The sequence below is a fragment of the Harmonia axyridis genome, chromosome X, assembly GCF_914767665.1.
Source record: "Harmonia axyridis chromosome X, icHarAxyr1.1, whole genome shotgun sequence".
NCBI lineage: Eukaryota > Metazoa > Arthropoda > Insecta > Coleoptera > Coccinellidae > Harmonia > Harmonia axyridis.
This window is the reverse complement of record NC_059508.1, coordinates 21,796,595-21,923,408: the sequence shown is the minus strand read 5'-3', so window position 1 is coordinate 21,923,408 and position 126,814 is coordinate 21,796,595. Positions and strand designations below refer to the sequence as shown.

At 26.0% G+C, this 126,814-nt stretch overlaps 2 protein-coding genes and 4 pseudogenes across 2 annotated transcripts; 2 read left to right on the top strand and 4 right to left on the bottom strand.

The window, feature by feature from the left end:
* Positions 1 to 20,430: 20,430 nt before the first annotated feature.
* Positions 20,431 to 21,123, bottom strand: LOC123685795 (NADH-ubiquinone oxidoreductase chain 5-like; the record flags this gene model as incomplete). The annotated part of the gene is given in 1 exon segment (XM_045625680.1): positions 20,431 to 21,123. A coding segment is annotated over 1 exon segment (693 nt), but the record flags the coding sequence as incomplete, so codon positions are not given.
* A 24,394-nt stretch (positions 21,124 to 45,517) lies between these two features.
* Positions 45,518 to 57,208, top strand: LOC123686622. The gene is given in 2 exon segments (XM_045626857.1): positions 45,518 to 50,335; positions 56,443 to 57,208. Coding segments are annotated over 2 exon segments (5,523 nt in total). The 3' UTR covers positions 57,148 to 57,208.
* A 6,845-nt stretch (positions 57,209 to 64,053) lies between these two features.
* Positions 64,054 to 72,810, bottom strand: LOC123686621 (annotated as a pseudogene).
* Positions 72,811 to 78,151: 5,341 nt separating this feature from the next.
* Positions 78,152 to 78,862, top strand: LOC123685650 (annotated as a pseudogene).
* Positions 78,863 to 86,887: 8,025 nt separating this feature from the next.
* Positions 86,888 to 88,088, bottom strand: LOC123685651 (annotated as a pseudogene).
* A 12,472-nt stretch (positions 88,089 to 100,560) lies between these two features.
* Positions 100,561 to 101,733, bottom strand: LOC123685790 (annotated as a pseudogene).
* Between the last annotated feature and the right edge of the window lie 25,081 nt (positions 101,734 to 126,814).

The window sequence follows — 126,814 nt, the reverse complement described above, 5'->3', positions numbered from 1 at the left end:
TTACTGATCGTGCATTAGCGGAGGTATCTACTTCTGATATACCTAACAATTGGGACGTTCTTAAACGATTCTTAAATACGAAATTCGGAGATCAAATAAATTTAGATGTATTAATTCATCAATTGCAATTTTTAGCAAAGAAGCCACATGAAGACATGTTAAATTTCATTGATAAAATAATATCGTTGAAAATTCGAATTAATTATAGAATAGATTCAGATCCTATGCCTGATCCAGAGAAATTAATTTATAAATCGAATATTTTAAAAATATGTAAAACAGTATTGATATCGAATTCCCCAATGGAATTACGAACTTATTTGATTACTAACAATGCATTTAACTTTGATAATACCGTAAACGCTGTAAAAGATTATTTATGTAATATGGCTCAGTATGAATTATTAGACAGAAGTCGAAATAAAAATCCTATACATAAAAATGTATCGAGAAATAATTATTCCGATCATCGCAATAATACAAACAAATACAATCATTTTTCAAATAATAATTACCGAACGCAGCATTATGAAACGCAGCATAGATTCCCTTCGAGACCGATACAATTTACGCAACGTCAAGTAAATACTCATTATCCTACGCAACGTGAAACGTTTGGTGTTCCAAGTACGTCGAGAAATCAAAACGTTTTTAAACCGAATCCAAATCAAAGAATAACTACCCCACCTGAAAGAATGTCAGTACAGACACGAGTTTATCCACAAAAAAGACCTAATTATTCAACCCAATATCAAAATAATCCCCAGAGAAAATTCTATAATAATAATGATCGAAGCCCTGATTTTCTCGTAGAAGAATTAACTCATATTGATATAAATCCTAATAAGAGAAATTCTTTCTCACAACCTTCTACATCGAAAAGTAATTTCTCAAATGAACGAAATTTTCAAGACCCTATTTTAGAAAACGAACTGACATAAATCATACGTTAGATGATACGAATCAAAATCCTATTGAAGTACCAGTAAACCCTAGTCATTTAGAAACTGAAAAAAGAGATTTATCACAAAAACAGAAACTGCGTATTGCAAGTAATTTTAAAAAATTAAATGAAAAAACTATTGACATTAATCATCCAAAACCAAAATTGTCGAAACCTATAGAAATAAATAATATTGAAAACGTAATTTTCAAATGCGATATAACTAATGATACGAATAATAATGAAACCAATGAAATTGAAAATAATGAAATCATGGAAGAAAAATTAGATAAACCCTCTGAATTATTAAATACTATTGAACAAAAAGATGATGATTTTTTGATTCATAAATTGATAAAAGATGTAAATGATCATAATTATACGGATATTTCCAGTGATCCAAAACGAAAATACTTTACAATGAAAATAGATAAAGAATTTTCGAATAATAGAAATTCCCATAAATTTCCCCATGATATTTATCGAAAAAGCAAATTTAAACGACCTCCCATACAATTTCAATCAAGTTACGTAGGTCACGAACCTTTCAATTACTCCTATTGTAATACAAACCCAACTGTTATCAAAGCACCGATTATTCGCAACCTTGATCCTATATTCAGAAGAAAGCAAGTATGCAATTCACAATTTTTCTCAACTAATAAAGAATGTGCTTACCCATTAAGTAGAATTATTATTGATCCAACTAGTGAATTAACATACCAAAACTTTTTAACTTTTAATAAAAATGATAATATCAAAAATTACGTGAATATTAGAGAAAAAGAAGGTAACTTATTTGAATCCCCTGAAAATTGCGCCCTAGCACATTGTGTATCACAAGATTTTAAAATGAATAAAGGAATAGCGTTAGAATTTAAAAATAAATATGGTGGAATAGGAAAACTGAAGAATCAAAATAAATTAGTTGGCGAAGTTGCCACAATCCGAGAAGATAATAGGAATATTTATTATTTAATTACTAAAAAATGTCATTATGAAAAACCTGAATATGAAACAGTTTTTCAGTCACTTTTAAATCTTAGAAAAATATGCGATGTTAATGACGATAGATTTTTAGCTTTACCACGAATTGCATGTGGATTAGATCGACTAGAATGGTCAATTATTTTAAAAATGTTAAAATATATCTTTGGTGAATCCAATATAAACGTGATTATTTACCATTTACCAACACATACAAATGAGAATTTAATTGAGTGTAATGGAATAGATGATGATCTTATTTCAATTGCAAATCAGATAACAGACGAAGAGTTAGATGAATGCTTAAATCTTTTAAACTCCGCAGACGAAAATAGTGAACAAGATGAAAATATAATTGACTTTGAAACTCAAAATGTTATTATTCATGACGATGTAACTATTCATAGCAATATTGAAAATCCAATTTTCGAAATACCTTATACAGAAAGAAGTATTAACTCATCTAATTTACAAATAATATTCAAAACTGCATCTAATTATAATGTTATAAAAATTAAATTATTCGGAGAAAAACTCAGATTTATTGTTTCCATAAATTCAATCGAAAGCGATTTATATAAATTTATTAAAGAATATATTAGACCAAAAAGTTCCTATACATTATTTTTTAAATCACCAGAATTAGAAAAACCGCTTATACGAATTTTGCAAGAGAAATTCGACTATAAGAGTTTTGATTTAAAAATTTCAAGAATTCTGTTAGAAGACGTTGAAGACATAGATGAAAGACAACTTAGAATCACTCAGTATCATGAAACTAAAACGATACATCGAGGATTAAGAGAAAATCTTATTAGTTTGAAACGGAAATTTTATTGGCCGAATATGAATAAAGATGTTCAAAATTATATAAATTCGTGTGAATATTGCCAGAAAAGCAAATATGAAAGAACTCCAATTCAATTACAATATAAACCTAATCCTGTTGGTTCTAAACCCTTTTCTCATCTTTATTGTGATACAATACGATTTGGTCAAACATACTGTTTAAGTATAATAGATTCATTTTCTAGATTTGGACAATGTTATCCATTACTTCAAAAGAACGGATTAGAAATTGTAGACAAATTAATAATTTATTTGAGCCATTATGGTATACCTAATAGAATAACATGTGACAACGGTATTGAATTTAAAAATAATGTTGTACAAGATCTTTGTAAAGTGCATAAAATCGAAATTCATTACATCACAAATTACAACCCAAATTCGAATGCTTTAGTGGAACGATTTCATTCAACACTTATAGAACAATTACGAACTATTGAAGGTAAAAACAGTACTTTTCAAAATAAATTAGCTCAAGCTTTATTAAGCTATAATAATTCAAATCACTCAAGTTTAGAAATGACCCCCATGCAAATTATTAAGGCAGACTTAAATTACTCATTACCTATTGAACGTACGCATAACGAACAAGTTCAAAATTATGTAGAAAATTATATTGAAAATTTGAATGACATCACGAAACAAATAGAAAAACAACGAGATAAACAATTAAATCGATTAGAAAAAACGAATTATAAGAGACGTGCGAAAGAAGATCACCCTCTTAATAAAAACCCGACTTATATCAAAGCCCCAATCACACGAAAACTTGATCCTGCATTCAAAAAGATAGATGCGAAAGAAATTGATTATCATCGTATTCAAGACGATAAAAATAAACATATTTATCATAAAAAAATATTGAAACAACGAAAAAAATAAGTTTTAACTTTTATTCGCAGATTCAAAAATGGACCAAACAAATGGTATACTACTTACTCTAATAATGATAATCCTATGGACAAAAATAAGTATCATAATAAACGCACTCGAAATCATTCCCTTAGAAAATAATATATTACCCGTTTTATTAGGAAAAGCCTATGTTACGAATAAGAATCTACAATTGATTTATCACATTGATTTAAATAGGATAGAGGAAATAATTTTCAAATATCAAAAGGAAATTGAAAATCTGAAAGACCAAAAATTAGGTTTTGCTCAGACAGCAAATTATAAATATTTACAACATTCAAATGATATAAACTTTAAAGCCCTTGAAGAGATTCTTAATAAGAGTATTAAAACTAAAAGAGGATTAGTTAATCTTGGTGGTAAAATTTCAAAAATATTATTCGGAACGTTAGATTCAGACGATGAAGAATTATATCGAAACTATTTTAATAGCATACAGAAAAATGAGAAAACGCTCATGAAAAATCAGAAGCAAATAGCTACTGTTGTAAACGATCTGAAAAATAAGTATATCACTAAATTCAAAAATATGAATGAAAATCTGAAACTATTACAAATTGTTCCAGAGTTACGTGAGGTAGAGCAAATGCATCTCATGACATTTGAAATTAAAGATATTAAAAATACCCTTGATGAAATTCAAACAGCAATAAGTTTTGCAAGATTACACCTTTTACACGAATCTATTTTACCTTATGCTAAATTTGTCGAATTAATCAAGAATGTCACAATAATACCTGTTCATCACCTTAAAGATTATTATCAATTATGTCATACTAAGATTATTTTTCAAAACAAAATATTACTCTTTTTGATTTCAATTCCCACTGTTTATCAGAAAGGCTATGATCTATACAAGTTTTACTTCCTACCTCAGAATAATTTAACCATTTCCCATACCAATCCCTATATGCTCTCTCAAGAAGAATTATTGGAATGGTCAACTTCAACAAATAATTGTCATCCCGTGGAAGAAGATTTCTTATGTGATCAAGAATCATTAAATAAACCCCCAGAATGTCTCAGGAACATATTGAAAAATCATACAGAAAATTGTCCTAGAATTAAAACTACTTCACATTCAGACATCAGATTGTTAGAAGATTCTATCGATAGACAACGTGAAAGTTCAAGAGAAATGCCCTCAACAAATTAAATATTATTTTACTCCTTCGATGGCACTCCTCCATTCAAAATGTGAAATAAGCAACCTACAGAAAGAGATTTTCCCTCTAACCACCATAAATGAAGAAAAATACATTATTCTACCCAAGCAGACCCATTTTATGAAGAATAATTCCAAAGAAGAAAATATCGAGAATGAAGATATTCCAGACATCGTCTTAGAAGACTTAGACCAGTGGAATCTTCAACCCATAGGAATAACTTTTACATTTATTTTAATAATATTTATAATAATAATTATTATTGCTTTTGCTTTTAGATATTTCAAAAGAAATGTATTTTTATCATCTTTATGAATAGCCCTTTGTTTCACTTGTTATTGAATTGTTATTCACCTAGGAATTTAGATAAGAAAATCTATAAAGGGGACTGAATCTGTGTACTCATTAAGAATTGATTGGTCATTCTTTAAGAATTGATTGTGTATCCATTAAGAAAAGATTGTCTCGCTTTGTATTCGAAATAAATCGTTTTGTTTTTAAAAACGAGGTTTTCCACCACAAAAACATAATTATATATTAACGATGCATTGATCCCATGTTTATATATATAGGAAAATACAATTATTTGTTCAAAGTGTTTTATCTTTTAATAAGTTACTCATGTTATTTCGATGAAATGTGTTACCTGATGAGCAAGTGGTGCACATCTTTCTTGAGATTTGATACCTACATTCTATTCTCTATATCGATGAAAGCAATATCACCTGCTTATATATATAAAACTTTGTAGTTAAATTTTTATAATCTCTAATCATCTATAGTATTTAGTCGAAGTATTAGGCAGAGATCAAAATATATGCAGAAACGAGTCATATTAAAATGATGTATTATATTATAGTATGATTCAAATGAATCGAAATATTTGCTCATATAACCTCCACTTTCAGGACATTAACACACAATATCAATATATATTATAGTTCGAAAACAATATTAATTTTAATATGAAGACAATAGGACATAAAACGTTCAACTTGGTGTTCATTGTCTTGGAACTTTATATTTTATAACAACAATGTCCTAGAAGTAGAGGTATATTTTGATTGGTTCTTCATGATACAGTTGGGGTAGAAAATATATCAAAACCAATTGAACCTGCTTTTGACAGCGAAACAATTTCCCTCGTCAATTTTTATACATGTTAAGAAAATAATACTGATAAATCCTTAATTTTATCAGAAAAAAGATTTACCTATATAATGTACGAGAATCAGACATAAAAAACATAAAGTGTTTCTCATTCTCGTTAATTTCTCTTGTATTTCATTTTTTCTTGGACTCTATATTCCATTTTTTTTTGTGCATTGCCTGAAATTTAGTCAATAGCATATAACACGTATTTCCACAAAACGTTTTCAATTATCACATAAATAAGAAAGCAATCAGAAATTATTGTTATTGTTTTACAGGATCAATAAAGTATGTTATGTTATGTTATTAAAATGAAATTTATCTTCTGAGGAATATTTCTGAATTATCGAAAAAATATGTTGATTAAAAACTCCTCTCTGAATATAATATTCTTGAGAGAATATGCATGAGTATTACTCAAGTAGAAATATAAGGACAATTTGAATTGTATCCTGGGTTGAGTGAATCCCATGCGGATAATTGGAATACTTGGTAACATCGACCAGCCGACCAAGATGCGAATCGCTAGTTAGAATAACGTGTTAAAATGAGAGAAAGTTTGGGATTCACCAATTTTTTTTTTCTTTGTTTCATTTCGTTAAATCTGAGTGAATTCTGAATTTCTTGATCGGTCAATTTGAGTAATCGAGTGATTTTTAACATAAGGGGGTTGTGTCAAGTAACCGTGCAAGTAACGGTGACTGTGTTAGCTTTTCATTAGAGAAACAATCTCATAATTTTCATACGACGACAAAAATTTTGTGAAAGAGTAACCAGTTCCTAGGCGAATCAGTTCAAAATCGAATCTGGTTCAGCGCTCGAGTCATTATTGTGCCCTTTCAAAAACCATTCACGAAAAACTCATTTGGTTAACCGGTAACGAAATTCAAAACAAACTTTTCTGTTGATACTGCCTGCTACATCTCAATCAAAAAGCCCTTTCGTTTCGACTGGATACGATAACTTGAAATTCCTTGTTTTACGAGTAAACATGAAATTTCCAAAAAACATATTCATCCGGCTATAAAATCTGAATTGTTCGTGAAACAAAATATTGTAAATACCTACTATGTACAGTGCTCAACGCAAATTCATAACAGTGTTAATAATGAGGTTAGGGAAAATCGTAAAATGATAAAGTATCTAGTGAACATGATCATTTTCCTATCGACACAAGAGCATTTAGGGGAATCAATGAAAGTGTTAATACTGGCATTCGAGGAAATTTGGAGGAGCTTGTTGAAGTCGCCATGACGTCAGACGAAGTTTTTAGAATATATTTCCGTTCCGTCTGTATTTTGCAAATTACATCGAAAACCTTTCAGAATGATTAAATTGATTCGGTGACCAAAATTTTGAGGCAAATAGCATTCATAACGAAATGGACAGGGTTTTTACTGGGAATTATGTATTCATTATTCATTAATAACTGATACTGTTGTAGATTATTATGTGTTTAATTTCCATAAAATGAATGTTTTGTTACTGAAATATATGTTTTTAGTTATGTTTAATATACGGCCTAATAAAAAGCGTCACTTCCACTTCTGATAATAACATTTTTAAATCTGATTGATAAGTGAGAGGAACTATTCGATCTATAATGTTCCTTAAAACTCAAAATAATGAATTTTCACCTTAATTCAATACTGAAATCCGATTCAAACCAAAATTATTGAATTAATCAAACTACAATTCAGTTATTGGCTAAACCCTACATATAAGTGTTGGCAAGAAATCGTGAAGGAAAAACTACTTTTAACAATTAATCTTCAAATTAATTTAAATGAGTATGACTACTTCAAACCTTATTCTAGCAAGGCACTCGAAATTTTGCAACAAGCTTGAAATGCTTATTTCTTATAATATATGCGTAAAAATGCAACCCGTTCGAAAGATCAATTACCGAAATTTTCATTATGGCATCTTCCATATTTTTCTTGAATTATCCTTGGTCTATATTTGATTATACTGATGATATGATCAGCTTTATATTTCGCACAGTTCCAGGTTGTGTTTTAGTTGAAGCCTCTGAAAACTCGATCCTATCGGTTCTGTGGTATCGGAGATATTTGATAGTCGCCTTTCGATATCCTTTTCAATTGCTCTATGGTTCTGGTTCACTGAGGACCATGAAATTTCACGGAAGGCTTCATTCAAATTGTCGTATTTCAAGGGAGTGCGTAATTTCATTCAAGTCAAACTCATAGTTTTGAAATAAATAGAAACTCAACATTTCTAAAAGACATATTCACTAAAATCTTGGTCAGATTTTACCAGTTAACGAACTTCGCGATACGAAACCACCCAAGAACACCGTCCTTCATCTCGAATGTTTCGTGTATACGAACACGCAAACAGATTTACATTTGAAGACGAATTCATCAACAGGGAGTCAAAACTTAAATTTCGACCACTCAAAAATCGGTGAGATTAGGACAGAGTTTAGCCCTAAAAATGATGAAATAGGAACACCTGCTACAATGATCGACTCTGGCGTTGGCATAAATACATATTCCAAGTACACGACATGTTCTGCATCTTGCGAGATCCGACGACTATGCGATTTCGACCCTTATTGATATACAAAGATTTTGATACTTATCTCGCATCTTACGAGATCCGTCTTAGTGGCAACGTTGAACGGATCTCATTGCCACGCGGTATACAATGTATATAGGGTATATAGGAAAGGATCTCGGATTGTTGGTTTATAAGACATGGACCTCGTAGCGTTGAAATTTTACAGGGATCTCGTAATCACATTTTCGAAGTATATATATATATATATATATATATATATATATATATATATATATATATATATATATATATATATATATATATTAATTAAATAAATTTTAAAATTCAATTTAAATTATTAATTATCTTCTTAATGTAAATAAGATGCTTATTCAAGCTCTAAACTGACATTCTAGAATCACTTTCCAGTAAATCTACTATGTTACGACTTATTCCATATTAGATGAAAGCGACGGGCAATATGTGCATATTATCGGATTTAAAAAATTCTTGATAAATACAATAATTTAAAAAAAATAAATTATAATTTTAAAAACTTTATGTTAACAAATCTTTGTAACTTCCTCCCGTCAAAAACGTCCCCTTAGATAATAACCAAACCTTAAACTTTTTAACTCTAAATTAAAAAATTTTCCCCCAAGGATTTACAAGTTATACCCTTAAATTTAGTGCTACCCTACTCACTAAATCCAATACTAAACAATTTAAATTGTAACAATTCTTATTGCTGACTGTTATAGCTTTATTCAAATTTAATTTTAATAAAATAAATTTTGAAATAAACTGAAACCTACCAAATATCAAAAATATTTTAAATTATCGGATTTAAAAAATTCTTGATAAATACAATAATTTTAAAAAAATAAATTATAATTTTAAAAACTTTATGTTAACAAATCTTTGTAACTTCCTCCCGTCAAAAACGTCCCCTTAGATAATAACCAAACCTTAAACTTTTTAACTCTAAATTAAAAAATTTTCCCCCAAGGATTTACAAGTTATACCCTTAAATTTAGTGCTACCCTACTCACTAAATCCAATACTAAACAATTTAAATTGTAACAATTCTTATTGCTGACTGTTATAGCTTTATTCAAATTCAATTTTAATAAAATAAATTTTGGAATAAACTGAAGCCTACCAAATATCAAAAATATTTCAAATTATCGGATTTAAAAAATTCTTGATAAATACAATAATTTTAAAAAAATAAATTATAATTTTATTATTAAATAAAATAATCAAAAATTAAATTTTTTAAAATTCGAAATAAATTTAATTTTAAATTTATTAATTTTGTTCCCCCCAAAACTAAACATTTACAATTTTTGAAAAATATTTAAATTAATCTATTCTAAAAATTTTCAAAATTATATAAAAATCAAATTTATGAAAAATGAAAAAAAAAATTCCTCCCCTAATCATCAAAATTTTCAAAAATCCATAAATTTTGAAAAATTTTTAACAATTTTTCACAAAATTTTCAAACGAAATAACTTTATTACACTAACAAATAATTTTTTCAAAAAAAATTGTTAGATAATTTCCATATCACAATTTTTTAAAATTATTTAAATTAAAATTCCTAACAAAAAAATATAGATTTTTTTTTTATGAGCGATTTCCTTTTGAGCATTTATATAAAATTTTCAAAAATTACTCGAATTTTATGAAAATCCTAAATTTTTATACATAATTTTTTTAACTATGTACTAATTAAACTTAAAATAATTATAATTTTAATCAAAATATTGACATAATAACTTTATTATACTAACAAATCATTTTTTTACCCTTTAAGATCACTTTTTATCCAATAAATTAAAAATTATTCGAGACAACTAAAAAATAGACAAATTCAACCAAATATTAAAAAATTACATTTTTTTGTTAGATATTTTAATTTAATTTTTTTATGAAATCTTTATTAATTTTATTTTTCTAAATCTATTTTTCACGTAATTTTTAATAGATTTAGTTAAAATAAGAATAACTTCATTTTCATGATAAATACCATAATACTTTAGAAATAATATTTCTTAATGATAATTTAATTCATTAATACTTAGGTTTTGTTTTTTTTTTTCATTAATTTTGAATTTTTCATTAAAAATTAACTTTATTAATAACTAATAATTTTTAATATATTATTAATAATTATAGATTGATTATAATTTAATTCTTATATAAATAAAATATTAATATTTTAATGTTAAATTAATCATTAATAATTTATACTCTTTATATATATATTATAAATATTATTAATATATAAAATATTTATTAATATAGAAATTCTCGAAATTCACCGTCGTTTTTATATACTGATTTACTTTATATATTCTTTCTCTTTTTTTCGGGAGTACTATTATATATCCCTTAAGATACCAATATTAAATCGGTTTTTATATATTTAAAGATGTTTATTTTAACTATTTAATTAAAATTAGCACCTAGAATATTACTAATGGTACTATCCAATGTAAGATATATTTCGCCCTTATATATAAATAATTATATATTAATAAGTAATTATTAATTATTAAATATTATAGATATATATATAAATAAATTCTTTAATTAAAAAAGCATAGGGTCCAAGAGAAAAACCCTATTAAAAGACAAAATTTAAATTAATACTGCTAATAAAGTATCGATTTTAGGCCATTTTTTTTTGCCCAAATTTTGACACAAAAAATGCAAAAAATTGCAAAATTTTGCATTTTTTTCGTTTTTTTTTGAAATTTTTCAAAAAATTTGATCTTTAAAATTGACATTATTGTCTAAGAAACAATTATAGCACTTGGATATAAAAACCAATTTATGAGGAAATTCCTATTAGGGCGCCTGAAGAAAGGATCATTTTGATGAGATGAAACATGTGCAACCCACCCCTAGTTCCATCCCCGAAATTTTTGAAAAAAATGCCAAATTTCACGAAATTTGATGAAATTTGGGAAAATCTTCGGATTTCAAAATTTTACAGGGATCGATTATTTTTTATGTGAAAAAAGGATTTATCATAAAATTTCTTTTTCCAAACTATTTTGTTAGAAAAATCAACTTTTAGAAAAAATTCTTCTTCTAGTCTAACAGAAAATTTATTTTATAGAAAATTTAAACCTTTTCTGTGAAAATAAAATTGAAAGAATAATTTTTAATTACAAAATTTTTTGATTTTAAATATAAATTCATTTATTCAAATTTTCGTAAATTGAATTCTATTGATCCCCCCCAATAGAATTCTGATACAAATTTATAAATAAGGTAATATTTGAAAATTTTTAAAATTTAAAAGTTAATTTCTTAGTTAATAAAAATCAAAAACTAATAATTTTAAAAACTTAAACGTTGATTGTTGGACTTAGCCTCAGGATTGGTTTAGAATGTTGAAATTGATCCTGAAGTAGGACGACCAAAATCAATTCAAATTTATCGGGTTTGGTGTTGATTGTTGGACTTAGCGTCAGGATTGGTTTAGAATGTTGGAATTGATCCTGAAGAAGGACACCAAAATCAATTCAAATTTATCGGGTTTGGTGTTGATTGTTGGACTTAGCCTCAGGATTGGTTTAGAATGTTGAAATTGATCCTGAAGTAGGACGACCAAAATCAATTCAAATTTATCGGATTTGGTATTGATTGTTGGACTTAGCCTCAGGATTGGTTTAGAATGTTGGAATTGATCCTGAAGTAGGACGACCAAAATCAATTCAAATTTATCGGGTTTGGTGTTGATTGTTGGACTTAGCCTCAGGATTGGTTTAGAATGTTGGAATTGATCCTGAAGTAGGACGACCAAAATCAATTCAAATTTATCGGGTTTGGTGTTGATTGTTGGACTTAGCCTCAGGATTGGTTTAGAATGTTGGAATTGATCCTGAAGTAGGACGACCAAAATCAATTCAAATTTATCGGATTTGGTGTTGATTGTTGGACTTAGCCTCAGGATTGGTTTAGAATGTTGGAATTGATCCTGAAGAAGGACACCAAAATCAATTCAAATTTATCGGGTTTGGTGTTGATTGTTGGACTTAGCCTCAGGATTGGTTTAGAATGTTGAAATTGATCCTGAAGTAGGACGACCAAAATCAATTCAAATTTATCGGATTTGGTATTGATTGTTGACTTAGCCTCAGGATTGGTTTAGAATGTTGGAATTGATCCTGAAGTAGGACGACCAAAATCAATTCAAATTTATCGGGTTTGGTGTTGATTGTTGGACTTAGCCTCAGGATTGGTTTAAAATATTGGAATTGATCCTGAAGTAGGACGACCAAAATCAATTCAAATTTATCGGGTTTGGTGTTGATTGTTGACTTAGCCTCAGGATTGGTTTAGAATGTTGGAATTGATCCTGAAGTAGGACGACCAAAATCAATTCAAATTTATCGGGTTTGGTGTTGATTGTTGGACTTAGCCTCAGGATTGGTTTAAAATATTGGAATTGATCCTGATGTAGGACGACCAAAATCAATTCAAATTTATCGGGTTTGGTGTTGATTGTTGGACTTAGCCTCAGGATTGGTTTAGAATGTTGGAATTGATCCTGAAGTAGGACGACCAAAATCAATTCAAATTTATCGGATTTGGTGTTGATTGTTGGACTTAGCCTCAGGATTGGTTTAGAATGTTGGAATTGATCCTGAAGTAGGACGACCAAAATCAATTCAAATTTATCGGGTTTGGTATTGATTGTTGGACTTAGCCTCAGGATTGGTTCAGAATGTTGAAATTGATCCTGAAGTAGGACGACCAAAATCAATTCAAATTTATCGGGTTTGGTATTGATTGTTGGACTTAGCCTCAGGATTGGTTTAGAATATTGGAATTGATCCTGAAGTAGGACGACCAAAATCAATTCAAATTTATCGGGTTTGGTGTTGATTGTTGGACTTAGCCTCAGGATTGGTTCAGAATGTTGGAATTGATCCTGAAGTAGGACACCAAAATCAATTCAAATTTATCGAATATATTTATATGAATAATCCTATTTTATAGGATTTTTTACTTTGTGAATTAATTTTTGTAGACTTAAATTAATGAAAATTTAATAGTTTTTATTAAAGTTTAAAATATTGAATTTAAAATTTAACTTAATAAGTTAAATTTTTAATTGTTAATTTTTTTTTGTAATTATATTCAATAAAATTAAATTATTTCTTAAAGTTTCAAAAACTCTTGTACATCTTATACTAGAATATAAAGATAAGCTAAAGAAGCTGATGGGTTCATACCCCATTTATAAAGGTATACCCCTTTTCTTTATAATTAAAACTATAAAATTAATATTTTTAATTTTAATAATAAGAGGAACTCTTATTTCTATTTCTGCTTATTCATGAATTAATATCTGGATTGGTTTAGAATTAAACCTCTTAGCTTTTATTCCTATTATAAACTCAGATAATTTTAAGTATTCTTCTGAATCCTCCTTGAAATATTTTTTAGTCCAAGTTTCTGCATCAATTCTAGTTTTATTTTCTTTTTTAAATTCATTTATTTTAATCAATTCTATCGAGCAATTAATACCTACTTCTATATTTTTGTTTAACAGAGCTATCCTTATAAAAATAGGAGCAGCCCCTTTCCACTTTTGATATCCAGAAGTCCTAGAAGGACTAAGATGAACTAATGCATTATTATTAATAACTTGACAAAAAATTGCTCCAATAATTTTAATTATATATAATTTTAAATTAAACCTATTCTTTATTTTGATTATTTTGATGTGTATAACCTTAGGGAGTGTAAAAACATGAAACCAAACCAGATTAACAAAAATTCTTGCCTTATCTTCCATCAACCATATTGGTTGAATATTAAGAATAATAATATTAAATCAATCCTTATGAATATTATACTTTTTAATTTATACTTTTATTTCTTTAAATTTAATCCTAATTTTTAATAAATATAAAATCTTCAACATTAAAGATCTTATAAATAATATGAATTACAATAAAACTTTAGAATTCTATTTTTTTTTAAATTTCTTTTCTCTAGGAGGAATCCCTCCTTTTTTAGGATTTTTTCCTAAGTGACTAATTCTAAAAAGTTTAATTGAAAATCACTTTTATTTTCTATCTTTTATGATAATTTTTATTACTTTAATTTGTATATATATTTATATACGCTTAATACTTCAATCTTTAATAATAAAATTAAATGAAAATAAAAAATTTAATTATACTAACTCTTACTATGTAATTTTTTTAAATTGAGTGAATATTTACGGATTAATCATTTTTACTGTAATTTTTAGAATTTATTAAGGATTTAAGTTAAATAAACTAGTAACCTTCAAAGTTAAAAATAGAATTATTCTAAGCCTTAGAATAATATGCACCTATAAATTTGCAATTTATAATCATAATTGAATATAAGGCTTAATAAAGGAGAAAACTCATAATTAAATTTACAATTTAACGCTTTAATTCAGCCACTTTATCGAATAAATGATTATTTTCTACTAATCATAAAGATATTGGAACATTATACTTTTTATTTGGAATATGAGCAGGAATAGTAGGAACATCGTTAAGTATTTTAATTCGGTTAGAATTAGCGACTAGAGGAAGATTAATTGGAAACGACCAAATTTATAATATAATTGTTACAGCTCATGCTTTCACTATAATTTTCTTTATAGTAATACCTATTATAATTGGAGGTTTTGGAAATTGATTAGTTCCTTTAATAATTGGAGCCCCTGATATAGCATTCCCACGATTAAATAATATAAGATTTTGACTTTTACCCCCTGCTTTAACTCTTTTAATTTTAAGAACAGTCGTAGAAATAGGAGCAGGAACAGGATGAACTGTTTACCCTCCTCTTTCTTCTAATTTAACAAATAATGGGCCTTCAGTAGATTTAGTGATTTTTAGTTTACATTTAGCAGGAATTTCCTCAATTTTAGGTGCAGTAAATTTCATTTCAACTATTATAAATATACGTCCATTTGGTATAATACTTGATAAAACTCCTTTATTTGTATGATCTGTTCTTATTACAGCAATTCTTTTATTATTATCACTTCCAGTTCTTGCAGGAGCAATTACTATACTTTTAACTGACCGAAACTTAAATTCTTCTTTTTTTGATCCAACCGGTGGGGGAGACCCAATTTTATACCAACATTTATTTTGATTTTTTGGTCATCCTGAAGTTTATATTTTAATTCTCCCAGGGTTTGGTAGAATTTCCCATATTATTACACAAGAAAGAGGAAAAAAATTGCCTTTGGTTCTTTAGGAATAATTTATGCTATATTAGCTATTGGACTTCTAGGATTTGTAGTATGAGCTCATCACATATTTATAGTGGGAATAGATGTTGATACTCGAGCTTATTTTACTTCAGCTACAATAATTATTGCAGTACCCACTGGAATTAAAATTTTTTCTTGATTAGCAACTTTACATGGAATACAATTTTACTATACACCTTCAATTTTATGAACCCTGGGATTTTTATTTTTATTTACAATTGGTGGATTAACAGGAGTAATTTTAGCTAACTCTTCCATAGATATTATTTTACATGACACCTATTATGTTGTAGCTCATTTTCATTACGTTTTATCTATAGGAGCTGTATTTGCCATTATAGCAGGATTTATCCATTGATTCCCTTTAATTACAGGATTCAATCTTAACAATAAATTATTACAAATCCAATTTTTAATTTTATTTATTGGGGTAAACTTAACATTTTTTCCTCAACACTTCTTAGGACTAAGAGGGATACCTCGACGATACTCTGATTATCCTGATGCTTATTACAAATGAAATAAAATTTCTTCTATTGGATCTATAATTTCCTCTATTAGAATATTCTTTATAATCTTAATTATTTGAGAAAGATTTTATTCAATACGTTTAAGAAAGTTTAATTCTAATGTACCCTCTTTAATTGAATGACTTCAACTTTCTCCTCCTAATGAACATTCTTATTCAGAAGTACCAATCTTAGCTCAAAAATTCTAATATGGCAGATTAGTGCATTGGATTTAAACCCCAATTATAAAGATTCACCTTTTTTTAGAAATAGCGACTTGAAAATCATATATATTTTTAGACAGAGCTTCGTATTTACTTGAACAATTAAGATTTTTTCATGATCACGCCCTTTTGATCTTAATAATAATCACTTGTATTGTAACATATACCATAATGAGACTAACATTAAATAATTATAACCATCGTTTTATATTAGAAGGACACAATATTGAAACAATTTGAACTATCATACCAGCATTAACTTTAATTTTTATTGCTTTTCCTTCTTTAAAATTAATTTACTTAATTGATGAAATCCGTAACCCTTTAGTTACTATTAAAACTATTGGTCATCAATGATATTGAACCTATGAATATACAGATTTTAAAAATCTTGAATTTGATTCATATTTAATTAATAATAATCAACTTTTTAATTTTCGATTACTAGAAGTTGATAATCGAACTATTTTACCATATCTTTCTCATATTCGAATTCTAACTTCATCTTCTGACGTAATTCATTCTTGAACAGTTCCTTCAACAGGAGTAAAAGTTGATGCCTCCCCAGGGCGATTAAATCAACTTAGATTTAATTTAAATCGAACTGGAATTTTTTTTGGCCAATGTTCAGAAATTTGTGGAGCAAACCATAGATTTATACCTATTTCTATTGAAAGAATTTCTCCCCAAAATTTCATTAAATGGGTAGAAAATTTTTCATTAGATGACTGAAAGATAAGTATTGGTCTCTTAAACCACTTTATAGTAATTAACGACTACTTCTAATGAAAAATTTAGTTAACCTATAACATTAGTTTGTCAAACTAAAATCATTCTTAGAATAATTTTCAATTCCTCAAACTATACCTATAGATTGGTTTTCCTTGTATATTTTTATAACACTTTTATTTATTATTTTAAACATTAAAATATTTTATTCTCATAAAAAATCTCCTTTAAAAAATTTTAAATTATCAAATAAAAAATTTTCTTGAAAATGATAATAAATCTTTTTTCTTCTTTTGATCCTTCATCTTATTTTATAATACCTTTAAATTGACTAAGAATAATTATTAGTTTTTTATTTATTCCTTCTATATTCTGACTAATTCCTAATCGATTTAACTTTTTAATTCAAAATATATTAATTACTCTACATAAAGAATTCAAAATCATTACAAAAAAAAATAACACTTTAATATTTATTGTATTGTTTTACTTCATTATAATTAATAACTTAATTGGGTTATTTCCTTACATTTTTACAGCCTCAAGTCATATAATTTTTACTCTATCCCTAGCTTTACCTTTATGGTTAAGATTTATATTAAATAGTTGAATTAGCCACACTTATCACTCATTTGCTCATCTAATGCCCCAAGGAACTCCTACTATTTTAATACCTTTTATAGTATGTATTGAAACAATTAGAAATATTATTCGTCCTGGAACTCTCGCTATTCGTTTATCAGCTAATATAATTGCAGGACACCTTTTATTAACTCTTTTAGGAAATACTGGTCCTATAGTAAATTTGCTTATTTTATTAATTATTATAATTCAATTTATACTAATTTTATTAGAATCAGCAGTAGCTTTAATTCAATCTTATGTTTTTGCTATCCTTAGAACTCTTTATTCTAGAGAAAATAATTATGATAAAAAATCACTCATTTCATTTAGTAGATTATAGTCCTTGACCAATTTTAGGCGCTTTTAGAGCTATAACTGCTATAATAGGAATAATTAAATGATTCCATCTTTTTAACTCAAATTTATTTATATTAAGAAATTTAATTCTTTTACTAATTATATTTCAATGATGACGAGATGTAATTCGAGAAAGAACCTTTCAAGGAAACCACACTCTTTTAGTATCTTTTGGTTTACGATGAGGAATAATTTTATTTATTACCTCAGAGATTTTTTTCTTTATTAGTTTTTTTTGAAGATTTTATCATATAAGATTATCTCCTTCTATCGAATTAGGAATAACTTGACCTCCAAAAGGAATTAATACCTTTAATCCTAATGAAATCCCATTATTAAACACTATTATTCTATTAAGATCAGGCCTAAGTGTAACTTGAGCCCACCATAGATTAATAGAAAATAATTTTAATCAAACATTTCAAAGATTAATTATTACTGTTTTACTAGGAATATATTTTTCTTTACTACAAGGAATTGAATATTTAGAAGCCCCATTTTCTATAGCCGATTCAGTTTATGGAAGAACATTCTTTATAGCTACAGGATTCCATGGTTTACATGTAATTATTGGTTCTATTTTTCTTTTAGTATGTTTAACTCGATTAAACTTTAATCATTTTAGAAACAATCACCATTTTGGATTCGAAGCAGCAGCATGATATTGACATTTTGTAGACGTAGTATGACTATTCCTATATATATCTATTTATTGATGAGGTAGATATCTATATAGTATAAATATTACATTTGATTTCCAATCAAAAAATCTTTTAAAAGTATAGTTAATATTCTTAATTTCATCTTTAATTTTGATAATTTTTAGAATTATAATAATTTTAATAATTATTGCAAATTATATTTCAATAAAAACATTTAAAGATCGAGAAAAAAGTTCTCCCTTTGAATGCGGATTTGACCCTAAAAATTCTGCACGCCTACCATTCTCAATTCACTTTTTTTTAATCGCTTTAATCTTTTTAATTCTTGATGTAGAAATTACCCTTATTATCCCTTTCATTTATAGAATAAAATATTCTAATATTATAATTATTAGCATTATATTTTTTATATTCATGGCAATCTTAATTTTAGGTTTATACCATGAATGAAAACAAGGAGCCTCAAACTGATCTTTATAGGATAATAGTTGAATTAACATTTAATTTGCATTTAAAAAATACTGTTTTTCAGTTTATCTTAAATAAGGAGCAAAATATTGCATTTAGTTTCGACCTAAAAATTTGAATTTAAATTCCTTATTTAATTGAAACCAAACTAGAGGTAAGTCACTGTTAATGATTCCAATGAGAAACTCTCCAATTAAAGAAATATAAAAATTTAAGCTTCTAACTTAATATATAGCAATTTGTTAATATTTCTATTTATATAGTTTATCTAAAACATTATATTTTCATTATAAAAAAAGATTAATTCTTATAAATACTTAAAAAATATTTTAATTTACCTCAATATCTTCAATATTGCGCTCTATTGAGCTATTTAAGTAGAATATATAAATCAATAACAAAATAATCCAAATTAAAAATATTATTATATAAATCTTTAAACTATTTTTAAAAATATACTGAAATAAAACAGAAATTTTTTTAAAAAATTTAAATAAACCCTGGCTTCCTAAGAACTCTGATCAACCTTGATCTAAAAATTTATAATTTAGTATTCCTAAATTAATAAAAAAATTATTTATTCCAAAAGTTGAAATATAAGGCAAATTCCATATTAATACTAAAAAAATTAAAATTTTTATTAAATTAGAAAAAATTAAATTATAATTTAATTTTAATAAAGAAATCTCAAAACCTATAATTACCCCAATTATTACTATAATTAAAATTAAAATTTTCATAAAAAAAGGTAATACAACTAAATTAATATCCTTAAATATAAATCATATAAGAACCGTTCCTGAAAATAATACAATAATAAATATAAATCCTATTCTATAAACTATTTCATCTCTTAATTCTTCAGTTCTATTTATTCTAAACCCACAATAATCTGTAAATATTAAATAATTTAATAAACGCACTGTATAAGAAACTGTTAATGTTAAAGAAATTAATATAATTAAATAAATTAAAATATTTAATCTTAACATAGAATAAACCTCTATAATTAAATCTTTTGAGTAAAATCAAGAAAAAAAAGGAATCCCACATAATGATAGATTTCTTACATAAAAATATATTACAGTTATAGGAGTTTTATAAACTAAACCCCCTATAAAACGAATATCTTGACATTCTCCTATTAAATGAATAAAATTACCTGCACATATAAATGATAAAGCTTTAAATAAAGCATGAATTAATAAATGAAAAAAAGCTAATTCATATAAACCTAATCTTAAAAGAGTAACTATTAAACCTAACTGACTTAAAGTTGATAAAGCAATAATTTTTTTTAAATCATATTCAAAATTAGCCGCTAAACCTGAAATTAATATTGTTATCAATCCAATGAATATTAACACAAAAGAATAATTTTCCAATAATAAATGAAATCGAATTAATAAATAAACCCCTGCTGTTACTAAAGTTGAAGAATGTACTAATGCTGAAACAGGAGTAGGAGCAGCTATAGCTGCTGGTAATCAAGCTGAAAAAGGAATTTGTGCACTTTTAGTTAAAGCAGCAATAATAATTAACAAACCTACAATTATTATTCTTTTATCTCTATAATAATAATCAATATATAATATAAAATTCCATCTTCCAAAATTTATTATCCAAGCAATAGAAATTATTAATATCGCGTCTCCTACTCGATTAGATAAAGCTGTTAATATACCAGCTGAATAAGATTTTACATTTTGATAATAAATCACTAAACAATAAGAAACTAATCCTAACCCATCTCAACCCAATAAAATTGAAATTAAATTTGGACTTAAAATTATTAATAATATAGAAAGAACAAATATAAAAACTAATATGATAAAACGATTAATAGATAAATCCTTAGATATATAAGATTTTCTATAAAAAATTACTATTGTAGAAATAAATAAAACAAAAGAAACAAATAATAAGGATATTCAATCTAAAAGAATTAATATTTCTACTTCTATTGAATTTAAACTAAAAATTCTTCACTCAATAAAATAAACCTTTCCTGTATTAAGTAAAAATAATCTAAAACTAAAAAAAAAAAAAAAAACCTAAGTATTAATCTAGAAAAAATTACACAAAAAGATATTACTTAAAGTTAAAGTAACTTCATTGACTCCACAAATCAATATTTTATATAAACTATTCAAATATAAGAAAAATAAATCTCTTTTTAATAAAATTAAATTTAAAGGAACCCAATGCATTAATAATAAAATTAATTCTCGATAAGAAATTAATTCAAAAAAATATAATCTTCTGTAAAATTTTCCATGTTGACTAAAAGAATATAAATACAAACTATATGAAGCTCTCAAAAAAGTTATAATTATTAATATAAATATACAAATATGAGAATGATTAATTAAACTATTAATTAACAAGATTTCTCTTAACAAATTTAAAGAAGGAGGTGCAGCTATATTTCTAATTACTAACAAAAATCACCATAAAGATAAAAAAGGTACAATATTAATTGAACCTTTATTAATAAAAATGCTTCGACTAACAATACGTTCATAATTTATATTTACTAAAACAAATAATCCTGAAGAGCAACAACCATGAGCTAATATTATTATTAAAGATCCAGTAATTCCTCAAGAATTAAATGTTAATAAACCTGACAATAAAAGTCCTATATGAACAACTGAAGAATAAGCAATTAAAGATTTTATATCTCTTTGACGTAAACAACTTAAAGAAACTAAAATCCCTCCTATTAAAGATAAATTAATTAAAAAAAATTAACCTTAATTCCTAAATATATAAATATAATTAAAAACCGAATAAGCCCGTATCTTCCTAACTTTAATATCACTCCTGCTAATATTATAGACCCAGCAACTGAAGCTTCTACATGTGCTTTAGGCAATCATAAATGAAATAAAAATATCGGTATTTTAACTAAAAATACTATTATTATTATAAAATATAAAATAAAACTAAATAAATTTACATTAATATAAGTCAAATCTAATGTTTTAAACTTTGAATAATAAATAAAAATAAATAATATTATTGGTAAAGAAGCTATAATTGTATAAAAAAATATATATATACCAGCTTGAATACGTTCAGGCTGATATCCTCAACCTAAAATTAAAATCAAAATTGGAATTAACCTAGCCTCAAAAAATATGTAAAATAAAAATATATTTATAGAAGTAAAAGTTAATAATAAAAAAAGCAATAATAATAATAATAAAATACTAAATAACTCACTAAAATCTTTTAAATTAAAAAGTTTTTCTCTAGCTATAAATATTAAAAAAGAAATTCAAAACCTTAATAATAACAAAAAATATGATAAAAAATCTATACCTATAAAAAAATTTAATGAACTAAAAAATAAAAAAGAAATTTCTGAAAAGAATCAAATTCTTATTAAAATTAAATAATTCTTAATTAATCAAAATTTATTTAAAAAACATAAAGGAATCATAAATACTAATATTATTACTATTATCATGAAATATTTAATGAATTAAAATAATCATTTCCATAAGAACGAATTATTGACACTAATAAAGATAATCCCAAAACTCTTTCACAAACACTTATAGTTAAAAAAACTACTACAAAATAAAATTCATAACTAAAATAAGATAAATAAAAATATATTATTATAAATAAAGTTAAAATTACTAATTCTTATCTGAGCAATGTTATTAATAAATGTTTTCGATTAATAAAAAAATTTAAAATTCTAAAAATAAACATACTTAAAAAAATTATTTCCATATTTTAATAATTTAATAAAAATACTGGTCTTGTAAACCAGCTTTAAGATTTAATCTTTTAAAATATCAGAGGAAAACAAATATATCTTTAATCTCCAAAATTAATATTTTTTATTAAACTACCCTCTGAAATCTTAATTTTGACATTTTCAACTTTTTTAGCAATTTTCCTTACCCACCCACTATCTTTAGGACTACTTATTTTAACTTATACTATTATAACTTGTATTATTATAGGATTAATAAGATCAAACTTTTGATTTTCATATATTTTAATATTAATTATAATTGGTGGTTTACTAATTTTATTTATTTATATAACAAGAACTGCCTCTAATGAAAAATTCAAATTTAATAAGTAAATTCTATTAATTATAATTAGTTTATTTATAATTAATATATTTATAAATAATATAAATCTATATTTAATAAATCAAAATATTAATAATGAAATTTTACATAAAATAGATTTAATTAGAAATTTTTATTTAAATTTAAATAAATTTTTAAATTACCCAAATTCTAACATATTTTTAATTTTGATTTTTTATTTATTAATTTCAATAATTGCAGTTGTAAAAATTACTAAAGTAAAATTTGGACCGTTACGTCAATTTAAATATGAAAATACCAATACGAAAAATTAATTCTTTAACGAAAATTATTAACAATTCTTTAATCGACCTACCTACACCAAGAAATATTTCATATTTATGAAATTTTGGATCTTTATTAGGCTTATGTTTAATAATACAAATTATTACAGGATTATTTTTATCTATACATTATTGTGCTAAAGTAGATTTAGCTTTTAATAGAGTAACTCATATTTGTCGAGACGTAAATATAGGATGATTAATACGAACTATTCATGCAAATGGGGCCTCTTTATTTTTTATATGTTTATACTTACATATTAGGCGAGGCTTATATTTTGGTTCTTACAAACTTACAGAAACTTGAATGACAGGAAATACTATTTTGTTTATATCTATAGCTACAGCCTTTTTAGGTTATGTTCTTCCCTGAGGGCAAATATCTTTTTGAGGAGCAACTGTAATTACTAATTTAGTTTCTGCAATCCCTTACCTAGGAAATTCTATCGTTATTTGACTATGAGGAGGTTTTGCTGTTGACAACGCTACACTAAACCGATTTTATTCATTTCATTTTATCTTACCTTTTATTATTTCAGCTTTAATTATAATTCATTTAATATTTTCACATAACTCTGGCTCTAGTAATCCTTTAGGATCTAATTCTAATTTAGATAAAATTAGTTTTCATCCATATTTCTCCTTTAAAGATATTTTAGGTTTTCTCATTATAATATTTTTTATTTTAAATATTATTATTCTATATCCTTATATATTAAGAGATCCTGATAATTTTATTCCAGCTAATCCTCTTTCCACCCCTCCTCATATTCAACCAGAATGATATTTTTTATTTGCTTATGCAATTCTTCGTTCTATTCCCAATAAACTTGGGGGTGTAGTTGCTTTAGTAATATCAATTGCAATTCTTTATTTTATACCTTTTATTAATTTCAAAATAATGAAAAGAAACAGCTTTTATTATATTAATAAAATTATATTTTGAAATTTTATCGTTACAGTTATAATTTTAACATGAATCGGAGCTAAACCAGTTGAAGATCCTTTTATTTTAATAGGACAAATTTTTACCTTAATCTATTTCGTATACTTTATATTAAACTCAATTATTTATAAAATTTGAGACTGATGAATATTTAATTAATCAATGAGCTTGAAAAGCATATATTTTGAAAATATAAGAAAGAATTTAAATTTCTATTGATTTATACAAAATTTAATTAACTATATAATTAATACCATAAATAATAATCTTAATCTAAAATTTAGTATAAGTATATTTAAAGAAACAGGCAAAAAAACCTTTCAAGATAAATATATTATTTTATCATATCGATAACGAGGTAAAGTCCCTCGAACCCAAATTCATATAAAAGAAAAAAATAATAATTTAAAAAAAAATATAATAGAATAAAAATCTCCTCCTATAAAAATCAACCTTCTTAATATTCTTATAAAAATAATATTGGAATATTCAGCCATAAAAATAAAAGCAAATCCAAAACTTCTATATTCAACATTAAACCCTGAAACTAACTCTGATTCACCCTCAGAAAAATCAAAAGGAGTTCGATTAGTTTCAGCTTATCTTGAGATAAATCATATTATTCTAAGAGGAAAATTAAATATCACAAATCAAACATATTTTTGATAGAAAATAAAATCTATTAAATTCAAAGATATAATTAACACTAAAAATGATAATAAAATTAAAAATATTCTTACTTCATAAGAAATTACTTGAGCAACTGAACGAAGCCTTCCTAATAAAGAATAAATCGAATTTGAACATCAACCCGATAATATAATTGTATACACACTAAAACTAGAAATTACAAAAAAAAACAATACAGAAAAATTAAACTTAAATAAATAACAATAAAAAGGTATTCTAATTCATAATATTAATGCTAAAATTAAATTAAAAACTGGTGATATAATATAAATTAAAATATTCGCCATATAAGGAAAAATTATTTCTTTTCTAAATAATTTAATTGCATCACTAAAAGGTTGTAAAATTCCTAAATAACCTACTTGATTAGGACCTTTTTGAATTTGAATATACCCTAGTAACTTCCGTTCTAATAAAGTTAAAAAAGCTACTCTAACTAAAATACAAATAATTATTAAAATAAAAATTATCAAAATTAAAATTATATCAATTATTATTTGTATAAAATACTTATAAAGATTCAAAATCTAATGCACTAATCTGCCAAAATAATAATTCTATTCATTTATAAAATTTTAAATCATAAACTTGGTCCTTTCGTACTAAAATTTATTAAATTATTAAAGATAAAAACCAACCTGGCTTACACCGGTTTGAACTCAGATCATGTAAAGTTTAAATGGTCGAACAGACCAAATATTTAAGCTTCTACACCTAAATTTAACTTTAATCCAACATCGAGGTCGCAATCTTTCCTTTCGATTTGAACTCTAAAAAAAAATAACGCTGTTATCCCTAAGGTAATTTATTCTTTTAATCATAAAAATGGATCAATTTTTCATAAATTAATGGTTAAAGTTAAAAAAGTTAATCTAATTTTTTTATTACCCCAATCAAATTTAATAAAAATTTTAAATTTTATAATTCTTTAAATCAAAAATCTTTTATAAATTAAACTCTATAGGGTCTTCTCGTCTTTTAAAAAAATTTAAGCTTTTTAACTTAAAAATAAAATTTTTGAATAATAAAATTTAGAAAGTTATCTTCTCATCAAACCATTCATACAAGATTTCAATTAAAAAACTAATGATTATGCTACCTTTGCACAGTCAAAATACTGCGGCCCTTCAAATTTTATTCAGTGGGCAGGTCCTACTTTAAATTATAATCAAAAAGAGATGTTTTTATTAAACAGGTGAAAGATATTTTTGCCTAATTACTTAATTATACCTTTCGTAATTACTTATATTTTTACAAAATAATTAATACTAATTTTATCATTATTTCAATATAATTTTTATTATTAAATTTACTTTAATCAAAAAATTAAATTAATATATAAATATTTATAATTAAATAACAAATTTTAACAGACTTCAAATAGTAAAAATTTCTAATTCTATAAATTATTAATTTATAATATTTAATTATAATAATTTAATTTCAAGCTTATCCCTAAAACTATTAAAATAAAAATTCAAAAAATTAAAAATTAAATTTTTATAATTTTTATAATGAATTAAATTCTTTTCTTAAAAAACTAGATATATTTAAAAACGAATAACGTTTCACTACTATATAATTATTATAAATATTTATCAAACAATAATATTTATAACTATATAGCTCTTTTAAATTCGAGATAAATATATAAATATTGAATTTTTAATAAACCCTGATACACAAGGTACACAATATTGTTTCTTTTATAAATTTATATAATTTTCCTTTTCAGTACTATTAATCTATCATAAAATAAAATTTTTCTTAATCTATTAAAAATACTAATTCTTTAATAAAATTATATATATATATATATATATATATATATATATATATATATATATATATATATATATATATATATATATATATATATATATATATATATATATATATATATATATATATATATATATATATATGTCTGGTGTAGGAATACGAGATCCGTATACAACCAAGTTATCAACGCTACGAGATCATGAGATCCGATGGCCGGATCTCGTAACGTATTTCGTTCATTTTCGGTATCCTAAGGTAGTATATATCATTCTGGCGAAGTTTGAGATGGAGCTCATAGCGGTCACTAATTACATGCAAATTGTATAAATGAAGTTCGAGAGAATTGGCGCTGTCATCGAAAATGTATATCGTGGTAGAGGTGTCATACGAACTTTGAGAGATCCGTAAAATGCAACACTGTGTGGATCTCGGAAAGTCGAAATTTTTTATCACTTTGAAGAATTAAATACATACCTATTATGCATGTCGGGTTGATTCACGTACGTGAATGTTTCCGAGAAGGGTTTGAAGAGACACAGGTATATTTCGCTCCTTGGGATTCGAATTCTCGACGACGCTTGATAGTCTTACTAGCGCAGTTTGAGCTGTTTTTCCGATAAGTGTATTCGAAATGAGTTTCTACCAGAAGGTTTTCATTGGGAATTTCTAACTTCTGAATGTACATGTTCACATACATCATAAAAGTGAAATTCACCGAAATTAATAAAGAGAAGTTCATATCTAGAAACCGAAAACTAACACTTTTTGAAAGATATGTATTGAAGTGCTTCATCTTTATAAGAAGAAATATCACTTTTTTTCAGAATTAATAATATAAATGAAATCCTTCAAGACGTACCATTCTTTTCCATAAAAAAGAAAAATATTGAGTGTTCATACATCTGCATAAAATTGTGGTAGACTTTGCGCAAAAAAAAAATTATTGGTAGAGCTCAAATTGAGGAGATTAAATGTTGAATTGATTTTATGAAATAAAACACACTCGATTCGCCGAAAGTTTACGACTCTTTGAAAACCTGTAGGTGTGAGTCAATAGATGTTTGTCTTGGATTTTGTTATTGTTAATTTATAATTGTAAGAATGGATATCATCATTACGGATGGCATGCCAATTTGTTTGAGACCAAAAATGAAATCGGTGATTTTTTTTTTAAGGAAAAGTTGTGTTACATTTTCTCAAGAAATATTTTCCATGAAAATTGAAATGTTACATTAGCCTACTGAAGCGGATTATGTTTTCAACAACGAACGGAAGTACCTACTGAAAATAAATGTAGGTAGAACGTAAAATATCATAACTTGGACAGGTACTAAACGATTTCGAATAACACAAGGCAGATTGTAGATATTGTTAAAAAGCTTCAATATAATTTCTCATATATAACCAATATTCGTGTATGTTTTTTTGGGAAAAATTTGGGATTGTTGAATTCAATTTCCATTGCTTTGTTGTAATTTTCAATAAGTAAATTGTAAGGGAAGAACATTCCTTCTCACTTGGTGTTCCCCAAGAACCTTCTCTTCTTTTTTGAAGAATTGATTTTTCTCTAGAAGACGAATGACAATTAAAATGAATTTAATGCAAATATAGGTGCTAAATCTTTTCACTTCCGATATACAGGGTGTTGAAGATGAAAATATTTCTAACAAGTTACTACAAATTTGAGCCCAATAATTGTATCGAAAACATTAGTTTTTATTAGAACATCTTCATCGAATTGCTTGAATTCCAATTTCAAAAGAATCAAATCTTAAAATTCTGTTATCCGATTATCACCAAGTTTATGTATCAAGATTATTTTTCAAAAACAATCAAATAATGTTGTGACCACATTTGTCTTTAACAATTTTTTAAACAACGAATAAAAAATTTGTACTAGGACTACTAATTCGTACTTATTGAACGCGGCGCTAAAATAGTTAGCGGCGGGCATGTTTAACTGAGTACCCACCTTATACAAAGGTATAGTTTTTCTATTATTTCGTTTTTTCCATCTCATATGTTATTTCTAGAATATTTCCTTTAAATCACGTAGTGGTTGGAGGACAAATAAAATTCATTCGTCATCAAGGAAATTTGATGGTGATAGATGAAAGTAGGCTTAATACATATATGACAAGAATGTCTTGGAACTCTGTGCTTTGTATCAAAATGTCTTGGAACTCTATACACTTCGGAAATTCTCGTTGTATGAAGAGAATGTCTTGTAATTATATCATTCGCAACGGGATTGTCCTTACCTATAAATATAGTTATATGAAAAAATTATTAAGGAACTAATAACTTTAAGTTCTATCATATATCTACGAGGTGTCCTAAATTTGATCCTCACTGAAAGCATCTCGAAAACTATAAGACAGAGAAAAATATTCAAGAATCATAGATATCTCGATTCTCGAGTTACAGGGCGTTTCTGAAAAATAATTGTTTTGAATATTTCGGTATATCTTGGTTTCTGTTCCAGATGTTCAAAAAATTCTGAAACGTATTTTTATTATTTATTATATGATACTCATAACAAATCATAGAAATTAATTATCGTTTTGTACATAGTAGAGTACATAGAAAAAGTTGGTGTTTCCTAAAAATTTCCATTCAAAAACGCAGTTCTTTAGCCCCAGATTTGTCGAAAATTATTCCGTTATCGTTTTTCCAAAAAAGTCAACTGTTTGGAAGAAATTGAAATTTTCGTCTGAATTTTTTCATGGGACACCCTATATATGTCATTCATTTGGAGATGTAATTCATTTCGTGTTCATCGTAAAATTGTAATCCAGTCATATAGGGTGTCCTATTTTAAAAATACCAACACTCCTTCATTTATTTAACAATATTTCATTTTAAATTAAATGGGAAAACCCTATATATTACATAATAACAATAACACGATGGGTAGAAAGTAAATTGAATCTCGAAATAAATGAAAAATATTTACAGGGTGAGTCAAAAATGCTCGATCGGTCGATAATTCCGGTAAATTTTGGAACAAATCAAAGAAATCATCGAAATATTTAAAACATATTCAGGCAAAATGAAATGGAGACCATGTGAACAAACAGAAATATAGTTCATGAAATTTTAGCCTTGTGAGTAGTATTCAAATTTTATCTGGAAAATTTGTGCCTAAAATGAAATAATTTCAAAATGCTTCGCATTTCATGTTTTGTACTGGGACTGGCAGTATGCTTTTTCCGCATACAATTTCAAGGTATAAGATTACTTAACTCTATATCACACCAAATAATAATATCAATTGAAGATAAGCCAAATCAAAGAAATCAGCAAAATAGACCACTTGAACTAACAGAAACAAACACAATTATCTTAGGGAGTTCGCAATGACTTCATATTTTCAGCTGAAAAAGTGTCATCGAAATTATTTATCGCTTATGTGAACTGCTCAGATGTCTTAAATCTTTTTTCAATTTGAACTGCAATTATTAAAAAAGTTTGCAGACATCTGAGCAGATCATATGAGCGATAAGTATTGATGACACTTTTTCAGCTGAAAATATGCAGTCATTCCAAACTCCCTAAGAGAATTCTGACTATATTTCTGTTTGTTGATGTGGTCTCCATTTCATTTTGTCCGAATATCAGTACAGAACACGAAATGCGAAGCATTTTGAAATTAATTCATTTTAGGCACAAATTGTCCAGATAAAATTCGAATACTACTCACTGGGCTATTCGACAGGCAAAAATTTCATAACCTATATTTCTGTTTGTTCACATAGTCTCCATTTCATTTTCTCTGAATGAATGTTTTAAATATTTTGATGATTTCTTCGATTTGAGTTGTCGACGGATCGAGCACTTTTGACTCACCCTGTAAAAATTTTTCATTTATTTCGAGTTTCAATTTATTTTGTATCCATCATATAATTGTTATTATGTAATATATAGGGTGTTCTCATTCAATTAGAAATGAAATATTGTTAAATAAATCAAGGTTTGTTGGTATTTTTAAAATTGGACACCCTATTGACTGGATTACAATTCTACGATGAACACGAAATGAATTAAATCTCCAAATGAATGACAAATGTATGGGGCGTCCATAAATTTGCAGAAGACTTAAATATTTTTTGGGAATTCAATAAAAAATAAATCCTTCAATTAAGTCGAACGCTTCCCAAGATGATATTCAATTGAAACCATCAAAACCATGAAATTTTTCGAAGAAAATGACCTTTGTCAAAAAGTACCATGGATGAATGATTGCAAATGGGGTATTATATAAAAATTGGCATTCCCATTTGAAAAATAAGGAAGTATCGCGTTTCACCACTTTCAGACCGGCCTAGAGAGTCAAAAATAATTTAAGCTTATGCGATGAGTGCTGTCGATTCCGTCAAAGTTTGAATAATTTTCCTAGCCCAAAATTAACAGGAGTTATCGACCGATCGAGCACTATGGACTCACCTTGAATAAGGTGTCCCATCAGAACGGAGTCCCATGTTTGAAATGGATAACTTAATTTTTTCGATTGAATATATTTCAATATGTTTAATTTATTTCGAGATCTAATTCATATTTTGTTCATTGTATGGTTTTAGTCAAGTCTTATGTAGGGTATTCATTTGAAAAAGACCTACTATCCTCTATATCTCTGAAACGGTTATTAATTTCTATGATGTTTCATGCATAAAAAACCATAATATCACTGAAATAACACAAAATGAATTAAATCTCGAAATAAGTGAAAGTTATTCATATGAAGGGTGTTCTATCAAAACAGTGAAAACAAAAAACTCAATATCTTTGAAACGGATGACATTTTTTGAAAAATAACTGGATTCTTCAAGACAAATCTGCGGACAAAAAACTGCGTTGAAAAATATAAGGTGTCCCATTGAGAAACATCAACTTTGCTCTGTGTCTCTAAAATTAATTATATATATAATGATATGTTATCAGCATCATATGATTTGTTACCAGTATCATATAAACCATAAAAATTACTGAAAAAAATATTTTAGAATGTTTTTAATATCTCCAACAGAAACCAAAATATTGCGAAATATTTGTAACATTAACTTCAGAACGAAGCAAGATATCTATGATCAGCTTTCTGATATCATCTGATTATTTCGAAAATAGAAATCAGGGACGGAGGTCCTTGAAGATTTTTTTAAGTCTTATGAGTCTCGAGATATTTTCAGTGAGCATCGAATTTAGGACACCCAGTACATACAGGGTGTCCGGAAACTATGGTGCCAAATTCAGAAAAAAAAAATTCCTTGAAATAAATGAGACTCCTAATTTTTTTTCCAGAAATCGATCATTGCAGAGAATATAAAAAATTGAAAGTAATTTTACACATTATTATTATTATTTGAACTGGGGTCGTTTTGCTTCGGTGAGCCTTCCGGGAACTGCGACCATGCAGATCTTTTGACCCTACTCATTCATAGAAACCCAGGGAGGTCGTCAACGACGTTAATTTTACACATTACTTTCACAATTCTCAAAATTTTTCAATTGAATTTGAAAGTACGTTTGTGTTCAAAAGGTGCTTCATTTTGAACAAATAATCACATTTTCAGATGCCACCAGTGGCTCACAAGAAGGACATCATGGTTCCTTTTCTTCTCTATTTTTCAATCCACTGGTAAAATCAGAACAATTTCGCTTTCTTTATTCAATTTTTGGTAAAATATATATATTTGTTCGGATCCGGAAAAACTAACCGTTCAGAAGATGATTGAAAAATTATGGAAATTTCACAATTAACCAAATGAAATTACTTATAATTTATTATATTCTCTGCAACGAATGGTTTTTGAGGAAAAAACATTAAAAAAGTCTTATTTATTTTTCAATGGGAATATTCTATTTCAATTTGGAACCATTGTTTAGGGACACCCTGTGTATTCAAACAATCCAAGTTTCATGTGAATTTGTTCTACTCGAAATGAAACATGTTCCTATTCTTCACGATTAATTGATAAAAACATTTTTTTATTATTATCTTAGAAATATGTTCCGTATATACCAAAAAGGTTTATTAACACTACGTTTGAATTATGTCATGGATATTTATTAGGACTTGAAGGTTACGTAACAGAATATCAAACCATAATAATTATTCTGTGGCTCGAAAGTTATGGCGCTTGAATATTTTCGTATTTTCCGGAAAATATCATGCAGAGAATTAACAAAACGTTTGACGGCCTATTCTGAAAAATTGATGGACACTCTGTATATGAACGTTTTAGGAAAAGAAGCAATAGTTAGAGTTATGAATAATATTGACGTGTCTCCATTCTAACACATCGGCCTCAAGTGGTGACGTAACATCTCGAAGAAAGGCCGATATGCAGGGGGACACTTCAAGCGTTGGCAGGTATAACCCAATTTGCCCAGACCAAGATAACTTTTAACGCATTCATATCGGTTTTTTAACTTAACACTATCAACACTTGGTCGGCCAGCCGATAGGAAACTTCAGTCATGATACTATACACGACCTACGGCTCACGGTGTTAGCGACTGTGTAGAAAGAAGGAATACCTGACATTCGTTCTTTTCTTGATACATACACAGTCAACCGAAGCAATTTGAGACCCCCTAAGCATTTTGTTTGCGCGGGAATGATTATGTTTTCACAGTTTTGTATTGTTGTGACATTATTTAATTATTGAATAATAGGAATAATATTATCGAATCTCTGATGTTTCAGTGAAATCTTCTGGGACCTATGTACAATAATGTATGAAATTAATGGTTAATTATAAAATATCAGGTTCACTGAATAATGCATTCGTACCGTTCAAAGATATTGGGTGATTATCGAACCATCATTTTTAATGGTAGGTAACACTTATTTTCATACAACATTTTCATTCATCACATGAATAAGAAAGCAATAAGAAATCACTGCCATGAAATCTATCTCATAAGAAATATTTCTGTGTTATCGAGAAAATATGTTAATATGAAAACTCAGCTCTGAAAATATCATTCTTGAGAGAATATGCAAAAATTGTACACTGGGTTGAGTGAAGTCGATGCGGGTTATTTGGAATTCTTGGATTCATCGGTCAGCCGATCAAGAGGGTGGGACAATCTAGAACCGAATCGCTCATTAGAATTAAGCGATAAAATGCGAGAAAGTCAGGGGTGCACATATTCTTTTATTTCTTTGCTTCATTTCGTTAATCTAAGTGAATTCTGAATTTCTTCGGTTATCGAATTATGAACATATGGTGGAAAGTGTCAAGTAACGGTGACTTTGTAAGGTTTTCATAATGGAGAATACAATTCCATAATTTTCATACGACGACAAAAATTTTGTGACAGAGTTACCATTTTCTAGGACCCTCAATGTCAAAACTGGTTCAGCGCATGAGTCAGAATCGTACTTTTTCAAAAACTATTCACGAAAAATTCAGTTGGTTAACCGGTAGCAAAATTCTAATCAAACTTTTCTGTTGATACTGCCTGCTACATTCCTATCAAAAAAGGCCTTTCGTTTCGACTGGATAAGATAACTTGTAGTTTCTCGCGCTACGGGTAAACCAGAAATTTCCAAAGAACATATTCATCCGGCTATGAAATCGAAATTGTTCAGAATAATGTAAATACATTGTACCGTGCTCAACTCGAATTCATCAACAGTGTTAATAATGGGTAAAGGGAAAAGCGTAAAATGATAAAGTATTTAATGAACATGTTCATTCTACTATCGACACAAGAACTTTTAGGGGAAACAATGAAAGTGTTAATTCGGAGAATTTTTAGGAGCTTGCTCAATTCGCCGTGACGTTATACGAAGATTTTGAGAAGTATATATTTTCGTTCCATCTGTTTGGTGTGAATTATAGAAAACCATTCAGAACGATTCAATAGATTCGGTGACTAAAATGTTGAGGAAAAAATTCATAACGAAGTTGACAGTATTTTTCTTTGGAATTTTGAATATATTCATTCAAGTACTAACTGATACTGTTTTAGGTTCTTATCTCTTTTATTACCATAAAATAAATGTTTTTGTTACTGAAAGATATGTTTTTGATTATGTTTCAAATATGGCCTAGTGAAGAGCCACTTCTACTTTTTGAAGACATTTTTAGTTCTAATTTATAAATAAATGAAACTATTCGATCTTTAATGACCTTTTGAAAACTTAAAATATTTTCACCTAAATTCAATTCTAAAATTAGATTCAAACCAAAATTATTAAAATAATCAAAACTACAATTCAGATAATAGCTCACCCGTTTATATAGGTGATACCTATTTCTAACGAGCCACTCACGTGCATTCAAATCATCTAAAGAGTGTCCATTATTTTTCACAATAAGGTTTGTAGTTGTAATAATAAACTGCGATAATGATTGATATTTGAGTTGAACATAATGAAAATTTGAAAATTCAGAAATGATAATTGACATCTGATGAAATCAAAACTATCTACTATCCACTCTCTTCCTTGTTTTTAGTCATTATTTGTACTGGAATATTGTGCACATGTCTGAGTCTCCGCAGATCATTTCTCGGAAAACGAAAGTTATTCAAATGAAATTTCTTCTCTATTATATTATCATTACAAAAAACGGGTTCACTAGGTTTTCATGCCTTTTTTACACCAACTGTATAATGAAGATTCAATCAAAATATTTTCTCATATAACCTCTGCTTCCAGGACATTGTTATAAAATATATAGTTCCAAAATAATCTGAATTGTGAACACCATTCGACATAAAACGTTCAAGTCAACTATGTTGCTGAGTCGAACTTTTTTTGAGAATTTGAAATTCTTGTAAAATTTTTTTCAATTCAAATTTTTTTCCTCCAATGTAATGGTTCTGTCATATGTTCGAAATCAAAAAATAATTAAAATTTCTCGAAAAATTCACATTATTATTTCGTTTACTTATACAGTTACAACTATTCGTTCATTAGTTCCTGTTGAATAATGGAGGCAAATGTTCACCATGAACTCTATTCCTTTTGACTGACCTAACATCATGTAGGATTTAGTCAATAAACATTGGTCGCTCGTATCTTAATAAAATAAGGAAAGTCTGTATTTGAAATCCTTAAAATAGAACTCAACGCGCGTACATATTGAAATAAAGGATACTCATCAAAATATCGTTGCAATAATTCTCCATTACATAATTTAATTATTTTTTTAAAATACGGCCTCTGGTTGTTTCTGCTTCATTAAGTAAAACAAACATAAGGAAGAAAACCAATTGTTCATAACGAATTATTTATTGAATGAACAATTCAAGTTTGAATGTAATCAATATTTTTCATATGAAAGAGCAGGATAAACTATGAAAGGGTTAGGTAGTTATTCGAAAATAAAAATAAGTCGAATAAAACTTTTGTTTATCAACAAATATGCTTCTTAATCTTAATATGTTTCAGAATCATTTTAATTAAGTTGCAAACAACGCATTTGTCTATAACAATCTTTTAAACAATTGACATAACAAACTTGTATTTGGACTATACGATACTTAATGCTCTCGGCGCCAAAAGAGTTAGCGGCAGGCCTGTTTTGAACCAATACAGAAAGCTGATTTTTTTTTCATAAACTACATTTCAATTCCGAACAATTTGATTTTTAACTGGCTTTTGAAGCTACCTTCAAATTGAATATGGAATTGAAGTTGACGTATGATGAAATCTACCTATGTCTCTGAAGAAAAGCCAAGCGAAGCGTTTTTCTGATTATTTCGCATCTAACTGCAGGTAGATTAAGTTAAATTTAAATTGTGGAATACTTTAATGAAATTGCATTTGCTTCTGCACGTCTGCTTCTTACAATATTCCACTTTAAATCACGAAGCGTTCGGATAAATTCAGATTTCACTCGTTTATATTCGATTTCAAAGGAGTACTCACCCTATATAAGTTAATGCTCCGTTTTATGATTCCGTTTATAATTATTTCCATCAAATTGCACTGCACAACTTGTTTCTAGAATATTTCTTTTGAAACACGTAGTGGTCGAGGGACATCAAAGATTTCATATGTGAAATTTACCGAAAATTGAAAAAAAGTCATTCGTTAATAGGGGAAATTTGATGGGGAATTTATTCTAAACGAAAAAGTATATTTTTATTCATGCACTTGTTACTGCACCTGTCGTTTCCAGAATATTCCCTTTATTTCAAATAGCGTTCAAAGGACATCAAAGATTTCATACGAGAATTGACCAAAAAAAAAAACAAAATCATTCGTTGTCCAAAAAATTTTATAGAAAACTTATTCTAGGTGGAAAACAAAATTTTTTTTCATTCCGTTTGATTCCATCGAATTGCACTTGTTGTTTCCAGAATATTTCCTCTATATCAAGTAGCATCAAAGATCTCATAATATGTTAAATCAACTGAAAATAACTGAAATGTCATTCGATATCAAGGAAATTTGATAGGGAACTCATTCTAGGTAAAAGACAAATTTTTTTTGTGATTCCGTTTGAAAAATTGCAATAGATTGACCTTATTGATTTAATGACCTCATTGATTTAATTTTAGAGGAAGAACGGCTACTAGACACGCAAAAGGTCAAGAGAAAAAGAGAGTCGAATAATTCAAGCGATTCTGAGGAGAAGGGTAATTAATCAACAAATAATTGTAGTTTTCATTCGTTTAATTGAAAGCCATTTTATAAATTGCATTTTATTGGGAAATGATATGGAAACTTCTTATTTTATCTCAGAAACACCAAAAGTGAAACATCCGAAAATAAGATGGACAAAACAACAAAAGAATGCAATAGAATGTTCTCAAATTAGATGGAGCAAAGTATAAAGTCTGCTAAACTGGGACCATCAGCTTGCATTGCTGCTGAAGAACGACAGTTTGAAAATCTATTGTAATACAAATAATAATCTACTCACTACTGTTGTACGCATGTTTAACTGTGAGATATTTTCAGAGAAATATCTAGAGGAAAAAAACGGCCACAGAAGGGAAAATCAAGGAGTTAAAATCTGTTCATCTATTCATGAACAATAAAACTTGGAAACAAATAAAAGCGTTTGTTTCTCGGTTTGTTTTCAACGCATATCGAAACAAATGATAAATGTTTGCTTGTATTTGTGTATGGTTATACCCTTTTTTTGAAAATCAAGTTCTTATTCCTTTTTTTTTTAATTTCTTTCAATCTAAAATGATTTGTAAATTATATTCTTCATACATTTTTTTTTGAGAATATTTCCCTCATTTATCTCCTGATCATTTCCTAAACTGAATTTGTAATGAAGAAACTAAGCAATATATTATTAAAACATGTTATAACTCAAATATGAAAAATCATAAAGAAGAGATTGTTTAGTTCAAGAAATCAATACGAAGAAGGTATCTGAATTTTTGAAAGTATAATTAAAGAAGGAATGACATTTCAAAGGAGGTTTAATTGAAATCCTGCATTTCAAATGAAAAAATGAAACCGAAATTGATGGAATTTAGAATAAGAATTGAGTTGAAATTACATAGCATGTGATGTCCATGAACCAATGTCGAGAAAAAATTGGGAAAAGCACTGACGGTCAGGAGCTTTTTTATTCTTTATCCATGAACCGATTGCATCTCTGGTTGTTGTCAGCTCAAAATTTTGGACGAAGCTTAGAATTGCTATTATTATGCACACGAAAAAACTTGGTCCGATCTTTCGTCACTAACATATCACGATTTTTTATATTTAACTTCATTTTTATTATTCTGATGGTGAAGCTATCCACACCAAACTGAAGCATCGAGATTTTGTTTTTCTATAGTTTCCTATTTTTTTCAAATTTTCTATGGTTCTGGATTTGATATCCATGGAAAATTCTGAAGGAAGCTTAAAATGGTGATTTTTTATCCTCGCGCAAGTTTTCTTCACGATTCACTCCTAATCAACGAAATATAAATCGTTTATTTTTCAATATTCTTAGGAATTTTATATTTCTGGTTATGTTATCAGATCTTAATTTTGCACGGGGTTTGGAACTGCTTTTTTTTTATACATACGTGCCAAAATCCACGAATAGCCAATAGCATCATCATACCTCATTGACATATATCAGGATTTTATTTCTCGATATTCCTTTCGCATTTTCTGTGGTTCTAGATGAGCAACCTGAACTAAACTTCGCGAGAAGATGGCTATTCACACGCATATTTTCAAGTCGATCGAATTTGTAATCATTGAAATTTTTTATAGTATGTTTTTGATGGTTGTGATGGTGTGATCAGCTTGAAATTTCGGGCAGAGCTTGAAATTATTTTTCTATTCAGGCACTCGCAATCTCAACGTTGTCGGTTTTTGATTGCGGTGATATTCAGTAATTCTTCTTGAATTTTCTATGGTTCCAGTTAAGCTATCCATACGAAATTGTGGATGGGGCTTGGCATGATCATTCCCCATATGTGTGTAAAATTCCATCCGGGTGGTATGTTCAATGATCGAATTATTGAGTATTTTCGATATTTTTCCATGGTCTGATTTAGATGTTTCTGATGATGTCATCCGTTCGAAATTTCGTGAAGTACTTCTTGATGCTGCGATTTCATATGAGCATTTGAAATCTTAATTCTGTCATTTTAGTGGTTTCCGAGATATTCGCCAATATTTTTTCGATATTCTCCATGATTTTTCTCTGGCTCTGGTTGAATGTTCATCTAAACTAAATGCAAAATTTCATCGAAATGAAAGCTGCTGTTTTGAATTATTGAGAACATAACATTTCGAAAGGAAATATTTCCGGAACCACTGATCAGATTTTGCGCGTTAACGAACTTGACTGAGATTATTGCCATCTGAATCTACCCTGAAAATTTCAAGTATCTGGTTCAAAAGATCGTAAACACGGCAGGAGGAACACCATTGAATTCAAATACGAATTCGTCATCAGGAAAAACTGAATTGAGAGATCACTTTTGAAAAAATTTGGAAGAAGAATAATTCTGAAAATACAGACATCAATACGAAATGATAGAGCGATCATTCGTAGGAACAACCACTCAAAACTAATCATTTCAGGAAAAAACATTATCGGAATTAATGACGTTGGCATAAATACATATTCCAAGTACACGACATGTTCTGCATCTTGCGAGATCCGACGAATATGCGATTTTGACCCTTATTGATATACAAAGATTTTGATACTCATCTCGCATCTCACGAGATCCGTCTGTGTGGCAACGTCGAACGGATCTCGTTGCCTCGCGGTATACCATGTATATAGGGTATATAGGAGGGGATCTCGGATTGTTGGTTTATAAGACATGGACCTCGTAGCGTTGAAATTTTACAGGGATCTCGTAATCACATTTTCGAAGTATATATATATATATATATATATATATATATATATATATATATATATATATATATATATATATATATATATATATATATATATATATATATATATATATATATATATATATATATATATATATATATATATATATATGTATTAATTAAATAAATTTTAAAATTCAATTTAAATTATTAATTATCTTCTTAATGTAAATAAGATGCTTATTCAAGCTCTAAACTGACATTCTAGAATCACTTTCCAGTAAATCTACTATGTTACGACTTATTCCATATTAGATGAAAGCGACGGGCAATATGTGCATATTTTAGTACTAAATCATTAAAAATAAAAATATTTAATTACAATCAAATCCAATTTCATAAAACTTTTGAAATATATAAATCCATAAATATAATTTAATGTAACCCATTTCTACTTTTATATAAACTTCATCTTGATCTGATTTAAATTTTTAAAAAATATCTGAATATTAATTTCTAAAAAAATATTTAACAACGACGATATAAAAGTTTCTAATTGAAGTTATTTCAATCGTGGATTATCGTTTATAGAACAGGTTCCTCTGAAAAGTAAAAATACCGCCAAATCATTTAGCTTTAAAGAACTTAACTATTAATCACTTAACTTTATAATTTACTTAATTAATAATAGGGTATCTAATCCTAGTTTATTATAATAATATCTTAACCTCATAAAAACATAATTAAAAATATTAATAAATTGAAATTTCACCTTAAAACTTAAAATTTCTTTTTTAATTTTTAATTCTATTAATTAAAGCTAATAAATATATATTATATTTTTTGTATAACCGCTGCTGCTGGCACAAAAATTGCAAATACTAAATCTTATCACTAATTCTAAATTTTTTTAATAATTAAAAATATACACTACTAATTTATTAAATTTAAAACAATATTCATATAAATCTTGAATGAATATATATATCTAATACCATAATCAAATATCTAATTAACTAAAACCCAAAAAAGACTACATTTAGTTTAAATTTATTTTAAACAAAAAAAAATTAACTTAATTTAGAAATAATAATAATTAAATTAAATTTAAAAAATTAAATTATTAAAACTATAATTTTAAAAACTTTATGTTAACAAATCTTTGTAACTGCCTCCCGTCAAAAACGTCCCCTTAGACAATAACCAAACCTTAAACTTTTTAACTCTAAATTAAAAAATTTTCCCCCAAGGATTTACAAGTTATACCCTTAAATTTAGTGCTACCCTACTCACTAAATCCAATACTAAACAATTTAAATTGTAACAATTCTTATTGCTGACTGTTATAGCTTTATTCGAATTTAATTTTAATAAAATAAATTTTGGAATAAACTGAAGCCTACCAAATATCAAAAATATTTTAAATTATCGGATTTAAAAAATTCTTGATAAATAAAATAATTTTAAAAGAATAAATTATAATTTTAAAAACTTTATGTTAACAAATCTTTGTAACTTCCTCCCGTCAAAAACGTCCTCTTAGATAATAACCAAACCTTAAACTTTTTAACTCTAAATTAAAAAATTTTCCCCCAAGGATTTACAAGTTATACCCTTAAATTTAGTGCTACCCTACTCACTAAATCCAATACTAAACAATTTAAATTGTAACAATTATTATTGCTGACTGTTATAGCTTTATTCAAATTTAATTTTAATAAAATAAATTTTGGAATAAACTGAAGCCTACCAAATATCAAAAATATTTTAAATTATCGGATTTAAAAAATTCTTGATAAATACAATAATTTCAAAAAAATTAATTATAATTTTAAAAACTTTATGTTAACAAATCTTTGTAACTTCCTCCCGTCAAAAACGTCCCCTTAGATAATAACCAAACCTTAAACTTTTTAACTCTAAATTAAAAAATTTTCCCCCAAGGATTTACAAGTTATACCCTTAAATTTAGTGCTACCCTACTCACCAAATCCAATACTAAACAATTTAAATTGTAACAATTCTTATTGCTGACTGTTATAGCTTTATTCAAATTTAATTTTAATAAAATGAATTTTGGAATAAACTGAAGCCTACCAAATATCAAAAATATTTTAAATTATCGGATTTGAAAAATTCTTGATAAATACAATAATTTTAAAAAAATAAATTATAATTTTATTATTAAATAAAATAATCAAAAATTAAATTTTTTAAAATTCGAAATAAATTTAATTTTAAATTTATTAATTTTGTTCCCCCCAAAACTGAACATTTACAATTTTTGAAAAATATTTAAATTAATCTATCCTAAAAATTTTCAAAATTATATAAAAATCAAATTTATGAAAAATGAAAAAAAAAATTCCTCCCCTAATCATCAAAATTTTCAAAAATCCATAAATTTTGAAAAATTTTTAACAATTTTTCACAAAATTTTTAAACGAAATAACTTTATTACACTAACAAATGATTTTTTCAAAAAAAATTGTTAGATAATTTCCATATCACAATTTTTTAAAATTATTTAAATTAAAATTTCTAACAAAAAAATATAGATTTTTTTTTTATGAGCGATTTCCTTTTAAGCATTTATATAAAATTTTCAAAAATTACTCGAATTTTATGAAAATCCTAAATTTTTATACATAATTTTTTTAAATATGTACTAATCAAACTTAAAATAATTATAATTTTAATCAAAATATTGACATAATAACTTTATTATACTAACAAATCATTTTTTTACCCTTTAAGATCACTTTTTATCCAATAAATTAAAAATTATTCGAGACAACTAAAAAATAGACAAATTTAACCAAATATTAAAAAATTACATTTTTTTGTTAGATATTTTAATTTAATTTTTTCATGAAATCTTTATTAATTTTATTTTTCTTAATCTATTTTTCACGTAATTTTTAATAGATTTAGTTAAAATAAGAATAACTTCATTTTCATGATAAATACCATAATACTTTAGAAATAATATTTCTTAATGATAATTTAATTCATTAATACTTGGGTTTTTTTTTTTTTTTCATTAATTTTGAATTTTTCATTGAAAATTAACTTTATTAATAACTAATAATTTTTAATATATTATTAATAATTATAGATTAATTATAATTTAATTCTTATATAAATAAAATATTAATATTTTAATGTTAAATTAATTATCAATAATTTATACTCTTTATATATATATTATAAATATTATTAATATATAAAATATTTATTGATATAGAAATTCTCGAAATTCACCGTCGTTTTTATATACTGATTTACTTTATTATTCTTTCTCTTTTTTTCGGGAGTACTATTATATATCCCTTAAGATACCAATATTAAATCGGTTTTTATATATTTAAAGATGTTTATTTTAACTATTTAATTAAAATTAGCACCTAGAATATTACTAATGGTACTATCCAATGTAAGATATATTTCGCCCTTATATATAAATAATTATATATTAATAAGTAATTATTAATTATTAAATATTATAGATATATATAAATAAATTCTTTAATTAAAAAAGCATAGGGTCCAAGAGAAAAACCCTATTGAAAGACAAAATTTAAATTAATACTGCTATTAAAGTATCGATTTTAGGCCATTTTTTTTTGCCAAATTTTGACCCAAAAAATGCAAAAAATTGCAAAATTTTGCATTTTTTCGTTTTTTTTTGAAATTTTTCAAAAAATTTGATCTTTAAAATTGACATTATTGTCTAAGAAACAATTATAACACTTGGATATAAAAACCAATTTTTGAAAAAAATGCCAAATTTCACGAAATTTGATGAAATTTGGGAAAAATCTTCGGATTTCAAAATTTTACAGGGATCGATTATTTTTTATGTGAAAAAAGGATTTATCATAAAATTTCTTTTTCCAAACTATTTTGTTAGAAAAATCAACTTTTAGAAAAAATTCTTCTTCTAGTCTAACAGAAAATTTATTTTATAGAAAATTTAAACCTTTTCTGTGAAAATAAAATTGAAAGAATAATTTTTAATTACAAAATTTTTTGATTTTTAAATATAAATTCATTTATTCAAATTTTCGTAAATTGAATTCTATTGATCCCCCCCAATAGAATTCTGTTACAAATTTATAAATAAGGTAATATTTAAAAATTTTTAAAATTTAAAAGTTAATTCCTTAGTTAATCAAAATCAAAAACTAATAATTTTGAAAACTTAAATGTTTAATGTGAATTAAACATTGGGGAATATTCAGAGGAAATCACATTTAAATTCAAATTCCATGGAAAATTATTAGGGAGCAGTTATCGACCTCATGAACTCAATACCATATCTAGGCCGAATATTGTGCGAAATTTGCAGATTCCAGCAACTCCGAAAGGCGGTCAGTGACGAAAATTGTGTGTCGTCACAACTTATATAAAAACCATACTCATTGTAATTATCATCAACATTCTTTTGTTCAAAGTTTCACGTTAATAAATCATTTTAACTCCACCGCGAGTTTTACTTGGTTTGTAGTGGATTTACAACCCTCTACTCACCACAACTACTCACTGCTACTTCAACGTAGTTACGAACCGTTGAAGAAAGTAGACACATATCTTTAGAGGATATACTCTAAAGATACATGGTCCTTCGAGCCGGATTCAACCCAACATTGGTCCTGCGAGCTGACACCAACTACCAGGGACTTTGGAACCACAACCACTGCACCCCAGAACAACAAGTCATTGGATTTACGACCCATTGGCACCAACTACCAGGGACTTTGGAACCACAACCACTGCACCCCATAACCAACAATCACCAGTAATTATCTTTCCTATCACATTTCATCATTTTTTCGAACCGATCCTGTAACCTTGTTGACAAGCTGTGGAATTAAGACTGCCCTTGAACTTCTGAGCCTGGTTGTTCAGTTTGTCGAACAAAATTCCTTCTCATTCGAACCGATCCTTCAACCTTATAAATCAATCCTCATATAACTAGACTTGACTAGACTTAGACTACTTACCTAATTCAAAATGGAAAACATCGTCGCAGATCAGATCAAAACGGCAGAAGCCATCAAAAGAATGCATACCAACATGAAGAAAGACTCCCCCTCAAGGAAAAATGCAGAATACTGCCAGAACAAAATGTGCCAACTGAAGGAAGAATGGAATGCATTCAATGAAGCGCACAAATATTTAATAGAACACATACCAGAAACTGATGAATATTTCACGAAAGACATATACGGGCAAGCAGAAAAGATATACAATCAAGCATTGTCCCACATTATAAAAATACAGGAAAAACTTCGAGACGACCAAGGAATTACAGAAGAAAAAGAAACGATGAACCAGCGACCTATGGATACGTTACGAAACAAACTGGAACTTCAAATTGCGGAATTTCATAAACAACTAGCCAAGATTTGGACCCAGTACGAAGCCAATCAAAAACCCTACCGCTTTCAGAGAGAAGCAGTCCAGGCTCAATGGAAAATCATCTCGGAGTCCTTTCAAGAAATCCAATTAAATAATATCGACATGAGCCAAGATCCTTTGTTTCAAGAAACTTATTCAACTGTACATGACGAATACGAAGAAATTATGAAGAAATTCGAAGACGATGAACAACCAGACAGAACTTCATTACAAGGACGTCCCAATTTTCCAACATTGCCTACAGTATCAATACCAATATTTTATGGGAACTACGAAGCATGGCCAGCATTCAGAGACATATTTCTGCAACTCATACACTACAATAAATCAATTGGGGATGCTGAGAAAATCCAACATCTAAAATCCAACGTTCAAGGTGAAGCCGGTAAATTAATTCAACATCTTTCGAACACTGCGGCGAACTATGCAGGAGCATGGTCAATAATTCAGGAGCGATATGAAAACGAAAGAATTCTATTCCGCAAATGCATGGATGCCATATTATCCCAACCCATCCTCCAGCAGGAATCAGTACAAGGACTAAAGTTACTTCACGACGTGACAAAGGAAAATCTGAACGCAATCGAAAACATGGGAATCAACATTCAAGAATGGGGTCCGATGATAACGCATCTCCTAGAATCCAAAATGGACCCTGAATCCCGCCGTGTGTATGAGACCACCTTAAAGGAACCAAAGAAAATACAGAAGCTAGAAAATGTACTGTCTTTCATAGAACGACGATTCCAAGCGTTAGAAGGAGGCAAAACACCAGCAAAAAAATGGGAACCGATTAGAAAGCACCATCCTTTCGAATCAAGAAAGTCATGGTCAGCTAACACAGCTCACCTACAAACAACCAAATGCCCATTATGCCAAGCAGGTCATGCACTGCGAGCCTGCCAGAACTACTTAGCAATGACCGTGAAGGAAAGACTAGACTACATAATTCAAAGCAAAAGATGTCACAATTGTCTAGGACCACACCGAACAAGTTCTTGTTTAAGCAAAGTAACGTGTTTCAAATGCAGGAAGTATCATCATACAACACTTCACATATCTACTACTGGCAGCCAAAGTCGTAAAACAAACAACAAGGGTGATCAATCAAACTGGAAAACTACAGCAGCCACTTTTCGCCCACAACAGAGTACCCAATCCGAATCGACACAATTTACAACACAGAGGAACATCAGCAACAATGGACAAAATAGTTCCAATATGCAAATGGTACGAAACGAAACCATAGGGACGATCAACGGAAATAATGCCTATATCACTACAGGAAATAGAGAATCTCCGAAAAGGCAATTGCATTCAGTTGCTCTGCTTGCTACAGCATACGTCAGAGTTAAATCAAGAAATGGGACACTACAAACAATACGATGTCTAATTGACCCAGGATCTGAAGCATCGTTCATATCAACAAACGCGGTGCAGATACTCAAGTTACAGAAACACAAGAACGAAGCACAAATCATTGGCATAGGTCAGTCTCAATCAGGGTCATCGCAACACATGGTATTCTGCGAGCTCAGACCAAGGTTCCAGAGTTCATTTATGATAAACGCAGCGTTGCATGTACTTCCACGAATTTCCAACTCAATTCCGAAAGAAAAAATTCACAACAGTCTCATTACGGAATGGAATGATATACAATTCGCCGATCCACATTTCTCAAATCCTGGACCAATCGACATGCTTTTAGGAGTTGATATATACAAAGATATCATTTTGGATGGAGTAAGAAGATCAAACAATGGGATAACAGCGCAAAATAGCGAAATTGGATGGTTACTATACGGAAATGTGAAGAATATAAGTCCATCACTTCAGATAACTAGTTTAACTATCACTATCAATGATGAGCAGTCACTATCAAGATTTTGGGAATTGGAAGAAGCTGCAGACGAACGACGCTGTTCACCTGAGCATGAGCTTTGTGAGAGACATTACCAAAGCACTCATACACGAAATCGAGATGGATCATACACAGTCAGACTTCCCTTCAAAAGTGATGCTGAAAATTTGGGATTGTCCAAAAAACAAGCGGTAGCGCGCCTGCTGCAAATCGAGAGGAAATTCGAAACCAATCCAAGCATGGAACAGAACTACAAGGAATTCATACGCGAATACATAAAATTAGGTCACATGAAAACAGCAGAAGCTCAACCCCTCAATGGCATTCAAGTTTTTTTACCACATCAGTGCGTCATAAAGGCAGACAGCACTACTACTTCCACAAGAGTTGTTTTCGATGGATCGGCAAAAACAAGCACAGGATATAGTCTAAACGATGTTTTACACTCAGGTCCTAAGATACAACAGGATCTCACTGACATTCTCATCAGATGGAGAAAACATCGAGTCGCCCTCACTGCCGATATCGAAAAGATGTACAGGCAAATCAAAATAGCCGAGGAAGATCAACCATACCACAAAATAGTCTGGAGATTCTCAAAGGATGAACCAATACAGGAATTTCAGTTAACCACTTTAACTTATGGCACGGCCCCAGCAGCATATCTGGCAATACGCACCCTACATCAATTAGCTGAAGACGAGGAGAAAAATTTTCCAAGAGTCGCTCAGATCGCTAAAAAGGATTTCTACGTAGACGATTTACTCACAGGGGCGGACAGCGTCGAGGTAGCTGAGCAATTGAAGAAAGAAATTACTGAACTAATGAAAAAGGGAAACTTCAATCTTCGAAAATGGAAAATGAGCAAATACCCACAAAATGGGACGGATGAATTTATTCTAGGTGACAAATATGAACAAAATACTACGAAAACACTAGGCATTGTATGGAATACAAATAGCGATAGTCTGCTCTATAACATCAAATCACCTGAAATTGAAGCGATCACCAAAAGACGCATGCTTTCCCAGATTGCTGCAATATTCGACCCACTTGGTATGATATCACCAATAATTATACGTGCCAAACTATTGATGCAAGAAATATGGAAATCTGGACAAGATTGGGATGTTACTCTTCCGGAAGAAATTCGCAAAGAATGGGCGAAACTGACTCAAGAACTTCCAACGCTTCGTGAAATATGCATACCAAGATGGATACAACACAAAAAGGGTTCAAAGATGGAAATTCACGCTTTTTGTGATGCTTCTGTGAAAGCATACGGTGCTGTGGTTTACTCCAAAACTATCGATGACAGCGGGCAGATCCACGTCAGTCTCTTAGTATCCAAATCCAAGGTGGCCCCCATAAAAAACAAGAAAACTCTTCCAAAGCTAGAATTATGTGGAGCCGTTCTATTAGCGAAGCTCGTACACAGAACGATCAAAGCCCTGGACATTCAAGAAATCCCTGTGCATGCATATTCCGATTCGACGATTACACTAGCTTGGATAAATGCTGATGCCGCAAGGTTACCTGCGTTTGTTGACAACAAAGTTCGAGAGATAAAACAATTAATTGGCAAGGTCAAATGGTATCACGTTCGGTCTGAAAACAATCCCGCTGATTTAATAACCCGAGGAATAACGGCATCAAAACTAATTAGTCACAAATTATGGTGGAATGGTCCAGATCAACTAAGTCAAAATCCCACAAATATTCAGGAAATGATACAAAGCTCAACATCCGCTAACGCACTAGACACCTCAAAAAGTATAAATAGTTTGTCTACAACCACCATTGAAGAAAATCCATGCATCCAAGATACTCTGGATATCTTATTACAGAAATTTGAATCATGGGAGAAAACCATAAGAGTAACAGCCTACTGCCTGAGGTTCAGCAACAAATGCCAGAAACAACACAACGCTACAGTATTTCTGTCAAGAGACGAACTACAAAAAGCAACACTAATACTTCTACGAAAAATCCAATACAACGAATATTCGTCTGAATTTAAGGATTTAAGCAACGATCGACCTCTGAGTAAAAAAAGTAGTATCTTGAGTCTAAACTCCTTCCTGTATAACCAACAATTGATGCGGGTAGGAGGACGTCTGCAAAATTCAGCGCTAAGATACGACGAGAAGCATCCTATCATTATACCCAGTAGTAGCCCAGCGACAGAGAAAATAATAAGAAATGCCCATCATACTACGCTTCATGGTGGAATTCAGCTAACCCTCGCATACATTAGACAGCAGTACTGGATTCCCCGAGGAAAAGATAAAATAAGGAAGATAATACGAGAGTGCAGCATCTGTTTGAGGCAGCAAGCACAAAGTCATATTCAATTAATGGGATCACTCCCAGAGCCAAGAGTCACACCAACTAGCCCCTTTACTCACACGGGGGTAGACTATGCTGGACCCATAGCAATTCGAATGTCTAAGGGAAGAGGAAATAAGTCTTACAAAGGGTACATCGCCATCTTCATCTGCTTGACCACTAAAGCCATTCATATTGAAGCAGTTAGAGACCTGCCGAAAGTGCATCACGTTTTGAACTTGAACCTATTTATTCCCGAGTTCAAACTCAAAACACAACATTAGTTTAGTATTACTTCAAGAAACCTGACACCTTACTATGCCCACAACAACTACCTGGAATCGGGTGTCATAGTAAACAGGACGACCACAATGCTGAAAGCTGCCTTCATCACTTCAAGGGCCCCCCGGAGTATGTTTAATGTGAATTAAACATTGGGGAATATTCAGAGGAAATCACATTTAAATTCAAATTCCATGGAAAATTATTAGGGAGCAGTTATCGACCTCATGAACTCAATACCATATCTAGGCCGAATATTGTGCGAAATTTGCAGATTCCAGCAACTCCGAAAGGCGGTCAGTGACGAAAATTGTGTGTCGTCACAACTTATATAAAAACCATACTCATTGTAATTATCATCAACATTCTTTTGTTCAAAGTTTCACGTTAATAAATCATTTTAACTCCACCGCGAGTTTTACTTGGTTTGTAGTGGATTTACAACCCTCTACTCACCACAACTACTCACTGCTACTTCAACGTAGTTACGAACCGTTGAAGAAAGTAGACACATATCTTTAGAGGATATACTCTAAAGATACATTAAACGTTGATTGTTGGACTTAGCCTCAGGATTGGTTTAGAATATTGGAATTGATCCTGAAGTAGGACGACCAAAATCAATTCAAATTTATCGGGTTTGGTATTGATTGTTGGACTTAGCCTCAGGATTGGTTTAGAATGTTGAAATTGATCCTGAAGTAGGACGACCAAAATCAATTCAAATTTATCGGGTTTTGTGTTGATTGTTGGACTTAGCCTCAGGATTGGTTTAGAATGTTGGAATTGATCCTGAAGAAGGACACCAAAATCAATTCAAATTTATCGGATTTGGTATTGATTGTTGGACTTAGCCTCAGGATTGGTTTAGAATGTTGGAATTGATCCTGAAGTAGGACGACCAAAATCAATTCAAATTTATCGGGTTTGGTGTTGATTGTTGGACTTAGCCTCAGGATTGGTTTAGAATGTTGGAATTGATCCTGAAGTAGGACGACCAAAATCAATTCAAATTTATCGGGTTTGGTGTTGATTGTTGGACTTAGCCTCAGGATTGGTTTAGAATGTTGGAATTGATCCTGAAGTAGGACGACCAAAATCAATTCAAATTTATAGGATTTGGTGTTGATTGTTGGACTTAGCCTCAGGATTGGTTTAGAATGTTGGAATTGATCCTGAAGAAGGACACCAAAATCAATTCAAATTTATCGGGTTTGGTGTTGATTGTTGGACTTAGCCTCAGGATTGGTTTAGAATGTTGAAATTGATCCTGAAGTAGGACGACCAAAATCAATTCAAATTTATCGGATTTGGTATTGATTGTTGGACTTAGCCTCAGGATTGGTTTAGAATATTGGAATTGATCCTGAAGTAGGACGACCAAAATCAATTCAAATTTATCGGGTTTGGTGTTGATTGTTGGACTTAGCCTCAGGATTGGTTTAGAATGTTGGAATTGATCCTGAAGTAGGACGACCAAAATCAATTCAAATTTATCGGGTTTGGTGTTGATTGTTGGACTTAGCCTCAGGATTGGTTTAGAATGTTGGAATTGATCCTGAAGTAGGACGACCAAAATCAATTCAAATTTATCGGGTTTGGTGTTGATTGTTGGACTTAGCCTCAGGATTGGTTTAGAATGTTGGAATTGATCCTGAAGTAGGACGACCAAAATCAATTCAAATTTATAGGATTTGGTGTTGATTGTTGGACTTAGCCTCAGGATTGGTTTAGAATGTTGGAATTGATCCTGAAGAAGGACACCAAAATCAATTCAAATTTATCGGGTTTGGTGTTGATTGTTGGACTTAGCCTCAGGATTGGTTTAGAATGTTGAAATTGATCCTGAAGTAGGACGACCAAAATCAATTCAAATTTATCGGATTTGGTATTGATTGTTGGACTTAGCCTCAGGATTGGTTTAGAATATTGGAATTGATCCTGAAGTAGGACGACCAAAATCAATTCAAATTTATCGGGTTTGGTGTTGATTGTTGGACTTAGCCTCAGGATTGGTTTAGAATGTTGGAATTGATCCTGAAGTAGGACGACCAAAATCAATTCAAATTTATCGGATTTGGTGTTGATTGTTGGACTTAGCCTCAGGATTGGTTTAGAATATTGGAATTGATCCTGAAGTAGGACGACCAAAATCAATTCATATTTATCGGGTTTGGTATTGATTGTTGGACTTAGCCTCAGGATTGGTTTAGAATGTTGGAATTGATCCTGAAGTAGGACGACCAAAATCAATTCAAATTTATCGGGTTTGGTATTGGTTGTTGGACTTAGCCTCAGGATTGGTTTAGAATGTTGGAATTGATCCTGAAGTAGGACGACCAAAATCAATTCAAATTTATCGGATTTGGTATTGATTGTTGGACTTAGCCTCAGGATTGGTTTAGAATATTGGAATTGATCCTGAAGTAGGACGACCAAAATCAATTCAAATTTATCGGGTTTGGTGTTGATTGTTGGACTTAGCCTCAGGATTGGTTTAGAATGTTGGAATTGATCCTGAAGTAGGACGACCAAAATCAATTCAAATTTATCGGATTTGGTATTGATTGTTGGACTTAGCCTCAGGATTGGTTTAGAATGTTGAAATTGATCCTGAAGTAGGACGACCAAAATCAATTCAAATTTATCAGGTTTGGTATTGATTGTTGGACTTAGCCTCAGGATTGGTTTAGAATGTTGGAATTGATCCTGAAGTAGGACACCAAAATCAATTCAAATTTATCGAATATATTTATATAAATAATCCTATTTTATAGGATTTTTTACTTTGTGAAATAATTTTTGTACACTTAAATTAATGAAAATTTAATAGTTTTTATTAAAGTTTAAAATATTAAATTTAAAATTTAACTTAATAAGTTAAATTTTTAATTGTTAATTTTTTTTTGTAATTATATTCAATAAAATTAAATTATTTCTTAAAGTTTCAAAAACTCTTGTACATCTTATACTAGAATATAAAGATAAGGATAAAATAGGAAATGAGTTCGGATAGAAATGAAATTTATCCCAAGATTTCTTGACTGCAACCTGTCTACGAATATGAGGTGGAACTATATGTGATAGCACCGGTAACCAAACTAAAGGAGTAGATCTAATAGTCCCACTAATAATTCTCATAGAAACATTAAGCTGTGCATCAATTTTATGAACATGAGCACTATTAAACCAAACAGAACAACAGTATTCAGCAGCAGAAAAAACCAAGGCCAAAGCTAGAATATAAAGATAAGCTAAAGAAGCTGATGGGTTCATACCCCATTTATAAAGGTATACCCCTTTTCTTTATAATTAAAACTATAAAATTAATATTTTTAATTTTAATAATAAGAGGAACTCTTATTTCTATTTCTGCTTATTCATGAATTAATATCTGGATTGGTTTAGAATTAAACCTCTTAGCTTTTATTCCTATTATAAACTTAGATAATTTTAAGTATTCTTCTGAATCCTCCTTGAAATATTTTTTAGTCCAAGTTTCTGCATCAATTTTTGTTTTATTTTCTTTTTTAAATTCATTAATTTTAATCAATTCTATCGAGCAATTAATACCTACTTCTATATTTTTGTTTAACAGAGCTATCCTTATAAAAATAGGAGCAGCCCCTTTCCACTTTTGATATCCAGAAGTCCTAGAAGGACTAAGATGAACTAATGCATTATTATTAATAACTTGACAAAAAATTGCTCCAATAATTTTAATTATATATAATTTTAAATTAAACCTATTCTTTATTTTGATTATTTTGATGTGTATAACCTTAGGGAGTGTAAAAACATGAAACCAAACCAGATTAAAAAAAATTCTTGCCTTATCTTCCATCAACCATATTAGTTGAATATTACGAATAATAATATTAAATCAATCCTTATGAATATACTTTTTAATTTATACTTTTATTTCTTTAAATTTAATCCTAATTTTTAATAAATATAAAATCTTTAACATAAAAGATCTTATAAATAATATGAATTACAATAAAACTTTAAAATTCTATTTTTTTTTTAATTTCTTTTCTCTAGGAGGAATCCCCCCTTTTTTAGGATTTTTTCCTAAGTGACTAATTCTAAAAACTTTAATTGAAAATCACTTTTATTTTCTATCTTTTATGATAATTTTTATTACTTTAATTTGTATATATATTTATATACGCTTAATACTTCAATAAAATATTTAATTATATTAACTCTTACTATGTAATTTTTTTAAATTGAGTGAATATTTACGGATTAATCATTTTTACTGTAATTTTTAGAATTTATTAAGGATTTAAGTTAAATAAACTAGTAACCTTCAAAGTTAAAAATAGAATTATTCTAAGCCTTAGAATAATATTCACCTATAAATTTGCAATTTATAATCATAATTGAATATAAGGCTTAATAAAGGAGAAAACTCATAATTAAATTTACAATTTAACGCTTTAATTCAGCCACTTTATCGAATAAATGATTATTTTCTACTAATCATAAAGATATTGGAACATTATACTTTTTATTTGGAATATGAGCAGGAATAGTAGGAACATCGTTAAGTATTTTAATTCGGTTAGAATTAGGGACTAGAGGAAGATTAATTGGAAACGACCAAATTTATAATATAATTGTTACAGCACATGCTTTCATTATAATTTTCTTTATAGTAATACCTATTATAATTGGAGGTTTTGGAAATTGATTAGTTCCTTTAATAATTGGAGCCCCTGATATAGCATTCCCACGATTAAATAATATAAGATTTTGACTTTTACCCCCTGCTTTAACTCTTTTAATTTTAAGAACAGTCGTAGAAATAGGAGCAGGAACAGGATGAACTGTTTACCCTCCTCTTTCTTCTAATTTAACACATTATGGGCCTTCAGTAGATTTAGTGATTTTTAGTTTACATTTAGCAGGAATTTCCTCAATTTTAGGTGCAGTAAATTTCATTTCAACTATTATAAATATACGTCCATTTGGTATAATACTTGATAAAACTTCTTTATTTGTATGATCTGTTCTTATTACAGCAATTCTTTTATTATTATCACTTCCAGTTCTTGCAGGAGCAATTACTATACTATTAACTGACCGAAACTTAAATTCTTCTTTTTTTGATCCAACCGGTGGGGGAGACCCAATTTTATACCAACATTTATTTTGATTTTTTGGTCATCCTGAAGTTTATATTTTAATTCTCCCAGGGTTTGGTATAATTTCCCATATTATTACACAAGAAAGAGGAAAAAAAATTGCCTTCGGTTCTTTAGGAATAATTTATGCTATATTAGCTATTGGACTTCTAGGATTTGTAGTATGAGCTCATCACATATTTACAGTTGGAATAGATGTTGATACTCGAGCTTATTTTACTTCAGCTACAATAATTATTGCAGTACCCACTGGAATTAAAATTTTTTCTTGATTAGCAACTTTACATGGAATACAATTTTACTATACACCTTCAATTTTATGAACCCTGGGATTTTTATTTTTATTTACAATTGGTGGATTAACAGGAGTAATTTTAGCTAACTCTTCCATAGATATTATTTTACATGACACCTATTATGTTGTAGCTCATTTTCATTACGTTTTATCTATAGGAGCTGTATTTGCCATTATAGCAGGATTTATCCATTGATTCCCTTTAATTACAGGATTCAATCTTAACAATAAATTATTACAAATCCAATTTTTAATTATATTTATTGGGGTAAACTTAACATTTTTTCCTCAACACTTCTTAGGACTAAGAGGGATACCTCGACGATACTCTGATTATCCTGATGCTTATTACAAATGAAATAAAATTTCTTTTATTGGATCTATAATTTCCTCTATTAGAATAATCTTTATAATCTTAATTATTTGAGAAAGATTTTATTCAATACGTTTAAGAAAGTTTAATTCTAATGTACCCTCTTTAATTGAATGACTTCAACTTTCTCCTCCTAATGAACATTCTTATTCAGAAGTACCAATCTTAGCTCAAAAATTCTAATATGGCAGATTAGTGCATTGGATTTAAACCCCAATTATAAAGATTTACCTTTTTTTAGAAATAGCAACTTGAAAATCATATATATTTTTAGACAGAGCTTCGTATTTACTTGAACAATTAAGATTTTTTCATGATCACGCCCTTTTGATCTTAATAATAATCACTTGTATTGTAACATATACCATAATGAGACTAACATTAAATAATTATAACCATCGTTTTATATTAGAAGGACACAATATTGAAACAATTTGAACTATCATACCAGCATTAACTTTAATTTTTATTGCTTTTCCTTCTTTAAAATTAATTAACTTAATTGATGAAATCCGTAACCCTTTAGTTACTATTAAAACTATTGGTCATCAATGATATTGAACCTATGAATATACAGATTTTAAAAATCTTGAATTTGATTCATATTTAATTAATAATAATCAACTTTTTAATTTTCGATTACTAGAATTTGATAATCGAACTATTTTACCATATCTTTTTCATATTCGAATTCTAACTTCATCTTCTGACGTAATTCATTCTTGAACAGTTCCTTCAACAGGAGTAAAAGTTGATGCCTCCCCAGGGCGATTAAATCAACTTAGATTTAATTTAAATCGAACTGGAATTTTTTTTGGCCAATGTTCAGAAATTTGTGGAGCAAACCATAGATTTATACCTATTTCTATTGAAAGAATTTCTCCCCAAAATTTCATTAAATGGGTAGAAAATTTTTCATTAGATGACTGAAAGATAAGTATTGGTCTCTTAAACCACTTTATAGTAATTAACGACTACTTCTAATGAAAAATTTAGTTAACCTATAACATTAGTTTGTCAAACTAAAATCATTCTTAGAATAATTTTTAATTCCTCAAACTATACCTATAGATTGGTTTTCCTTGTATATTTTTATAACACTTTTATTTATTATTTTAAACATTAAAATATTTTATTCTCATAAAAAATCTCCTTTAAAAAATTTTAAATTATTAAATAAAAAATTTTCTTGAAAATGATAATAAATCTTTTTTCTTCTTTTGATCCTTCATCTTATTTTATATTACCTTTAAATTGACTAAGAATAATTATTAGTTTTTTATTTATTCCTTCTATATTCTGACTAATTCCTAATCGATTTAACTTTTTAATTCAAAATATATTAATTACTCTACATAAAGAATTCAAAATCATTACAAAAAAAAATAACACTTTAATATTTATTGTATTGTTTTACTTCATTATAATTAATAACTTAATAGGGTTATTTCCTTACATTTTTACAGCCTCAAGTCATATAATTTTTACTCTATCCCTAGCTTTACCTTTATGGTTAAGATTTATATTAAATAGTTGAATTAGCCACACTTATCACTCATTTGCTCATCTAATGCCCCAAGGAACTCCTACTATTTTAATACCTTTTATAGTATGTATTGAAACAATTAGAAATATTATTCGTCCTGGAACTCTCGCTATTCGTTTATCAGCTAATATAATTGCAGGACACCTTTTATTAACTCTTTTAGGAAATACTGGTCCTATAGTAAATTTGCTTATTTTATTAATTATTATAATTCAATTTATACTAATTTTATTAGAATCAGCAGTAGCTTTAATTCAATCTTATGTTTTTGCTATCCTTAGAACTCTTTATTCTAGAGAAAATAATTATGATAAAAAATCACTCATTTCATTTAGTAGATTATAGTCCTTGACCAATTTTAGGCGCTTTTAGAGCTATAACTGCTATAATAGGAATAATTAAATGATTCCATCTTTTTAACTCAAATTTATTTATATTAAGAAATTTAATTCTTTTACTAATTATATTTCAATGATGACGAGATGTAATTCGAGAAAGAACCTTTCAAGGAAACCACACTCTTTTAGTATCTTTTGGTTTACGATGAGGAATAATTTTATTTATTACCTCAGAGATTTTTTTCTTTATTAGTTTTTTTTGAAGATTTTATCATATAAGATTATCTCCTTCTATCGAATTAGGAATAACTTGACCTCCAAAAGGAATTAATACCTTTAATCCTAATGAAATCCCATTATTAAACACTATTATTCTATTAAGATCAGGCCTAAGTGTAACTTGAGCCCACCATAGATTAATAGAAAATAATTTTAATCAAACATTTCAAAGATTAATTATTACTGTTTTACTAGGAATATATTTTTCTTTACTACAAGGAATTGAATATTTAGAAGCCCCATTTTCTATAGCCGATTCAGTTTATGGAAGAACATTCTTTATAGCTACAGGATTCCATGGTTTACATGTAATTATTGGTTCTATTTTTCTTTTAGTATGTTTAACTCGATTGAACTTTAATCATTTTAGAAACAATCACCATTTTGGATTCGAAGCAGCAGCATGATATTGACATTTTGTAGACGTAGTATGACTATTCCTATACAGGGTGAGTCTTTGACTTGTACATATATTTTAACCGTAGATTCTTGAGGTCAAAAGAAACACTTTTTTCATTTACCTTTTTTTCCGATTCGGCTCGGTTGAAAAGATATGGCCATTTTAAGTTTTCATAATGAGCTATGCCGATCCTGGAAATCAGCCCACTGAAGTTTTCCCAAGCATAAATTTATACCATTTGAACTTTGGAAATGGGTTACTATATTAGCAAAACAAGCATAAACTCACTTTTTCCATTCCCTTTGGTGACCGAAGTATTATTTTCAATATAATAAATGAGTTATAGCAATTTCGTGGGAGATAAATACGTTGATTATTTTTCTCTTGATATCTATTTTATATTCGATAATAATAAAAAATTCAGCTTGCAACCACCCATATTAAATCTGATATTTATATCCAATCATTTATTTTCGCTTTTTCACTTCGTTTCATACGTACAAGAGTTACCTATTCATATAACCTTTCATTTTCATATAGGTAAATAAACATATATGATAATTATCTGTGGGCTTCCCACGTTGCCGAGTTTACAATCACAAAACACTATAATGACAAAAAACCTACAGAATAATAAGCTAAATCTATGTACCTATGAACACTAATCATCTCGCATCTGTAATGTTATGTTTAAAGGTTATGTTATGTTTTGTCAATAAAATTCAAGAAACCCAACAAACGGTTGAAGTTTTGTACATTACTAGAAATTTGGGTTAATTGAGTATATTTTGTTACCTAGAGGTCAGCAAAAAAGTTGTATTCAAACCAGTGTTCAATTTGAATTCTTATTATCATGGAATCAGTGAGAAAAGTTTCAAATTTTTAAGGTAGTAAGAAGTGTAAGAACGCTTGCATTTTGGATTGAATGAACCCAGATTACTTTATCTAAGTACCTACACAATAACCTAGCTCGAAAATGAAAAGGCAGTTTCATGAATGGATTTATGTGGAAGATGGAATCACCTCTGTATCACACAGAGGTAATTTTGTGATGGAAAAATTCCGATTTTATCTTGTTAAAAATAACAGTAGTATGAGGAGGAATAAGTAATTTCCAGAAGGAATTGAATTTTTTTTTCAATTTTCATCCTAGAAGCTTATAAGTTCCATGAATCTTCAATATTCCATTATTGATCTTGATTTTTGTATTAAAAATGAAATGGTGGTATTCAATATGAATATCCACTATTGAATATTCTGCTTCTTTCAACTCACTGAAGTTTTTTATTTATTTTCACGTTAAAACAATTTTGGTCCTCTTAAAAGTATGTCAATCAAATGTTCAAGGATGAAATTATCGAATAGCAAATGGATAGAAGTATTCAATCACGTAAAAATGAAATTTTAGGATGTATTGTTATGTATCGATGAAAGCTCAGAAGACTGGAAGAAGATTATAGTAATGTTTGGTAGCAGCAGTTTTTAATGGGATTTCAGATCTTGATTGGTGTTATTATATAAGGAGCCTAGTTTGTGAAAATTCATTTGAAAATGAGTTTCCATCAGAATAATTCAAAATAGAATATTAACTTTAATGAAATATCTTCATATTATAGGGCTGTGCCAAAGCTCAGTAATTTGTTATCATGAAAATATTTGAAATCCTTCTCTTCTTAGTGTTCACTAATGCCAATATTCTGTCTGAAAATTTGATACCCAATAGGTAACTCCAAAAAATGCTCTCGAGTACTTTCGATGATAAAGAAGCAATTAGTCTTTCCTTAATATTATCAATGTTATAATCAACATCTTCGAAAATTTTATTTTCCTGAAGATGGCAAAATAGTATTCGGCTAGAAAAAAAGAAGTACAACGTACAAGTAAATTTACTTGTTTGTTATCGAACAGATGAACTGAAAATATTATGAAACTTCCCAACAATTATGTAATCTTTTTTTTTTGTTTTCACATATCAACTACATGTAAAATAAATTTTGAATTCTTGTAAGGTATACCTTTTTTTCAAAAGTACTCAATGAACTGAAGCTTTTGATAAACTTATCGAAAGATTAACAGTTACTTGAAATCATGTATTATTGCCAAATCCACTTTTTTACTATAAATCCAGTATTCAAATCAAAATAGAAAAATATTTATCTTGTGCCCCAAAGTAGGTATACAACATTCAAAGCAATTTGAAATAAAGATTTTTCATTACTGAAACAAAAAAATGCATATCAAAAAACAGGATTGAAGTACAAACTACCATAATAATAAATTGTCTTTATTTTCATTTAATTTATAAATAACCAGGTTTAACATATTTTACTCTTATACTTCTTACGTAGGTTCATTTAGCCTCAGATGGATTGTGCGAAATAAAAAACATTCAATATTTAGCCAATAATTATTAAATTAGGCCTGCCATTATTCGAATTAATTCTCAATGATTCCTGATCTCAGATGTATTCATTATATTATTATAATATCTATAAACCAAGGACAGTAACTACAAACTATGTATATGCCTTAAAATATCAATAGCTATTGATTCTGAAACATATGGATTGGATCAGTACATGTACTAGATAATAGGATAGGATCTGCGTTAATGGTGAAATCAGTGACTTTGAAATTATTTTTCAGTACATCGATGAGTATGAAGTTTGAATAAATATTCATTACAGAACTAGTGCTTCACTTATTCAAGTAGTTGAATTTATCGACAGAATCATTGTATTGTAGATTTTTGGTTATTTCAATTAATCAATTTACTTTTCCATTCATTAAATGGAAATCATGAACACCTCACAGCAAACTGTTTTCGGTTGGATTTAATTTGAAGGGGTTCAAGATTCTCTTTAAATACAGGTCATCTGAAACTTCTCTGTATCTAGTGGGCAATCATCTTCACGAAATAAATCACGAAGGAAAATCGTCGTCCAATTAAATTCATTATGGTGTTTTTCTGAATGATTCGATGAATTATTAGGAGATCTGAAAAAATACAATAATTATTCAATATATTATTTATATTATATAACTTAGTAACTTACTTACGCCGAACTATGTTGTTTCTTATTGAAACATAAAATATTTTCGAATCAAATATCGAATTATTCCATTTGTTTGCCCAAACATAACCACAATTCTTGGAGATTTCTCAAATTTTCAGTTTGGCCATGCGCATAGAGTAATAATCTCTGAGGCCATGCGCAATAGTTCAAATCGTTCATAACATACGGTAATCTAGCATATTATGACTTATTTTATTATACAAAATTCGATTTAACATTTCGGATGATACTAATTATTACATTTAATGAAATTCATAATAAAATAAATTTATTAATTCATAAATTTGATGGTTTGTTTAAAAAATTATTAGAGATTCTTCTATGTTGATCGGTCATGCGCATAGAATGATCCGAAAACAATTGAAATTCGAATTTATGGTATCATGATTTCTGTTGCTTTGTTTAATGTAAATGATAAGTATTAAGTGTATTTAGTTTGTTAAGTGTTACCTAAGTGCGTACAACTTGTTAAGTGTTAAGTGTGTTTAGTGTAAGGTGTTTGTTTAGTGTAAAGTGTTTGTTTGTGAAGTGTGTTAAGTGGAAATTAGCAGAATGTATTCTAACCAGGAGATGGTAGATATGTTGGAATGCTATTTCACAAATGGAAAAATAGCGAGAAGAGCTAAAGAAGCTTATGGAAGGCTGTTTCCAAATAGGAGACAGCCAAATGAGAGAACTTTCGTAAGGATTGTTCAAAGATTGCGTGATCATGGAATTGAATTTTCTCAATGGGTGAGCTTATTCAAATCACTTTATTTTCAAACTAAGTCGGCTGGTTCCCTCACTTGTCAATGCAAATTCAGTGTTTCAATCCATGATTTTTGACCTGACAACGTAGCAAATATTCATTTCTGTGAGTTTTTTCTATCAGAGTTGCAATTAGCCAAAGTACCCAATTTTTTGAATTTCACAGATTTTTTTTTTTTTTTAAACACATATTACTCGAAAACGGCTCAATATACGAGAAAATATGAAGAATACTTTTATTTTTCAAATTAGCTAAATATCCTTCAATGAACGTCCTAGTTACTTTTAAGAGTTCGGTTCTTTGAATTTCTGGTATTTTTATAGGATGAAGTGTTCATAATGAAGAAACGGGGAGATGTGGATAAAATTTTGTGTACGGAGAAGATTCATCACATACATGAAAAACTATATCCCGAAATTCATTTTTTTCTATACAACCATTTCCGAGATATAACGGAAAATGACATTTTTTTATCGATTTTCAACAGCCTGTATCTTTTTAACCGGGCCGAATCGGAAAAAATGGTAAATGAAAAAAGGGTTTCTATTGACCTCAGGAATCTTCGGTTGAAATATATGTACAAGTCAAAGACTCACCCTGTATATATCTCTTTATTGATGAGGTAGATATCTATATAGTATAAATATTACATTTGATTTCCAATCAAAAAATCTTTCAAAAGTATAGTTAATATTCTTAATTTCATCTTTAATTTTGATAATTTTTAGAATTATAATAATTTTAATAATTATTGCAAATTATATTTCAATAAAAACATTTAAAGATCGAGAAAAAAGTTCTCCCTTTGAATGCGGATTTGACCCTAAAAATTCTGCACGCCTACCATTCTCAATTCACTTTTTTTTAATCGCTTTAATCTTTTTAATTTTTGATGTAAAAATTACCCTTATTATCCCTTTCATTTATAGAATAAAATATTCTAATATTATAATTATTAGCATTATATTTTTTATATTCATGGCAATCTTAATTTTAGGTTTATACCATGAATGAAAACAAGGAGCCTTAAACTGATCTTTATAGGATAATAGTTAAATTAACATTTAATTTGCATTTAAAAAATACTGTTTTTCAGTTTATCTTAAATAAGAAGCAAAATATTGCATTTAGTTTCGACCTAAAAATTTGAATTTAAATTCCTTATTTAATTGAAACCAAACTAGAGGTAAGTCACTGTTAATGATTCCAATGAGAAACTCTCCAATTGAAGAAATATAAAAATTTAAGCTTCTAACTTAATATATAGCAATTTGTTAATATTTCTATTTATATAGTTTATCTAAAACATTATATTTTCATTATAAAAAAAGATTAATTCTTATAAATACTTAAAAAATATTTTAATTTACCTCAATATCTTCAATATTGCGCTCTATTAAGCTATTTAAGTAGAATATATAAATCAATAACAAAATAATCCAAATTGAAAATATTATTATATAAATCTTCAAACTATTTTTAAAAATATACTGAAATAAAACAGAAATTTTTTTTAAAAAATTCAAATAAACCCTGGCTTCCTAAGAACTCTGATCAACCTTGATCTAAAAATTTATAATTTAGTATTCCTAAATTAATAAAAAAATAATTTATTCCAAAAGTTGAAATATAAGGCAAATTCCATATTAATACTAAAAAAATTAAAATTTTTATTAAATTAGAAAAAATTAAATTATGATTTAATTTTAATAAAGAAATCTCAAAACCTATAATTACCCCAATTATTACTATAATTAAAATTAAAATTTTCATAAAAAAAGGTAATACAACTAAATTAATATCCTTAAATATAAATCATATAAGAACCGTTCCTGAAAATAATACAATAATAAATATAAATCCTATTCTATAAACTATTTCATCTCTTAATTCTTCAGTTCTATTTATTCTAAACCCACAATAATCTGTAAATATTAAATAATTTAATAAACGCACTGTATAAGAAACTGTTAATGTTAAAGAAATTAATATAATTAAATGAATTAAAATATTTAATCTTAACATAGAATAAACCTCTATAATTAAATCTTTTGAGTAAAATCCAGAAAAAAAAGGAATCCCACATAATGATAGATTTCTTACATTAAAATATATTACAGTTATAGGAGTTTTATAAACTAAACCCCCTATAAAACGAATATCTTGACATTCTCCTATTAAATGAATAAAATTACCTGCACATATAAATAATAAAGCTTTAAATAAAGCATGAATTAATAAATGAAAAGAAGCTAATTCATATAAACCTAATCTTAAAATAGTAACTATTAAACCTAACTGACTTAAAGTTGATAAAGCAATAATTTTTTTTTAATCATATTCAAAATTAGCCGCTAAACCTGAAATTAATATTGTTATCAATCCAATGAATATTAACACAAAAGAATAATTTTCCAATAATAAATGAAATCGAATTAATAAATAAACCCCTGCTGTTACTAAAGTTGAAGAATGTACTAATGCTGAAACAGGAGTAGGAGCTGCTGGTAATCAAGCTGAAAAAGGAATTTGTGCACTTTTAGTTAAAGCAGCAATAATAATTAACAAACCTACAATTATTATTCTTTTATCTCTATAATAATAATCAATATATAATATAAAATTCCATCTTCCAAAATTTATTATCCAAGCAATAGAAATTATTAATATCGCGTCTCCTACTCGATTAGATAAAGCTGTTAATATACCAGCTGAATAAGATTTTACATTTTGATAATAAATCACTAAACAATAAGAAACTAATCCTAACCCATCTCAACCCAATAAAATTGAAATTAAATTTGGACTTAAAATTATTAATAATATAGAAAGAACGAATATAAAAACTAATATGATAAAACGATTAATAGATAAATCCTTAGATATATAAGATTTTCTATAAAAAATTACTATTGTAGAAATAAATAAAACAAAAGAAACAAATAATAAGGATATTCAATCTAAAAGAATTAATATTTCTACTTCTATTGAATTTAAACTAAAAATTCTTCACTCAATAAAATAAACCTTTCCTGTATTAAGTAAAAATAATCTAAAACTAAAAAAAAAAAAAAAACCTAAGTATTAATCTAGAAAAAATTACACAAAAAGATATTACTTAAAGTTAAAGTAACTTCATTGACTCCACAAATCAATATTTTATATAAACTATTTAAGTATAAGAAAAATAAATCTCTTTTTAATAAAATTAAATTTAAAGGAACCCAATGCATTAATAATAAAATTAATTCTCGATAAGAAATTAATTCAAAAAAATATAATCTTCTGTAAAATTTTCCATGTTGACTAAAAGAATATAAATACAAACTATATGAAGCTCTCAAAAAAGTTATAATTATTAATATAAATATACAAATATGAGAATAATTAATTAAACTATTAATTAACAAGATTTCTCTTAACAAATTTAAAGAAGGAGGTGCAGCTATATTTCTAATTACTAACAAAAATCACCATAAAGATAAAAAAGGTACAATATTAATTAAACCTTCATTAATAAAAATGCTTCGACTAACAATACGTTCATAATTTATATTTACTAAAACAAATAATCCTGAAGAGCAACAACCATGAGCTAATATTATTATTAAAGATCCAGTAATTCCTCAAGAATTAAATGTTAATAAACCTGACAATAAAAGTCCTATATGCAATATATATAATATAACTTGTATTATTATAGGATTAATAAGATCAAACTTTTGATTTTCATATATTTTAATATTAATTATAATTGGTGGTTTACTAATTTTATTTATTTATATAACAAGAACTGCCTCTAATGAAAAATTTAAATTTAATAAATATATTCTATTTATTATAATTAGTTTATTTATAATTACTATATTTATAAATAATATGAATCTATATTTAATAAATTAAAATATCAATAATGAAATTTTACATAAAATAGATTTAATCAGAAATTTTTATTTAAATTTAAATAAATTTTTAAATCACCCAAATTCTAACATATTTTCAATTTTGATTTTTTATTTATTAATTTCAATAATTGCAGTTGTAAAAATTACTAAAGTAAAATTTGGACCGTTACGTCAATTTAAATATGAAAATACCAATACGAAAAATTAATTCTTTAACGAAAATTATTAACAATTCTTTAATCGACCTACCTACACCAAGAAATATTTCATATTTATGAAATTTTGGATCTTTATTAGGCTTATGTTTAATAATACAAATTATTACAGGATTATTTTTATCTATACATTATTGTGCTAACGTAGATTTAGCTTTTAATAGAGTAACTCATATTTGTCGAGACGTAAATATAGGATGATTAATACGAACTATTCATGCAAATGGGGCCTCTTTATTTTTTATATGTTTATACTTACATATTAGGCGAGGCTTATATTTTGGTTCTTACAAACTTACAGAAACTTGAATGACAGGAACTACTATTTTGTTTATATCTATAGCTACAGCCTTTTTAGGTTATGTTCTTCCCTGAGGGCAAATATCTTTTTGAGGAGCAACTGTAATTACTAATTTAGTTTCTGCAATCCCTTACCTAGGAAATTCTATCGTTATTTGACTATGAGGAGGTTTTGCTGTTGACAATGCTACACTAAACCGATTTTATTCATTTCATTTTATCTTACCTTTTATTATTTCAGCTTTAATTATAATTCATTTACTATTTTTACATAACTCTGGCTCTAGTAATCCTTTAGGATCTAATTCTAATTTAGATAAAATTAGTTTTCATCCATATTTCTCCTTTAAAGATATTTTAGGTTTTCTCATTATAATATTTTTTATTTTAAATATCAATATTCTATATCTTTATATATTAAGAGATCCTGATAATTTTATTCCAGCTAATCCTTTTTCCACCCCTCCTCATATTCAACCAGAATGATATTTTTTATTTGCTTATGCAATTCTTCGTTCTATTCCCATTAAACTTGGGGGTGTAATTGCTTTAGTAATATCAATTGCAATTCTTTATTTTATACCCTTTATTAATTTCAAAATAATGAAAAGAAACAGCTTTTATTATATTAATAAAATTATATTTTGAAATTTTATCGTTACAGTTATAATTTTAACATGAATCGGAGCTAAACCAGTTGAAGATCCTTTTATTTTCATAGGACAAATTTTTACCTTAATCTATTTCGTATACTTTATATTAAACTCAATTATTTATAAAATTTGAGACTGATGAATATTTAATTAATCAATGAGCTTGAAAAGCATATATTTTGAAAATATAAGAAAGAATTTAAATTTCTATTGATTTATACAAAATTTAATTAACTATATAATTAATACCATAAATAATAATCTTAATCTAAAATTTAATATAAGTATATTTAAAGAAACAGGCAAAAAAACCTTTCAAGATAAATATATTAATTTATCATATCGATAACGAGGTTAAGTCCCTCGAACCCAAATTCATATAAAAGAAAAAAATTATAATTTAAAAAAAAATATAATAGAATAAAAATCTCCTTCTATAAAAATCAACCTTCTTATTATTCTTATAAAAATAATATTAGAATATTCAGCCATAAAAATAAAAGCAAATCCAAAACTTCTATATTCAACATTAAACCCTGAAACTAACTCTGATTCACCCTCAGAAAAATCAAAAGGAGTTCGATTAGTTTCAGCTAATCTTGAGATAAATCATATTATTCTAAGAGGAAAATTAAATATAAAAAATCAAACATATTTTTGATAAAAAATAAAATCTATTAAATTCAAAGATATAATTAACACTAAAAATGATAATAAAATTAAAAATATTCTTACTTCATAAGAAATTACTTGAGCAACTGAACGAAGCCTTCCTAATAAAGAATAAATCGAATTTGAAGATCAACCCGATAATATAATTGTATACACACTAAAACTAGAAATTACAAAAAAAAACAATACAGAAAAATTAAACTTAAATAAATAACAATAAAAAGGTATTCTTATTCATAATATTAATGCTAAAATTAAATTAAAAACTGGTGATATAATATAAATTAAAATATTCGCCATATAAGGAAAAATTATTTCTTTTCTAAATAATTTAATTGCATCACTAAAAGGCTGTAAAATTCCTAAATAACCTACTTTATTAGGACCTTTTCGAATTTGAATATACCCTAATAACTTCCGTTCTAATAAAGTTAAAAAAGCTACTCTAACTAAAATACAAATAATTATTAAAATAAAAATTATCAAAATTAAAATTATATCAATTATTATTTGTATAAAATACTTATAAAGATTCTAAATCTAACGCACTAATCTGCCAAAATAATAATTTTATTCATTTATAAAATTTTAAATCATAAACTTGGTCCTTTCGTACTAAAATTTATTAAATTATTGAAGATAGAAACCAACCTGGCTTACACCGGTTTAAACTCAGATCATGTAAAGTTTAAATGGTCGAACAGACCAAATATTTAAGCTTCTACACCTAAATTTAACTTTAATCCAACATCGAGGTCGCAATCTTTTCTTTCGATTTGAACTCTAAAAAAAAATAACGCTGTTATCCCTAAGGTAATTTATTCTTTTAATCATAAAAATGGATCAATTTTTCATAAATTAATGGTTAAAGTTAAAAAAGTTAATCTAATTTTTTTATCACCCCAATCAAATTTAATAAAAATTTTAAATTTTATAATTCTTCAAATAAAAAATCTTTTATAAATTAAACTCTATAGGGTCTTCTCGTCTTTTAAAAAAATTTAAGCTTTTTAACTTAAAAATAAAATTTTTAAATAATAAAATTTAGAAAGTTATCTTCTCATCAAACCATTCATACAAGCTTTCAATTAAAAAACTAATGATTATGCTACCTTTGCACAGTCAAAATACTGCGGCCCTTCAAATTATATTCAGTGGGCAGGTCCTACTTCAAATTATAATCAAAAAGAGATGTTTTTATTAAACAGGTGAAAGATATTTTTGCCTAATAACTTAATTATACCTTTCGTAATTACTTATATTTTTACAAAATAATTAATACTAATTTTATCATTATTTCAATATAATTTTTATTATTAAATTTACTTTGATAAAAAATTTAATTAATATATAAATATTTTTAATTAAATAACAAATTTTAACAAACTTCAAATAGTGAAAATTTCTAATTCTATAAATTATTAATTTATAATATTTAATTATAATAATTTAATTTTAAGCTTATCCCTAAAACTATTAAAATGAAAATTCAAAAAATTAAAAATTAAATTTTTAGAATTTTTATAATGAATTAAATTCTTTTCTTGGAAAACTAGATATATTTAAAAACGAATAACGTTTCACTACTATATAATTATTATAAATATTTATTAAACAATAATATTTATAACTATATAGCTCTTTTAAATTCGAGATAAATATATAAATATTAAATTTTTAATAAACCCTGATACACAAGGTACACAATATTGTTTCTTTTATAAATTTATATAATTTTCCTTTTCAGTACTATTAATCTTTCATAAAATAAAATTTTTCTTAATCTAATAAAAATACTAATTCTTTAATAAAATTATATATATATATATATATATATATATATATATATATATATATATATATATATATATATATATATATATGTATATATATTAATTAAATAAATTTTAAAATTCAATTTAAATTATTAATTATCTTCTCAATGTAAATAAGATGCTTATTCAAGCTCTAAACTGACATTCTAGAATCACTTTCCAGTAAATCTACTATGTTACGACTCATTCCATATTAGATGAAAGCGACGGGCAATATGTGCATATTTTAGTACTAAATCATTAAAAATGAAAATATTTAATTACAATCAAATCCAATTTCATAAAACTTTTAAAATATATAAATCCATAAATATAATTTAATGTAACCCATTTCTACTTTAATATAAACTTCACCTTGATCTGATTTAAATTTATAAAAAATATCTAAATATTAATTTCTACAAAAATATTTAACAACGACGATATAAAAGTTTCTAATTAAAGTTATTTTAATCGTGGATTTTCGTTTATAGAACAGGTTCCTCTGAAAAGTGAAAATACCGCCAAATCATTTAGCTTCAAAGAACTTAACTATTAATCACTTAACTTTATAATTTACTTAATTAATAATAGGGTATCTAATCCTAGTTTATTATAATAATTTCTTAACCTCATAAAAACATAATTAAAAATATAAATAAATTAAAATTTCACCTTAAAACTTAAAATTTCTTTTTTAATTTTTAATTCTATTAATTGAAGCTAATAAATATATATTATATTTTTTGTATAACCGCTGCTGCTGGCACAAAAATTGCAAATACTAAATCTTATCACTAATTCTAAATTTTTTTAATAATTAAAAATATACACTACTAATTTATTAAATTTGAAACAATATTCATATAAATCTTGAATGAATATATATATCTAATACCATAATCAAATATCTAATTAACTAAAACCCAAAAAAGACTACATTTAGTTAAAATTTATTTTAAACAAAAAAAAATTAACTTAATTTAGAAATGATAATAATTAAATTAAATTTAAAAAATTAAATTATTAAAACTATAATTTTAAAATCTTTATGTTAACAAATCTTTGTAACTTCCTCCCGTCAAAAACGTCCCCTTAGATAATAACCAAACCTTAAACTTTTTAACTCTAAATTAAAAAATTTTCCCCCAAGGATTTACAAGTTATACCCTTAAATTTAGTGCTACCCTACTCACTAAATCCAATACTAAACAATTTAAATTGAAACAATTCTTATTGCTGACTGTTATAGCTTTATTCAAATTTAATTTTAATAAAATAAATTTTATAATAAACTGAAGCCTACCAAATATCAAAAATATTTTAAATTATCGGATTTAAAAAATTCTTGATAAATACAATAATTTGAAAAAAATAAATTATAATTTTAAAAACTTTATGTTAACAAATCTTTGTAATCTCCTCCCGTCAAAAACGTCCCCTTAGATAATAACCAAACCTTAAACTTTTTAACTCTAAATTAAAAAATTTTCCCCTAAGGATTTACAAGTTATACCCTTAAATTTAGTGCTACCCTACTCACTGAATCCAATACTAAACAATTTAAATTGTAACAATTCTTATTGCTGACTGTTATAGCTTTATCCAAATTCAATTTTAATAAAATTAATTTTGTAATAAACTGAAGCCTACCAAATATCAAAAATATTTTAAATTATCGGATTTAAAAAATTCTTGATAAATACAATAATTTAAAAAAAATAAATTATAATTTTAAAAACTTTATGTTAACAAATCTTTGTAACTTCCTCCCGTCAAAAACGTCCCCTTAGATAATAACCAAACCTTAAACTTTTAAACTCTAAATTAAAAAATTTTCCCCCAAGGATTTACAAGTTATACCCTTAAATTTAGTGCTACCCTACTGACTAAATCCAATACTAAACAATTTGAATTGTAACAATTCTTATTGCTGACTGTTATAGCTTTATTCAAATTTAATTTTAATAAAATTAATTTTGTAATAAACTAAAGCCTACCAAATATCAAAAATATTTTAAATTATCGGATTTAAAAAATTCTTGATAAATACAATAATTTTAAAAATAATAAATTATAATTTTATTATTAAATAAAATAATCAAAAATTAAATTTTTTAAAATTCGAAATAAATTTAATTTTAAATTTATTAATTTTGTTCCCCCCAAAACTAAACATTTACAATTTTTATTAAAATATTTAAATTAATCTATTCTAAAAATTTTCAAAATTATATAAAAATCGAATTTATGAAAAATGAAAAAAAAAATTCCTTCCCTAATCATCAAAATTTTCAAAAATCCATAAATTTTGAAAAATTTTTAACAATTTTTCACAAAATTTTTAAACGAAATAACTTTATTACACTAACAAATAATTTTTTCAAGAAAAATTGTTAGATAATTTCCATATCACAATTTTTTAAAATTATTTAAATTAAAATTTCTAACAAAAAAATATAGATTTTTTTTTTATGAGCGATTTCCTCTCAAGCATTTATATAAAATTTTCAAAAATTACTCGAATTTTATGAAAATCCTAAATTTTTATACATAATTTTTTTAACTATGTACTAATTAAACTTAAAATAATTATAATTTTAATCAAAATATTGACATAATAACTTTATTATACTAACAAATCATTTTTTTACCCTTCAAGATCACTTTTTATCCAATAAATTAAAAATTATTCGAGACAACTAAAAAATAAATAAATTTAACCAAATATTAAAAAATTACATTTTTTTGTTAGATATTTTAATTTAATTTTTTTATGAAATCTTTATTAATTTTATTTTTCTAAATCTATTTTTCACGTAATTTTTAATAGATTTAGTTAAAATAAGAATAACTTCATTTTCATGATAAATACCATAATACTTTAGAAATAATATTTCTTAATGATAATTTAATTCATTAATACTTAGGTTTTTTTTTTTTTTTTTCATTAATTTTGAATTTTTCATTAAAAATTAACTTTATTAATAACTAATAATTTTTAATATATTATTAATAATTATAGATTGATTATAATTTAATTCTTATATAAATAAAATATTAATATTTTAATGTTAAATTAATTATTAATAATTTATACTCTTTATATATATATTATAAATATTATTAATATATAAAATATTTATTAATATAGAAATTCTCGGAATTCACCGTCGTTTTTATATACTGATTCACTTCATATTCTTTCTCTTTTTTTCGGGAGTACTATTATATATCCCTCAAGATACCAATATTAAATCGGTTTTTATATATTTAAAGATGTTTATTTTAACTATTTAATTAAAATTAGCACCTAGAATATTACTAATGGTACTATCCAATGTAAGATATATTTCGCCCTTATATATAAATAATTATATATTAATAAGTAATTATTAATTATTAAATATTATAGATATATATAAATAAATTCTTTAATTAAAAAGGCATAGGGTCCAAGAGAAAGACCCTATTAAAAGACAAAATTTAAATTAATACTGCTAATAAAGTATCGATTTTAGGCCATTTTTTTGGCCCAAATTTTGACCCAAAAAATGCAAAGAATTGCAAAATTTTGCATTTTTTTCGTTTTTTTTTGAAATTTTTCAAAAAATTTGATCTTTAAAATTGACATTATTGTCTAAAAAACAATTATAACACTTGGAAATAAAAACCAATGTATGAGGAAATTCCTATTAGGGCGCCTGAAGAAAGGATCATTTTGATGAGATGAAACATGTGCAACCCACCCCTAGTTCCATCCCCGAAATTTTTGAAAAAAATGCCAAATTTCGTGAAATTTGATGAAATTTGGAAAAAATCTTCGGATTTCAAAATTTTACAGGGATCGATTATTTTTTATGTGAAAAAAGGATTTATCATAAAATTTCTTTTTTCAAACTATTTTGTTAGAAAAATCAACTTTTAGAAAAAATTCTTCTTCTAGTCTAACAGAAAATTTATTTTATAGAAAATTTAAACCTTTTCTGTGAAAATGAAATTGAAAGAATAATTTTTAATTACAAAATTTTTTGATTTTTAAATATAAATCCATTTATTCAAATTTTCGTAAATTGAATTCTATTGATCCCCCCCAATAGAGTTCTAATACAAATTTATAAATAAGGTAATATTTAAAAATTTTTAAAATTTAAAAGTCAATTTCTTAGTTAATCAAAATCAAAAACAAATAATTTTTAAAATTTAAACGTTGATTGTTGGACTTAGACTCAGGATTGGTTTAGAATGTTGAAATTGATCCTGAAGTAGGACGACCAAAATCAATTCAAATTTATCGGGTTTGGTATTGATTGTTGGACTTAGCCTCAGGATTGGTTTAGAATGTTGGAATTGATCCTGAAGAAGGACACCAAAATCAATTCAAATTTATCGGGTTTGGTGTTGATTGTTGGACTTAGCCTCAGGATTGGTTTAGAATGTTGGAATTGATCCTGAAGAAGGACACCAAAATCAATTCAAATTTATCGGATTAGGAATTGATTGTTGGACTTAGCCTCAAGATTGGTTTAGAATGTTGAAATTGATCCTGAAGTAGGACGACCAAAATCAATTCAAATTTATCGGGTTTGGTGTTGATTGTTGGACTTAGCCTCAGGATTGGTTTAGAATGTTGGAATTGATCCTGAAGAAGGACGACCAAAATCAATTCAAATTTATCGGGTTTGGTGTTGATTGTTGGACTAAGCCTCAGGATTGGTTTAGAATGTTGGAATTGATCCTGAAGAAGGACACCAAAATCAATCCAAATTTATCGGGTTTGGTGTTGATTGTTGGACTTAGCCTCAGGATTGGTTTAGAATGTTGGAATTGATCCTGTAGAAGAACACCAAAATCAATTCAAATTTATTGAATATATTTATATAAATAATCCTATTTTATAGGATTTTTTACTTTGTGAATTAATTTTTGTACACTTAAATTAATAAAAATTTAATAGTTTTTATTAAAGTTTAGAATATCAAATTTAAAATTTAACTTAATAAGTTAAATTTTTAATTGTTAATTTTTTTTTGTAATTATATTCAATAAAATTAAATTATTTCTTAAAGTTTCAAAAACTCTTGTACATCTTATACTAGAATATAAAGATAAGCTAAAGAAGCTGATGGGTTCATACCCCATTTATAAAGGTATACCCCTTTTCTTCATAATTAAAACTATAAAATTAATATTTTTAATTTTAATAATAAAAGGAACTCTTATTTCTATTTCTGCTTATTCATGAATTAATATCTGGATTGGTTTAGAATTAAACCTCTTAGCTTTTATTCCTATTATAAATTTAGATAATTTTAAGTATTCTTCTGAATCCTCCTTGAAATATTTTTTAGTCCAAGTTTCTGCATCAATTCTAGTTTTATTTTCTTTTTTAAATTCATCTATTTCAATCAATTCTATCGAGCAATTAATACCTACTTCTATATTTTTGTTTAACAGAGCTATCCTTATAAAAATAGGAGCAGCCCCTTTCCACTTTTGATATCCAGAAGTCCTAGAAGGACTAAGATGAACTAATGCATTATTATTAATAACTTGACAAAAAATTGCTCCAATAATTTTAATTATATATAATTTCAAATTAAACCTATTCTTTATTTTGATTATTTTGATGTGTATAACCTTAGGGAGTGTAAGAACATGAAACCAAACCAGATTAAAAAAAATTCTTGCCTTATCTTCCATCAACCATATTGGTTGAATATTAAGAATAATAATATTAAATCAATCCTTATGAATATTATACTTTTTAATTTATACTTTTATTTCTTTAAATATAATCCTAATTTTTAATAAATATAAAATCTTTAACATTAAAGATCTTATAAATATTATGAATTACAATAAAACTTTAAAATTCAATTTTTTTTAAATTTCTTTTCTCTAGGAGGAATCCCCCCCTTTTTAGGATTTTTTCCTAAGTGACTAATTCTAAAAACTTTAATTGGAAATCACTTTTATTTTCTATCTTTTATGATAGTTTTTATTACTTTAATTTGTATATATATTTATATACGCTTAATACTTTAATCTTTAATAATAAAATTAAATGAAAATAAAAAATTTAATTATATTAACTCTTACTATGTAATTTTTTTAAATTGAGTGAATATTTACGGATTAATCATTTTTACTGTAATTTTTAGAATTTATTAAGGATTTAAGTTAAATAAACTAGTAACCTTCAAAGTTAAAAATAGAATTATTCTAAGCCTTAGAATAATATTCACCTATAAATTTGCAATTTATAATCATAATTGAATATAAGGCTTAATAAAGGAGAAAACTCATAATTAAATTTACAATTTAACGCTTTAATTCAGCCACTTTATCGAATAAATGATTATATTCTACTAATCATAAAGATATTGGAAAATTATACTTTTTATTTGGAATATGGGCAGGAATAGTAGGAACATCGTTAAGTATTTTAATTCGGTTAGAATTAGGGACTAGACGAAGGTTAATTGGAAACGACCAAATTTATAACATAATTGTTACAGCTCATGCTTTCATTATAATTTTCTTTATAGTAATACCTATTATAATTGGAGGTTTTGGAAATTGATTAGTTCCTTTAATAATTGGAGCCCCTGATATAGCATTTCCACGATTAAATATTATAAGATTTTGACTTTTACCCCCTGCTTTAACTCTTTTAATTTTAAGAACAGTCGTAGAAATAGGAGCAGGAACAGGATGAACTGTTTACCCTCCTTCTTCTTCTAATTTAACACATAATGGGCCTTCAGTAGATTCAGTGATTTTAGTTTACATTTAGCAGGAATTTCCTCAATTTTAGGTGCAGTAAATTTCATTTCAACTATTATAAATATACGTCCATTTGGTATAATACTTGATAAAACTCCTTTATTTGTATGATCTGTTCTTATTACAGCAATTCTTTTATTATTATCACTTCCAGTTCTTGCAGGAGCAATTACTATACTATTAACTGACCGAAACTTAAATTCTTTTTTTTTTGATCCAACCGGTGGGGGAGACCCAATTTTATACCAACATTTATTTTGATTTTTTGGTCATCCTGAAGTTTATATTTTAATTCTCCCAGGGTTTGGTATAATTTCCCATATTATTACACAAGAAAGAGGAAAAAAAATTGCCTTTGGTTCTTTAGGAATAATTTATGCTATATTAGCTATTGGACTTCTAGGATTTGTAGTATGAGCTCATCACATATTTACAGTGGGAATAGATGTTGATACTCGAGCTTATTTTACTTCAGCTACAATAATTATTGCAGTACCCACTGGAATTAAAATTTTTTCTTGATTAGCAACTTTACATGGAATACAATTTTACTATACACCTTCAATTTTATGAACCCTGGGATTTTTATTTTTATTTACAATTGGTGGATTAACAGGAGTAATTTTAGCTAACTCTTCCATAGATATTATTTTACATGACACCTATTATGTTGTAGCTCATTTTCATTACGTTTTATCTATAGGAGCTGTATTTGCCATTATACCAGGATTTATCCATTGATTCCCTTTAATTACAGGATTCAATCTTAACAATAAATAATTACAAATCCAATTTTTAATTATATTTATTGGGGTAAACTTAACATTTTTTCCTCAACACTTCTTAGGACTAAGAGGGATACCTCGACGATACTCTGATTATCCTGATGCTTATTACAAATGAAATAAAATTTCTTCTATTGGATCTATAATTTCCTCTATTAGAATAATCTTTATAATCTTAATTATTTGAGAAAGATTTTATTCAATACGTTTAAGAAAGTTTAATTCTAATGTACCCTCTTTAATTGAATGACTTCAACTTTCTCCTCCTAATGAACATTCTTATTCAGAAGTACCAATCTTAGCTCAAAAATTCTAATATGGCAGATTAGTGCATTGGATTTAAACCCCAATTATAAAGATTTACCTTTTTTTAGAAATAGCAACTTGAAAATCATATATATTTTCAGATAGAGCTTCGTATTTACTTGAACAATTAAGATTTTTTCATGATCACGCCCTTTTGATCTTAATAATAATCACTTGTATTGTAACATATACCATAATGAGACTAACATTAAATAATTATAACCATCGTTTTATATTAGAAGGACACAATATTGAAACAATTTGAACTATCATACCAGCATTAACTTTAATTTTTATTGCTTTTCCTTCTTTAAAATTAATTTACTTAATTGATGAAATCCGTAACCCTTTAGTTACTATTAAAACTATTGGTCATCAATGATATTGAACCTATGAATATACAGATTTTAAAAATCTTGAATTTGATTCATATTTAATTAATAATAATCAACTTTTTAATTTTCGATTACTAGAAGTTGATAATCGAACTATTTTACCATATCTTTCTCATATTCGAATTCTAACTTCATCTTCTGACGTAATTCATTCTTGAACAGTTCCTTCAACAGGAGTAAAAGTTGATGCCTCCCCAGGGCGATTAAATCAACTTAGATTTAATTTAAATCGAACTGGAATTTTTTTTGGCCAATGTTCAGAAATTTGTGGAGCAAACCATAGATTTATACCTATTTCTATTGAAAGAATTTCTCCCCAAAATTTCATTAAATGGGTAGAAAATTTTTCATTAGATGACTGAAAGATAAGTATTGGTCTCTTAAACCACTTTATAGTAATTAACGACTACTTCTAATGAAAAATTTAGTTAACCTATAACATTAGTTTGTCAAACTAAAATCATTCTTAGAATAATTTTTAATTCCTCAAACTATACCTATAGATTGGTTTTCCTTGTATATTTTTATAACACTTTTATTTATTATTTTAAACATTAAAATATTTTATTCTCATAAAAAATCTCCTTTAAAAAATTTTAAATTATTAAATAAAAAATTTTCTTGAAAATGATAATAAATCTTTTTTCTTCTTTTGATCCTTCATCTTATTTTATATTACCTTTAAATTGACTCAGAATAATTATTAGTTTTTTATTTATTCCTTCTATATTCTGACTAATTCCTAATCGATTCAACTTTTTAATTCAAAATATATTAATTACTCTACATAAAGAATTCAAAATCATTACAAAAAAAAATAACACTTTAATATTTATTGTATTGTTTTACTTCATTATAATTAATTATTTAATAGGGTTATTTCCTTACATTTTTACAGCCTCAAGTCATATAATTTTTACTCTATCCCTAGCTTTACCTTTATGGTTAAGATTTATATTAAATAGTTGAATTAGCCACACTTATCACTCATTTGCTCATCTAATGCCCCAAGGAACTCCTACTATTTTAATACCTTTTATAGTATGTATTGAAACAATTAGAAATATTATTCGTCCTGGAACTCTCGCTATTCGTTTATCAGCTAATATAATTGCAGGACACCTTTTATTAATTCTTTTAGCAAATACCGGTCCTATAGTAAATTTGCTTATTTTATTAATTATTATAATTCAATTTATACTAATTTTATTAGAATCAGCAGTAGCTTTAATTCAATCTTATGTTTTTGCTATCCTTAGAACTCTTTATTCTAGAGAAAATAATTATGATAAAAAATCACTCATTTCATTTAGTAGATTATAGTCCTTGACCAATTTTAGGCGCTTTTAGAGCTATAACTGCTATAATAGGAATAATTAAATGATTCCATCTTTTTAACTCAAATTTATTTATATTAAGAAATTTAATTCTTTTACTAATTATATTTCAATGATGACGAGATGTAATTCGAGAAAGAACCTTTCAAGGAAACCATACTCTTTTAGTATCTTTTGGTTTACGATGAGGAATAATTTTATTTATTACCTCAGAGATTTTTTTCTTTATTAGTTTTTTTTGAAGATTTTATCATATAAGATTATCTCCTTCTATCGAATTAGGAATAACTTGACCTCCAAAAGGAATTAATACCTTCAATCCTAATGAAATCCCATTATTAAACACTATTATTCTATTAAGATCAGGCCTAAGTGTAACTTGAGCCCACCATAGATTAATAGAAAATAATTTTAATCAAACATTTCAAAGATTAATTATTACTGTTTTACTAGGAATATATTTTTCTTTACTACAAGGAATTGAATATTTAGAAGCCCCATTTTCTATAGCCGATTCAGTTTATGGAAGATCATTCTTTATAGCTACAGGATTCCATGGTTTACATGTAATTATTGGTTCTATTTTTCTTTTAGTATGTTTAACTCGATTAAACTTTAATCATTTTAGAAAAAATCACCATTTTGGATTCGAAGCAGCAGCATGATATTGACATTTTGTAGACGTAGTATGACTATTCCTATATATATCTATTTATTGATGAGGTAGATATCTATATAGTATAAATATTACATTTGATTTCCAATCAAAAAATCTTTTAAAAGTATAGTTAATATTCTTAATTTCATCTTTAATTTTGATAATTTTTAGAATTATAATAATTTTAATAATTATTGCAAATTATATTTCAATAAAAACATTTAAAGATCGAGAAAAAAGTTCTCCCTTTGAATGCGGATTTGACCCTAAAAATTCTGCACGCCTACCATTCTCAATTCACTTTTTTTTAATCGCTTTAATCTTTTTAATTTTTGATGTAGAAATTACCCTTATTATCCCTTTTATTTATAGAATAAAATATTCTAATATTATAATTATTAGCATTATATTTTTTATATTCATGGCAATCTTAATTTTAGGTTTATACCATGAATGAAAACAAGGAGCCTTAAACTGATCTTTATAGGATAATTGTTAAATTAACATTTAATTTGCATTTAAAAAATACTGTTTTTCAGTTTATCTTAAATAAGAAGCAAAATATTGCATTAAGTTTCGACCTAAAAATTTGAATTTAAATTCCTTATTTAATTGAAACCAAACTAGAGGTAAGTCACTGTTAATGATTCCAATGAGAAACTCTCCAATTAAAGAAATATAAAAATTTAAGCTTCTAACTTAATATATAGCAATTTGTTAATATTTCTATTTATATAGTTTATCTAAAACATTATATTTTCAAATTATAAAAGTTTAATGAGTCTACTTGATGAAGGATATTTAATATAAATCAAATAATTTGACAACTGTTGTGTCTAATCCTTCACAATAATATATCTATATGATATATTTAGTTTATTTTTGTCTTGGAATGATATTCCAATTTTAAATGACAAATTTAATAATCAACCAAAAGAAAATTCAAAATTACTAAAAATGTATCAATTAAGTAAACGGTTAACTAATTAAACAACTACATCAACATAAAGACAGACGTACGTTTCGGAATTTTTGTATTTAATAATACAATTTTTCCTCATCAGTGCCTTATAGTTCAACGAAAATTATTAAATTTGCAAACTCACCACGTGTACAATACTCAATCAAACTGCAAGCTAGAAACTACAGACTAACTAAACGTACTATTTACTCTATTGAGGATTCATAGATAAACATTACTGAAGGTAGTCATAGATTTCTCTCTTGTTATTTTTTGAAATATATATACAAATCGACATTTAACATTGAATAAACACTTTCAGGAATTTTAAATTTATCAATTGGTTGGTAATGACTCTCTAATCAATAAATGATTACATCAAATTATAAAAGTTTAATGAGTCTACTTGATGAAGGATATTTAATATAAATCAAATAATTTGACAACTGTTGTGTCTAATCCTTCACAATAATATATCTATATGATATATTTAGTTTATTTTTGTCTTGGAATGATATTCCAATTTTAAATGACAAATTTAATAATCAACCAAAAGAAAATTCAAAATTACTAAAAATGTATCAATTAAGTAAACGGTTAACTAATTAAACAACTACATCAACATAAAGACAGACGTACGTTTCGGAATTTTTGTATTTAATAATACAATTTTTCCTCATCAGTGCCTTATAGTTCAACGAAAATTATTAAATTTGCAAACTCACCACGTGTACAATACTCAATCAAACTGCAAGCTAGAAACTACAGACTAACTAAACGTACTATTTACTCTATTGAGGATTCATAGATAAACATTACTGAAGGTAGTCATAGATTTCTCTCTTGTTATTTTTTGAAATATATATAGAAATCGACATTTAACATTGAATAAACACTTTCAGGAATTTTAAATTTATCAATTGGTTGGTAATGACTCTCTAATCAATAAATGATTACATCAAATTATAAAAGTTTAATGAGTCTACTTGATGAAGGATATTTAATATAAATCAAATAATTTGACAACTGTTGTGTCTAATCCTTCACAATAATATATCTATATGATATATTTAGTTTATTTTTGTCTTGGAATGATATTCCAATTTTAAATGACAAATTTAATAATCAACCAAAAGAAAATTCAAAATTACTAAAAATGTATCAATTAAGTAAACGGTTAACTAATTAAACAACTACATCAACATAAAGACAGACGTACGTTTCGGAATTTTTGTATTTAATAATACAATTTTTCCTTATCAGTGCCTTATAGTTCAACGAAAATTATTAAATTTGCAAACTCACCACGTGTACAATACTCAATCAAACTGCAAGCTAGAAACTACAGACTAACTAAACGTACTATTTACTCTATTGAGGATTCATAGATAAACATTACTGAAGGTAGTCATAGATTTCTCTCTTGTTATTTTTTGAAATATATATACAAATCGACATTTAACATTGAATAAACACTTTCAGGAATTTTAAATTTATCAATTGGTTGGTAATGACTCTCTAATCAATAAATGATTACATCAAATTATAAAAGTTTAATGAGTCTACTTGATGAAGGATATTTAATATAAATCAAATAATTTGACAACTGTTGTGTCTAATCCTTCACAATAATATATCTATATGATATATTTAATTTATTTTTGTCTTGGAATGATATTCCAATTTTAAATGACAAATTTAATAATCAACCAAAAGAAAATTCAAAATTACTAAAAATGTATCAATTAAGTAAACGGTTAACTAATTAAACAACTACATCAACATAAAGACAGACGTACGTTTCGGAATTTTTGTATTTAATAATACAATTTTTCCTCATCAGTGCCTTATAGTTCAACGAAAATTATTAAATTTGCAAACTCACCACGTGTACAATACTCAATCAAACTGCAAGCTAGAAACTACAGACTAACTAAACGTACTATTTACTCTATTGAGGATTCATAGATAAACATTACTGAAGGTAGTCATAGATTTCTCTCTTGTTATTTTTTGAAATATATATACAAATCGACATTTAACATTGAATAAACACTTTCAGGAATTTTAAATTTATCAATTGGTTGGTAATGACTCTCTAATCAATAAATGATTACATCAAATTATAAAAGTTTAATGAGTCTACTTGATGAAGGATATTTAATATAAATCAAATAATTTGACAACCGTTGTGTCTAATCCTTCACAATAATATATCTATATGATATATTTAGTTTATTTTTGTCTTGGAATGATATTCCAATTTTAAATGACAAATTTAATAATCAACCAAAAGAAAATTCAAAATTACTAAAAATGTATCAATTAAGTGAACGGTTAACTAATTAAATAACTACATCAACATAAAGACAGACGTACGTTTCGGAATTTTTGTATTTAATAATACAATTTTTCCTCATCAGTGCCTTATAGTTCAACGAAAATTATTAAATTTGCAAACTCACCACGTGTACAATACTCAATCAAACTGCAAGCTAGAAACTACAGACTAACTAAACGTACTATTTACTCTATTGAGGATTCATAGATAAACATTACTGAAGGTAGTCATAGATTTCTCTCTTGTTATTTTTTGAAATATATATACAAATCGACATTTAACATTGAATAAACACTTTCAGGAATTTTAAATTTATCAATTGGTTGGTAATGACTCTCTAATCAATAAATGATTACATCAAATTATAAAAGTTTAATGAGTCTACTTGATGAAGGATATTTAATATAAATCAAATAATTTGACAACTGTTGTGTCTAATCCTTCACAATAATATATCTATATGATATATTTAGTTTATTTTTGTCTTGGAATGATATTCCAATTTTAAATGACAAATTTAATAATCAACCAAAAGAAAATTCAAAATAACTAAAAATGTATCAATTAAGTAAACCGTTAACTAATCAAACAACTACATCAACATAAAGACAGACGTACGTTTCGGAATTTTTGTATTTAATAATACAATTTTTCCTCATCAGTGCCTTATAGTTCAACGAAAATTATTAAATTTGCAAACTCACCACGTGTAAAGGAAAAATTGTATTATTAAATACAAAAATTCCGAAACGTACGTCTGTCTTTATGTTGATGTAGTTGTTTAATTAGTTAACCGTTTACTTAATTGATACATTTTTAGTAATTTTGAATTTTCTTTTGGTTGATTATTAAATTTGTCATTTAAAATTGGAATATCATTCCAAGACAAAAATAAACTAAATATATCATATAGATATATTATTGTGAAGGATTAGACACAACAGTTGTCAAATTATTTGATTTATATTAAATATCCTTCATCAAGTAGACTCATTAAACTTTTATAATTTGATGTAATCATTTATTGATTAGAGAGTCATTACCAACCAATTGATAAATTTAAAATTCCTGAAAGTGTTTATTCAATGTTAAATGTCGATTTGTATATATATTTCAAAAAATAACAAGAGAGAAATCTATGACTACCTTCAGTAATGTTTATCTATGAATCCCCAATAGAGTAAATAGTACGTTTAGTTAGTCTGTAGTTTCTAGCTTGCAGTTTGATTGAGTATTGTACACGTGGTGAGTTTGCAAATTTAATAATTTTCGTTGAACTATAAGGCACTGATGAGGAAAAATTGTATTATTAAATACAAGAATTCCGAAACGTACGTCTGTCTTTATGTTGATGTAGTTGTTTAATTAGTTAACCGTTTACTTAATTGATACATTTTTAGTAATTTTGAATTTTCTTTTGGTTGATTATTAAATTTGTCATTTAAAATTGGAATATCATTCCAAGACAAAAATAAACTAAATATATCATATAGATATATTATTGTGAAGGATTAGACACAACAGTTGTCAAATTATTTGATTTATATTAAATATCCCTCATCAAGTAGACTCATTAAACTTTTATAATTTGATGTAATCATTTATTGATTAGAGAGTCATTACCAACCAATTGATAAATTTAAAATTCCTGAAAGTGTTTATTCAATGTTAAATGTCGATTTCTATATATATTTCAAAAAATAACAAGAGAGAAATCTATGACTACCTTCAGTAATGTTTATCTATGAATCCTCAATAGAGTAAATAGTACGTTTAGTTAGTCTGTAGTTTCTAGCTTGCAGTTTGATTGAGTATTGTACACGTGGTGAGTTTGCAAATTTAATAATTTTCTTTGAACTATAAGGCACTGATGAGGAAAAATTGTATTATTAAATACAAAAATTCCGAAACGTACGTCTGTCTTTATGTTGATGTAGTTGTTTAATTAGTTAACCGTTTACTTAATTGATACATTTTTAGTAATTTTGAATTTTCTTTTGGTTGATTATTAAATTTGTCATTTAAAATTGGAATATCATTCCAAGACAAAAATAAACTAAATATATCATATAGATATATTATTGTGAAGGATTAGACACAACAGTTGTCAAATTATTTGATTTATATTAAATATCCTTCATCAAGTAGACTCATTAAACTTTTATAATTTGATGTAATCATTTATTGATTAGAGAGTCATTACCAACCAATTGATAAATTTAAAATTCCTGAAAGTGTTTATTCAATGTTAAATGTCGATTTGTATATATATTTCAAAAAATAACAAGAGAGAAATCTATGACTACCTTCAGTAATGTTTATCTATGAATCCTCAATAGAGTAAATAGTACGTTTAGTTAGTCTGTAGTTTCTAGCTTGCAGTTTGATTGAGTATTGTACACGTGGTGAGTTTGCAAATTTAATAATTTTCGTTGAACTATAAGGCACTGATGAGGAAAAATTGTATTATTAAATACAAAAATTCCGAAAGGTACGTCTGTCTTTATGTTGATGTAGTTGTTTAATTAGTTAACCGTTTACTTAATTGATACATTTTTAGTAATTTTGAATTTTCTTTTGGTTGATTATTAAATTTGTCATTTAAAATTGGAATATCATTCCAAGACAAAAATAAACTAAATATATCATATAGATATATTATTGTGAAGGATTAGACACAACAGTTGTCAAATTATTTGATTTATATTATATTTTCATTATAAAAAAAGATTAATTCTTATAAATACTTAAAAAATATTTTAATTTACCTCAATATCTTCAATATTGCGCTCTATTAAGCTATTTGAGTAAAATATATAAATCAATAACAAAATAATCCGAATTAAAAATATTATTATATAAATCTTTAAACTATTTTCAAAAATATACTGAAATAAAACAGAAATTTTTTTAAAAAATTTAAATAAACCCTGGCTTCCTAAGAACTCTGATCAACCTTAATCTAAAAATTTATAATTTAGTATTCCTAAATTAATAAAAAAATAATTTATTCCAAAAGTTGAAATATAAGGCAAATTCCATATAAATACTAAAAAAATTAAAATTTTTATTAAATTAGAAAAAATTAAATTATAATTTGATTTTAATAAAGATATCTCAAAACCTATAATTACCCCAATTATTACTATAATTAAAATTAAAATTTTCATAAAAAAAGGTAATACAACTAAATTAATATCCTTAAATATAAATCATATAAGAACCGTTCCTGAAAATAATACAATAATAAATATAAATCCTATTCTATAAACTATTTCATCTCTTAATTCTTCAGTTCTATTTATTCTAAACCCACAATAATCTGTTAATATTGAATAATTTAATAAACGCACTGTATAAGAAACTGTTAATGTTAAAGAAATTAATATAATTAAATAAATTAAAATATTTAATCTTAACATAGAATAAACCTCTATAATTAAATCTTTTGAGTAAAATCCAGAAAAAAAAGGAATCCCACATAATGATAGATTTCTTACATTAAAATATATTACAGTTATAGGAGTTTTATAAACTAAACCCCCTATAAAACGAATATCTTGACATTCTCCTATTAAATGAATAAAATTACCTGCACATATAAATAATAAAGCTTTAAATAAAGCATGAATTAATAAATGAAAAAAAGCTAATTCATATAAACCTAATCTTAAAATAGTAACTATTAAACCTAACTGACTTAAAGTTGATAAAGCAATAATTTTTTTTAAATCATATTCAAAATTAGCCGCTGAACCTGAAATTAATATTGTTATCAATCCAATGAATATTAACACAAAAGAATAATTTTCCAATAATAAATGAAATCGAATTAATAAATAAACCCCTGCTGTTACTAAAGTTGAAGAATGTACTAATGCTGAAACAGGAGTAGGAGCAGCTATAGCTGCTGGTAATCAAGCTGAAAAAGGAATTTGTGCACTTTGAGTTAAAGCAGCAATAATAATTAACAAACCTACAATTATTATTCTTTTATCTCTATAATAATAATCAATATATAATATAAAATTCCATCTTCCAAAATTTATTATCCAAGCAATAGAAATTATTGATATCGCGTCTCCTACTCGATTAGATAAAGCTGTTAATATACCAGCTGAATAAGATTTTACATTTTGATAATAAATCACTAAACAATAAGAAACTAATCCTAACCCATCTCAACCCAATAAAATTGAAATTAAATTTGGACTTAAAATTATTAATAATATAGAAAGAACAAATATAAAAACTAATATGATAAAACGATTAATAAATAAATCCTTAGATATATAAGATTTTCTATAAAAAATTACTATTGTAGAAATAAATAAAACAAAAGAAACAAATAATAAGGATATTCAATCTAAAAGAATTAATATTTCTACTTCTATTGAATTTAAACTAAAAATTCTTCACTCAATAAAATAAACCTTTCCTGTATTAAGTAAAAATAATCAAAAATAAAAAAAAAAAAAAAAAACCTAAGTATTAATCTAGAAAAAATTACACAAAAAGATATTACTTAAAGTTAAAGTAACTTCATTGACTCCACAAATCAATATTTTATATAAACTATTTAAGTATAAGAAAAATAAATCTCTTTTTAATAAAATTAAATTTAAAGGAACCCAATGCATTAATAATAAAATTAATTCTCGATAAGAAATTAATTCAAAAAAATATAATCTTCTGTAAAATTTTCCATGTTGACTAAAAGAATATAAATACAAACTATATGAAGCTCTCAAAAAAGTTATAATTATTAATATAAATATACAAATATGAGAATAATTAATTAAACTATTAATTAACAAGATTTCTCTCAACAAATTTAAAGAAGGAGGTGCAGCTATATTTCTAATTACTAACAAAAATCACCATAAAGATAAAAAAGGTACAATATTAATTAAACCTTTATTAATAAAAATGCTTCGACTAACAATACGTTCATAATTTATATTTACTAAAACAAATAATCCTGAAGAGCAACAACCATGAGCTAATATTATTATTAAAGATCCAGTAATTCCTCAAGAATTAAATGTTAATAAACCTGACAATAAAAGTCCTATATGAACAACTGAAGAATAAGCAATTAAAGATTTTATATCTCTTTGACGTAAACAACTTAAAGAAACTAAAATCCCTCCTATTAAAGATAAATTAATTGAAAAAAAATTAACCTTAACTCCTAAATATATAAATATAATTAAAAACCGAATAAGTCCGTATCTTCCTAACTTTAATATCACTCCTGCTAATATTATAGACCCAGCAACTGAAGCTTCTACATGTGCTTTAGGCAATCATAAATGAAATAAAAATATCGGTATTTCAACTAAAAATACTATTATTATTATAAAATATAAAATAAAACTAAATAAATTTACATTAATATAAGTCAAATCTAATGTTTTAAACTTTGAATAATAAATAAGAATAAATAATATTATTGGTAAAGAAGCTATAATTGTATAAAAAAATATATATATATCAGCTTGAATACGTTCAGGCTGATATCCTCAACCTAAAATTAAAATCAAAATTGGAATCAACCTAGCCTCAAAAAATATGTAAAATAAAAATATATTTATAGAAGTAAAAGTTAATAATAAAAAAAGCAATAATAATAATAATAAAATACTAAATAACTCACTAAAATCTTTTAAATTGAAAAGTTTTTCTCTAGCTATAAATATTAAAAAAGAAATTCAAAACCTTAATAATAACAAAAAATATGATAAAAAATCTATACCTATAAAAAAATTTAATGAACTAAAAAATAAAAAAGAAATTTTTGAAAAGAATCAAATTCTTATTAAAATTAAATAATTCTTAATTAATCAAAATTTATTTAAAAAACATAAATGAATCATAAATACTAATATTATTACTATTATCATAAAATATTTAATGAATTAAAATAATCATTTCCATAAGAACGAATTATTGACACTAATAAAGATAATCCCAAAACTCTTTCACAAACACTTATAGTTAAAAAAACTACTACAAAATAAAATTCATAACTAAAATAAAATAAATAAAAATATATTATTATAAATAAAGTTAAAATTACTAATTCTAATCTAAGGTATGTTATTAATAAATGTTTTCGATTAATAAAAAAATTTAAAATTCTAAAAATAAACATACTTAAAAAAATTATTTCCATATTTTAATAATTTAATAAAAATACTGGTCTTGTAAACCAGCTTTAAGATTTAATCTTTTAAAATATCAGAGGAAAACAAATATATCTTTAATCTCCAAAATTAATATTTTTTATTAAACTACCCTCTGAAATCTTAATTTTAACATTTTTAACTTTTTTAGCAATTTTCCTTACCCACCCACTATCTTTAGGACTACTTATTTTAACTTATACTATTATAACTTGTATTATTATAGGATTAATAAGATCAAACTTTTGATTTTCATATATTTTAATATTAATTATAATTGGTGGTTTACTAATTTTATTTATTTATATAACAAGAACTGCCTCTAATGAAAAATTTAAATTTAATAAATATATTCTATTAATTATAATTAGATTATTTATAATTACTATATTTATAAATAATATAAATCTATATTTAATAAATCAAAATATTAATAATGAAATTTTACATAAAATAGATTTAATTAGAAATTTTTATTTGAATTTAAATAAATTTTCAAATTACCCAAATTCTAACATATTTTTAATTTTGATTTTTCATTTATTAATTTCAATAATTGCAGTTGTAAAAATTACTAAAGTAAAATTTGGACCGTTACGTCAATTTAAATATGAAAATACCAATACGAAAAATTAATTCTTTAACGAAAATTATTAACAATTCTTTAATCGACCTACCTACACCAAGAAATATTTCATATTTATGAAATTTTGGATCTTTATTAGGCTTATGTTTAATAATACAAATTATTACAGGATTATTTTTATCTATACATTATTGTGCTAACGTAGATTTAGCTTTTAATAGAGTAACTCATATTTGTCGAGACGTAAATATAGGATGATTAATACGAACAATTCATGCAAATGGGGCCTCTTTATTTTTTATATGTTTATACTTACATATTAGGCGAGGCTTATATTTTGGTTCTTACAAACTTACAGAAACTTGAATGACAGGAACTACTATTTTGTTTATATCTATAGCTACAGCCTTTTTAGGTTATGTTCTTTCCTGAGGGCAAATATCTTTTTGAGGAGCAACTGTAATTACTAATTTAGTTTCTGCAATCCCTTACCTAGGAAATTCTATCGTTATTTGACTATGAGGAGCTTTTGCTGTTGACAATGCTACACTAAACCGATTTTATTCATTTCATTTTATCTTACCTTTTATTATTTCAGCTTTAATTATAATTCATTTACTATTTTTACATAACTCTGGCTCTAGTAATCCTTTAGGATCTAATTCTAATTTAGATAAAATTAGTTTTCATCCATATTTCTCCTTTGAAGATATTTTAGGTTTTCTCATTATAATATTTTTTATTTTAAATATTATTATTCTATATCCTTATATATTAAGAGATCCTGATAATTTTATTCCAGCTAATCCTCTTTCCACCCCTCCTCATATTCAACCAGAATGATATTTTTTATTTGCTTATGCAATTCTTCGTTCTATTCCCAATAAACTTGGGGGTGTAATTGCTTTAGTAATATCAATTGCAATTCTTTATTTTATACCCTTTATTAATTTCAAAATAATGAAAAGAAACAGCTTTTATTATATTAATAAAATTATATTTTGAAATTTTATCGTTACAGTTATAATTTTAACATGAATCGGAGCTAAACCAGTTGAAGATCCTTTTATTTTCATAGGACAAATTTTTACCTTAATCTATTTCGTATACTTTATATTAAACTCAATTATTTATAAAATTTGAGACTGATGAATATTTAATTAATCAATGAGCTTGAAAAGCATATATTTTGAAAATATAAGAAAGAATTTAAATTTCTATTGATTTATACAAAATTTAATTAACTATATAATTAATACCATAAATAATAATCTTAATCTAAAATTTAATATAAGTATATTTAAAGAAACAGGCAAAAAAACCTTTCAAGATAAATATATTAATTTATCATATCGATAACGAGGTAAAGTCCCTCGAACCCAAATTCATATAAAAGAAAAAAATAATAATTTTAAAAAAAATATAATAGAATAAAAATCTCCTCCTATAAAAATCAACCTTCTTATTATTCTTATAAAAATAATATTAGAATATTCATCCATAAAAATAAAAGCAAATCCAAAACTTCTATATTCAACATTAAACCCTGAAACTAACTCTGATTCACCCTCAGAAAAATCAAAAGGAGTTCGATTAGTTTCAGCTAATCTTGAGATAAATCATATTATTCTAAGAGGAAAATCAAATATAACAAATCAAACATATTTTTGATAAAAAATAAAATCTATTAAATTTAAAGATATAATTAACACTAAAAATGATAATAAAATTAAAAATATTCTTACTTCATAAGAAATTACTTGAGCAACTGAACGAAGCCTTCCTAATAAAGAATAAATCGAATTTGAAGATCAACCCGATAATATAATTGTATACACATTAAAACGAGAAATTACAGAAAAAAACAATACAGAAAAATTAAACTTAAATAAATAACAATAAAAAGGTATTATAATTCATAATATTAATGCTAAAATTAAATTAAAAACTGGTGATATAATATAAATTAAAATATTCGCCATATAAGGAAAAATTATTTCTTTTCTAAATAATTTAATTGCATCACTAAAAGGCTGTAAAATTCCTAAATAACCTACTTTATTAGGACCTTTTCGAATTTGAATATACCCTAATAACTTCCGTTCTAATAAAGTTAAAAAAGCTACTCTAACTAAAATACAAATAATTATTAAAATAAAAATTATCAAAATTAAAATTATATCAATTATTATTTGTATAAAATACTTATAAAGATTCTAAATCTAACGCACTAATCTGCCAAAATAATAATTTTATTCATTTATAAAATTTTAAATCATAAACTTGGTCCTTTCGTACTAAAATTTATTAAATTATTGAAGATAGAAACCAACCTGGCTTACACCGGTTTAAACTCAGATCATGTAAAGTTTAAATGGTCGAACAGACCAAATATTTAAGCTTCTACACCTAAATTTAACTTTAATCCAACATCGAGGTCGCAATCTTTTCTTTCGATTTGAACTCTAAAAAAAAATAACGCTGTTATCCCTAAGGTCATTTATTCTTTTAATCATAAAAATGGATCAATTTTTCATAAATTAATGGTTAAAGTTAAAAAAGTTAATCTAATTTTTTTATCACCCCAATCAAATTTAATAAAAATTTTAAGTTTTATAATTCTTTAAATTAAAAATCTTTTATAAATTAAACTCTATAGGGTCTTCTCGTCTTTAAAAAAAATTTAAGCTTTTTAACTTAAAAATAAAATTTTTAAATAATAAAATTCAGAAAGTTATCTTCTCATCAAACCATTCATACAAGCTTTCAATTAAAAAACTAATGATTATGCTACCTTTGCACAGTCAAAATACTGCGGCCCTTCAAATTTTATTCAGTGGGCAGGTCCTACTTTAAATTATAATCAAAAAGAGATGTTTTTATTAAACAGGTGAAAGATATTTTTGCCTAATTACTTAATTATACCTTTCGTAATTACTTATATTGTTACAAAATAATTAATACTAATTTTATCATTATTTCAATATAATTTTTATTATTAAATTTACTTTGATAAAAAAATTAAATTAATATATAAATATTTTCAATTAAATAACAAATTTTAACAAACTTCAAATAGTAAAAATTTCTAATTCTATAAATTATTAATTTATAATATTTGATTATAATAATTTAATTTTAAGCTCATCCCTAAAACTATTAAAATAAAAATTCAAAAAATTAAAAATTAAATTTTTATAATTTTTATAATGAATTAAATTCTTTTCTTAAAAAACTAGATATATTTAAAAACGAATAACGTTTTACTACTATATAATTATTATAAATATTTATTAAACAATAATATTTATAACTATATAGCTCTTTTAAATTCGAGATAAATATATAAATATTAAATTTTTAATAAACCCTGATACACAAGGTACACAATATTGTTTCTTTTATAAATTTATATAATTTTCCTTTTCAGTACTATTAATTTATCATAAAATAAAATTTTTCTTAATCTAATAAAAATACTAATTCTTTAATAAAATTATATATATCTATATATATATATATATATATATATATGTATTAATTGAATAAATTTTAAAATTCAATTTAAATTATTAATTATCTTCTTAATGTAAATAAGATGCTTATTCAAGCTCTAAACTGACATTCTAGAATCACTTTCCAGTAGATCTACTGTTACGACTTATTCCATATTAGATGAAAGCGACGGGCAATATGTGCATATTTTAGTACTAAATCATTAAAAATAAGAATATTTGATTACAATCAAATCCAATTTCATAAAACTTTTAAAATATATAAATCCATAAATATAATTTAATGTAACCCATTTCTACTTTAATATAAACTTCACCTTGATCTGATTTAAATTTTTAAAAAATCTCTAAATATTAATTTCTAAAAAAATATTTAACAACGACGATATAAAAGTTTCTAATTAAAGTTATTTTAATCGTGGATTATCGTTTATAGAACAGGTTCCTCTGAAAAGTAAAAATACCGCCAAATCATTTAGCTTTAAAGAACTTAACTATTAATCACTTAACTTTATAATTTACTTAATTAATAATAGGGTATCTAATCCTAGTTTATTATAATAATTTCTTAACCTCATAAAAACACAATTAAAAATATTAATAAATTAAAATTTCACCTTAAAACTTAAAATTTCTTTTTTAATTTTTAATTCTATTAATTAAAGCTAATAAATATATATTACATTTTTTGTATAACCGCTGCTGCTGGCACAAAAATTGCAAATACTAAATCTTATCACTAATTCTAAATTTTTTTAATAATTAAAAATATACACTACTAATTTATTAAATTTAAAACAATATTCATATAAATCTTGAATGAATATATATATCTAATACCATAATCAAATATCTAATTAACTTAAACTCAAAAAAGACTACATTTAGTTAAAATTTATTTTAAACAAAAAAAAATTAACTTAATTTAGAAATGATTATAATTAAATTAAATTTAAAAAATTAAATTATTAAAACTATAATTTTAAAAACTTTATGTTAACAAATCTTTGTAACTTCCTCCCGTCAAAAACGTCCCCTTAGATAATAACCAAACCTTAAACTTTTTAACTCTAAATTAAAAAATTTTCCCCCAAGGATTTACAAGTTATACCCTTAAATTTAGTGCTACCCTACTCACTAAATCCAATACTAAACAATTTAAATTGTAACAATTCTTATTGCTGACTGTTATAGCTTTATTCAAATTTAATTTTAATGAAATAAATTTTATAATAAGCTGAAGCCTACCAAATATCAGAAATATTTTAAATTATCAGATTTAAAAAATTCTTGATAAATACAATAATTTTAAAAAAATAAATTATAATTTTAAAAACTTTATGTTAACAAATCTTTGTAACTTCCTTTCGTCAAAAACGTCCCCTTAGATAATAACCAAACCTTAAACTTTTTAACTCTAAATTAAAAAATTTTCCCCCAAGGATTTACAAGTTATACCCTCAAATTTAGTGCTACCCTACTCACTAAATCCAATTAAAACAATTTAAATTGTAACAATTCTTATTGCTGACTGTTATAGCTTTATTCAAATTTAATTTTAATGAAATAAATTTTATAATAAACTGAAGCCTACCAAATATCAAAAATATTTTAAATTATCAGATTTAAAAAATTCTTGATAAATACAATAATTTTAAAAAAATAAATTATAATTTTGAAAACTTTATGTTAACAAATCTTTGTAACTTCCTCTCGTCAAAAACGTCCCCTTAGATAATAACCAAACCTTAAACTTTTTAACTCTAAATTAAAAAATTTTCCCCCAAGGATTTACAAGTTATACCCTTAAATTTAGTGCTACCCTACTCACTAAATCCAATTAAAACAATTTAAATTGTAACAATTCTTATTGCTGACTGTTATAGCTTTATTCAAATTTAATTTTTATGAAATAAATTTTATAATAAACTGAAGCCTACCAAATATCAAAAATATTTTAAATTATCAGATTTAAAAAATTCTTGATAAATACAATAATTTTAAAAAAATAAATTATAATTTTAAAAACTTTATGTTAACAAATCTTTGTAACTTCCTTTCGTCAAAAACGTCCCCTTAGATAATAACCAAACCTTAAACTTTTTAACTCTAAATCAAAAAATTTTCCCCCAAGGATTTACAAGTTATACCCTTAAATTTAGTGCTACCCTACTCACTAAATCCAATACTAAACAATTTAAATTGTAACAATTCTTATTGCCGACTGTTATAGCTTTATTCAAATTTAATTTCAATAAAATAAATTTTGTAATAAACTGAAGCCTACCAAATATCAAAAATTTTTTAAATTATCGGATTTAAAAAATTCGTGATAAATACAATAATTTTAAAAAAATAAATTATAATTTTAAAAACTTTATGTTAACAAATCTTTGTAACTTCCTCCCGTCAAAAACGTCCCCTTAGATAATAACCAAACCTTAAACTTTTTAACTCTAAATTAAAAAATTTTCCCCCAAGGATTTACAAGTTATACCCTTAAATTTAGTGCTACCCTACTCACTAAATCCAATACTAAACAATTTAAATTGTAACAATTCTTATTGCCGACTGTTATAGCTTTATTCAAATTTAATTTTAATAAAATAAATTTTGTAATAAGCTGAAGCCTACCAAATATCAAAAATATTTTGAATTATCGGATTTAAAAAATTCTTGATAAATACAATAATTTTAAAAATAATAAATTATAATTTTATTATTAAATAAAATAATCAAAAATTAAATTTTTTAAAATTCGAAATAAATTTAATTTTAAATTTATTAATTTTGTTCCCCCCGAAACTAAACATTTACAATTTTTATTAAAATATTTAAATTAATCTATTCTAAAAATTTTCAAAATTATATAAAAATCAAATTTATGAAAAATGAAAAAAAAAATTCCTTCCCTAATCATCAAAATTTTCAAAAATCCATAAATTTTGCAAATTTTTAACAATTTTTCACAAAATTTTCAAACGAAATAACTTTATTACACTAACAAATAATTTTTTCAAAAAAAATTGTTAGATAATTTCCATATCACAATTTTTTAAAATTATTTAAATTAAAATTTCTAACAAAAAAATATAGATTTTTTTTTTATGAGCGATTTCCTTTTAAGCATTTATATAAAATTTTCAAAAATTACTCGAATTTTATGAAAATCCTAAATTTTTATACATAATTTTTTTAACTATGTACTAATTAAACTTAAAATAATTATAATTTTAATCAAAATATTGACATAATAACTTTATTATACTAACAAATCATTTTTTACCCTTTAAGATCACTTTTTATCCAATAAATTAAAAATTATTCGAGACAACTAAAAAATAGACAAATTTAACCAAATATTAAAAAATTACATTTTTTTGTTAGATATTTTAATTTAATTTTTTTATGAAATCTTCATTAATTTTATTTTTCTAAATCTATTTTTCACGTAATTTTTAATAGATTTAGTTAAAATAAGAATAACTTCATTTTCATGATAAATACCATAATACTTTAGAAATGATATTTCTTAATGATAATTTAATTCATTAATACTTAGGTTTTTTTTTTTTTTTCATTAATTTCGAATTTTTCATAAAAAATTAACTTTATTAATAACTAATAATTTTTAATATATTATTAATAATTATAGATTAATTATAATTTAATTCTTATATAAATAAAATATTAATATTTTAATGTTAAATTAATTATTAATAATTTATAATCTTTATATATATATATTATAAATATTATTCATATATAAAATATTTATTAATATAGAAATTCTCGAAATTCACCGTCGTTTTTATATACTGATTTACTTTATATATTCTTTCTCTTTTTTTCGGGAGTACTATTATATATCCCTTAAGATACCAATATTAAATCGGTTTTTATATATTTAAAAATGTTCATTTTAACTATTTAATTAAAATTAGCACCTAGAATATTACTAATGGTACTATCCAATGTAAGATATATTTCGCCCTTATATATAAATAATTATATATCAATAAGTAATTATTAATTATTAAATATTATAGATATATATAAATAAATTCTTTAATTAAAAAGGCATAGGGTCCAAGAGAAAAACCCTATTAAAAGACAAAATTTAAATTAATACTGCTAATAAAGTATCGATTTTAGGCCATTTTTTTTTGCCCAAATTTTGACCTGAAAAATGCAAAAAATTGCAAAATTTTGCATTTTTTTCGTTTTTTTTTGAAATTTTTCAAAAAATTTGATCTTTAAAATTGACATTATTGTCTAAAAAACAATTATAACACTTGGATATAAAAACCAATGTATGAGGAAATTCCTATTAGGGCGCCTGAAGAAAGGATCATTTTGATGAGATGAAACATGTGCAACCCACCCCTAGTTCCATCCCCGAAATTTTTGAAAAAAATGCCAAATTTCGTGAAATTTGATGAAATTTGTAAAAATCTTCGGATTTCAAAATTTTACAGGGATCGATTATTTTTTATGTGAAAAAAGGATTTATCATAAAATTTCTTTTTCCAAACTATTTTGTTAGAAAAATCAACTTTTAGAAAAAATTCTTCTTCTAGTCTAACAGAAAATTTATTTTATAGAAAATTTAAACCTTTTCTGTGAAAATAAAATTGAAAGAATAATTTTTAATTACAAAATTTTTTGATTTTTAAATATAAATCCATTTATTCAAATTTTCGTAAATTGAATTCTATTGATCCCCTCCCAATAGAATTCTAATACAAATTTATAAATGAGGTAATATTTAAAAATTTTTAAAATTTAAAAGTCAATTTCTTAGTTAATCAAAATCAAAAACTAATAATTTTAAAAACTTAAACGTTGATTGTTGGACTTAGCCTCAGGATTGGTTTAGAATGTTGAAATTGATCCTGAAGTAGGACGACCAAAATCAATTCAAATTTATCGGATTAGGAATTGATTGTTGGACTTAGCCTCAGGATTGGTTTAGAATGTTGAAATTGATCCTGAAGTAGGACGACCAAAATCAATTCAAATTTATCGGATTAGGAATTGATTGTTGGACTTAGCCTCAGGATTGGTTTAGAATGTTGAAATTGATCCTGAAGTAGGACGACCAAAATCAATTCAAATTTATCGGGTTTGGTATTGATTGTTGGACTTAGCCTCAGGATTGGTTTAGAATGTTGAAATTGATCCTGAAGTAGGACGACCAAAATCAATTCAAATTTATCGGGTTTGGTGTTGATTGTTGGACTTAGCCTCAGGATTGGTTTAGAATGTTGAAATTGATCCTGAAGAAGGACACCAAAATCAATTCAAATTTATCGGGTTTGGTGTTGATTGTTGGACTTAGCCTCAGGATTGGTTTAGAATGTTGATATTGATCCTGAAGAAGGACGACCAAAATCAATTCAAATTTATCGGGTTTGGTATTGATTGTTGGACTTAGCCTCAGGATTGGTTTAGAATGTTGAAATTGATCCTGAAGAAGGACACCAAAATCAATTCAAATTTATCGGGTTTGGTGTTGATTGTTGGACTTAGCCTCAGGATTGGTTTAGAATGTTGGAATTGATCCTGAAGAAGGACACCAAAATCAATTCAAATTTATTGGATTTGGTATTGATTGTTGGACTTAGCCTCAGGATTGGTTTAGAATGTTGAAATTGATCCTGAAGTAGGACGACCAAAATCAATTCAAATTTATCGGGTTTGGTGTTGATTGTTGGACTTAGCCTCAGGATTGGTTTAGAATGTTGAAATTGATCCTGAAGTAGGACGACCAAAATCAATTCAAATTTATCGGGTTTGGTATTGATTGTTGGACTTAGCCTCAGGATTGGTTTAGAATGTTGAAATTGATCCTGAAGAAGGACGACCAAAATCAATTCAAATTTATCGGGTTTGGTATTGATTGTTGGACTTAGCCTCAGGATTGGTTTAGAATGTTGAAAATGATCCTTCTTTTGGTTGATTATTAAATTTGTCATTTAAAATTGGAATATCATTCCAAGACAAAAATAAACTAAATATATCATATAGATATATTATTGTGAAGGATTAGACACAACAGTTGTCAAATTATTTGATTTATATTATATTTTCATTATAAAAAAAGATTAATTCTTATAAATACTTAAAAAATATTTTAATTTACCTCAATATCTTCAATATTGCGCTCTATTAAGCTATTTGAGTAAAATATATAAATCAATAACAAAATAATCCGAATTAAAAATATTATTATATAAATCTTTAAACTATTTTCAAAAATATACTGAAATAAAACAGAAATTTTTTTAAAAAATTTAAATAAACCCTGGCTTCCTAAGAACTCTGATCAACCTTAATCTAAAAATTTATAATTTAGTATTCCTAAATTAATAAAAAAATAATTTATTCCAAAAGTTGAAATATAAGGCAAATTCCATATAAATACTAAAAAAATTAAAATTTTTATTAAATTAGAAAAAATTAAATTATAATTTGATTTTAATAAAGATATCTCAAAACCTATAATTACCCCAATTATTACTATAATTAAAATTAAAATTTTCATAAAAAAAGGTAATACAACTAAATTAATATCCTTAAATATAAATCATATAAGAACCGTTCCTGAAAATAATACAATAATAAATATAAATCCTATTCTATAAACTATTTCATCTCTTAATTCTTCAGTTCTATTTATTCTAAACCCACAATAATCTGTTAATATTGAATAATTTAATAAACGCACTGTATAAGAAACTGTTAATGTTAAAGAAATTAATATAATTAAATAAATTAAAATATTTAATCTTAACATAGAATAAACCTCTATAATTAAATCTTTTGAGTAAAATCCAGAAAAAAAAGGAATCCCACATAATGATAGATTTCTTACATTAAAATATATTACAGTTATAGGAGTTTTATAAACTAAACCCCCTATAAAACGAATATCTTGACATTCTCCTATTAAATGAATAAAATTACCTGCACATATAAATAATAAAGCTTTAAATAAAGCATGAATTAATAAATGAAAAAAAGCTAATTCATATAAACCTAATCTTAAAATAGTAACTATTAAACCTAACTGACTTAAAGTTGATAAAGCAATAATTTTTTTTAAATCATATTCAAAATTAGCCGCTGAACCTGAAATTAATATTGTTATCAATCCAATGAATATTAACACAAAAGAATAATTTTCCAATAATAAATGAAATCGAATTAATAAATAAACCCCTGCTGTTACTAAAGTTGAAGAATGTACTAATGCTGAAACAGGAGTAGGAGCAGCTATAGCTGCTGGTAATCAAGCTGAAAAAGGAATTTGTGCACTTTTAGTTAAAGCAGCAATAATAATTAACAAACCTACAATTATTATTCTTTTATCTCTATAATAATAATCAATATATAATATAAAATTCCATCTTCCAAAATTTATTATCCAAGCAATAGAAATTATTGATATCGCGTCTCCTACTCGATTAGATAAAGCTGTTAATATACCAGCTGAATAAGATTTTACATTTTGATAATAAATCACTAAACAATAAGAAACTAATCCTAACCCATCTCAACCCAATAAAATTGAAATTAAATTTGGACTTAAAATTATTAATAATATAGAAAGAACAAATATAAAAACTAATATGATAAAACGATTAATAGATAAATCCTTAGATATATAAGATTTTCTATAAAAAATTACTATTGTAGAAATAAATAAAACAAAAGAAACAAATAATAAGGATATTCAATCTAAAAGAATTAATATTTCTACTTCTATTGAATTTAAACTAAAAATTCTTCACTCAATAAAATAAACCTTTCCTGTATTAAGTAAAAATAATCAAAAATAAAAAAAAAAAAAAAAAACCTAAGTATTAATCTAGAAAAAATTACACAAAAAGATATTACTTAAAGTTAAAGTAACTTCATTGACTCCACAAATCAATATTTTATATAAACTATTTAAGTATAAGAAAAATAAATCTCTTTTTAATAAAATTAAATTTAAAGGAACCCAATGCATTAATAATAAAATTAATTCTCGATAAGAAATTAATTCAAAAAAATATAATCTTCTGTAAAATTTTCCATGTTGACTAAAAGAATATAAATACAAACTATATGAAGCTCTCAAAAAAGTTATAATTATTAATATAAATATACAAATATGAGAATAATTAATTAAACTATTAATTAACAAGATTTCTCTTAACAAATTTAAAGAAGGAGGTGCAGCTATATTTCTAATTACTAACAAAAATCACCATAAAGATAAAAAAGGTACAATATTAATTAAACCTTTATTAATAAAAATGCTTCGACTAACAATACGTTCATAATTTATATTTACTAAAACAAATAATCCTGAAGAGCAACAACCATGAGCTAATATTATTATTACAGATCCAGTAATTCCTCAAGAATTAAATGTTAATAAACCTGACAATAAAAGTCCTATATGAACAACTGAAGAATAAGCAATTAAAGATTTTATATCTCTTTGACGTAAACAACTTAAAGAAACTAAAATCCCTCCTATTAAAGATAAATTAATTGAAAAAAAATTAACCTTAACTCCTAAATATATAAATATAATTAAAAACCGAATAAGTCCGTATCTTCCTAACTTTAATATCACTCCTGCTAATATTATAGACCCAGCAACTGAAGCTTCTACATGTGCTTTAGGCAATCATAAATGAAATAAAAATATCGGTATTTCAACTAAAAATACTATTATTATTATAAAATATAAAATAAAACTAAATAAATTTACATTAATATAAGTCAAATCTAATGTTTTAAACTTTGAATAATAAATAAGAATAAATAATATTATTGGTAAAGAAGCTATAATTGTATAAAAAAATATATATATATCAGCTTGAATACGTTCAGGCTGATATCCTCAACCTAAAATTAAAATCAAAATTGGAATCAACCTAGCCTCAAAAAATATGTAAAATAAAAATATATTTATAGAAGTAAAAGTTAATAATAAAAAAAGCAATAATAATAATAATAAAATACTAAATAACTCACTAAAATCTTTTAAATTGAAAAGTTTTTCTCTAGCTATAAATATTAAAAAAGAAATTCAAAACCTTAATAATAACAAAAAATATGATAAAAAATCTATACCTATAAAAAAATTTAATGAACTAAAAAATAAAAAAGAAATTTTTGAAAAGAATCAAATTCTTATTAAAATTAAATAATTCTTAATTAATCAAAATTTATTTAAAAAACATAAATGAATCATAAATACTAATATTATTACTATTATCATAAAATATTTAATGAATTAAAATAATCATTTCCATAAGAACGAATTATTGACACTAATAAAGATAATCCCAAAACTCTTTCACAAACACTTATAGTTAAAAAAACTACTACAAAATAAAATTCATAACTAAAATAAAATAAATAAAAATATATTATTATAAATAAAGTTAAAATTACTAATTCTAATCTAAGCAATGTTATTAATAAATGTTTTCGATTAATAAAAAAATTTAAAATTCTAAAAATAAACATACTTAAAAAAATTATTTCCATATTTTAATAATTTAATAAAAATACTGGTCTTGTAAACCAGCTTTAAGATTTAATCTTTTAAAATATCAGAGGAAAACAAATATATCTTTAATCTCCAAAATTAATATTTTTTATTAAACTACCCTCTGAAATCTTAATTTTAACATTTTTAACTTTTTTAGCAATTTTCCTTACCCACCCACTATCTTTAGGACTACTTATTTTAACTTATACTATTATAACTTGTATTATTATAGGATTAATAAGATCAAACTTTTGATTTTCATATATTTTAATATTAATTATAATTGGTGGTTTACTAATTTTATTTATTTATATAACAAGAACTGCCTCTAATGAAAAATTTAAATTTAATAAATATATTCTATTAATTATAATTAGATTATTTATAATTACTATATTTATAAATAATATAAATCTATATTTAATAAATCAAAATATTAATAATGAAATTTTACATAAAATAGATTTAATTAGAAATTTTTATTTGAATTTAAATAAATTTTCAAATTACCCAAATTCTAACATATTTTTAATTTTGATTTTTCATTTATTAATTTCAATAATTGCAGTTGTAAAAATTACTAAAGTAAAATTTGGACCGTTACGTCAATTTAAATATGAAAATACCAATACGAAAAATTAATTCTTTAACGAAAATTATTAACAATTCTTTAATCGACCTACCTACACCAAGAAATATTTCATATTTATGAAATTTTGGATCTTTATTAGGCTTATGTTTAATAATACAAATTATTACAGGATTATTTTTATCTATACATTATTGTGCTAACGTAGATTTAGCTTTTAATAGAGTAACTCATATTTGTCGAGACGTAAATATAGGATGATTAATACGAACAATTCATGCAAATGGGGCCTCTTTATTTTTTATATGTTTATACTTACATATTAGGCGAGGCTTATATTTTGGTTCTTACAAACTTACAGAAACTTGAATGACAGGAACTACTATTTTGTTTATATCTATAGCTACAGCCTTTTTAGGTTATGTTCTTTCCTGAGGGCAAATATCTTTTTGAGGAGCAACTGTAATTACTAATTTAGTTTCTGCAATCCCTTACCTAGGAAATTCTATCGTTATTTGACTATGAGGAGCTTTTGCTGTTGACAATGCTACACTAAACCGATTTTATTCATTTCATTTTATCTTACCTTTTATTATTTCAGCTTTAATTATAATTCATTTACTATTTTTACATAACTCTGGCTCTAGTAATCCTTTAGGATCTAATTCTAATTTAGATAAAATTAGTTTTCATCCATATTTCTCCTTTGAAGATATTTTAGGTTTTCTCATTATAATATTTTTTATTTTAAATATTATTATTCTATATCCTTATATATTAAGAGATCCTGATAATTTTATTCCAGCTAATCCTCTTTCCACCCCTCCTCATATTCAACCAGAATGATATTTTTTATTTGCTTATGCAATTCTTCGTTCTATTCCCAATAAACTTGGGGGTGTAATTGCTTTAGTAATATCAATTGCAATTCTTTATTTTATACCCTTTATTAATTTCAAAATAATGAAAAGAAACAGCTTTTATTATATTAATAAAATTATATTTTGAAATTTTATCGTTACAGTTATAATTTTAACATGAATCGGAGCTAAACCAGTTGAAGATCCTTTTATTTTCATAGGACAAATTTTTACCTTAATCTATTTCGTATACTTTATATTAAACTCAATTATTTATAAAATTTGAGACTGATGAATATTTAATTAATCAATGAGCTTGAAAAGCATATATTTTGAAAATATAAGAAAGAATTTAAATTTCTATTGATTTATACAAAATTTAATTAACTATATAATTAATACCATAAATAATAATCTTAATCTAAAATTTAATATAAGTATATTTAAAGAAACAGGCAAAAAAACCTTTCAAGATAAATATATTAATTTATCATATCGATAACGAGGTAAAGTCCCTCGAACCCAAATTCATATAAAAGAAAAAAATAATAATTTTAAAAAAAATATAATAGAATAAAAATCTCCTCCTATAAAAATCAACCTTCTTATTATTCTTATAAAAATAATATTAGAATATTCATCCATAAAAATAAAAGCAAATCCAAAACTTCTATATTCAACATTAAACCCTGAAACTAACTCTGATTCACCCTCAGAAAAATCAAAAGGAGTTCGATTAGTTTCAGCTAATCTTGAGATAAATCATATTATTCTAAGAGGAAAATCAAATATAACAAATCAAACATATTTTTGATAAAAAATAAAATCTATTAAATTTAAAGATATAATTAACACTAAAAATGATAATAAAATTAAAAATATTCTTACTTCATAAGAAATTACTTGAGCAACTGAACGAAGCCTTCCTAATAAAGAATAAATCGAATTTGAAGATCAACCCGATAATATAATTGTATACACATTAAAACGAGAAATTACAGAAAAAAACAATACAGAAAAATTAAACTTAAATAAATAACAATAAAAAGGTATTATAATTCATAATATTAATGCTAAAATTAAATTAAAAACTGGTGATATAATATAAATTAAAATATTCGCCATATAAGGAAAAATTATTTCTTTTCTAAATAATTTAATTGCATCACTAAAAGGCTGTAAAATTCCTAAATAACCTACTTTATTAGGACCTTTTCGAATTTGAATATACCCTAATAACTTCCGTTCTAATAAAGTTAAAAAAGCTACTCTAACTAAAATACAAATAATTATTAAAATAAAAATTATCAAAATTAAAATTATATCAATTATTATTTGTATAAAATACTTATAAAGATTCTAAATCTAACGCACTAATCTGCCAAAATAATAATTTTATTCATTTATAAAATTTTAAATCATAAACTTGGTCCTTTCGTACTAAAATTTATTAAATTATTGAAGATAGAAACCAACCTGGCTTACACCGGTTTAAACTCAGATCATGTAAAGTTTAAATGGTCGAACAGACCAAATATTTAAGCTTCTACACCTAAATTTAACTTTAATCCAACATCGAGGTCGCAATCTTTTCTTTCGATTTGAACTCTAAAAAAAAATAACGCTGTTATCCCTAAGGTCATTTATTCTTTTAATCATAAAAATGGATCAATTTTTCATAAATTAATGGTTAAAGTTAAAAAAGTTAATCTAATTTTTTTATCACCCCAATCAAATTTAATAAAAATTTTAAGTTTTATAATTCTTTAAATTAAAAATCTTTTATAAATTAAACTCTATAGGGTCTTCTCGTCTTTAAAAAAAATTTAAGCTTTTTAACTTAAAAATAAAATTTTTAAATAATAAAATTCAGAAAGTTATCTTCTCATCAAACCATTCATACAAGCTTTCAATTAAAAAACTAATGATTATGCTACCTTTGCACAGTCAAAATACTGCGGCCCTTCAAATTTTATTCAGTGGGCAGGTCCTACTTTAAATTATAATCAAAAAGAGATGTTTTTATTAAACAGGTGAAAGATATTTTTGCCTAATTACTTAATTATACCTTTCGTAATTACTTATATTGTTACAAAATAATTAATACTAATTTTATCATTATTTCAATATAATTTTTATTATTAAATTTACTTTGATAAAAAAATTAAATTAATATATAAATATTTTCAATTAAATAACAAATTTTAACAAACTTCAAATAGTAAAAATTTCTAATTCTATAAATTATTAATTTATAATATTTGATTATAATAATTTAATTTTAAGCTCATCCCTAAAACTATTAAAATAAAAATTCAAAAAATTAAAAATTAAATTTTTATAATTTTTATAATGAATTAAATTCTTTTCTTAAAAAACTAGATATATTTAAAAACGAATAACGTTTTACTACTATATAATTATTATAAATATTTATTAAACAATAATATTTATAACTATATAGCTCTTTTAAATTCGAGATAAATATATAAATATTAAATTTTTAATAAACCCTGATACACAAGGTACACAATATTGTTTCTTTTATAAATTTATATAATTTTCCTTTTCAGTACTATTAATTTATCATAAAATAAAATTTTTCTTAATCTAATAAAAATACTAATTCTTTAATAAAATTATATATATCTATATATATATATATATATATATATATGTATTAATTGAATAAATTTTAAAATTCAATTTAAATTATTAATTATCTTCTTAATGTAAATAAGATGCTTATTCAAGCTCTAAACTGACATTCTAGAATCACTTTCCAGTAGATCTACTGTTACGACTTATTCCATATTAGATGAAAGCGACGGGCAATATGTGCATATTTTAGTACTAAATCATTAAAAATAAGAATATTTGATTACAATCAAATCCAATTTCATAAAACTTTTAAAATATATAAATCCATAAATATAATTTAATGTAACCCATTTCTACTTTAATATAAACTTCACCTTGATCTGATTTAAATTTTTAAAAAATCTCTAAATATTAATTTCTAAAAAAATATTTAACAACGACGATATAAAAGTTTCTAATTAAAGTTATTTTAATCGTGGATTATCGTTTATAGAACAGGTTCCTCTGAAAAGTAAAAATACCGCCAAATCATTTAGCTTTAAAGAACTTAACTATTAATCACTTAACTTTATAATTTACTTAATTAATAATAGGGTATCTAATCCTAGTTTATTATAATAATTTCTTAACCTCATAAAAACACAATTAAAAATATTAATAAATTAAAATTTCACCTTAAAACTTAAAATTTCTTTTTTAATTTTTAATTCTATTAATTAAAGCTAATAAATATATATTACATTTTTTGTATAACCGCTGCTGCTGGCACAAAAATTGCAAATACTAAATCTTATCACTAATTCTAAATTTTTTTAATAATTAAAAATATACACTACTAATTTATTAAATTTAAAACAATATTCATATAAATCTTGAATGAATATATATATCTAATACCATAATCAAATATCTAATTAACTTAAACTCAAAAAAGACTACATTTAGTTAAAATTTATTTTAAACAAAAAAAAATTAACTTAATTTAGAAATGATTATAATTAAATTAAATTTAAAAAATTAAATTATTAAAACTATAATTTTAAAAACTTTATGTTAACAAATCTTTGTAACTTCCTCCCGTCAAAAACGTCCCCTTAGATAATAACCAAACCTTAAACTTTTTAACTCTAAATTAAAAAATTTTCCCCCAAGGATTTACAAGTTATACCCTTAAATTTAGTGCTACCCTACTCACTAAATCCAATACTAAACAATTTAAATTGTAACAATTCTTATTGCTGACTGTTATAGCTTTATTCAAATTTAATTTTAATGAAATAAATTTTATAATAAGCTGAAGCCTACCAAATATCAGAAATATTTTAAATTATCAGATTTAAAAAATTCTTGATAAATACAATAATTTTAAAAAAATAAATTATAATTTTAAAAACTTTATGTTAACAAATCTTTGTAACTTCCTTTCGTCAAAAACGTCCCCTTAGATAATAACCAAACCTTAAACTTTTTAACTCTAAATTAAAAAATTTTCCCCCAAGGATTTACAAGTTATACCCTCAAATTTAGTGCTACCCTACTCACTAAATCCAATTAAAACAATTTAAATTGTAACAATTCTTATTGCTGACTGTTATAGCTTTATTCAAATTTAATTTTAATGAAATAAATTTTATAATAAACTGAAGCCTACCAAATATCAAAAATATTTTAAATTATCAGATTTAAAAAATTCTTGATAAATACAATAATTTTAAAAAAATAAATTATAATTTTGAAAACTTTATGTTAACAAATCTTTGTAACTTCCTCTCGTCAAAAACGTCCCCTTAGATAATAACCAAACCTTAAACTTTTTAACTCTAAATTAAAAAATTTTCCCCCAAGGATTTACAAGTTATACCCTTAAATTTAGTGCTACCCTACTCACTAAATCCAATTAAAACAATTTAAATTGTAACAATTCTTATTGCTGACTGTTATAGCTTTATTCAAATTTAATTTTTATGAAATAAATTTTATAATAAACTGAAGCCTACCAAATATCAAAAATATTTTAAATTATCAGATTTAAAAAATTCTTGATAAATACAATAATTTTAAAAAAATAAATTATAATTTTAAAAACTTTATGTTAACAAATCTTTGTAACTTCCTTTCGTCAAAAACGTCCCCTTAGATAATAACCAAACCTTAAACTTTTTAACTCTAAATCAAAAAATTTTCCCCCAAGGATTTACAAGTTATACCCTTAAATTTAGTGCTACCCTACTCACTAAATCCAATACTAAACAATTTAAATTGTAACAATTCTTATTGCCGACTGTTATAGCTTTATTCAAATTTAATTTCAATAAAATAAATTTTGTAATAAACTGAAGCCTACCAAATATCAAAAATTTTTTAAATTATCGGATTTAAAAAATTCGTGATAAATACAATAATTTTAAAAAAATAAATTATAATTTTAAAAACTTTATGTTAACAAATCTTTGTAACTTCCTCCCGTCAAAAACGTCCCCTTAGATAATAACCAAACCTTAAACTTTTTAACTCTAAATTAAAAAATTTTCCCCCAAGGATTTACAAGTTATACCCTTAAATTTAGTGCTACCCTACTCACTAAATCCAATACTAAACAATTTAAATTGTAACAATTCTTATTGCCGACTGTTATAGCTTTATTCAAATTTAATTTTAATAAAATAAATTTTGTAATAAGCTGAAGCCTACCAAATATCAAAAATATTTTGAATTATCGGATTTAAAAAATTCTTGATAAATACAATAATTTTAAAAATAATAAATTATAATTTTATTATTAAATAAAATAATCAAAAATTAAATTTTTTAAAATTCGAAATAAATTTAATTTTAAATTTATTAATTTTGTTCCCCCCGAAACTAAACATTTACAATTTTTATTAAAATATTTAAATTAATCTATTCTAAAAATTTTCAAAATTATATAAAAATCAAATTTATGAAAAATGAAAAAAAAAATTCCTTCCCTAATCATCAAAATTTTCAAAAATCCATAAATTTTGCAAATTTTTAACAATTTTTCACAAAATTTTCAAACGAAATAACTTTATTACACTAACAAATAATTTTTTCAAAAAAAATTGTTAGATAATTTCCATATCACAATTTTTTAAAATTATTTAAATTAAAATTTCTAACAAAAAAAAATAGATTTTTTTTTTATGAGCGATTTCCTTTTAAGCATTTATATAAAATTTTCAAAAATTACTCGAATTTTATGAAAATCCTAAATTTTATACATAATTTTTTTAACTATGTACTAATTAAACTTAAAATAATTATAATTTTAATCAAAATATTGACATAATAACTTTATTATACTAACAAATCATTTTTTACCCTTTAAGATCACTTTTTATCCAATAAATTAAAAATTATTCGAGACAACTAAAAAATAGACAAATTTAACCAAATATTAAAAAATTACATTTTTTTGTTAGATATTTTAATTTAATTTTTTTATGAAATCTTCATTAATTTTATTTTTCTAAATCTATTTTTCACGTAATTTTTAATAGATTTAGTTAAAATAAGAATAACTTCATTTTCATGATAAATACCATAATACTTTAGAAATGATATTTCTTAATGATAATTTAATTCATTAATACTTAGGTTTTTTTTTTTTTTTCATTAATTTCGAATTTTTCATAAAAAATTAACTTTATTAATAACTAATAATTTTTAATATATTATTAATAATTATAGATTAATTATAATTTAATTCTTATATAAATAAAATATTAATATTTTAATGTTAAATTAATTATTAATAATTTATAATCTTTATATATATATATTATAAATATTATTTATATATAAAATATTTATTAATATAGAAATTCTCGAAATTCACCGTCGTTTTTATATACTGATTTACTTTATATATTCTTTCTCTTTTTTTCGGGAGTACTATTATATATCCCTTAAGATACCAATATTAAATCGGTTTTTATATATTTAAAAATGTTCATTTTAACTATTTAATTAAAATTAGCACCTAGAATATTACTAATGGTACTATCCAATGTAAGATATATTTCGCCCTTATATATAAATAATTATATATCAATAAGTAATTATTAATTATTAAATATTATAGATATATATAAATAAATTCTTTAATTAAAAAGGCATAGGGTCCAAGAGAAAAACCCTATTAAAAGACAAAATTTAAATTAATACTGCTAATAAAGTATCGATTTTAGGCCATTTTTTTTTGCCCAAATTTTGACCTGAAAAATGCAAAAAATTGCAAAATTTTGCATTTTTTTCGTTTTTTTTTGAAATTTTTCAAAAAATTTGATCTTTAAAATTGACATTATTGTCTAAAAAACAATTATAACACTTGGATATAAAAACCAATGTATGAGGAAATTCCTATTAGGGCGCCTGAAGAAAGGATCATTTTGATGAGATGAAACATGTGCAACCCACCCCTAGTTCCATCCCCGAAATTTTTGAAAAAAATGCCAAATTTCGTGAAATTTGATGAAATTTGTAAAAATCTTCGGATTTCAAAATTTTACAGGGATCGATTATTTTTTATGTGAAAAAAGGATTTATCATAAAATTTCTTTTTCCAAACTATTTTGTTAGAAAAATCAACTTTTAGAAAAAATTCTTCTTCTAGTCTAACAGAAAATTTATTTTATAGAAAATTTAAACCTTTTCTGTGAAAATAAAATTGAAAGAATAATTTTTAATTACAAAATTTTTTGATTTTTAAATATAAATCCATTTATTCAAATTTTCGTAAATTGAATTCTATTGATCCCCTCCCAATAGAATTCTAATACAAATTTATAAATGAGGTAATATTTAAAAATTTTTAAAATTTAAAAGTCAATTTCTTAGTTAATCAAAATCAAAAACTAATAATTTTAAAAACTTAAACGTTGATTGTTGGACTTAGCCTCAGGATTGGTTTAGAATGTTGAAATTGATCCTGAAGTAGGACGACCAAAATCAATTCAAATTTATCGGATTAGGAATTGATTGTTGGACTTAGCCTCAGGATTGGTTTAGAATGTTGAAATTGATCCTGAAGTAGGACGACCAAAATCAATTCAAATTTATCGGATTAGGAATTGATTGTTGGACTTAGCCTCAGGATTGGTTTAGAATGTTGAAATTGATCCTGAAGTAGGACGACCAAAATCAATTCAAATTTATCGGGTTTGGTATTGATTGTTGGACTTAGCCTCAGGATTGGTTTAGAATGTTGAAATTGATCCTGAAGTAGGACGACCAAAATCAATTCAAATTTATCGGGTTTGGTGTTGATTGTTGGACTTAGCCTCAGGATTGGTTTAGAATGTTGAAATTGATCCTGAAGAAGGACACCAAAATCAATTCAAATTTATCGGGTTTGGTGTTGATTGTTGGACTTAGCCTCAGGATTGGTTTAGAATGTTGAAATTGATCCTGAAGAAGGACGACCAAAATCAATTCAAATTTATCGGGTTTGGTATTGATTGTTGGACTTAGCCTCAGGATTGGTTTAGAATGTTGAAATTGATCCTGAAGAAGGACACCAAAATCAATTCAAATTTATCGGGTTTGGTGTTGATTGTTGGACTTAGCCTCAGGATTGGTTTAGAATGTTGGAATTGATCCTGAAGAAGGACACCAAAATCAATTCAAATTTATTGGATTTGGTATTGATTGTTGGACTTAGCCTCAGGATTGGTTTAGAATGTTGAAATTGATCCTGAAGTAGGACGACCAAAATCAATTCAAATTTATCGGGTTTGGTGTTGATTGTTGGACTTAGCCTCAGGATTGGTTTAGAATGTTGAAATTGATCCTGAAGTAGGACGACCAAAATCAATTCAAATTTATCGGGTTTGGTATTGATTGTTGGACTTAGCCTCAGGATTGGTTTAGAATGTTGAAATTGATCCTGAAGAAGGACGACCAAAATCAATTCAAATTTATCGGGTTTGGTATTGATTGTTGGACTTAGCCTCAGGATTGGTTTAGAATGTTGAAAATGATCCTGAAGAAGGACACCAAAATCAATTCAAATTTATCGGGTTTGGTGTTGATTGTTGGACTTAGCCTCAGGATTGGTTTAGAATGTTGGAATTGATCCTGAAGAAGGACACCAAAATCAATTCAAATTTATTGGATTTGGTATTGATTGTTGGACTTAGCCTCAGGATTGGTTTAGAATGTTGAAATTGATCCTGAAGACGGACACCAAAATCAATTCCAATTTATTGGATTTGGTATTGATTGTTGGACTTAGCCTCAGGATTGGTTTAGAATGTTGAAATTGATCCTGAAGTAGGACGACCAAAATCAATTCAAATTTATCGGGTTTGGTATTGATTGTTGGACTTAGCCTCAGGATTGGTTTAGAATGTTGGAATTGATCCTGAAGAAGGACACCAAAATCAATTCAAATTTATCGGGTTTGGTGTTGATTGTTGGACTTAGCCTCAGGATTGGTTTAGAATGTTGGAATTGATCCTGAAGAAGGACACCAAAATCAATTCAAATTTATTGGATTTGGTATTGATTGTTGGACTTAGCCTCAGGATTGGTTTAGAATGTTGAAATTGATCCTGAAGTAGGACGACCAAAATCAATTCAAATTTATCGGGTTTGGTATTGATTGTTGGACTTAGCCTCAGGATTGGTTTAGAATGTTGAAATTGATCCTGAAGAAGGACACCAAAATCAATTCAAATTTATCGAATATATTTATATGAATAATCCTATTTTATAGGATTTTTTACTTTGTGAATTAATTTTTGTAAATGTTAATAAACCTGACAATAAAAGTCCTATTTGAACAACTGAAGAATAAGCAATTAAAGATTTTATATCTCTTTGACGTAAACAACTTAAAGAAACTAAAATCCCTCCTATTAAAGATAAATTAATTGAAAAAAAATTTACCTTAACTCCTAGATATATAAATATAATTAAAAACCGAATAAGTCCGTATCTTCCTAACTTTAATATCACTCCTGCTAATATTATAGACCCAGCAACTGAAGCTTCTACATGTGCTTTAGGCAATCATAAATGAAATAAAAATATCGGTATTTTAACTAAAAATACTATTATTATTATAAAATAAAACTAAATAAATTTACATAAATATAAGTCAAATCTAATGTTTTAAACTTTGAATAATAAATAAAAATAAATAATATTATTGGTAAAGAAGCTATAATTGTATAAAAAAATATATATATACCAGCTTGAATACGTTCAGGCTGATATCCTCAACCTAAAATTAAAATCAAAATTGGAATTAACCTAGCCTCAAAAAATATGTAAAATAAAAATATATTTATAGAAGTAAAAGTTAATAATAAAAAAACCAATAATAATAATAATAAAATACTAAATAACTCACTAAAATCTTTTAAATTAAAAAGTTTTTCTCTAGCTATAAATATTAAAAAAGAAATTCAAAACCTTAATAATAACAAAAAATATGATAAAAAATTTATACCTATAAAAAAATTTAATGAACTAAAAAATAAAAAAGAAATTTTTGAAAAGAAACAAATTCTTATTAAAATTAAATAATTCTTAATTAATCAAAATTTATTTAAAAAACATAAAGGAATCATAAATACTAATATTATTACTATTATCATAAAATATTTAATGAATTAAAATAATCATTTCCATAAGAACGAATTATTGACACTAATAAAGATAATCCCAAAACTCTTTCACAAACACTTATAGTTAAAAAAACTACTACAAAATAAAATTCATAACTAAAATAAGATAAATAAAAATATATTATTATAAATAAAGTTAAAATTACTAATTCTAATCTAAGCAATGTTATTAACAAATGTTTTCGATTAATAAAAAAATTTAAAATTCTAAAAATAAACATACTTAAAAAAAATATTTCCATATTTTAATAATTTAATAAAAATACTGATCTTGTAAACCAGCTTTAAGGTTCAATCTTTTAAAATATCAGAGGAAAACAAATATATCTTTAATCTCCAAAATTAATATTTTTTATTAAACTACCCTCTGAAATCTTAATTTTAATATTTTCAACTTTTTTAGCAATTTTTCTTACCCACCCACTATCCTTAGGACTACTTATTTTAACTTATACTATTATAACTTGTATTATTATAGTATTAATAAGATCAAACTTTTGATTTTCATATATTTCAATATTAATTATAATTGGTGGTTTACTAATTTTATTTATTTATATAACAAGAACTGCCTCTAATGAAAAATTTAAATTTAATAAATATATTCTATTTATTATAATTAGTTTATTTATAATTACTATATTTATAAATAATATAAATCTATATTTAATAAATCAAAATATTAATAATGAAATTTTACATAAAATAGATTTAATTAGAAATTTTTATTTAAATTTAAATAAATTTTTAAATCACCCAAATTCTAACATATTTTTAATTTTGATTTTTTATTTATTAATTTCAAAAATTACTAAAGTAAAATTTGGACCGTTACGTCAATTTAAATATGAAAATACCAATACGAAAAATTAATTCTTTAACGAAAATTATTAACAATTCTTTAATCGACCTACCTACACCAAGAAATATTTCATATTTATGAAATTTTGGATCTTTTTTAGGCTTATGTTTAATAATACAAATTATTACAGGATTATTTTTATCTATACATTATTATGCTAACGTAGATTTAGCTTTTAATAGAGTAACTCATATTTGTCGAGACGTAAATATAGGATGATTAATACGAACTATTCATGCAAATGGGGCCTCTTTATTTTTTATATGTTTATACTTACATATTAGGCGAGGCTTATATTTTGGTTCTTACAAACTTACAGAAACTTGAATGACAGGAACTACTATTTTGTTTATATCTATAGCTACAGCCTTTTTAGGTTATGTTCCTCCCTGAGGGCAAATATCTTTTTGAGGAGCAACTGTAATTACTAATTTAGTTTCTGCAATCCCTCACCTAGGAAATTCTATCGTTATTTGACTATGAGGAGGTTTTGCTGTTGACAATGCTACACTAAACCGATTTTATTCATTTCATTTTATCTTACTGTTAAGTTTTGATCAAGGTTCGTAGAACTCAGCGCCGCCATTGTCTAAAGATTCACCCCTGAAGTTAGTTATAGATAATTCCGCGCACTTTATTTGTGTGCTACGCGCAGTCGTCCTTATAATGACGGCTGGCTATAATGATAATTTAACTAGGTCCGTTTTATCTGTAGCACTTCTATGTTCTTAACCCTTTTCGATGGTTCGACAAAAGGGTCGTGGTGGGGCAAGAGATCGAACCGTCACTTCAATTTGATTCGAGTTCAAGTCAGTTCAGTAATATCCTACACACAGTCTAGTAAGTACAAGTCAAGTACAGTATAATATAGTTCGTCGTTGCTCTCGTCCCCTGAGACACAGTGTTCAGCTTGCACATTTCAAGTTAGTCAAATATTGGCCTAGTCGCCACGTGGTTAAAAAAGATCCTTCAGTCGGTCAACTTAGTTAATACCCTAGTCGGTAAATTGTTATTGGATAAGTGCGTGGAACTGATTCATAGTTTTCGATAACTAGTTAAGCGAATCTTGTAAAGTGTACATTGTGTAATTGTATATATAAACCTACTTCAATAAATAGTGTGGAAAATTTCATGGTCCTTCGAACTTCAACAACCCAGCACCTAACAGTCCAATTTATGTATGGATGTTCTCATTTATTAGCTACATAATTTGGTCCTTCGAGCCGGATATAAATTTGATCCTTGGAGCCGTATATAAATTGGAGATATCCCTGAAGAAATTATCAACTTCCACAATTGAAGTATCACCCACGTGCCTGAAGCAGACATAGAGGTTAACTTAATCAACGCATGCGCAAAGTGTGGTGAATTCTTTCGCAACAAGAGGTCGCTGTCTACGACGTATCGTTCCTGTCCAAAATCCATTTTGGTTCCAGTGCAAGCAGTTTTGGAGAGTGATAAGTTAATTTTAGAATTTTTATTCATTTTATATATAATTCTTATTTATTTTATATATTTCCTTAATTATTTCTTTTGTTCAAAATGTCTAATATCGATAATCTGATTAAACAAAGAACCATACTTAAGAGTAAACTAACTAGAATGGCCAATTGGTTCGGCCAAGATAATAATAAAGATAGAGAAGAATGTAGTGCTCGTAAATGTCAGTTAGAGCAAATCTTCAAAGACTATGAACATGTTCAAACTCAGTTGGAGTTAATTGACTCTGCCTCATATGAAGAGGACAGAGATATTGTAGAAACTAAGTATTTTAAAGTTATATCTATGGCAACGAGAACTATGAATCAGTTCAAAAACTCGCCAAGTGAAAAACATAATAAGCCCACTACTCATTCTAGCATAAAGTTACCGGAAATTTCGATTCCTAACTTCTCGGGTGATATTAAACAATGGCCGAGTTTCTTCGAACTATTCAACGCCCTCATTACAGACAACGAAAATTTGTCTGACATCCAACGGTTGATGTACTTAAAATCAGCATTATCAAAAGAACCGTTACAACTTATTGAAAACTTGGAAGTTGTAGGTTTGAATTTCAACATAGCCATTAACACTTTGAAAGACAGATATGATAATCCATATCTTATTGTCAACTCTTATATTCGTAAACTATTGAATGTTCCCTCCTTGACGAAAAGTAATGAACACGCGTTAAGAGATTTTATTACGCAAATCAAGACAAATATCGCTGCCTTGAAAACTTATAATTTATCGGAGAAATTAACGGATTTGATTCTCATACAAATTTTCACCCAGAAATTGGATTTCACTCTGAAAAAAGAATTCGAAGAACAAAAGAATACTTCAGAATTTCCAACGCTCCCAGAATTTATTGGTTTCTTAGAAAAGAAATATAAGGTACTCGAAAATTTAGGTTCAACCGAACAAACAGGTCATTCGAAATTCAAAACTTCCCTTAAATATGCCCATACTAATTCTCATCATGCTAACACGTCGAACAGAACGAACAAAAATAATTTTTTCAAATGTCTTATGTGTAATACGGATGAACATAAGATATATTCGTGTAGGAAATTCATGAATTTGTCTCCTAACGATCGTCACAGTCTAGTGAAAGAAAAGAATGCTTGTCTGAATTGTCTTATGTTGGGTCATAGTGTACAATCGTGTTCTAGTCAACACACATGTTTCAATTGCCATAAAAGGCATCATAGTTTGCTGCATTTCAATAGTACTTCAACTCGCCATTATTCTAATGAAGTTCCTAGTCAAAGATCCAACAAAGAAGTATCCAGATCAATTAATCTGTCACAAATTCAGAATGAATCTCAAGCAGTTTCTCATTTGTCCACTTGTGCTCAACCAACCATTACAACTCGTAATGAAAATATTAGTCCAGGTAGAAACGTGTCTAGTCTTTCATCTCTATCTTCTAACAATCAAGTCCTTTTAGCTACTGCCTGTGTCAAATTATATGATTCACACAACAAGCAAGTTATTGCTCGTTGTTTGACTGACTCTGCAAGTCAAACATCTTTCATAACTGAAGATCTGGTCAACAGACTTCATCTCCAACCTTACAATCAAACTATTCAAATTTCTGGCATCTCACAAAGTTGTTCTATGTCAAATAGAATGATTGATCTAACAATTCATTCGTTAGTATACCCTCATCGAAAGTTTAAGGTTTCCTGTGCTATTCTTAAAAATATAACGTGCCAACAACCACAGTCATATATCAACTCGTGTTCTATCCCCATTCCTTATGGCATTAAATTAGCGGATATCAGATTCAATATTCCTTCCAATATTGATATTCTCTTAGGTGCAGATATCTATTTTGAAATTATTATGAATGGCATTATCAAATTAGGTCCTGGTCGACCTGTTCTTCAAAATTCTCACTTAGGATATCTAATTGCAGGAAAAGTCCCACAGTCAGCTCACATGTCTCGCGCTACTCACTTAGCATTGGCACAATTTTCCCAAAATTCAATTGAATCTTCAAAGTCGATTGTTAATCAAGAAGATTCACTAAATAATATTCTGACTGAGTTCTGTGAAATTGAGGAGATATCTAATCAATCTGAACACATTTTATCTTCAGCAGAAGAGAATGCTGAACGGATAGTAAAAAACAAAACCATTCGGTTTCCATCGGGTAGGTTTCAAGTTGACCTACCATTCAAAACTCCAAACGAAACATTCAAATTAGGTGATTCGTATTCGCAAGCGAAGAAAAGATTCTTGAATCTCGCAAGAAGACTACAAAATAATCAGGAACTGAAACATCAGTATTCGGGATTTATAAAAAATTATATATCCCTAGGGCATGCAAAATATTTCTTCCCTCATCATTGTATAAAGCGTGAGCAAAGCCTCACAACTCAACTTCGAGTAGTTTTCGACGGTTCAATGAAATCTTCATCTGTCCTTTCTATCAAAGGTTATACAGTACGACCCGACTTGTTCGATTTATTTCGGTTTCGTACGTTACCTTTGAAAATTCTTACTATACCCAAGCACGAACTAATAAGTGCACTACTTCTGTCTACCCTTGTTTCAAAAATATCAACTTTAGTACCAATTCACTTACGAAACGTACATTCTATAATTCTATGGTCTGATTCGAAAATAGCATGGATTCGATCACATCCATCAAGTTGGTCTGTATTTGTATCAAATCGAATTGTGCAAATTCAGGACAATTCCAAAGATGCTACTTGGCGACATATTCGATCGCACCTGAATCCTGCAAATATATTTTCGAGAGAGTCATTGCCATCACAATTACTTGTCTCAGATTTATGGTGGCAGGGTCCCGATTTTCTTCTTCAATCAAATCTAGATCTAACACCGCCGCTTAAATGGCCTTTAGCCCGTGTAGTAGAATTGATTCCCGGAAAAGATTCACGCGTTCGCATTGTTCGTGTTAGAACTCAAGGAGGAACATTCACTAGAGCAATCACTAAGATATGTCCACTTCCATTCTGCACGGAAAACATTGACAATAAAGTATGATTATCAATATGACTCTTTCTTTACTTCCTTTATTTTTTATTTATTTTTCGTTTATTTTATTTGTTCCAAGAAATTATTTTCTTTATCATCACATCAATTTTTTTTTTTTTTCTATTCATTTTCACTTTTATCCTTAACCTGGACGGTTCAGCCCGGGGAGTATGTTAAGTTTTGATCAAGGTTCGTAGAACTCAGCGCCGCCATTGTCTAAAGATTCACCCCTGAAGTTAGTTATAGATAATTCCGCGCATGTTGGAGAAACTCTGTATCTAAGATATCTATGAAACATAATTTTTTTGACGTTGTCAATATTTTCGAAGAAATTACATTTTGATGTTGTCAGTTTTATGAATATATTTTACGAGACAATAAATATTTGAAGCCTCCTTTGGAATCATATTTGTTTACCATTCTCCATATTAGACGTCTTTGTTCACCGGGTAGGTGTTCTTTGGAGACGAAACAATTTGGCGACCGTGACAGGACACCTTCAGATTATGGAGAAGGTGAAGAAGATGCTTGAGGCTCAGAGAGTATCATTTACTCGAATTTATGATGCGGTGATCACACTGCTTGGTGAGAAGAATATTAATTTAATTGAAATTCGAGGAAATGTTCGAATATTGGACCAGAAAATTGAGTTGATTGCTGATTTGGGCAGACAATTGCTAGATCATATCCTAGAGTCAGAAAGCAGCGAAGAAAGTGCTTTGCTATCCGAAATTGAAGCAGCAGATAATTTTTTGAAAAAATATCATGAACTCAAGTTGATTATTGAGAGTCATTCACCGAATCATTCCGATGAAACAAGTAACGTATGTTCCACCCACACGAAGCGTAAACTGAAGCTACCTACTATAGAATTCAAAAAATTTGGAGGTGATATCAGAGACTGGCTTCCATTCTGGAGTCAGTTTAAGCGAATTCACAATGATGAAGATCTTCCTGTTGAAGACAAGTTTCAATATCTTTTACAAGCTATGATTCCGAACTCTCGTGCTCGTCAATTGGTTGAGAGTTATCCACCTAGCGGAGACAATTATCCCAAAGTTATTGAAAGCCTTGAGAGTCGATTTGGCCGAAAAGATCTTCTTGTTGAAGTTTATGTTCGAGAGCTGTTGAAATTGGTCCTGACTAGTATTGGGAATAGAAATAAGCTTAGTTTTCTCTATGATAAGCTAGAATCCCAGTTGCGATCATTGGAAACTCTAGATGTGACATCAGATACATGCGCAGCAATGTTGTACCCACTGGTGGAATCTTGCCTCCCCGAAGATTTGATAAGGGTATGGCAAAGGAGTAGTCATTATGATGTTGAATCCACTTTGAAAATACGTTTGGATAACCTGATGATCTTTCTTAGAAAGGAAGTTGAAAATGAAGAACGCATTACTTTGGCGGTTGCTGGTTTCGACATGCAATCTAAAACAAAAAAGATTGTGGATTGTCCTCCTGTGAAAAATGCTCTTCCAACAGCATCTGGACTGATGAATAATAAATTCCAGAAGAAATGCCACTTTTGCAACGGAAGTCATTGCAGTGGAGATTGTTCAGATGCCAGAAATTGGACACTAGCTGATCGTAAGAAGAAATTGATTGAACTGGGGTGCTGCTATCTATGTCTTAAATATGGTCACATTGCAAGAAAATGCAGAGTAAATTCGGTGTGTTCAATCTGTAATGGAAGACATGTTGATATCATGTGTACAAAGACTGATGAAACAACTACGAAATTTGTACCTGCTCCAAAACAGTCAAATGTAGAGAATTCCCTTTCGAATAATACATATGCAGAGGTGTTTCTACAAACTCTGAGAGTGTGGCTTAATGGATTGAATAAATCACGAATGGCACGAGTAATCATTGACACCGGTTCTCAAAGATCATACATAAAACAATCCGTTGCTTCTGAGATGTTATATGAATCTATTCGACGAGAAGAAATGGTGCATGCCCTCTTTGGTGGCACGAATACTGACGTTTGCAACCATCATTGTTATCGAATACGATTGAGTAGTATCCACGACGACTATGCGTGTAACTTCGAAGCTCTAGACCAAACAGTCATCTGTAATAATGTTACTTCTGTAAGGCAAGGACCTTGGATGGATGAACTAAGTTCATTGGGAATAGAAATTTCAGATAAAAAAGATGGTCCCGTTGATATTTTAATTGGAGCTGATATTGCTGGAAAGTTACTCACTGGAAAACGTCATGAACTTAAATGTGGACTTGTGGCATTGCATACGCTATTGGGATGGACAATCATGGGCAAAGTTACTTCGAATGAGCAATCTATAAATTCTTCAATGCTGGTTGTTACTTCTATGTTGAATAGAGACTTGGGCCCTACCGACTTATGGAGTCTTGATGTCCTTGGAATCACCGATCCATTACAACAGAAATCAGAAAAAGACACGGAGAAAGCTGTAATGGAACATTTCTTGGAAACTGTTCTGAGAAAGGAAGATGGAAGATATGAGGTGCACATGCCGTGGATTGAAGGCCATCCTCCATTACCCAACAATTTTTCAATAGCACAGAGACGACTCGAAAATTTGATGAAAAAATTGAACAATGATGGATGTTCTCCGAAGCAATTAGTTGAGTCGAGATGGTGGGAGAGATTAATAAGAATCATCAAAGATCTTTTACGTAAGGTCCTAGGTACGTCATCTCTGACATACGAAGAGCTTTATACAATTGTTTGTGACACCGAATCAGTGGTTAATTCCCGACCATTGACTTATTTCCATGAAGATAGTAGAGATTTGCTTCCGTTGACACCTGCTATGTTCTTACGTGAAATTCAAGAAGTTGGTGTACCAGATGTGGATGCAACTGAAGCCACTGATCTCAGGAAACATTTGAGGTATAGACTCAAACTGAAAGAAGATTTGCGAAGAAGATTTCGAACAGAATATCTAGGAGAATTAAAATTATTTTCGAAGGGTAACAATGTCAAAGAGATCAAATTGGGAGATATAGTTTTAGTTGGATTGGACAACATAAAACGATTGGATTGGCCACTGGCTCGAATAGAAGAAATGATTCCAGGGCGAGATGGTAAAATTCGAGTAGTTCGCTTGAAAACAGCTACGGGGTCATTATTGAGACCAGTGCAAAGAATTTATCCCCTAGAAATCAATAGTCGGGATAACGAAATAGATTTCCATGCTCTAAACAAAATAGGACAAGAAAAAATGAAAGAAGAGAAAGGAACGAAAAGGGACAGAGAACCAGAAGAACAGAAAAATGAAAAAGATGACAAACCCGCACATGAGAAAAAACCTGTGGTCACAAGATATGGGAGAATTGTCAAACCCCCATCGAAGTATACAGGGTGATTTGGAATTGAGTTACTTCTCTGATGTTTTGTAACTCAAGGTGGGAGTATGTTGGAGAAACTCTGTATCTAAGATATCTATGAAACATAATTTTTTTGACGTTGTCAATATTTTCGAAGAAATTACATTTTGATGTTGTCAGTTTTATGAATATATTTTACGAGACAATAAATATTTGAAGCCTCCTTTGGAATCATATTTGTTTACCATTCTCCATATTAGACGTCTTTGTTCACCGGGTAGGTGTTCTTTGGAGACGAAACAGCGCACTTTATTTGTGTGCTACGCGCAGTCGTCCTTATAATGACGGCTGGCTATAATGATAATTTAACTAGGTCCGTTTTATCTGTAGCACTTCTATGTTCTTAACCCTTTTCGATGGTTCGACAAAAGGGTCGTGGTGGGGCAAGAGATCGAACCGTCACTTCAATTTGATTCGAGTTCAAGTCAGTTCAGTAATATCCTACACACAGTCTAGTAAGTACAAGTCAAGTACAGTATAATATAGTTCGTCGTTGCTCTCGTCCCCTGAGACACAGTGTTCAGCTTGCACATTTCAAGTTAGTCAAATATTGGCCTAGTCGCCACGTGGTTAAAAAAGATCCTTCAGTCGGTCAACTTAGTTAATACCCTAGTCGGTAAATTGTTATTGGATAAGTGCGTGGAACTGATTCATAGTTTTCGATAACTAGTTAAGCGAATCTTGTAAAGTGTACATTGTGTAATTGTATATATAAACCTACTTCAATAAATAGTGTGGAAAATTTCATGGTCCTTCGAACTTCAACAACCCAGCACCTAACAGTCCAATTTATGTATGGATGTTCTCATCTATTAGCTACACTTACCTTTTATTATTTCAGCTTTAATTATAATTCATTTACTATTTTTACATAACTCTGGCTCTAGTAATCCTTTAGGATCTAATTCTAATTTAGATAAAATTAGTTTTCATCCATATTTCTCCTTTAAAGATATTTTAGGTTTTCTCATTATAATATTTTTTATTTTAAATATTATTATTCTATATCCTTATATATTAAGAGATCCTGATAATTTTATCCCAGCTAATCCTCTTTCCACCCCTCCTCATATTCAACCAGAATGATATTTTTTATTTGCTTATGCAATTCTTCGCTCTATCCCCAATAAACTTGGGGGTGTAATTGCTTTAGTAATATCAATTGCAATTCTTTATTTTATACCTTTTATTAATTTCAAAATAATGAAAAGAAACAGCTTTTATTATATTAATAAAATTATATTTTGAAATTTTATCGTTACAGTTATAATTTTAACATGAATCGGAGCTAAACCAGTTGAAGATCCTTTTATTTTCATAGGACAAATTTTTACCTTAAACTATTTCATATACTTTATATTAAACTCAATTATTTATAAAATTTGAGACTGATGAATATTTAATTAATCAATGAGCTTGAAAAGCATATATTTAGAAAATATAAGAAAGAATTTGAATTTCTATTGATTTATACAAAATTTAATTAACTATATAATTAATACCATAAATAATAATCTTAATCTAAAATTTAATATAAGTATATTCAAAGAAACAGGCAAAAAAACCTTTCAAGATAAATATATTAATTTATCATATCGATAACGAGGTAAAGTCCCTCGAACCCAAATTCATATAAAAGAAAAAAATAATAATTTAAAAAAAAATATAATAGAATAAAAATCTCCTCCTATAAAAATCAACCTTCTTATTATTCTTATAAAAATAATATTAGAATATTCAGCCATAAAAATAAAAGCAAATCCAAAACTTCTATATTCAACGTTAAACCCTGAAACTAACTCTGATTCACCCTCAGAAAAATCAAAAGGAGTTCGATTAGTCTCAGCTAATCTTGAGATAAATCATATTATTCTAAGAGGAAAATTAAATATAACAAATCAAACATATTTTTGATAAAAAATAAAATCTATTAAATTTAAAGATATAATTAACACTAAAAATGATAATAAAATTAAAAATATTCTTACTTCATAAGAAATTACTTGAGCAACTGAACGAAGCCTTCCTAATAAAGAATAAATCGAATTTGAAGATCAACCCGATAATATAATTGTATACACACTAAAACTAGAAATTACAAAAAAAAACAATACAGAAAAATTAAACTTAAATAAATAACAATAAAAAGGTATTCTAATTCATAATATTAATGCTAAAATTAAATTAAAAACTGGTGATATAATATAAATTAAAATATTCGCCATATAAGGAAAAATTATTTCTTTTCTAAATAATTTAATTGCATCACTAAAAGGCTGTAAAATTCCTAAATAACCTACTTTATTAGGACCTTTTCGAATTTGAATATATCCTAATAACTTCCGTTCTAATAAAGTTAAAAAAGCTACTCTAACTAAAATACAAATAATTATTAAAATAAAAATTATCAAAATTAAAATTATATCAATTATTATTTGTATAAAATACTTATAAAGATTCTAAATCTAACGCACTAATCTGCCAAAATAATAATTTTATTCATTTATAAAATTTTAAATCATAAACTTGGTCCTTTCGTACTAAAATTTATTAAATTATTAAAGATAGAAACCAACCTGGCTTACACCGGTTTAAACTCAGATCATGTAAAGTTTAAATGGTCGAACAGACCAAATATTTAAGCTTCTACACCTAAATTTAACTTTAATCCAACATCGAGGTCGCAATCTTTTCTTTCGATGTGAACTCTAAAAAAAAATAACGCTGTTATCCCTAAGGTAATTTATTCTTTTAATCATAAAAATGGATCAATTTTTCATAAATTAATGGT